Source organism: Delphinapterus leucas, chromosome 7 (assembly GCF_059928025.1).
Source record: "Delphinapterus leucas isolate spDelLeu-1000000601 "Yukka" chromosome 7, BTC_Dleu_Yukka2, whole genome shotgun sequence".
In the NCBI taxonomy this organism is placed as follows: domain Eukaryota; kingdom Metazoa; phylum Chordata; class Mammalia; order Artiodactyla; family Monodontidae; genus Delphinapterus; species Delphinapterus leucas.
The window spans coordinates 112,740,212-112,883,327 of NC_143135.1; positions in this window are offsets into that span (position 1 = coordinate 112,740,212).

Sequence of the window (143,116 nt, forward strand, 5' to 3'; positions counted from 1 at the left end):
GACAGTCCTGCCTGGTTCTGATCCTCTTGGTGATGTGGGCCCTCTGGTGAGAGTCTAATCCTCTTTGCGTTCCTCACACTTTTTTGAGGTTGGCCCTCTGCTCTGAGGTCACTCCTGCCTGGCTGGCACACCCCGCATTGGCGACGTTGGCCATCTTGTAGCAGTTGGAGCCTGCTGGGAGCCTCCTCTCCTCGGTGATGAGGGCCCTCTGGCGTCAGGCCCTAACTGCTGGGCTCCCCACATTTTCTGATGTGTGCCCACTGGTGCGATGACACTCCTGCTTGGTTCGCTTCCCCATGGGGATGTGGGCCTTGTGCTCTGAGGTCACAATGGCTAGGTTGCTCACAGTTTCATGATGAGGGCCCTCTGTTGTGAGTTCATCATTGCCTGGATCCCATAGCCTCGGTGCTCTGGGCCGCCTGCTGGGATGTTCCAACTGCTGGATTCCTCACCTTTTTTATACAATGGGCCACGTGTTTTGAGGTTCATCCTGCCTGCCTCGCTCCGAGACCCATGGAGATGTGGGTCCTCTGGTTTGAGGCCACATGTGCTAGGTACCTCAACTTGCGGTGATGTGGCCCCACGGGTGTGAAGACACTCCTGCCTGGTTCCCAGCCCCTTGCTGATGTGGGCCCTCTGGTGAGAGTCTGATAATGGCTGGGTCCCTTACCCTTCTGTGAGGTGGGCCCTCTGATGTGAGGTCACTCCTGCCTGGCTGGCTCACGTCAACTTGGCGATGTGGGCCCTCTGTTGGCCACTGAAGCATGCTGGGAGCCCCCTACCCTCTTTAAGGAGGGCCTTGGAAAAAACGCATATGCACTTTTTGAACAAGTGCATCATTGTCGAGGTTCTGCCTCTTCTCCTATGCTTTCAGTGCACTTCCCGTCTACCTCTGAAATCGTTTTCCTGGAATTCTGCCCCGCTTTCAAGTCCTCTTCGCAGCCTTCCTTCAATATATTTTTGGACGATAGCTGTCATTCATAACTCTGCAGGTTTGTGAATTACAGTGCCCCTGAGCTCCTTTGTTCAACTCGCTATCTTGTGAGCTGCCTGCACACCCGCAGTATTGCTTCAGGCCCTAATCTGGTTCCGGCACGGCATTCTGAGCCTTTGGTTAATTCCACTTCCTGGTGAGAAATGAGCATTAAATTGCCCGTGCAGACACCTACAGCTAGTCTCTCATTGGTTCTCCCTATTCCTGTTCATCTTGCGCAGAAATTACAAACTGTGACAAACAGGAGGTTAAAGGCACTGACTCTCCAAGTGGGGAGAGTGTTAGTTAAGCGTCTGGAATGGTGAGCCCGAGTATAAAGGGACGAAAACTGAGATGCATTTGAAAACGTTTCCCAATCACATGGTGGACCATACTCTGGGTTTCCCATACATGATGTAGCGGAAGGAAGAATCCCTTAAACCTGGAGAGTTGGGACCCTTGGAATGGGTACCATGCAGTATGACTTCAAAGGGTCTGCAATTGCTCACCGAACCTCAACAATGCTATCAGGGCGAAGTGTCCGGCCATATGACTCCCAAGCACTGGGTGTACATGTGGTAAATCCAGGTTGCATCAGAAGCCCTGAGTGAATTATTTAAGAATTGCTCTCTATTTCACTGTCATTGTGTTTTGTTTTTGAAATTTATTTTGATAATGTGATTTATCGGATTTTCACTGTTGCCTTTAGGCCACTGAACACACGCTGGATTCTCTTACGGACACATATAAATCCATGGGTTTTAAGATTCTTGCTAGGCAGGTATATTCCTAGGCGTTGAATATGGGGTGTTGAGCCCATTTCGTTGAGCAAGCAGTAGGTCTTGTCTATTACATATTTGGCTTATGGAACGGTATCAGTGCGAATTTCAATCTCTGTTTTTATGCAGCACCCGAACTCACCTTTCCCAAAAAGCAAGCATAAGATGGTTTTCTAAATTTGAGACACTGTTCTGTTTTGTAATTCAGTTCATGTGTAGCCAAGTTTATATTCCGTGTATTAGTGATATCTTATGATGTTTCTTTTTCTGTGTGACCTATTGCACGTAGAATCATCGTACCTGAATCCACTCATTATGCCGCTACAGGCCTGATGACATAGATTTCATTGCTGAGTGATATTCCATTGTACGTAAGAACCACAACTTCTTTATCCATTTTTCGCCCTCTGGGATATTTAACTTGTACCGTAGTCGAGGTTCTTGTAAACAGAGCCGTCTGAAACTTTGGGGTGGCTGTGTGTTTTTGATTTTAATTTCCCTAAGCTATAGGACCATAAGTGGAAGTGCCATAGGCTGTGTTGCTTTGTTTCTTATGTGTTTCAGGAAATACCATACACTTCTCCAGAGTGGCTGTTGGCAATTCACATCCCGCCCATCAGGATAACAATGCTCCCTCTTCTCCATGGCCTGTGCTGCCTTTCTGGATTTTACACTTTTTTCAGATGGCCCTTTTGACCGGGGGGCAGAGAGACTTCATTGTAGTGCAGATTTCTTTACACGCTTGCTTGGTTGGCCAAAAAGGGCGTATGCGTTTTTTCCTGATTATATTCAGGAAAAAACGCATACGCCCTTTTTGGCCAAGTGCATAATTGTCGCCTTTCTCCGTCTTTTCCTAGGCTTTAAGTGCAATTCCATTCTACCCCCTGAAATCCTTTTCCTGAATTTCTGCCCAAATTCTAAGTCCTCTTCGCAGACATACTTCAATATATTTTGGACGATAGCTGTCATTTATAACTCTGCAGGTTTGTGAATTACAGTGCCCCTGAGCTCCTTTCTTCAACTCGCTTTCTTGTGAGTGGCCCGCAAAACCACAGGATTGCTTCAGGCCCTAATCTGGTTCCGGCAGGGCATGCTGGGCCTTTGGTTATTTCCTCTTCCTGGTGGGAAATGAGCGTACCATTTGCCCGTGCAGACACCTACAGCTAGTCTCTCATGGTTCTCCCTATTCCTGTTCATCTTGCGCAGAAATTGCAAACTGTGCCAAACAGGAGGTTAAAGGCACTGACTCTCCAAATGGGGAGAGTGTTAGTAAAGAGTCTGGAATGGTGAACCCGAGTAAAAGGGGATTAAAACTGAGATGCATTTGAAAACGTTTGCCGGTCACACGGTGCACCATACTGTGGGTTTCCCATGCATGTTTTAGCTGAAGGAAGAATCCCTTAAAACTGGGGATTTAGGACCCATGGAATGGGTACCATGCAGTATGACTTCAAAGGGTCTGCATTTGCTCATCGAACCTCACCAATGCTATGAGCCCGAAGTGCCCAACCTTATGTCTCACTCAGCTCTGGGTGTAGATGTGGTAAATCCAGGTTGCATCACAATCCCTGAATGAATTACTTAAGAATTGCTCTCTATTTCACTCTTCTTGTGTTTTGTTTTTGTAATCCATTTTGATAATGGGATTTATCGGATTTTCTCTGCTGATTCATGCTGCTGTACACACGCTTCATTCTCTTACAGAGACGTATAAATCCATGGGTTTGAAGATTCTTACTAGTCAGGTGTATTCCTAGGCGTTGAATATGGGGTGTTTAGTCCATTTCGTTGAGCAAGGGGTAGGTCTTGACTATTACATATTTGGCTTATGGAAAGGTATCTGTGCTAATTTCTATCTCTGGTTTTATGCAGCACCCCAACTCACCTTTCCCCTTAAGCAAGCATAAGTTGCTGTTCTAAATTGGAGACCCTTTTCTGTTTTGTAATTCAGTTCATGTGTAGTCAAGTTTATATTCCGTGTATTAGTGATATCTTATGATGTTTCATTTTCCGTGTGACTTATTTCACTTAGAATCATCGTACCTGAATCCACTCATTATGCCGCGACGGGCCTGATGACATAGATTTCATTGCTGTGTGATATTCCATTGTACGTACGTACCACAACTTCTTTATCCATTTTTCACGTTCTGGGATATTTAAATTGTACCGTAGACGAGGTTCTTGTAAACAGAGCCGTCCGAAATTTTCGGGTGGGTGTGTGTTTTTGATTTTAATTTTCCTAAGCTATAGGACCATAAGTAGAAGTGCTGTAGGCTCCGTTGCTTTGTTTTTTAGGTGTTTGAGGAAACACCATACACTTCTCCAGAGTGGCTGTTGGCAGTTTACATCCCGCCCATCAGCATAACAAGGCTCCCTGTTCTCCATGGCCTGTCCAGCCTTTCTGGATTTTACACTTTTTTCAGATGGCCCTTTTGACTGGGAGGCAGTGAGACTTCATTGAGGTGCAGATTTTTTTAACAGGCTCGCTTGGTTGGCCAAAAAGAGCATATGCGTTTTTTCCTGACTATATTCAGGAAAAAACGCATATGCCCTTTTTGGCCTAGAGCATCAATGTCGACATTCTGCCTCTTTTCCTATGCTTCAAATGCAATTCCGGTCCACCACCTGAAAACGTTTTCCTGCAATTCTGCACCGCTTCCAAGTCCTCTTCGCAGCCTTCCTACAATATATTTTTGGACGATAGCTGTCATTTATAGCTCTCCATCTTTGTGAGTTACAGTCCCCCTGAGCTCCTTTCTTCAACTCGCTATCTTGTGAGCTGGCCGCAAAACCGCAGGATTGCTTCAGACCTTAATCCGTTCCGGCACGGCATGCTGGGCCTTTGGTTAATTCCTCTTCCTGGTGGGAAATGAGCGTTAAATTTGCACGTGCAAACACCTACAGCTAGCCTCTCATTGGTTCTCCCTATTCCTGTTCATCTTGTGCAGAAATTGCAAACTGTGCCAAACAGGAGGTTAAAGGCACTGACTCTCCAAGTGGGGAGAGTGTTAGTAAAGGGTCTGGAATGGTGAACCCGAGTAAAAGGGGACGAAAACTGAGGTGCATTTTAAAACGTTCCCCGTTCACACGGTGCACCATACTGTGGGGTTCCCATGCATGTTTTAGCTGAAGGTAGAATCCCTTAAACCTGGAGAGTTGGGACCCATGGAATGGGTACCATGCAGTATGACTTCAAAGGGTCTGCATTTGCTCATCGAACCTCACCAATGCTATCAGCCCGAAGTGCCCAAACTTATGTCTCACTCAGCTCTGGGTGTAGATGTGGTAAATCCAGGTTGCATCACAAGCCCTGAATGAATTATTTAAGAAATGCTCTCTATTTCACTGTCCTTGTGTTTTGATTTTGGAATTCATTTTGATAATGGGATTTATCGGATTTTCTCTGCTGCATTCATGCCGCTGTACACACGCTTCATTCTCTTATGGAGACATATAAATCCATGAGTTCGAAGATTCTTACTAGTCAGGTGTATTCCTAGTCGTTGAATACGGGGTGTTTTGTCCATTTCGTTAAGCAAGGGGTAGGTCTTGACTATAACATATTTGGCTTATGGAAAGGTATCTGTGCTAATTTCTATTTCCGAGTTTATGCAGCGCCCCAACTCACATTTCCCCTTAAGCAAGCATAAGTTGTTTTTTTAAATTTGAGACCCTGTTCTGCTTTGTAATTCAGTTCATGTGTAGCCAAGTTTACATTCCGTTTATTAGTGATATCTTATGATGTTTCATTTTCTGTGTGACTTATTTCAGTTAGAATAATCGTACCTGAATCCACTCATTATGCCGCGACGGGCCTGATGACATAGATTTCATTGGTGAGTGATATTCCATTGTACGTACGTACCACAACTTCTTTATCCATTTTTCACGTTCTGGGATATTTAACTTGTACCGTAGACGAGGTTCTTGTAAACAGAGCCGTCCCAAACATTGGGGTGGCTGTGTGTTTTTGATTTTAATTTCCCTAAGCTATAGGACCATAAGTGGAAGTGCCGTAGGATCCACTGCTTTGTTTTTTAGGTGTTCCAGGAAACACCATACACTTGTCCAGAGATGCTGTTGGCAATTTACATCCCGCCCATCAGCATAACAAGGCTCCGTGTTCTCCATGGCCTGTGCTGCCTTTCTGGATTTTACACTCTTTTCAGATGGCTCTTTTAACCGGGGGGCTGTGAGACTTCATTTTAGTGTAGATTTCTTTCACATGCTTGCTTGGTTGGCCAAAAAGGGCGTATGCGTTTTTTCCTGAATATATTCAGGAAAAAACGCATACGCCCTTTTTGGCCAAGAGCATCATTGTCGACGTTCTGCCTCTTTTCCTATGCTTTAAATGCAATTCCCGTCTACACCCTGAAATCATTTTCCTGCAATTCTGCACCGTTTACAAGTCGTCTTCGCAGCCTTCCTTCAATATATTTTTGGGCAATAGCTGTCATTTATAACTCTGCAGGTTTGTGAGTTACAGTGCCCCTGAGATCCTTTCTTCAACTCGCTATCTTGTGAGCTGGCCGCAAACCCGCAGGATTGCTTCAGGCCCTAATCTTGTTCCGGCACGGCATGCTGAGCCTTTGGTTAATTCCTCGTCCTGGTGGGAAATGAGCATTAAATTCGCCCGTGCAGACACCTACAGCTAGTCTCTCATTGGTTCTCCCTATTCCTGTTCATCTTGCGCAGAAATTGCAAACTGTGCCAAACAGGAGGTTAAAGGCACTGACTCTCCAAGTGGGGAGAGTGTTAGTAAAGGGTCTGGAATGGTGAACCCGAGTACAATGGGACGAAAACTGAGATGCATTTGAAAACGTTTCCCGGTCACACGGTGCACAATACTGTGGGTTTCCCATGCATGTTTTAGCTGAAGGAAGAATCCCTTAAACCTGGAGAGTTGGGACCCATGGAATGGGTACCATGCAGTATGACTTCAAAGGGTCTGCATTTGCTCATCGAACCTCACCAATGCTATCAGGCCGAAGTGTCTGGCCTTATTTCTCCCCAGCTCTGGGTGTAGATGTGGTAAATCCAGGTTTCATCAGAAGCCCTGAGTGAATTATTTAAGAATTGCTCTCTATTTCACCGTCATTGTGTTTTGTTTTTGAAATTTATTTTGATAATGGGATTTATCGGATTTTCACTGCTGCGTTCAGGCCACTGAACACACACTTGATTCTCTTATGGAGACATATAAATCAATGGGTTTTAAGATTCTTACTAGGCAGGTATATTCCTAGGCGTTGAATATGGGGTGTTGAGTCCATTTCGTTGAATAAGGAGTAGGTCTTGTCTATTACATATTTGGCGTATGGAACGGTATCTGTGCGAATTTCAATCTCTTTTTATGCAGCACCCCAAGTCACCTTTCCCAGAAAGCTAGCATAAGTTGGTTTTCTAAATTGGAGACCCTGTTCTGTTTTGTAATTCAGTTCATGTGTAGCCAAGTTTACATTCCGTGTATTAGTGATATCTTATGCTGTTTCTATTTCTGTGTGACCTATTTCACGTAGAATCATCGTACCTGAATCCACTCATTATGCCCCTATGGGCCTGATGATATAGATTTCATTGCTCTGTGAAAATCCATTGTACGTACGTACCACAACTTCTTTATCCATTTTTCGCTCTCTGGGATATTTAACTTGTACCGTAGACGAGGTTCCTGTAAACAGAGCCGTTCCAAACTTTGGGGTGGCTGTGTGGTTTTGATTTTAATTTCCCTAAGCTATAGGATCATAAGTGGAAGTGCCATAGGCTGTGTTGCTTTGTTTCTTTCGTGTTTCAGGAAACAGCATACACATCTCCAGAGTGGCTGTTGGCAATTCACATCCCGCCCATCAGCAAAACAATGCTCCCTCTTCTCCATGGCCTGTCCTGCCTTTCTGGATTTTACACATTTTTCAGATGGCCCTTTTGACCGGGGGGCAGTGAGACTTCATTGTAGTGCAGATTTCTTACATGCTTGCTTGGTTTCCCAAAAAGGGCGTATGCGTTTTTTCCTGAATATATTCTGGAAAAAACGCATACGCCATTTTTGGCCAAGTGCATCATTGTCGCCGTTCTGCGTCTTTTCCTATGCTTTAAGTGCAATTCCAGTCTACCCCCTGAAATCGTTTTCCTGAATTTCTGCCCAGCTTCCAAGTCCTCTTCGCAGACTTACTTCAATATATTTTTGGACGATAGCTGTCATTTATAACTCTGCATGTTTGTGAATTACAGTGCCCCTGAGCTCCTTTCTTCAACTTGTTTTCTTGTGAGCTGGTCGCAAAACCACAGGATTGCTTCAGGCCCTAGTCTTGTTCTGGCAGGGCATGCTGAGCTTTTTTTTAATTCCTCGTCCTGGTGGGAAATGAGCGTTACATTTGCACGTGCAGACACCTACAGCTAGGCTCTCATTGGTTCTCCCTATTCCTGTTCATCTTGCGCAGAAATTGCAAAATGTGCCAAACAGGAGGTTAAAGGCACTGACTCTCCAAGTGGGGAGAGTGTTAGTTAAGCGTGTGGAATGGTTAACCCGAGTATAAAGGGACGAAAACTGAGATGCATTTGAAAACGTTTCCCGATCACATGGTGGACCACACTCTGGGTTTCCCATGCATGTTTTAGCTGAAGGAAGAATCCCTTAAACCTGGAGATTTGGGACCCATGGAATGGGTACCATGCAGTATGACTTCAAAGGGTCTGCGTTTGCTCACCGAACCTCACCAATGCTATCAGCCCGAAGTGTCCGGCCTTATGTCTCACCCAGCTCTGGGTGTAGATGTGGTAAATCCAGGTTGCATCACAAGCCCTGAATGAATTATTTAAGAATTGCTCTCTAATTCACTGTCATTGTGTTTTGTTTTTGAAATTTATTTTGATAATGGGATTTATCGGATTTTCACTGCTGCGTTTAGTCCGCTGTACACACGCTTGATTTCCTTATGGAGACATATAAATCTATGGGTTTTAAGATTCTTACTTATCAGGTATATTGCCAGTCGTTGAATATGTGGTTTTGAGTCCATTTCCTTGAGCAAGGAGTAGGTCTTGTCTATTATATATTTGGCTTATGGAACGGTATCTGTGCTAATTTCCATCTCTGGTTTTATGCAGCACCCCAACTCACCTTTCCCCATAAGCAAGCATAAGTTGGTTTTCTAAATTTGTGACCCTGTTCTGTTTTGTAATTCAGTTGATGTGTAGCCAAGTTTACATTCCGTGTATTAGTGATATCTTATGATGTTTCTTTTTCTGTGTGACTTATTTCTCGTAGAATCCTCGTACCTGAATCCACTCATTATGCCGCTACGGGCCTGATGACGTAGATTTCATTGCTGAGTGATATTCCATTGTACGTATGTACCACAACTTCTTTATCCATTTTTTGCTCTCTCGGATATTTAACTTGTACCGAAGACGATGTTCTTGTAAACAGAGCTGTCCCAAACTTTGGGGTGGCTGTGTGTTTTTGATTTTAAATTTCCTAAGCTATAGGACCATAAGTGGAAGTGCCATAGGCTGTGTTGCTTTGTTTCCTACGTGTTTCAAGAAACACCATACACTTCTCCAGAGTGGCTGTTGGCAATTTACATGCCGCCCATCAGCATAACAAGGCTCCCTGTTCTCCATGACCTGTGCTGCCTTTCTGGATTTTACACTTTTTTCAGATGGCCCTTTTGACCGGGGGGCAGTGAGACTTCATTGTAGTGCAGATATACTTTACACGCTTGCTTGGTTGGCCGAAAAGAGGCATACGCCCCTTTTTGGCCAAGTGCATCATTGTCGATATTCTGCCTCTTTTCCTATGCTTTAAGTGCAATTCCAGTCTACCCCCTGAAATCGTTTTCCAGAAATTCTACCCCGCTTTCAAGTCCTCTTCGAAGACTTACTTCAATATATTTTGGGACGATAGCTGTCATTCATAACTCTGCAGGTTTGTGAATTACAGTGCCCCTGAGCTCCTTTCTTCAGCTCGCTTTCTTGTGAGCTGGCCGCAAAACGGCAGGATTGCTTCAGGCTCTAATCTGTTTCCTGCAGGGCACGCTGAGCTTTTGGTTAATTCCTCTTCCTCGTGGGAAATGGGCGTTCCATTTGCCCGTGCAGACACCTACAGCTAGTCTCTCATTGGTTCTCCCTATTCCTGTTCATCTTGCACAGAAATTGCATACTGTGCCAAACCTGAAGTTAAAGGCACTGACTCTCCAAGTGGGGAGAGTGTTAGTAAAGTGTCTGGAATGGTGAACCCGAGTAAAAGGGGACCAAAACTGAGATGTATTTGAAATCGTTTCCCGGTCACACGGTGCACCATACTGCGGGTTTCCCATGCATGTTTTAGCTGAAGGAAGTATCCCATAAACCTGGAGAGTTGGGACCCATGGAATGTGTACCATGCATTATGACTTCAAAGGGTCTGCATTTGCTCATCGAACCTCACCAATGCTATCAGCCCGAAGTGCCCAACCTTATGTCTCACTCAGCTCTGGGTGTAGATGTGGTAAATCCAGGTTGCATCACAAGCCCTGAATGAATTATTTAAGAATTGCTCTCTATTTCACTGTCCTTGGGTTTTGTTTGTGTAATTCATTTTGATAATGGGATTTATCGGATTTTCTCTGCTGCATTCATGCCGCTGTACACACGCTTCATTCTCTTACGGAGACATATAAATCCATGGGTTTGAAGATTCTTACTAGTCAGGTGTATTCCTAGGCGTTGAATATGGGGTGTTTAGTCCATTTCGTTGAGCAAGGGGTAGGTCTTGACTATTACATATTTGGCTTATGGAAAGGTATCTGTGCTAATTTCTATCTCTGGTTTTATGCAGCACCCCAACTCACCTTTCCCCTTAAGCAAGCATAAGTGGGTTTTCTAAATTTGAGACCCTGTTCTGTTTTGTAATTCAGTTCATGTGTAGCCAAGTTTTCATTCCGTGTATTAGTGACATCTTATGATGTTTCATTTTCTGTGTGACTTAATTCATTTAGAATCATCGTACCTGAATCCACTCATTATGCCGCGATGGGCCTGATGACATAGATTTCATTGCTGAGTGATATTCCATTGTACGTACGTACCACAACTTCTTTATCCATTTTTCACATTCTGGGATATTTAACTTGTACCGTAGTCGAGGTTCTTGTAAACAGAGCCGCCCGAGACATTTGGGTGGCTGTGTGTTTTTGATTTTAATTTTCCTAAGCTATAGGACCATAAGGGGAATTGCCGTAGGCTCCGGTGCCTTGTTTTTTAGATGTTCCGGGAAACACCATACATTTTTCCAGAGTGGCTGTTGGCAATTTACATCCCGCCCATCAGCATAACAAGGCTCCCTGTTCTCCATGGCCTGTGCTGCCTTTCTGGATTTTACACTTTTTTCAGATGGCCCTTTTGACCAGGGGGCAGTGAGACTTCATTGTAGTGCAGATTTCTTTAACATGCTTGCTTCCTTGGCCAAAAAGGGCGTATGCGTTTTTTCCTGAATATATTCAGGAAAAAAAAGATACGCCCTTTTTGGCCAAGAGCATCATTGTCGACGTTCTGCCTCTTTTCCTATGCTTTAAATGCAATTCCCGTCTACCCCCTGAAATCGTTTTCCTGCAATTCTGCCCCACTTACAAGTAGTCTTCGCAGCCTTCCTTCAATATATTTTTGGACGATAGCTGTCATTTATAACTCTGCAGGTTTGTGAATTACAGTGCCCCTGAGCTCATTTCTTCAACTCGCTATCTTGTGAGCTGGCCGCAAACCCACAGGATTGCCTCAGGCCCTAATCTGGTTCCGGCACGGCATGCTGAGCCTTTGGTTAATTCCTCTTCCTGGTGGGAAATGAGCGTTAAATTTGCCCGTGCAGACACCTAGAGCTAGTCTCTCATTCGTTCTCCCTATTCCTTTTCATCTTGCACAGAAATTGCAAACTGTGCCCAACAGGAGGTTAAAGGCACTGACTCTCCAAGTGGGGAGAGTGTTCGTAAAGGGTCTGGAATGGTGAACCCGAGTAAAAGGGGACGAAAACTGAGATGCATTTGAAAACGTTTGCCAGTCACACGGTGCACCATACTGTGGGTTTCCCATGCATGTTTTAGCTGAAGGAAGAATCCCTTAAACTTGGAGAGTTGGGACCCATGGAATGGGTACCATGATGTTTGACTTCAAAGGGTCTGCATTTGCTCATCGAACCTCACCAATGCTATCGGCCCGAAGTGCCCAACCTTATGTCTCACTCAGCTCTGGGTGTAGATGTGGTAAATCCAGGTTGCATCACAAGCCCTGAATGAATTATTTAAGAATTGCTCTCTATTTCACTGTCCTTGGGTTTTGTTTGTGTAATTCATTTTGATAATGGGATTTATCGGATTTTCTCTGCTGCATTCATGCCGCTGTACACACGCTTCATTCTCTTACGGAGACATATAAATCCATGGGTTTGAAGATTCTTACTAGTCAGGTGTATTCCTAGGCGTTGAATATGGGGTGTTTAGTCCATTTCGTTGAGCAAGGGGTAGGTCTTGACTATTACATATTTGGCTTATGGAAAGGTATCTGTGCTAATTTCTATCTCTGGTTTTATGCAGCACCCCAACTCACCTTTCCCCTTAAGCAAGCATAAGTTGGTTTTCTAAATTTGAGACCCTGTTCTGTTTTGTAATTCAGTTCATGTGTAGCCAAGTTTACATTCCGTGTATTAGTGATATCTTATGATGTTTCATTTTCTGTGTGACTTATTTCACTTAGAATCATCGTACCTGAATCCACTCATTATGCCGCGACGGGCCTGATGACATAGATTTCATTGCTGTGTGATATTCCATTGTACGTACGTACCACAACTTCTTTATCTATTTTTCACATTCTGGGATATTTAACTTGTACCGTAGACGAGGTTCTTGTAAACAGAGCCGTCCGAGACTTTTGGGTGGCTGTGTGTTTTTGATTTTATTTTCCCTAATCTATAGGACCATAAGTGGAAGTGCCGTAGACTCCGTTGCTTTGTTTTTTAGATATTCCGGGAAACACCATACAATTTTCCAGACTGGCTGTTGGCAATTTACATCCCGCCAATCAGCATAACAAGGCTCGCTGTTCTCCATGGCCTGTGCTGCCTTTCTGGATTTTACACTTTTTTCAGATGGCCCTTTTGACCGGGGGGCAGTGAGACTTCATTGTAGTGCAGATTTCTTTAACATGCATGCTTCGTTGGCCAAAAAGGGCGTATGCGTTTTTTCCTGAATATATTCAGGAAAAAACGCATACGCCCTTTTTGGCCAAGAGCATCATTGTCGACGTTCTGCCTCTTTTCCTATGCTTTAAATGCAATTCCCTTCTACCCCCTGAAATCGTTTTCCTGCAATTGTGCCCCACTTACAAGTCGTCTTCGCAGCCTTCCTTCAATATATTTTTGGACGATAGCTGTCATTTATAACTCTGCAGGTTTGTGAATTACAGTGCCCCTGAGCTCATTTCTTCAACTCGCTATCTTGTGAGCTGGCCACAAACCCACAGGATTGCCTCAGGCTCTAATCTGGTTCCGGCACGGCATGCTGTGCCTTTGGTTAATTCCTCTTCCTGGTGGGAAATGAGCGTTAAATTTGCCCGTGTAGACACCTAGAGCTAGTCTCTCATTGGTTCTCCCTATTCCTTTTCATCTTGCGCAGAAATTGCAAACTGTGCCCAACAGGAGGTTAAAGGCACTGACTGTCCAAGTGGGGAGAGTGTTCGTAAAGGGTCTGGAATGGTGAACCCGAGTAAAAGGGGACGAAAACTGAGATGCATTTGAAAACGTTTGCCAGTCACACGGTGCACCATACTGTGGGTTTCCCATGCATGTTTTAGCTGAAGGAAGAATCCCTTAAACTTGGAGAGTTGGGACCCATGGAATGGGTACCATGCTGTATGACTTCAAAGGGTCTGCATTTGCTCCTCGAACCTCACCAATGCTATCAGCCCGAAGTGCCCAACCTTATGTCTCACTCAGCTGTGGGTGTAGATGTGGTAAATCCAGGTTGCATCACAAGCCCTGAATGAATTATTTAAGAATTGCTCTCTATTTCACTGTCCTTGGGTTTTGTTTGTGTAATTCATTTTGATAATGGGATTTATCGGATTTTCTCTGCTGCGTTCATGCCGCTGTACACACGCTTCATTCTCTTACGGAGACATATAAATCCATGGGTTTGAAGATTCTTACTAGTCAGGTGTATTCCTAGGCGTTGAATATGGGGTGTTTAGTCCATTTCGTTGAGCAAGGGGTAGGTCTTGACTATTACATATTTGGCTTATGGAAAGGTATCTGTGCTAATTTCTATCTCTGGTTTTATGCAGCACCCCAACTCACCTTTCCCCTTAAGCAAGCATAAGTTGGTTTTCTAAATTTGAGACCCTGTTCTGTTTTGTAATTCAGTTCATGTGTAGCCAAGTTTTCATTCCGTGTATTAGTGACATCTTATGATGTTTCATTTTCTGTGTGACTTAATTCACTTAGAATCATCGTACCTGAATCCACTCATTATGCCGCGATGGGCCTGATGACATAGATTTCATTGCTGAGTGATATTCCATTGTACGTACGTACCACAACATCTTTATCCATTTTTCACATTCTGGGATATTTAACTTGTACCGTAGTCGAGGTTCTTGTAAACAGAGCCGCCCGAGACATTTGGGTGGCTGTGTGTTTTTGATTTTAATTTTCCTAAGCTATAGGACCATAAGGGGAATTGCCGTAGGCTCCGGTGCCTTGTTTTTTAGATGTTCCGGGAAACACCATACATTTTTCCAGACTGGCTGTTGGCAATTTACATCCCGCCCATCAGCATAACAAGGCTCCCTGTTCTCCATGGCCTGTGCTGCCTTTCTGGATTTTACACTTTTTTCAGATGGCCCTTTTGACCGGGGGGCAGTGAGACTTCATTGTAGTGCAGATTTCTTTAACATGCTTGCTTGGTTGGCCAAAAAGGGCGTATGCGTTTTTTCCTGAATATATTCAGGAAAAAACGCATACGCCCTTTTTGGCCAAGAGCATCATTGTCGACGTTCTGCCTCTTTTCCTATGCTTTAAATGCAATTCCCGTCTACCCCTTGAAATCGTTTACCTGCAATTCTGCCCCACTTACAAGTCGTCTTCGCAGCCTTCCTTCAATATATTTTTGGACGATAGCTGTCATTTATAACTCTGCAGGTTTGTGAATTACAGTGCCCCTGAGCTCATTTCTTCAACTCGCTATCTTGTGAGCTGGCCGCAAACCCACAGGATTGCCTCAGGCCCTAATCTGGTTCCGGCACGGCATGCTGAGCCTTTGGTTAATTCCTCTTCCTGGTGGGAAATGAGCGTTAAATTTGCCCGTGCAGACACCTAGAGCTAGTCTCTCATTCGTTCTCCCTATTCCTTTTCATCTTGCACAGAAATTGCAAACTGTGCCCAACAAGAGGTTAAAGGCACTGACTCTCCAAGTGGGGAGAGTGTTCGTAAAGGGTCTGGAATGGTGAACCCGAGTAAAAGGGGACGAAAACTGAGATGCATTTGAAAACGTTTGCCAGTCACACGGTGCACCATACTGTGGGTTTCCCATGCATGTTTTAGCTGAAGGAAGAATCCCTTAAACTTGGAGAGTTGGGACCCATGGAATGGGTACCATGCTGTTTGACTTCAAAGGGTCTGCATTTGCTCATCGAACCTCACCAATGCTATCAGCCCGAAGTGCCCAACCTTATGTCTCACTCAGCTGTGGGTGTAGATGTGGTAAATCCAGGTTGCATCACAAGCCCTGAATGAATTATTTAAGAATTGCTCTCTATTTCACTGTCCTTGGGTTTTGTTTGTGTAATTCATTTTGATAATGGGATTTATCGGATTTTCTCTGCTGCATTCATGCCGCTGTACACACGCTTCATTCTCTTACGGAGACATATAAATCCATGGGTTTGAAGATTCTTACTAGTCAGGTGTATTCCTAGGCGTTGAATATGGGGTGTTTAGTCCATTTCGTTGAGCAAGGGGTAGGTCTTGACTATTACATATTTGGCTTATGGAAAGGTATCTGTGCTAATTTCTATCTCTGGTTTTATGCAGCACCCCAACTCACCTTTCCCCTTAAGCAAGCATAAGTTGGTTTTCTAAATTTGAGACCCTGTTCTGTTTTGTAATTCAGTTCATGTGTAGCCAAGTTTACATTCCGTGTATTAGTGATATCTTATGATGTTTCATTTTCTGTGTGACTTATTTCACTTAGAATCATCGTACCTGAATCCACTCATTATGCCGCGACGGGCCTGATGACATAGATATCATTGCTGAGTGATATTCCATTGTACGTACGTACCACAACTTCTTTATCCATTTTTCACATTCTGGGATATTTAACTTGTACCGTAGACGAGGTTCTTGTAAACAGAGCCGTCCGACACTTTGGGGTGGCTGTGTGTTTTTGATTTTAATTTCCCTAAGCTATAGGACCATAAGTGGAAGTGCCGTAGGCTCCGTAGCTTTGTTTTTTAGATGTTCCGGGAAACACCATACAATTTTCCAGACTGGCTGTTGGCAATTTACATCCCGCCCATCAGCATAACAAGTCTCGCTGTTCTCCATGGCCTGTGCTGCCTTTCTGGATTTTACACTTTTTTCAGATGGCCCTTTTGACCGGGGGGCAGTGAGACTTCATTGTAGTGCAGATTTCTTTAACATGCATGCTTGGTTGGCCAAAAGGGGTGTATGCGTTTTTTCCTGAATATATTCAGGAAAAAACGCATACGCCCTTTTTGGCCAAGAGCATCATTGTCGACGTTCTGCCTCTTTTCCTATGCTTTAAATGCAATTCCCTTCTACCCACTGAAATCGTTTTCCTGCAATTGTGCCCCACTTACAAGTCGTCTTCGCAGCCTTCCTTCAATATATTTTTGGACGATAGCTGTCATTTATAACTCTGCAGGTTTGTGAATTACAGTGCCCCTGAGCTCATTTCTTCAACTCGCTATCTTGTGAGCTGGCCGCAAACCCACAGGATTGCCTCAGGCTCTAATCTGGTTCCAGCACGGCATGCTGTGCCTTTGGTTAATTCCTCTTCCTGGTGGGAAATGAGCGTTAAATTTGCCCGTGTAGACACCTAGAGCTAGTCTCTCATTGGTTCTCCCTATTCCTTTTCATCTTGCGCAGAAATTGCAAACTGTGCCCAACAGGAGGTTAAAGGCACTGACTCTCCAAGTGGGGAGAGTGTTCGTAAAGGGTCTGGAATGGTGAACCCGAGTAAAAGGGGACGAAAACTGAGATGCATTTGAAAACGTTTGCCAGTCACACGGTGCACCATACTGTGGGTTTCCCATGCATGTTTTAGCTGAAGGAAGAATCCCTTAATCTTGGAGAGTTGGGACCCATGGAATGGGTACCATGCTGTATGACTTCAAAGGGTCTGCATTTGCTCATCGAACCTCACCAATACTATCAGCCCGAAGTGCCCAACCTTATGTCTCACTCAGCTCTGGGTGTAGATGTGGTAAATCCAGGTTGCATCACAAGCCCTGAATGAATTATTTAAGAATTGCTCTCTATTTCACTGTCCTTGGGTTTTGTTTGTGTAATTCATTTTGATAATGGGATTTATCGGATTTTCTCTGTTGCTTTCATGCCGCTGTACACACGCTTCATTCTCTTACGGAGACATATAAATCCATGGGTTTGAAGATTCTTACTAGTCAGGTGTATTCCTAGGCGTTGAATATGGGGTGTTTAGTCCATTTCGTTGAGCAAGGGGTAGGTCTTGACTATTACATATTTGGCTTATGGAAAGGTATCTGTGCTAATTTCTATCTCTGGTTTTATGCAGCACCCCAACTCACCTTTCCCCTTAAGCAAGCATAAGTTGGTTTTCTAAATTTGAGACCCTGTTCTGTTTTGTAATTCAGTTCATGTGTAGCCAAGTTTACATTCCGTGTAGTAGTGATATCTTATGATGTTTCATTTTCTGTGTGACTTATTTCACTTAGAATCATCGTACCTGAATCCACTCATTATGCCGCGACGGGCCTGATGACATAGATTTCATTGCTGAGTGATATTCCATTGTACGTACGTACCACAACTTCTTTATCCATTTTTCACATTCTGGGATATTTAACTTGTACCGTAGACGAGGTTCTTGTAAACAGAGCCGTCCGACACTTTGGGGTGGCTGTGTGTTTTTGATTTTATTTTCCCTAAGCTATAGGACCATAAGTGGAAGTGCCGTAGGCTCCGTAGCTTTGTTTTTTTGGTGTTCCGGGAAACACCATACACTTTTCCAGAGTGGCTGTTGGCAATTTACATCCCGCCCATCAGCATAACAAGGCTCCCTGTTCTCCATGGCCTGTGCTGCCTTTCTGGATTTTACACTTTTTTCAGATGGCCCTTTTGACCGGGGGGCAGTGAGACTTCATTGTAGTGCAGATTTCTTTAACATGCTTGCTTGGTTGGCCAAAAAGGGCGTATGCGTTTTTTCCTGAATATATTCAGGAAAAAACGCATACGCCCTTTTTGGCCAAGAGCATCACTGTCGACGTTCTGCCTCTTTTCCTATGCTTTAAATGCAATTCCCGTCTACCCCCTGAAATCGTTTTCCTGCAAATCTGTCCCGCTTACAAGTCGTCTTCGCAGCCTTCCTTCAATATATTTTTGGACGATAGCTGTCATTTATAACTCGGCAGGTTTGTGAGTTACAGTGCCCCTGAGCTCCTTTCTTCAACTCGCTATCTTGTGAGCTGGCCGCAAACCCACAGGATTGCTTCAGGCCCTAATCTGGTTCCGGCACGGCATGCTGAGCCTTTGGTTAATTCCTCTTCCTGGTGGGAAATGAGCGTTAAATTTGCCCGTGCAGACACCTAGAGCTAGTCTCTCATTCGTTCTCCCAATTCCTTTTCATCTTGCGCAGAAATTGCAAACTGTGCCCAACAGGAGGTTAAATGCACTGACTCTCCAAGTGGGGAGAGTGTTCGTAAAGGGTCTGGAATGGTGAACCCGAGTAAAAGGGGACGAAAACTGAGATGCATTTGAAAACGTTTGCCAGTCACACGGTGCACCATACTGTGGGTTTCCCATGCATGTTTTAGCTGAAGGAAGAATCCCTTAAACTTGGAGAGTTGGGACCCATGGAATGGGTACCATGCTGTATGACTTCAAAGGGTCTGCATTTGCTCCTCGAACCTCACCAATGCTATCAGCCCGAAGTGCCCAACCTTATGTCTCACTCAGCTGTGGGTGTAGATGTGGTAAATCCAGGTTGCATCACAAGCCCTGAATGAATTATTTAAGAATTGCTCTCTATTTCACTGTCCTTGGGTTTTGTTTGTGTAATTCATTTTGATAATGGGATTTATCGGATTTTCTCTGCTGCATTCATGCCGCTGTACACACGCTTCATTCTCTTACGGAGACATATAAATCCATGGGTTTGAAGATTCTTACTAGTCAGGTGTATTCCTAGGCGTTGAATATGGGGTGTTTAGTCCATTTCGTTGAGCAAGGGGTAGGTCTTGACTATTACATATTTGGCTTATGGAAAGGTATCTGTGCTAATTTCTATCTCTGGTTTTATGCAGCACCCCAACTCACCTTTCCCCTTAAGCAAGCATAAGTTGGTTTTCTAAATTTGAGACCCTGTTCTGTTTTGTAATTCAGTTCATGTGTAGCCAAGTTTACATTCCGTGTATTAGTGATATCTTATGATGTTTCATTTTCTGTGTGACTTATTTCACTTAGAATCATCGTACCTGAATCCACTCATTATGCCTCGACGGGCCTGATGACATAGATTTCATTGCTGAGTGATATTCCATTGTACGTACGTACCACAACTTCTTTATCCATTTTTCACATTCTGGGATATTTAACTTGTACCGTAGACGAGGTTCTTGTAAACAGAGCCGTCCGACACTTTGGGGTGGCTGTGTGTTTTTGATTTTAATTTCCCTAAGCTATAGGACCATAAGTGGAAGTGCCGTAGGCTCCGTAGCTTTGTTTTTTCGGTGTTCCGGGAAACACCATACACTTCTCCAGAGTGGCTGTTGGCAATTTACATCCCGCACATCAGCATAACAAGGCTCCCGGTTCTCCATGGCCTGTGCTGCCTTTCTGGATTTTACACTTTTTTCAGATGGCCCTTTTGACCGGGGGGCAGTGAGACTTCATTGTAGTGCAGATTTCTTTAACATGCTTGCTTGGTTGGCCAAAAAGTGCGTATGCGTTTTTTCCTGAATATATTCAGGAAAAAACGCATACGCCCTTTTTGGCCAAGAGCATCATTGTCGACGTTCTGCCTCTTTTCCTATGCTTTAAATTCAATTCCCGTCTACCCCCTGAAATCGTTTTCCTGCAAATCTGTCCCGCTTACAAGTCGTCTTCGCAGCCTTCCTTCAATATATTTTTGGACGATAGCTGTCATTTATTACTCTGCAGGTTTGTGAATTACAGTGCCCCTGAGCTCCTTTCTTCAAATCGCTTTCTTTTGAGCTGGCCGCAAACCCGCAGGATTGCTTCAGGCCCTAATTTTGTTGCGGCACGGCATGTGGGGCCTTTGGTTAATTCCTCTTCCTGGTGAAATGAGCGTTAAATTTGCCCGTGCATACACCTACAGCTAGTCTCTCATTGGTTCTCCCTATTCCTGTTCATCTTGCGCAGAAATTGCAAACTGTGCCCAACAGGAGGTTAAAGGCACTGACTCTCCAAGTGGGGAGAGTGTTCGTAAAGGGTCTGGAATGGTGAACCCGAGTAAAATGGGACGAAAACTGAGATGCATTTGAAAACGTTTGCCAGTCTCACGGTGCACCATAATGTGGGTTTCCCATGCATGTTTTAGCTGAAGGAAGAATCCCTTAAACTTGGAGAGTTGGGACCCATGGAATGGGTACCATGCTGTATGACTTCAAAGGGTCTGCATTTGCTCATCGAACCTCACCAATGCTATCAGCCCGAAGTGCCCAACCTTATGTCTCACTCAGCTCTGGGTGTAGATGTGGTAAATCCAGGTTGCATCACAAGCCCTGAATGAATTATTTAAGAATTGCTCTCTATTTCACTGTACTTGGGTTTTGTTTGTGTAATTCATTTTGATAATGGGATTTATCGGATTTTCTCTGCTGCATTCATGCCGCTGTACACACGCTTCATTCTCTTATGGAGACATATAAATCCATGGGTTTGAAGATTCTTACTAGTCAGGTGTATTCCTAGGCGTTGAATATGGGGTGTTTAGTCCATTTCGTTGAGCAAGGGGTAGGTCTTGACTATTACATATTTGGCTTATGGAAAGGTATCTGTGCTAATTTCTATCTCTGGTTTTATGCAGCACCCCAACTCACCTTTCCCCTTAAGCAAGCATAAGTTGGTTTTCTAAATTTGAGACCCTGTTCTGTTTTGTAATTCAGTTCATGTATAGCCAAGTTTACATTCCGTGTATTAGTGATATCTTATGATGTTTCATTTTCTGTGTGACTTATTTCACTTAGAATCATCGTACCTGAATCCACTCATTATGCCACGACGGGCTAGATGACATAGATTTCATTGGTGAGTGATATTCCATTGTACGTACGTACCACAACTTCTTTATCCATTTTTCACTTTCTTGTATATTTAACTTGTAAGGTAGACGAGGTTCTTCTAAACAGAGCCGTCTGAAACTTTGGGGTGGCTGTGTGTTTTTGATTTTAATTTCCCTAAGTTATCGGACCATATGTGGACGTGCCGTAGGCTCCGTAGCTTTGTTTTTTAGGTGTTTCAGGAAACACCATACACTTCTCCAGAGTGGCTCTTGGCAATTTACATCCCACCCATCAGCATAACAAGGCTCCCTGTTCTCCATGGCCTATGCTGCATTTCTGGATTTTATACTTTTTTCAGATGGCCCTTTTGACCGGGGGGCAGTGAGACTTCATTTTAGTGCAGATTTCTTTAACTTGCTTGCTTGGTTGACCAAAAAGTGCGTATGCGTTTTTTCCTGAATATATTCAGGAAAAGTCGCATACGCCCTTTTTGGCCAAGTGCATCATTGTCGACGTTCTGCCTCTTTTCCTATGCTTTAAATGCAAATCCAGTCTACCCCCTGAAATCGTTTTCCTGCAATTCTGCCCCGCTTTCAAGTCCTCTTCGCAGCCTTCCTTCAATATATTTTTGGACGATAGCTGTCATTTATAACTCTGCAGGTTTGGGAATTACAGTGCCCCTGATCTCCTTTCTTCAAATTGCTTTCTTTTGACCTGGCCGCAAACCCGCAAGATTGCTTCAGGCCCTAATCTGGTTCCGGCACGGCATGCTGAGCCTTTGGTTAAATCCTCTTCCTGGTGGGAAATGAGCGTTAAATTTGCCCGTGCAGACACCTAGAGCTAGTCTCTCATTGGTTCTCCCTATTCCTGTTCATCTTGCGCAGAAATTGCAAACTGTGCCAATCAGCAGGTTAAAGGCAGTGACTTTCCAAGTGGGGAGAGTGTTAGTAAAGGTTCTGGAATTTTGAACTCGAGTAAAAGGGGACGAAAACTGAGATGCATTTGAAAACGTTTCCCGGTCACACGGTGCAGCATACTGTGGGTTTCCCATGCATGTTTTAGCTGAAGGAAGAATCGCTTAAACCTGGAGAGCTGGGACCCATGGAATGGGTACCATGCAGTATGACTTCAAATGGTCTGCATTTGCTCATCGAACCTCACCAATGCTATCAGCCCGAAGTGTCCAACTTTATGTCTCACTCAGCTCTGGGTGTAGATGAGGTAAATCCAGGTTGCATCAAAAGCCCTGAATGAATTATTTAAGAATTGCTCTCTATTTCACTGTCATTGTGTTTTGTTTTTGTAATTCATTTTGATAATGGGATTTATCGGATTTTCTCTGCTGCCTTCATGCAGCTGTACACACGCTTGATTCTCTTATGGAGACATATAAATCCATGGGTTCGAAGATTCTTACTACTCAGGTGTATTCCTAGGCCTTGAATATAGGGTGTTTAGCCCATTTCGTTGAGCAAGGGGTAGGTCTTGACTATTACATATTTGACGTATGGAATGGTATCTGTGCTAATTTCTATCTCTGGTTTTATGCAGCACCCCAACTCACCTTTCCCCTTAAGCAAACATAAGTTGGTTTTCTAAATTTGAGACCCTGTTCTGTTTTGTAATTCAGTTCATGTGTAGCCAAGATTTCATTCCGTGTATTAGTGATATCTTATGATGTTTCATTTTCTGTGTGACTTATTTCTCTTAGAATCATCGTACCTGAATCCACTCATTATGCCACGACGGGCCAGATGACATAGATTTCATTGGTGAGTGATATTCCATTGTACGTACGTACCACAACTTCTTTATCCATGTTTCGCTTTCTGGGACATTTAGCTTGTACCGTAGACGAGGTTCTTGTAAACAGAGCCGTCTGAAACTTTGCGGTGGCTGTGTTTTTTTGATTTTAAGTTCCCTAAGCTATAGGACCATGAGTGTTAGTGCCGTAGGCTCCGTTGCTTTGTTTTTTAGATGTTTCAGTAAACACCATACACTTCTCCAGAGTGGCTGTTGGCAATTTACATCCCACCCACCAGCATAACAAGGCTCCCTGTTCTCCAGGGCCTGTGCTGCATTTCTGGATTTTACACTTTTTTCAGATGGCCCTTTTGACCGGGGGGCAGTGAGACTTCATTGTAGTGCAGATTTCTTTAACATGCTTGCTTAGTTTGCCCAAAAGTGTGTATGGTTCCGGCACGGCATGCTGAGCCTTTGGTTAATTCCTCTTCCTGGTGGGAAATGAGCGTTAAATTTACCCCTGCAGACACCTACAGCTAGTCTCTCATTGGTTCTCCCTATTCCTGTTCATCTTGCGCAGAAATTGCAAACTGTGCCAAACAGGAGTTTAAAGGCACTGACTCTCCAAGTGGGGAGAGTGTTAGTAAAGTGTCTGGAATTTTGAACCCGAGTAAAAGGGGACGAAAACTGAGATGCATTTGAAAACGTTTCCCGGTCACATGGTGCACCATACTGTGTGTTTCACATGCATGTTTTAGCTGAAAGAAGAATCGCTTATACCTGGAGAGTTGGGACCCATGGAATGGGTACCATGCAGTATGACTTCAAATGGTCGGCATTTGCTCATCAAACCTCACCAATGCTATCAGCCCCGAAGTGTCCAACCTTATGTCTCACTCAGCTCTGGGTGTAGATGAGGTAAATCCAGGTTGCATCACAAGCCGTCAATGAATTATTTAAGAATTGCTCTCTATTTCACTGTCATTGTGTTTTGTTTTTGTAATTCATTTTGATAATGGGATTTATCGGATTTTCTCTGTTGCCTTCATGCAGCTGTATACACGCTTGATTCTCTTATGTAGACATATAAATCCATGGGTTTGAAAATTCTTTGTAGTCAGGTGTATTCCTAGGCGTTGAATATAGGGGGTTTAGCCCATTTCGTTGAGCAAGGGGTAGGTCTTGACTATTACATATTTGACGTATGGAATGGTATCTGTGCTAATTTCTATCTCTGGTTTTATGCAGCACCCCAACTCACCTTTCCAGTTAAGCAAACATAAGTTGGTTTTCTAAATTTGAGACCCTGTTCTGTTTTGTAATTCAGTTCATGTGTAACCAAGATTATATTCCGTGTATTAGTGATATCTTATGATGTTTCATTTTCTGTGTGACTTATTTCACTTAGAATCATCGTATCTGAATCCACTCATTATGCCACGACGGGCCAGATGACATAGATTTCATTGGTGAATTATATTCCATTGTACGTACGTACCACAAATTCTTTATCCATTTTTCGCTTTCTGGGATATTTAACTTGTACCGTAGACGAGGTTCTTGTAAACAGAGCCGTCTGAAACTTTGGGGTGGCTGTGTGATTTTGATTTTAATTTCCCTAAACTATAGGACCATAAGTGGAAGAGCCGTAGGCTCCGTTGCTTTGTTTTTTAGGTGTTTCAGGAAACACCATACACTTCTCCATAGTGGCTCTTGGCAATTTACATCCCACCCATCAGCATAACAAGGCTCCCTGTTCTCCATGGCCTGTGCTGCATTTCTGGATTTTACACTTTTTTCAGATGGCCCTTTTGACCAGGGGGCAGTGAGACTTCATTGTAGTGCAGATTTCTTTAACGTGCTTGCTTGGTTGGCCAAAAAGAGCGTATGCGTTTTTTCCTCAATATATTCAGGAAAAAACGCATATGCCCTTTTTGGCCAAGTGCATCATTGTCGACGTTCTGCCTCTTTTCCTATGCTTTAAGTGCAATTCCAGTCTACCCCCTGAAATCGTTTTCCTGCAATTCTGCCCCGCTTTCAAATCCTCTTCGCAGCCTTCCTTCAATATATTTTTGGACAATATCTGTCATTTATACCTCTGCAGGTTTGTGAATTACAGTGCCCCTGAGCTCTTTTCTTCAAATCGCTTTCTTGTGAGCTGGCGGCAAACCCGCAGGATTGCTTCAGGCCCTAATCTGGTTCCGGCACGGCATGCTGAGCGTTTGGTTAATTCCTCTTCCTGGTTGGAAATGAGCGTTAAATTTGCCCGTGCAGACACCTACAGCTAGTCTCTTATTGGTTCTCCCTATTCCTGTTCATCTTGTGCAGAAATTGCAAACTGTGCCAAACAGCAGATTAAAGGCACTGACTCTCCAAGTGGGGAGAGTTTTAGTAAAGGGTCTGGAATTGTGAACCTGAGTAAAAGGGGACGAAAACTGAGATGCATTTGAAAACGTTTCCCGGTCACACAGTGCACCATACTGTGTGTTTCCCATGCATGTTTTAGCTGAAGGAAGAATCGCTTAACCCTGGAGAGTTGGGACCCATGGAATGGGTACCATGCAGTATGACTTCAAATGGTCTGCATTTGCTCATCAAACCTCACCAATGCTATCAGCCCGAAGTGTCCAACCTTATGCCTCACTCAGCTCTAGGTGTAGATGAGGTAAATCCAGGTTGCAACAAAAGCCCTGAATGAATTATTTAAGAATTGCTCTCTATTTCACTGTCATTGTGTTTTGTTTTTGTAATTCATTTTGATAATGGGATTTATCGGATTTTCTCTGCTGCCTTCATGCAGCTGTACACACGCTTGATTCTCTTATGGAGACATATAAATCCATGGGTTTGAAGATTCTTTCTAGTCAGGTGTATTCCTAGGCGTTGAATATAGTGTGTTTAGCCCATTTCGTTGAGCAAGGGGTAGGTCTTGACTATTACATATTTGACGTATGGAATGGTATCTGTGCTAATTTCTATCTCTGGTTTTATGCAGCACCCCAACTCACCTTTCCCCTTAAGCAAACATAAGTTGGTTTTCTAAATTTGAGACCCTGTTCTGTTTTGTAATTCAGTTCATGTGTAGCCAAGGTTACATTCCGTGTATTAGTGATATCTTATGATGTTTCATTTTCTGTGTGACTTATTTCACTTAGAATCATCGTATCTGAATCCACTCATTATGCCACGACGGGCCAGATGACATAGATTTCATTGGTGAGTGATATTCCATTGTACGTACGTACCACAACTTCTTTATCCATTTTTCGCTTTCTGGGATATTTAACTTGTACTGTAGACGAGGTTCTTGTAAACAGAGCCGTCTGAAACTTTGGGGTGGCTGTGTGGTTTTGATTTTCATTTCCCTAAGCTATAGGACCATAAGTGGAAGTGCCGTAGGCTCCGTTGCTTTGTTTTTTAGGTGTTTCAGGAAACACCATACACTTCTCCAGAGTGGCTCTTGGCAATTAACATCCCACCCATCAGCATAACAAGGCTCCCTGTTCTCCATGGCCTGTGCTGCCTTTCTGGATTTTACACTTTTTTCAGATGGCCCTTTTGACCGGGGGGCAGTGAGACTTCATTTTAGTGCAGATTTCTTTAACATGCTTGCTTTGTTGACCTAAAAGCACGTATGCGTTTTTTCCTGAATATATTCAGGAAAAAACGCATATGCCCTTTTTGGCCAAGTGCATCATTGTCGATGTTCTGCCTCTTTTCCTATGCTTTAAATGCAATTCCAGTCTACGCCCTGAAATCATTTTCCTGCAATTCTGCCCCGCTTTCAAGTCCTCTTCGCAGCCTTCCTTCAATATATTTTTGGACGATAGCTGTCATTTAAAACTCTGCAGGTTTGTGAATTACAGTGCCCCTGAGCTCCTTTCTTCAAATCGCTTTCTTGTGAGCTGGCTGCAAACCCGCAGGATTGCTTCTGGCCCTAATCTGGTTCCGGCACGGCATGCTGAGCCTTTGGTTAATTCCTCTTCCTGGTTGGAAATGAGTGTTAAATTTGCCCGTGCAGACACCTACAGCTAGTCTCTCATTGCTTCTCCCTAATCCTGTTCATCTTGTGCAGAAATTGCAAACTCTGCCAAACAGCAGGTTAAAGGCACTGACTCTCCATGTGGGGAGAGTGTTAGTAAAGGGTGTGGAATTTTGAACCCGAGTAAAAGGGGACGAAAACTGAGATGCATTTGAAAACGTTTCCCGGTCACACGGTGCACCATACTGTGGTTTCCCATGCATGTTTTAGCTGAAGGAAGAATCGCTTAAACCTGGAGAGTTGGGACCCATGGAATGGGTACCATGCAGTATGACTTCAAATGGTTTGCATTTGCTCATCGAACCTCACCAATGCTATCAGCCCGAAGTGTCCAACCTTATGTCTCACTCTGGTCTGGGTGTAGATGAGGTAAATCCAGGTTGCATCACAAGCCCTGAATGAATTATTTAAGAATTGCTCTCTATTTCACTGTCCTTCTGTTTTGTTTTTGTAATTCATTTTGATAATGGGATTTATCGGATTTTCTCTGCTGCATTCATGCAGCTGTACACACGCTTGATTCTCTTATGGAGACATATAAATCCATGGGTTTGAAAATTCTTTCTAGTCAGGTGTATTCCTAGGCGTTGAATATAGGGTGTTTAGACAATTTCGTTGAGAAAGGGGTAGGTCTTGACTATTAAATATTTGACGTATGGAGTGGTATCTGTGCTAATTTCTATCTCTGGTTTTATGCAGCACCCCACTCACCTTTCCCCTTAAGCAAGCATAAGTTGGTTTTCTAAATTTGAGACCCTGTTCTGGTTTGTAATTCAGTTCATGTGTAGCCAAGATTACATTCGGTGTATTAGTGATATCTTATGATGTTTCATTTTCTGTGTGACTTATTTCACTTAGAATCATTGTAACTGAATCCACTCATTATGCCAGGATGGGGCAGATGACATAGATTTCATTGGTGAGTGATATTCCATTGTACGTATGTACCACAACTTCTTTATCCATTTTTCGCTTTCTGGGATATTTAACGTGTACCGTAGATGAGGTTCTTGTAAACAGAGCCGTCTAAAACCTTGGGGTGGCTGTGTGTTTTTGATCTTAATTTCCCTAAGCTATAGGACCATAAGTTGAAGTGCCGTAGGCTCCGTTGCTTTGTTTTTTAGGTGTTTCAGGAAACACCATACACTTCTCCAGAGTGGCTGTTGGCAATTTACATCCCACCCACCAGCATAACAAGGCTCCCTGTTCTTCATGGCCTGTGCTGCATTTCTGGATTTTACACTTTTTTCAGATGGCCCTTTTGACCGGGGGGCAGTGAGACTTCATTGTAGTGCAGATTTCTTTAACATGCTTGTTTGGTTGGCCAAAAAGGGCGTATACGTTTTTTCCTGAATATATTCAGGAAAAAACGCATACGCCCTTTTTGGCCAAGTGCATCATTGTCGACGTTCTGCCTCTTTTCCTATGCTTTAAATGCAATTCCAGTCTACCCCCTGAAATCGTTTTCCTGCAATTCTGCCATGCATAGAAGTTCTCTTCGCAGCCTTCCTTCAATATATTTTTGGACGATAGCTGTCATTTATAACTCTGCATGTTTGTGAGTTTCAGTGCCCCTGAGCTCCTTTCTTCAAATCGCTTTCTTGTGAGCTGGCCGCAAACCCGCAGGATTGCTTCAGGCCCTAATCTGGTTCTGGCATGGCATGCTGAGCCTTAGGTTAATTCCTCTTCCTGGTGGGAAAAGAGCGTTAAATTTGCCTGTGCAGACAGCTACAGCTAGTCTCTCATTTGTTCTCCCTATTCCTGTTCATCTTGCGCTGAAATTGTAAACTGTGCCAAACAGGAGGTTAAAGGCACTGACTCTCCAAGTGAGGAGAATGTTAGTTAAGCCTCTGGAATGGTGAACCCGAGTATAAAGGGAGGAAAACTGAGATGCATTTGAAAACGTTTCCTAATCACATGGTGGACCATACTCTGGGTTTCCCATACATGATGTAGCGGAAGGAAGAATCCCTTAAACCTGGAGATTTGGGACCCATGGAATGGGTACCATGCAGTATGACCTCAAAGGATCTGCATTTGCTCACCGAACCTCACCAATGCTATCAGAACGAAGTGTCCGGCCTTATGTCTCCCCATCTCTGGGTGTAGATGTGGTAAATCCAGGTTGCATCAGAAGCCCTGAGTGAATTATTTAAGAATTTCTCTCTATTTCACTGTCATTGTGTTGTGTTTTTGAAATTTATTTTGATAATGGGATTTATCAGATTTTCACTGCTGCGTTCAGGCCACTGAACACACGCTTGATTCTCTTACGGAGACATATAAATCCATGGGTTTTAAGATTCTTACTAGGCGGGTATATTCCTAGGCATTGAATATGGGGTGTTGAGTCCATTTCGTTGAGCAAGGAGTAGGTCATGTCTATTACATATTTGGCTTATGGAATGGTTTCTGTGCGAATTTATATCTGTTTTTATGCAGCACCCAAACTCACCTTTTCCAAAAAGCAAGCATAAGTTGGTTTTCTAAATTGGAGACCCTGTTCTGTTTTGTAATTCAGTACATGTGTAGCCAAGTTTACATTCCGTGTATTAGTGGTATCTTATGATGTTTGTTTTTCTGTGTGACCTATTTCACTTAGGATCATCGTACCTGAATCCACGCATTATGCCGCTATGGTCCTGATGACATAGATTTCATTGCTGAGTGATAATCCATTGTACGTACGTACCACAACTTCTTTATCCATTTTTCGCTCTCTGCGATATTTAACTTGTACCGTAGACGAGGTTCTTGTAAACAGAGCCGTTCCAAACGTTGGGGTGGCTGTGTGGTTTTTATTTTAATTTCCCTAACTATAGGACCATAAGCGAAAGTGCCATAGGCTGTGTTGCTTTGTTATTTATGTGTTTCAGGAAACACCATACACTTCTCCAGAGTGGCTGTTGGCAATTCACATCCCGCCCATCAGCATAACAATGCTCCCTGTTCTCCATGGCCTGTCCTGCCCCTCTGGATTTTATACTTTTTTCAGATGGTCCTTTTGAGCGGGGGGCAGTGAGACTTCATTGTAGTGCAGATTTCTTTAACATGCTTGCTTGGTTGGCCAAAAAGGGCGTATGCGTATTTTCTTGAATATATTCAGAAAAATACGCATACGCCGTTTTAGGCCAAGTGCATCATTCTCGCCGTTCTGCCTCTTTCCTATGCTTTAAGTGCAATTCCAGTCTACCCCCTGAAATCGTTTTCCTGAATTTCTGCCCAACTTCCAAGTCCTCTTCGCAGCCTTCCTTCAATATATTTTTGGACGATAGCTGTCATTTATAACTCTGCAGGTTTGTGAATTACAGTGCCCTTGAGCCCCTTTCTTCAACTCGCTTTCCTGTGAGCTGGGCGCAAAACCGCAGGATTGCTTCAGGCCCTAATCTGGTTCCGGCACAGCATGCTGAACCTTTGGTTAATTCCTCTTCCTGGTGGGAAATGTGTGTTACATTTGCCCGTGCAGACACCTACAGCTGGTATCTCATTGGTTCTCACTTTTCCTATTCATCTTGCACAGAATTTGCAAACTGTGCCAAACAGGAGGTTAAAGGCACTGACTCTCCAAGTGGGGAGAGTGTTAGTAAACCGTGTGGAATGGTGAACCCGAGTACCAGGGGACGAAAACTGTGATGCATTTGAAAACGATTCCCACTCACAGGGAGGACGTTACTCTGGGTTTCCCATGCATGTTTTAACGGAAGGAAGAATCCCTTATTCCTGGAGAGTTGGGACCCATGGAATGGTACCATGCAGTATGACTTCATACGGTCTGCATTTGCTCACGGAACCTCACCAATGCTATCAGCCCGAAGTGTGCAGCGTTATGTTTCACCCAGCTCTGGGTGTAGATGTGGTAAATCCAGGTTGCATCACAAGCCCTGAATTAATTATTTAATAATTGCTCCCTATTTCACTCTCATTGTGTTCTGTATTTGAAATTTATTTTGATAATGGGATTTATCGGATTTTCACTGCTGCGTTTATGCCACTGTACACACGTTGATTCTCTTACGGAGACATATAAATCCATGGGTTTTAAGATTCTTACTAGTCAGGTATATTCCTAGGCGTTGAATATGGAGTGTTGAGTCCATTTCGTTGAGCAGCGAGTAGCTCTTGACTATTACACATTTGGCTTATGGAACGGTATCTGTACTAATTTCAATCTCTGGTTTTATGCAGCATCCCAACTCACCTTTCCCCATTAGCAAGCATAAGTTGGGTTCCTAATTTCAGACCCTGTTCTGTTTTGTATTTCAGTTCATGTGTAGCCAAGTTTACATTCCGTGTATTAGTGATATCTTATGTTGCTTTAAATGATATCCTATGTTGTGTGTCTTTTTCTTTTGAATTATGTGACTTCGAACGATCATACTTAACTCCTCTGGAGTTGTTACAACTGGCCGTATTTCTTTGATTTCCAGGCTGAGTAAAATTCCGGTCTACATAAGTACCACATCTCTATCCATTTTTTCCCTCCAGAGACATTTAAGTTATATCCTAGTCGAGGATCTTTTAAACTGAGAGGCGGTAAATATTGGGGTGCCTGAGTCCTCTCGATTTTTGTTTTTCCCAAGATATACGTCCATGAGTGCTAGTGCCCTGTGCCCTGTAGCTCATTTTTTAGATGCTTTAGTAAACACAATACACTTCTCCAGAGTGACCGTTGGCAATATACGTTTCCACTATAAGCCTCACAGGGCTCCCTTTTCTCCTTGCCCTGTCCTGCATTTCTGGTGTTTACACTTTATGAGGAAGGCTCTTCTGACTGATGCGAAGTGATATCTTTTGTAGTATTGATTTCCAGTGCCCACCTGTTTGGTTGGCTAAAAAGTGTATGCCCTTTTCTTGAATATATACAGAAAAAAACGCATATACACTTTTTGGCCAATTGCAGTGTTGGCAATGTTCAACCCCTTTTCTTGTGCTTAATGGCGAGTCCTTTCTACCTCTTCCAATCCCTTTCCTGCCATTCTCCATTGCTTACAAGTCCTTTTCTCTGACTTTCCTCAAGACATTTTTCAGGGATAGATATTTTCAACTCTGCAGTTTCGTGAATTTTAGTGCCCCTGAGTTCCATTTTTCAAATTGTGTTTATGGGAACTGGCCACAAAGCAGTGGAATTTCCTCAAGCCCTATTCTGTTACCATGGGCAACCCTAACCTTTGGTCAATTCGTCTTCCTGATTGGAAATGAGAGTGACATGTGCCTGTCCGAACACCTAGGACTTGCCAGTCATTGTTCCTCCTCCTTCCGCTTCATCCTCTGGACAAATTCCAAACTGTATGCAACAGGATTTTGACAATGCTGACATCTCCAAGTGGGGAGACTGTTATTAAAGACGCTGGAGGGGTGAACCCTAGTACCAGGAGATGAGGAGATGAGATGCCTTTTCCAAACTCATCCTGGTCAGACGGTATACCATCCTCTGTGTGTGACAGGCAAGTTTTAGTTGTAGGAAGGGTCCCATTCATGTGAGGAGAACACCAGGGCTTTTTCAAAATCAGTGTCTCTCCACAACCCAAACTGGGGAATTTTTTAAGCTACGGCTACACATATGTTCATTAAGGGCCTTGGGAAGTAGGCAGAGTCCAAGCTTTAGATGATTGAAGTCTTCAGGGTCAGAAGCACTCACCACCGGCTTCCCTTAGGTTCCATTTTAACTGTCATTGATAGATGATGTCAATAAAAAATCTATTCTTTTTCAGATTATTTCCCCTTATAGGTTATTGCAAAATATTGAGTGTAGTTCCCTGTGCTATACAGTAGTTCCTTGTTGATGATCGATTTTATACATAGCAGTGTGTATGTGTTAATCCCAAACTGTTAATTTATCCCTCCTCCCAACTTTCCCCTTTGGTAATAATAAATTATAAGATTTTATACTTCTCAGAAATGGGGGAGCTGAAAGAGAGGTATCATTTTCAATGGAAAAGCATTTAAAAGAAGATTGAAGCTTTAACCATGATTATTAGATGTACATCCTTCGAAAGAAATCACTTCATTTCTCTAATATTGACCTGACAAATAAGACAAACCTTTTCACTGAACTTGCTTATAATAAAGTGATGGAAATATCAAATGGAAGTGTTAGAAACATCTTATTTTACCCGAGCCTTATACACTGTTCTATGTTAATTACAGTTTGGCTCAAACATCGGTTCATTGAAGTTACAATGTTCTCAATTTCTGTTACTGATCCTCCAGAGTGGACCCCAACAAGTGTCCCCCTGCCTGGTGTCATTGGAGCCAACAGATCGAGACTGAGTTTGGTTCAGAAGCAAAGGAAACTTTATATTTTGATCAGAGAATGGAGAGGTGAGAGCATGTGCTACCCTGTGGGCTGTGGGCTGGGCTGCTGTGTAGAGATCCTGTCAGAGTCAGTGGGAGGGAGTGGCGGAGCTCTCGAAGGCTCGGTTGGCTGCAGTTCAGGCTCTATATCACGGAGTCTGCACTGGGCCCCAGGAGCTGATGTGTCGACCCAGCCATTCTGCACTAGGAATTTTGGTCTGAAGTGCCGGGTGTGGAACCTCTGTATGCAGGACCCTAGGAGCACGTGAAATTAGACAAAGCACAAAGGATAAAAAAGCTTAGACTTTGTTTTATTGCACAGATTCTATTTTTATCTCCCAGGGATTTTTAAGGGGCTTTGCCTGGGACAATCCCCTCTTCTGCCTTTTGTCCCCTTCCTCATCCTTGGAGTGCTGAGGGTGCAGACCCTTCTTCTGTAGCTGCTGAGTGCTGAGTTAGGAGCCCTCATACCCGTGGGTGAGGGTGAGAACTTCTCCCCAGCAGCCTCCAGGTGACGTTGATTGTCCCCAGGCCTCCTGCCTCCCTGCTCGTCCGCCTGAGCACCAGTATTGGAAGTGTTATAGATTCTAATGACCTTTAAGGGTCCAGGAAGGAGATGTGCAGTGACGCTGTGAGGTCCAGTTTCACCCCGCCCCGCACTTGTTCGGCCACTTTAGGCTGACCGTTTCTGCCAGCCTAGATGCTCTGACCAGTAGTCTGCGCTTTCTTCAATTAGGCCCCTGAATTAACGTAAAAACAGCACCAGGTGTCAGGACCCTGTCCGCTCAACTCCCAGACAGTCCAGGGTCACTGGTGATGAAGGACCATGATGGCCACTGAGTCAACAGCCTTTTGAAGTAAACAGGAGTCCAGCCGGTCTTATTGGCCACCATTATCACAGTGTCCGTAGGCTTTTCTATGGTGACAGCGTGATATACGGTTCCCCTGCCAAGATTATTAGGTCCGCTCTGGGTGCAGTAAGTCCTGCAAGCAGTAGTCTACTCTTTTGGGACACACTCTTGTTGTTTTATGAGAGAAACTCCAGGTCAAGTGATGGTCACATGAGTCGTCATGGTGCCCCGTTGCCCCCGGTTATCTCTCTGGAGGTTGGAGCTGGAGGGCCTCCTCACTCGAGGTCAGTGTGCCCACGGAGCAAACCCTGCAACTTCAGGGCATGGTTGGGGGTTAGGATCACCACGTGGGGTCCTTTTCCCTTAGGAGGGAGGTGGCCTTTAGGGCTGCTGATTTCCAGGTTTTTAGATACCGCCAGTATCTTGGCCAGATGTGGCAGTGGGCCAAGCCCCTTGGTGACTGTAGTTTATCCTACCTGGATGGCATTCTTGCATTGTTCCATTTCAAGTGGTCCCAGGTTTTGCACTAATACTCCAATGGCGATTCACTTTTCACCAGGAATGTAAAGATCAAAGGGTTTAGCTAAATTAGGGAGTTCCAGGGCAAGGGTCTGAATTGACTGCTCTTTCCATTCTTGAAAGGCCACTTCTGGATTCTATTCAAAAGGATCATCATCTTTTCCTTTCAGTGTTTCATATAGAGGCCCAGCTAGTAGCCTGTAGTTAGGGATCCAGAAGCAGCAAACCCTGGCCTCCCCGGGAACCCCTAAGCTGTCTTCTAGTTTTAGATATGGGTAAGGCTGTAAATTGTTTCTTCCCTTTCCTGGGATGGGCTTCTCTGACCTTCTGTGAGAATGAAGCCCAGGCAGATTGCCGTAGTCTGTGATATTTGAGCTTTTTCTTGGACAACTTGTATCCTTTATTGGCTTGGTAGTTCAGAGGTCTCCTTAGTAGGGCTGGTGATCAGAATGTCGTCTGCATATTGAAGGAGTGTTTCCTTTTCCAGTGGTAGAACTTTTAGGTCTTTAGCTGAGCTTTCCCCAAAGATGGTGTGGGAATTTTTGAACCCTTGGGGCAAGACGGCCCAGAAGTATTGTTTTAGTTGTATGTTGAGTCCTGCCACTCACAAGCCAAAATTTCTTGTGACTCTGACACTAATGGAATACAAAAGAAGGCATCATTGAAGACTAATACAGAATACCATGTCCTGGTGGTTGGTAGAATGACCAGCAGGGTGTAGGATTTAGGAACTACTGGAGGTATATCCTCAGTGGCTTCACTGACTGTCCTGACATCCTTTACCAGGACTCCAGCAGCCCATGGGACTCTCGAGATCAGGTCAGTCCCAGGATATGGAGATCACCTGCGCAGGTACCCTACCCCCACCCCAGACCACGGGGCTCTCGTGGTCAGGCCCCTGCCAGGATACAGAGCTACCCTTGCAGTTACCGTGGCAGGGCTGGGCACACAGGAACCGTGCACATCGCCCTCATTGCAGAGCACTCCCAGCTCACCTGTCACTCAGATCTGACACAGAGCACCTCAGAGCAGGAGTTGAACTAACAAACAGCAGCTCCGACAGGTCTGTGACCCTGGGCATCACTCTGTGTGGCCTCCCTCCACCTGGTCTTCCAGAGACTTCCACTGCACCCGGGACACCAGGTCTCTGTCTCCACCCACCACCCACCCCTCCTCTCCCTGACTCCTGGGTTCCTCTCATTAGGAAAGGGTTTTCTTGAAGTTGTCTCCCACTCATGGGCCAGATAATATAATTAGAAAACAAGCCAGAGCTGCAGCCCCTTGTCTATCCTGACTCTCAGGAGCCCACACCTGTTCCTTGGACCTGGCCGATTCAGAAATTTCCATTTTCGGCAACTGTGAGCCCCTGAGGGGTGATTATTGGCTGGCCTGGGAAGCCTGACCATGCCGGCCAGCCCTCCCCAGGTGTGCCTGTGTTGAGATCAATATAAACACCGCTCCAGGCAGCAAGAGCCCCTGCAGCTGTGCCTGACGCCATTTTCTCTGCCCAGTCAGCAGTCTCGGGGCTGGGCTGGTGGGACGGAGTGAGAGGCCACGGCTTTGTGGTTGGCCCAGTGTGAGTGGGGCTCTGCTGGACTTTCTGCAGCATTTGCCAAGATGCCACCTGCTAAAGAAGAGGACGTGTCACCCATACCTGCCGCTGGAATTTCTCCCTGGGCAGAGGTGAGGAAGGAAGAAAGCAGTGGGGGCCGGGACACCAGGGGTATCTCAGGCAGGGAAATGGAAAGCTTCCAGAAGAGTACCCAGGGCCAGGACCATCCTGGCTGGCCTGCAGGCACCAAGTCGGCTGGCATGCTGTCGCTCATGTGGCTCCATGGACCTTCCTCTAGGCTTTCAAGTCCTTGTACATATTCAGGTGTTTTACCTGGGAAGGGTGGGAACATTTCAGCAGCAGCTGGCCTGGGTCTCGGCCCACGTTTACTCACAGATGCCTTGGCACGGTCCACCAGCTTTGCAATGAGGACGCTTGTTGCGTGGGGCCTGCTGGCTGAATGGGAGATGATTCCCCACCACTGACCAACTACAGAATTGTTTACAACTGGAGCAATGGCCTGATACGGTTTTCCTCTGTGTAACTTGTGGGTTCTGTTTTTTTTTCTTTTTTTCATTTTTGGTTCAAGGTAGATTTTATTCCTCTTTTTTGTATTTACAGATATAAACATGGAAATAATTTATTCATATAAATACATGTATGTGAAGGGAAGAATATTTTTTCTGTTTTAATTTTTTTAATTTTATTTTTTTAACTTTGAATTTTATTTTATTTTTTTATAAAGCAGGTTCTTTTTGGTTATCTCTTTTCTACATATAAATGTATACATGCCAATCCCAATATCTCAACTCCTCCCACCACCAACCCCAACAGCTTTCCCCCCTTGGTGTCCATACGTTTGTTGTCTACATCTGTTGCTGTATTTTTGCCTTGCAAAACGGTTCATCTGTACAATTTTTCTAGGTTCCACATATATGCATTAATATACAAGATTTGTTTTTCTCTTTCTGACTTACTTCACTCTGTATGACAGTCTCTAGATCCATCAACATCTCTACAAATGACCCAATTTCATTCCTTTATATGGCTTAGTAATATTCCATTTTATACTTGTACCACATCTTTATGCATTCGTCTGTCTGTGGGCAATTAGGTTGCTTCCATTACCTGGATATTGTAAATAGTGATGCAATGAACATTGCGGTGAATGTCTCTTTTTGATTTATGGTTTTGTCTGGGTATATGCCTAGTACTGGGATTGCTGTATCATATGGTAATTCTATTCTTAGTTTTATAAGAAACTCCATAATGTTCTCCACAGTGACTGTATCAATTTACATTCCCAACAATAGTGGAAGAGGGTTCCTTATCTCCACACCCATTCCAACATTTGTTGTTTGTAGATATTCTGATGATACCCGTTCTAACAGGTGTGAGGTGATACACCATGGAGGAGTCTATTTTGTTGACCAGGGAGTAGGTTTTTTCTATTACATATTTGGCTTATGGAACGGTATCTGTGCTAATTTCAATCTCTGGTTTTATACAGCACCCTAACTCAACTTTCCCCTTAAGGAAGCATAAGTTTTTATCTAAATGTGAGACTCTGTTCGGTTTTGTAATTTAGTTTATGTGTAGCCAAGTTTACACTCCCTCTATTAGTGATATCTTATGATAATTATCTTTCTGTGTGTGACATATTTCTCTTAGAATCATCATACCTAAATCCACTCAATTTGCTGCTACAGGCCTGATGACATTGATTTCATTGCTGAGTGATATTCCGTTGTACGTAGGTAGCACAACTTCTTTATCCATTTTTTTCTTTCTGGGATATTTAATTTGTACTGGACTCGAGGTTCTTGTAAACACAGCAGCCCTAAATTTTGTGTTGGCTGTGTCTTGTTGATTTTAATTTTCCTAAGCTATAGGGCCAAAAGTGGAAGTGCCCTAGGCTCTGTAGCTTTGTTTTTCAGATGTTTCAGGATACACCATAAACATCTCCAGAGTGTCTGTTGGCAGTTTACATCCCACCCATCAGCATAACAAGGCTCCCTGTTCTCCATGGCCTGTCCTGTGTTTCTGGTTTTTACACTTTTTTCAGATGGCCCTTTTGACGAATGGGAAATGAGACTTCATTGTAGTGCGGATTTCCATTGCTGGAGTGCTTGGTTGGCAAAAAAGGGCATATGCGTTTTTTCTGAATATATTCAGGAAAAAAATGTATACGCGCTTTTTGTCCAAGTGCATCACTGTCAAAGATCTGTCGCTTTTCACATGCTTTAAATGCAATTCCAATCTACCTCCTGATATATGATTCCTGCAATTCTGCCTCGTTTTCAAGTCCTCTTTGCAGACTTACTTCAATATATTTTTGCCAATAGCTGTCATTTATAACTCTGCAGGTTTGTGAATTACAGCGCCCATGATTTGCTTTCTTAACTCGCTTCCTTGAAAGCTGGCCACAAAACCGCAGGTTTGCTTCAGTCCGTAATCAGGGTGTGGCACGGCACTCTGAGCCTTTGGTTAATTCCTCTTCCTGGTGGGAAATTAGAGTTAAATGTGCCTCTCCAGACACCTGCCTCACTCCCAGCCCCTTGGTGATGTGTGTCCTCTGGTTTGAGACCACATGTGATGGGTTCCTCATCTTTTGATGATGTGGCCCCACTGGTGTGAGGACACTCCTGCCTGCTTCCCATCCCCTTGGTGATGTGGTCCCTCCGGCGAGAGTCTGATCCTGGTTGGGTTCCTCACACTTCTGTGAGGTGGACCCTCTTCTCTGAGGTCATTTTTGCCTGGGTGGCACACCCCGCCTTGGTGACGTCGGCCCTCTGGTGGCAGTTGGAGCCTGCTGGGAGCCTCCTTCCCTCGGTGATGAGGCCCTCTGGCATCAGGCCCTAACTGCTGGGTTCACACATTTTCTGATACGTGCTAAGTGGTGCGAGGGCACTCCTGCCAGGTTCCCATCCCCATGGGCATGTGGGCCTTTTGCTCTAAGTCCCAACACCTGTGTTGTTCACCGTTTCATGATGTTGGCTCTCTGGTGTTAGTTCACTCAGGCCTAGATCCCATAGACTCTGTGCTCTGAGCCGCCTGCTGGGAGGTTCCAACTGCTGGATTCCTTACCTTTTCTATTCTTTGGGTCCTGTGTTTTCATGCTCCTCCTTCCTAACTCACTCCCAGCCCCTTTTTGATGTAGGTCCTCTGGTTTGAGGCCACCTGTGCTGGTTTCCTCACCTTTATTGATGTGGTCCCACTGGTGTGAGGACACTCCTGCCTGGTTCCCACCCCCTTGGTGATGGGGGCCCTCTGGTGAGAGTCTGATCCTGACTGTATTCCTCACACTTCTGGGAGGTGGGCCCTCTGCTGTGAGGTCACTCCTTCCTGGCTGTCACACGTCACCTTGGAGATGTGCGCCCTCAGTTGGGAGTTGGTGCCTGCTGGGAGTCTCCTCCCCTTGGTAATGAGGACCCTCTGGCATCAGGCCCTAACTCATGGGCTCCCAAAATTTTCTGATGTGCGGCCTGTCGTGCGAGTACACTCCTGCCAGCGTCCCATCCCCATGGGGATGTGGGCTTTCTGCTCTGAGGTCCCAACAGCTGGGTTGCTCACAGTGTCAGAATGTGGGCCGTCTACTGTGAGTTCACTCCGGCATGGATCCCATAGCCTCGGTGCTCTGGGCCACCTGCTTGGAGCTTCCAACTGCGGGGTTCCTCACCTTTTTTATTCTATGGGCCCTCTGTTGTGAGTCTCCTCCTGCATGCCTCACTCCCAGCCCTTTCATGATGTGTGTCCCCTTGTTTGAGGCCACATATGCTGTGTTCCTCACCTTTCGCTGATGTGGCCCCACTGGTGTGAGGACACTCCTGCCTGGTTTCCATCCCCTTGGTGATGTGGGCCCTCTGGTTAGAGTCTGATCCTGGTTGGGTTCCTCACACTTCTGTGAGGTGGGCCCTCTGCTGTGAGGTAACTCCTGCCTGGCTTTCTCCCGTTGCCTTGGTGACGTCGGCCCTCTGGTGGCATTTGGAGCCTGCTGGTAGCCTCCTCTCCTCGGTGATGAGGGCCCTCTGGCGTCAGGCCCTAACTGCTGGGTTCCCACATTTTCTGATATGTTCTAAGTTGTGCGAGGACACTCCTGCGAGGTTCCCATCCCCATGGGGATGTGGGCCTTCTGCTTTGAGGTCCCACCGGCTGGGTTGCTCACAATTTCATGATGTGGGCACTCTGCTGTGAGTTCACTGTGGCCTGGATCCCATAGACTCCGTGCTCTTGGCCACCTGCTGGGAGGTTCAAACTGCTGGATTCCTCACATTTTTTATTCTGTGGGCCCTGTGTTGTTAGGCTACTCCTGCCTGCCTCACTCGGAGCACCTTGGAAATGTGGGTCCTCTGGTTTAGGCCACATGTGCTGGGTTCCTCACCTTTCTATAATGTGGCCCCACTGGTGTGAGGACACTCCTGCCTTGTTCCGATCCCCTTGGTGATGTGGGTTCTCTGGTGAGAGCCTTATCCTGGCTGGTTTCCTCACCCTTCTGTGAGGTAGGCCCTCTGCTGTGAGGTCACTCCTGCCTGACTGGCACACGTCACCTTGGCGACATGGGCCCTCAGTTGGGAGTTGGTGCCTGCTGGGAGTCTCCTCCCCTCCGTAATGAGGGACCTCTGGCATCAGGCCCTAACTCCTGAGCTCCCAAAATTTTCTGATGTGCACCCTGTGGTGCGAGTACACTCCTGCCAGGTTCCCAACCCCATGGGAATGTGGGCCTTCTGCTCTGAGGTCCCAACGGTGGGTTGCTCAGTTTCATGATGAGGGCCCTCTGGTGTGAGTTCACTCCGTCCTGGATCCCATAGCCTCGCTGCTGCTGGCCGACTGCAGGGAGGTTCCAACTGCGGGATTCCTCACCTTTTTTCTTCTATGGGCCCTCTGTTTTGAGACTCCTCCTGCCTGCTTCACTCCAGGCCCCATGGTGATGTGTGTCCTCTGGTTTCAGGCTACGTGTGCTGGGTCCCTCACCTTTCAATTATGTGGCCCCACTGGTGTGAGGACACTCCTGCCTGGTTCCTATCCCCTTGGTGATGTGGGTCCTCTGGTGAGAGTGTGATCCTGGCTGGGTTCCTCACCATTCTGTGAGGTGGGCCCTCTGCTGTGAGGTCACTCCTGCCTGGCTGGCACACCCCGCCTTTGCAACGTCGGCCCTCTTGTGTCAGTTGGAGCCTGCTGGGAGCCTCCTCCCCTCCGTGATGAGGGCCCTCTGGCGTCAGGCCCTAACTGCTGGGTTCCCACATTTTCTGATACGTGCTAAGTGGTGTGAGGACACTCGTGCCATGTTCCCAGCCCCATGGGAATGTGGGCCTTCTCCTCTGAGGTCCCAACGGCTGGGTTGCTCACAGTTTCATGATGTGGGCCCACTGCTGTGAGTTCACTGCGGCCTGGATCACATAGACTCGGTGCTCTGTGCCACCTGCTGGGAGGTTCACACTGCAGGATTCCTCAGCTGTTTTATTCTATTGGCCCTGTGTTGTGAGGCTACTCCTGCCTGACTCGATCCGAGACCCATGGTGATGTGGGTCCTCTGGTTTGAGACAACATGTGTTGGGTACCTCAACTTTCGATGATGTGGCGCCACGGGTGTGAGGACACTCCTGCCTGGTTCCCAGACCCTAGCTGATGTGGGCACTCTGGTGAGAGTCTGCTCCTGGCTGGGTACCTTATCCTTCTGTGAGGTGGGCCCTCTGATGTGAGGTAACTCCTGCCTGGTTGGCTCACATCGCCTTGGCGACGTGGAGCCTCTGTTGGCCACTGAAGCATGCTGGGCCTCCTACCCTGTTGAATGACGGCCCTGGAAAAATCACATATGCCATTTTGACCAAGGGAATCATTGTCGAGGTTCTGCCTCTTTTACTATGCTTTCAAAGGACTTCCCGTTTACCTCCTGAAATCGTATTCCTGGAATTCTACCCCACTTTCAAGTCCTCTTCGCAGCCTTCCTTCAAATATTTTTGGACGATAGCTGTCATTTATAACTCTGCAGATTTGTGAATGGCAGTGGCCCTGAGCTCTTTTCTTCAACTCGCTTTCTTGTGAGCTGGCCGCAAAACCACTGGATTGCTTCAGGCCCTAATCTGGTTCTGGCACGGCATGCTGAGCCTTTGGCTATTTCTTCTTCCTAGTGGTAAAGGAGCGTTAAATTTGCCCATGCAGATACCTACAGCTAGTCTCTCATTGGTTCTCCCTATTCCTGTTCATCTTGCGCAGAAATTGCAAACTGTGCCAAACAGGAGGTTAAAGGCACTGACTCTCCAAGCTGGGAGAGTGTTAGAAAAGGTTCTGGAATGGTGAACCCGAGTACCAGGGGACGAAAACTGAGATGCATTTAAAAATGTTTACCAGTCACATGGTGGGCCATACTCTGGGTTTCCCATGCATGTTTTAGCTGAAGGAAGAATCCCTTAAACCTGGAGAGCTGGGACCCATGGAATGAGTACCATGCAGTATGACTTCAAAGGGTCTGCGTTTGCTCACCGAACCTCACAAATGCTATCAGCCCGAAGTGTCCGGCCTTATGTCTCACCAAGCTCTTGGTGTAGATGTGGTAAATCCAGGTTGCATCACAAGCCCTGAATGAATTATTTAAGAATTGCTCTCTATTTCACTGTCATTGTGTTTTGTTTTTGTAATTTATTTTGATAACTGGATTTATCGGATTTTCACTACTGCATTAATGCCGCTGTACACACACTTGATTCTCTTACGTAGACATATAAATCCATGGGTTTTAAGATTCTTACTAGTCAGGTATATTCCTAGGCGTGGAATATGTGGTGTTGTGTCCATTTCGTTGAGCAAGGAGTAGGCCTTGACTCTAATATATTTGGTTTATGGAAGGGTATCTGTGGTAATTTCAATCTCTGGTTTTATGCAGCACCCCAACTCACATTTCCCCTTAAGCAAGTATAAGTTGGTTTTCTAAATTTGAGACCCTGTTCTGTTTTGTAATTCAGTGCATGTGTAGCCAAGTTTACATTCCGTCTATTAGTGATATCTTATGATGTTTCTTTCTCTGTGTGACTAATTTCACTTAGAATCATCGTAGCTGCATGCACTCATTATGCTGCAACAGGCCTGATGACATAGATTTCATTGCTGAGTGATATTCCATTGTACGTATGTATCACAACTTCTTTATCCATTTTTCACATTGTGGGACATTTAACTTGTACCGTAGACGAGGTTCTTGTAAACACAGCCACCCGAATCTTTGGGGTGGCTGTGTGTTTTTGATTTTAATTTCCCTAAACTCTAGGACAATAAGTGGAAGTGCCGTAGGCAACATCGCTTTGTTTTTTAGGTGTTTCAGGAAACACCATACACTTCTCCAGAGTGGCAGTTGGCAATTTATATCCTGCCCATCAACAAAACAAGGCTCCCTCTTCTCCATGGCCTGTCCTGCCTTTCTGGATTTTACACTTTTTTCAGATGGCCCTTTTGACCGGGGGCAGTGAGACTTCATTGTAGTGCAGATTTCCTTTACACGCTTGCTTGGTTGGCCAAAAAGGGCGTATACGTTTTTTCCTGAATATATTCAGGAAAAAACGCATATGCCATTTTTGGCCAAGTGCATCATTGTCGACACTCTGCCTCTTTTCCTATGCTTTAAGTGCAATTCCAGCCTAACCCTTAAATCCTTTTCCTAAAATTCTGCCCCGCTGTCAAGTCCTCTTCGAAGATTTACTTCAATACATTTTTGGACGAGAGCTGTCATTCATAAGTCTGCAGTTTTGTGAATTACAGTGTCCCTGAGCTCCTTTCTTCAACTCGCTTTCTTGTGAGCTGGCTGCAAACCGCAGGATTGCTTCAGGCCCTAATCTCTTTCCGGCAGGGCACACTGAGCCTTTGTTTAATTCCTCTTCCTGGTGGGAAATGAGCGTTCCATTTGCCCGTGCAGACACCTACAGCTAGTCTCTCATTGATTCTCCCTATTCCTGTTCATCTTGCGCAGAAATTGCAAACTGTGCCAAACAGGAGGTTAAAGGCACTGACTCTCCAAGTGGGGAGAGTGTTAGTAAAGCGTCTGGAATGGTGAACCCGAGTACCAGGGGACGAAAACTGAGATGCATATGAAAACGTTTCCCAACCACACGGTGGACCATAGTCTGGGATTCCCATGCATGTTTTAGCTGAAAGAAGAATCCCTTAAACCTGGAGAGTTGGGACCCATGGAATGGGTACCATGCAGTATGACTTCAAAGGGTCTGCGTTTGCTCAACGAACCTCACCAATGCTATCAGCCCGAAGTGTCCAGCCTTATGTCTCACCCAGCTCTGGGTGTAGATGTGGTAAATCCAGGTTGCATCACAAGCCCTGAATGAATTATTTAAGAATTGCTCTCTATTTCACTGTCATTGTGATTTGTTTTTGAAATTTATTTTGATAATGGGATTTATCGAATTTTCACTGCTGCGTTTAGGCCACTGTACACACGCTTGCTTTCCATATGCAGGCATATAAATCCATGGGTTTTAAGATTCTTACTTGTCTGGTATATTCCCTGGCGTTGAATATGTGGTGTTGGGTCCATTTCGTTGAGCAAGGAGTAGGACTTGTCTGTTATATATTTGGCTTATGGAACGGTATCTGTGCTAATTTCAATCTCTGGTTTTATGCAGCACCCCAACTCACCTTTCCCCATAAGCAAGCATAAGTTGGTTTTCTAAATTTGAGACCCTGTTCTGTTTTGTAATTCAGTTCATGTGTAGCCAAGTTTACATTCCGTGTAGTAGTGATATCTTATGATGTTCCTTTTTCTGTGTGACTTATTTCACTTAGAATCATCGTACCTGAATCCACTCATTATGCCGCTATGGGCCTGATGACGTAGATTTCATTGCTGAGTGATATTCCATTGTACGTACGTACCACAACTTCTTTATCCATTTTTTGCTTTCTTGGATATTTAACTTGTACCGTAGACGAGGTTCTTGTAAACAGAGTCGTCCCAAACTTTGGGGTGGCTGTGTGTTTTTGATTTTAATTTCCCTAAGCTACAGAACCATAAGTGGAAGTGCCATAGGCTGTGTTGCATTGTTTCCTACGTGTTTCAGGAAACACTATACACTTCTCCATAGTGGCTGTTGGCAATTTACCTCCCGCCCATCAGCATAACACTTCTCCCTGTTCTCCATGGCCTCTGCTGCCTTTCTGGATTTTACACTTTTTTCAGATGGCCCTTTTGACTGCGGGGCAGTGAGACTTCATTGTAGTGCAGATTTCTTTAACATGCTTGCTTGGTTGGCCAAAAAGGGCGTATGCGTTTTTTCCTGTATATTTTCAGGAAAAAACGCATACGCACTTCTTGGCAAAGTGCACCATTGACGACCTTCTGCCTCTTTTCCTATGCTTTAAATGCAATTCCAGTCTACCCATGAAATCTTTTTCCTGCAATTCTGCCCCACTTTCAAGTCCTCTTCGCTGACTTCCTTCAATATATATTTGGACGATAGCTGTCATTTATAACTCTGAAGCTTTGTGGACTACAGTGCACCTGAGCTCCTTTCTTCAACTCACTTTCTTGTGAGCTGTCGGCAAAATCGCAGGATTTCTTCACGTCCTAATCTGGTTCTGGCACGGCATGCTGAGCCATTGGTTAATTCCTCTTCCTGGTGGGAAATGAGCGTTCCATTTGCCCGTGCAGACACCTACAGCTAGTCTCTCCTTGGTTCTGCCTATTCCTGTTCATCTTGCGCAGAAATTGCAAACTGTGCCAAACAGGACGTTAAAGGCACTGACTCTCCAAGTGGGGAGAGTGTTAGTGAAGCATCTGGAATGTTGAACCCGAGTACCAGGGGACGAAAACTGAGATGCATTTGAAAACATTTCCCCATCACACGGTGGACCATACTCTGTGTTTCCCATGCATGTTTTAGCTAAAGGAAGAATCCCTTAAACCTGGAGATTTGGGACCCATGGAATGGGTACCATGCAGTATGACTTCAAAGGGTCTGCGTTTGCTCACCGTACCTCAACAATGCTATCAGCCCGAAGTGTCCAGCCTTATGTCTCACCCAGCTCTGGGTGTAGATGTGGTAAATCCAGGTTGCATCACAAGCCCTGAATGAATTATTTAAGAATTGCTCTCTAATTCACTGTCATTGTGTTTTGTTTCTGAAATTTATTTTGATAATGGGATTTATCGGATTTTCACTGCTGCGTTTAGGCCGCTGTACACATGCTTGATTTCCTTATGGAGACATATAAATCCATGTGTTTTAAGATTCTTACATGTCATGTATATTCCCAGGTGTTGAATATGGGGTGATGACTCCATTTCGTTGAGCAACAGTAGGTCTTGTCTATTATATATTTGGCTTATGGAACGGTATCTGCGCTAATTTCAATCTCTGATTTTATGCAGCACCCCAACTCACCTTTCCCCATAAGCAAGCATAAGTTGGTTTTCTAAATTTGAGACCCTGTTCTGTTTTGTAATTCAGTTCATGTGTAGTCAAGTTTACATTCCATGTATTAGTGATATCTTATGATGTTTCTTTCTCTGTGTGACTTATTTCTCGTAGAATCATCCTACCTGAATCCAGTCATTATGCCGCTACGGGCCTGATGACATAGATTTCATTGCTGAGTGATATTCCATTGTACGTACGTACCACAACTTCTTTATCCATTTTTTGCTTTCTCGGATATTTAACTTGTACCAAAGACGAGGTTCTTGTAAACAGAGCCGTCCAAAACTTTGGGGTGGCTGTGTGTTTTTGATTTTAATTTCCCTAAGCTATATGACCATAAGGGCAGTGTCATAGGCTGTGTTGCTGTGTTTCCTACGTGTTTCAGGAAACACCATACACTTCTCCAGAGTGGCTGTTGGCAATTTACATCCCGCCTATCAGCATAACAAGGCTCCTTGTTCTCCATGACCTGTGCTTCCTTTCTGGATTTTACACCTTTTTCAGATGGCCCTTTTGACCGGGGGGCAGTGAGACTACATTGTAGTGCAGATTTCCTTTACACGCTTTCTTGGTTGGCCAAAAAGTGCGTATGTGTTTTTTCCTGAATATATTCAGGAAAAACGCATACGCCCTTTTTGGCCAAGTGCATCATTGTCGACATTCTGCATCTTTTCCTATGCTTTAAGTGCAATTCCAGTCTACCCCCTGAAATCGTTTTCCTGAAATTCTGCCCCGCTTTCAAGTCCTCTTCGAAGACTTACTTCAATACACTTTTGGACGATAGCTGTCATTCATAACTCTGCAGGTTTGTGAATTACAGTGCCCCTGAGCTCCTTTCTTCAACTCGCTTTCTTGTGAGCTGGCCGCAAAACCGCAGGATTGCTTCAGGCCCTAATCTGGTTCCGGCAGGGCACGCTGAGCCTTTGGATAATCCCTCTTCCTGGTGGGAAATGAGCCTTCCATTTGCCCGTGCAGGCACCTACAGCTAGTCTCTCATTGGTTCTCCCTATTCTTGTTCCTCTTGCGCAGAAATTGCAAACTGTGCCAAACAGGACGTTAAAGGCACTGACTCTCCAAGTGGGGAGAGTGTTAGTAAAGCATCTGGAATGGTGAACCCGAGTACCAGGGGACGAAACATGAGATGCATTTGAAAACGTTTCCCAATCACACGGTGGACCATACTCTGGGTATCCCATGCATGTTGTAGCAGAAGGAAGAATCCCTTAAACCTGGAGAGTTAGGACCCATGGAATGGGTACCATGCAGTATGACTTCAAAGGGTCTGCGTTTGCTCACCGAACCTCACCAGTGCTATCAGACCGAAGTGTCCAGCCTTATGTCTCACCCAGCTCTGGTCGTATGTGGTAAATCCAGGTTGCATCACAAGCCCTGAATGAACTATTTAAGAATTGCTCTCTATTTCACTGTCATTGTGTTTTGTTTTTCAAATTAATTTTGATAATGGGATTTATCGGATTTTCACTGCTGCGTTTAGGCCGCTGTACACACGCTTGATTTCCTTATGGAGACATATAAATCCATGGGTCTTAACATTCTTACTTGTCAGGTATATTTCCAGGCGTTGAATATGGGGTGTTGAGTCCATTTCGTTGAGCAAGGAGTAGGTCTTTTCTATTATATATTTGACTTATGGAACGCTATCTGTGCTAATTTCGATCTCTGGTTTGATGCAGCACCCCAAAACACCTTTCCCCATAAGCAAGCATAAGTTGGTTTTCTAAATTTGAGACCCTGTCCTGTTTTGTAATTCAGTTCATGTGTAGCCAAGTTTACGTTCCGTGTATTACTGATATCTTATGATGTTTTTTTTTCTGTGTGACTTATTTCTCGTAGAATCGTCGTACCTGAATCCACTCATTATGCCGCTACGGGCCTGATGACGTAGATCTCATTGCTGAGTGATATTCCATTGTACGTACGTACCACAACATCTTTATCCATTTTTTGCTTTCTCGGATATTGAACTTGTACCGTAGACTAGGTTCTTGTAAACAGAGCCGTCCCAAACTTTGGGGTGGCTGTGTGTTTTTGATTTTAATTTCCCTAAGCTATAGGACCATAAGTGGAAGTGTCATAGGCTGTGTTGCTTTGTTTCCTAAGTGTCTCAGGAAACACCATACACTTCTCCAGAGTGGCTGTTGGCAATTTATATCCCGCCCATCAGCATAACAAGGCTCCCTGTTCTCCATGACATGTCCTGCCTTTCTGGATTTTACACTTTATTCAGATGGCCCTTTTGACCGGGAGGTAGTGAGACTTCATTGTAGTGCAGATTTCCTTTACACGCTTGCTTGGTTGGCCAAAAAGGGCGTATGCGTTTTTTCCTGAATATATTCAGGAAAAAACGCATACGCCCTTTTTGGCCATGTGCATCATTGTCGACATTCTGCCTCTTTTCCTATGCTTTAAGTGCAATTCCAGTCTACCCCCTGAAATCGTTTTCCGGAAATTCTGCCCTGCTTTCAAGTCCTCTTCGAAGACTTACATCAATACATTTTTGGACGGTAGCTGTCATTCATAACTCTGAAGGTTTGTGAATTACACTGCCCCTGAGCTCCTTTCTTCAACTCGCTTTCTTGTGAGCTGGCCGCAAAACCTCAGGATTGCTTCAGGCCCTAATCTGGTTCCGGCAGGGCACGCTGAGCCTTTGGTTAATCCCTATTCCTGGTGGGAAATGAGCATTCCATTTGCCCGTGCAGACACCTACAGCTAGTCTCTCATTGGTTCTCCCTATTCCTGTACATCTTGCGCAGAAATTGCAAACTGTGCCAAACAGGACGTTAAAGGCACTGACTCTCCAAGTGTGGAGAGTGTTAGTAAAGCGTCTGGAAAGGTGAACCCGAGTACCAGGGGACGAAACCTGAGATGCATTTGAAAACGTTTCCCAAACACACGGTGGACCATACTCTGGGTTTACCATGCATGTTTTAGCTGAACGAAGAATCCCTTAAACCTGGAGAGTTGGGACCCAAGGAATGGCTACCATGCAGTATGACTTCAAAGGGTCTGCGTTTGCTCACCGAACCTCACCAATGCTATCAGCCCGAAGTGTCCAGCCTTATGTCTCACCCAGCTCTGGGTGTAGATGTGGTAAATCCAGGTTGCATCACAAGCCCTGAATGAATTATTTAAGAATTGCTCTCTATTTCACTGTCATTGTGTTTTGTTTTTGAAATTTATTTTGATAATGGGATTTATCGGATTGTCACTGCTGCGTTTAGGCCGCTGTACACAGGCTTGATTTCCTGATGGAGACATATAAATCCATGGGTCTTAAGATTCTTACTTGTCAGGTATATTCCCAGGCGTTGAATATGGGGTGTTGAGTCCATTTCGTTGAGCAAGGAGTAGGTCGTGTCTATTATATATTTGGCTTATGGAACGGTATCTGTGCTAATTTCAATCTCTGGTTTTATGCAGCACCCCAACTCACCTTTCCCCATAAGCAAGCATAAGTTGGTTTTCTAAATTTGAGACCCTGTTCTGTTTTGTAATTCAGTTCATGTGTAGCCAAGTTTACGTTCCGTGTATTAGTGATATCTTATGATGTTTCTTTTTCTGTGTGACTTATTTTTCGTAGAATCGTTGTAACTGAATCCACTCATTATGCCTCTACGGGCCTGATGACGTAGATTTCATTGCTGAGTGATATTCCATTGTACGTACGTACCACAACTTCTTTATCCATTTTTTGCTTTCTCGGATATTTAACTTGTACCGTAGACGAGGTTCTTGTAAACAGAGCCGTCCCAAACTTTGGGGTGGTTGTGTGTTTTTGATTTTAATTTCCCTAAGCTATAGGACCATAAGTGGAAGTGCCATAGGCTGTGTTGCTTTGTTTCCTACGTGTTTCAGGAAACACCATACACTTCTCCAGAGTGGCTGTTGGCAATTTACATCCCGCCCATCAGCATGACAATGCTCCCTGTTCTCCATGACCTGTCCTGCCTTTCTGGATTTTACACTTGTTTCCGATGGCCGTTTGGACGGGGGGCAGTGAGACTTCATTGTAGTGCAGATTTCCTTTACACGCTTGCTTGGTTGGCCAAAAAGGGCGTATGCGTTTTTTCATGAATATATTCAGGAAAAAACGCATACGCCCTTTTTGGCCATGTGCATCATTGTCGACATTCTGCCTCTTTTCCTATGCTTTAAGTGCAATTCCAGTCTACCCCCTGAAATCGTTTCCCTGAAATTCTGCCCCGCTTTCAAGTCCTCTTCGAAGACTTACATCAATACATTTTTGGACGATAGCTGTCATTCATAACTCTGAAGGTTTGTGAATTACACTGCCCCTGAGCTCCTTTCTTCAACTCGCTTTCTTGTGAGCTGGCCGCAAAACCTCAGGATTGCTTCAGGCCCTAATCTGGTTCCGGCAGGGCACGCTGAGCCTTTGGTTAATCCGTATTCCTGGTGGGAAATGAGCATTCCATTTGCCCGTGCAGACACCTACAGCTAGTCTCTCATTGGTTCTCCCTATTCCTGTACATCTTGCGCAGAAATTGCAAACTGTGCCAAACAGGACGTTAAAGGCACTGACTCTCCAAGTGGGGAGAGTGTTAGTAAAGCCTCTGGAACGGTGAACCCGAGTACCAGGGGACGAAACCTGAGATGCATTTGAAAACGTTTCCCAATCACACGGTGGACCATACTCTGGGTTTCCCATGCATGTTTTAGCTGAAGGAAGAATCCCTTAAACCTGGAGAGTTGGGACCCATGGAATGGGTACCATGCAGTATGACTTCAAAGGGTCTGCGTTTGCTCACCGAACCTCACCAATGCTATAAGCCCGAAGTGTCCAGCCTTATGTCTCACCCAGCTCTGGGTGTAGATGTGGTAAATCCAGGTTGCATCACAAGCCCTGAATGAATTATTTAAGAATTGCTCTCTATTTCACTGTCATTGTGTTTTGTTTGTGAAATATATTTTGATAATGGGATTTATCGTATTTTCACTGCTGCGTATAGGCCGCTGTACACAGGCTTGATTTCCTGATGGAGACATATAAATCCATGGGTCTTAAGATTCTTACTTGTCAGGTATATTCCCAGGCGTTGAATATGGGGTGTTGAGTCCATTTCGTTGAGCAAGGTGTAGGTCGTGTCTATTATATATTTGGCTTATGGAACGCTATCTGTGCTAATTTCAATCTCTGGTTTTATGCAGCACCCCAACTCACCTTTCCCCATAATCAAGCATAACTTGGTTTTCTAAATTTGAGATCCTGTTCTGTTTTGTAATTCAGTTCATGTGTAGCCAAGTTTACGTTCCGTGTATTAGTGATATGTTATGATGTTTCTTTTTCTGTGTGACTTATTTCTCGTAGAATCGTCGTACCTGAATCTACTCATTATGCCGCTATGGGCCTGATGACGTAGATCTCATTGCTGAGTGATATTCCATTGTACGTACGTACCACAACTTCTTTATTCATTTTTTGTTTTCTTGGATATTTAACTTGTACCGTAGACGAGGTTCTTGTAAACAGAGCCATCCCGAACTTTGGGGTGGCTGTGTGTTTTTGATTTTAATTTCCCTAAGCTATAGGACCCTAAGTGGAAGTCCCATAGGCTGTGTTCCTTTGTTTCCTACGTGTTTCAGGAAACACCATACACTTCTCCAGAGTGGCTGTTGGCAATTTACATCCCGCCCATCAACATAACAAGGCTCCCTGTTCTCCATGACCTGTCCTGTCTTTCTGGATTTTACACTTTATTCAGATGGCCCTTTTGACCGGGGGCAGTGAGACTTCATTTTAGTGCAGATTTCATTTACACGCTTGCTTGGTTGGCCAAAAAGTGCGTATGCGTTTTTTCCTGAATACATTCAGGAAAAAACGCATACGCCCTTTTTGGCCAAGTGCATCATTGTCGACATTCTGCCTCTTTTCCTATGCTTTAAGTGCAATTCCAGTCTACCCCCTGAAATCGTTTTCCTGAAATTCTGCCCCGCTTTCAAGTCCTCTTCGAAGACTTACTTCAATACACTTTTGGACGATAGCTGTCATTCATAACTCTGCAGGTTTGTGAATTACAGTGCCCCTCAGCTCCTTTCTTGAATTCGATTTCTTGTGAGCTGGCCGCAAAACTGCAGGATTGCTTCAGGCCCTATCTGGTTCCGGCAGGGCACGCTGAACCTTTGGTTAATTCCTCTTCCTGGTGGGAAATGAGCTTTCCATTTGCCCGTGCAGACACCTACAGCTAGTCTCTCATTGGTTCTCCCTATTCCTGTTCATCATGCGCAGAAATTGCAAACTGTGCCAAACAGGAGGTTAAAGGCACTGACTCTCCAAGTGGGGAGAGTGTTAGTAAAGCATGGGGAACGGTGAACCCGAGTACCAGGGGACGAAACCTGAGATGCCTTTGAAAACGTTTCCCAATCACATGGTTGACCATACTCTGGGTTTCCCATGCATGTTTACCTGAAGGAAGAATCCCTTAAACCTGGAGAGTTGGGACCCATGGAATGGGTACCATGCAGTATGACTTCAAAGGGTCTGCGTTTGCTCACCGATCCTCACCTATGCTATCAGCCCGAAGTGTCCAGCCTTATGTCTCACCCAGCTCTGGGTGTAGATGTGGTAAATCCAGGTTGCATCAAAAGCCCTGAATGAATTATTTAAGAATTGCTCTCTATTTCACTGTCATTGTGTTTTGTTTTTGAAATTTATTTTGATAATGGGATTTATCGGATTTTCACTGCTGCTTTTAGGCCACTGTACACACGCTTGACTTCCTTATGGAGACATATAAATCCATGGGTCTTAAGATTCTTACTTGTCAGGTATATTCCCAGGCGTTGAATATGGGGTGTTGAGTCCATTTCGTTGAGCAAGGAGTAGGTCTTGTCTATTATATATTTGGCTTATGGAATGGTATCTGTGCTAATTTCAATCTCTGGTTTGATGCAGTACCCCAACTCACCTTTCCCCATAAGAAAGCATAAGTTGGTTTTCTAAATTTGAGACCCTGTTCTGTTTTCTAATTCAGTTCATGTGTAGCCAAGTTTACGTTCCGTGTATTAGTGATATCTTATGATATTTCTTTTTCTGTGTGACTTATTTCTCGTAGAATCGTCGTACCTGAATCCACTCATTATGCCGCTACGTGCCTGATGACGTAGATTTCATTGCTGTTTGATATTCCATTGTATGTACGTACGACAATTTCTTTATCCATTTTTTGCTTTCTTGGATATTTAACTTGTACCGTAGACGAGGTTCTTGTAAACAGAGCCGTCCCAAACTTTGGGGTGGCTGTGTGTTTTTGATTTTAATTTCCCTAAGCTATAGGACCATAAGTGGAAGTGCCATAGGCTGTGTTGCTTTGTTTCCTACGTGTTTCAGGAAACACCATACACTTCTCCAGAGTGGCTGTTGGCAATTTACATCCCGCCCATCAGCATAACAAGGCTCCCTGTTCTCCATGACCTGTCCTGCGTTTCTGGATTTTACACTTGTTTCAGATGGCCCTTTGGCCCGGGGGGCAGTGAGGCTTCATTGTAGTGCAGATTTCCTTTACAAGCTTGCTTGGTTGGCCAAAAAGGGCGTATGTTTTTTTATTGAATATATTCAGGAAAAAACGCATATGCCCCTTTTGGCCAAGTGCATCATTGTGGACATTCTGCCTCTTTTCCTATGCTTTAAGTGCAATTCCAGTCTACCCGCTGAAATCGTTTTCCTGAAATTCTGCCCCACTTTCAAGTCCTGTTCGAAGACATACTTCAATACATTTTTGGACGATAGCTGTCATTGATAACTCTGCAGGTTTGTGAATTACAGTGCCCCTGAGCTCCTTTCTTCAACACGCTTTCTTCTGAGCTGGCCGCAAAACCGCAGGATTGCTTCAGGCCCTCATCTGGTTTCGGCAGGGCATGCTGAGCCTTTGGTTAATTCCTATTCCTGGTGGGAAATGAGCGTTCCATTTGCCCGTGCAGACACCTACAGCTAGTCTCTCATTGGTTCTCCCTATTCCTGTTCAACTTGCGCAGAAATTGCAAACAGTGCCAAACAGGAGGTTAAAGGCACTGACTCTCCAATTGGGGAGAGTGTTAGTAAAGCGTCTGGAACGGTGAACCCGAGTACCAGGGAAGGAAACCTGAGATGCGTTTGAAAACGATTCCCAATCACACGTTGGACCATACTCTGGGTTTCCCATGCATGTTTTAGCTGAAGGAAGAATCCCTTAAACCTGGAGAGTTGGGACCCATGGAATGGGTACAACGCAGTATGACTTCAAAGGGTCTGTGTTTGCTCACCGAACCTCACCAATGCTATCAGCCCAAGGTGTCCAGCCTTATGTCTCACCCAAATCTGGGTGTAGATGTGGTAAATCCAGGTTGCATCAAAAGCCCTGAATGAATTATATAATAATTGCTCTCTATTTCACTGTCATTGTGTTGTGTTTGTGAAATTTATTTTGATAATGGGATTTTTCGGATTTTAACTGCTGCATTCAGGCCGCTGTACACACGCTTCATTTCCTTATGGAGACATATAAATCCATGGGTCTTAAGATTCTTACTTGTCAGGTATATTCCCAGGCGTTGAATATGGGGTGTTGAGTCCATTTCGTTGAGCAAGGAGTAGGTCTTGTCTATTATATATTTGGCTTATGGAACGGTATCTGTGCTAATTTCAATCTCTGGTTTTATGCAGCACCCCAACTCACCTTTCCCCATAAGCAAGCATAAGTTGGTTTTCTAAATTTGAGACCCTGTTCTGTTTTCTAATTCAGTTCTTGTGTAGCCAAGTTTACGTTCCGTGTATTAGTGATATCTTATGATGTTTCTTTTTCTGTGTGACTTATTTCTCGTAGAATCGACGTTCCTGAATCCACTCATTATGCCGCTGCGGGCCTGATGACGTAGATCTCATTGCTGAGTGATATTCCATTGTACGCACATACCACAATTTCTTTATCCATTTTTTGATTTCTCGGATATTTAACTTGTACCGTAGACGAGGTTCTTTTAAACAGAGCCGTCCCAAATTTAGGGGTGGATGTGTGTTTTTGATTTTAATTTCCCTGAGCTATAGGACCATAAGTGGAAGTGCCATAGGCTGTGTTGCTTTGTTTCCTACGTGTTTCAGGAAACACCATACATTTCTCCAGATTGGCTGTTGGCAATTTACATCCCGCCCATCAGCATAACAAGGCTCCCTGTTCTCCATGACCTGTCCTGCCTTTCTGGATTTTACACTTGTTTCAGATGGCCCTTTGACCAGGGGGCAGTGAGACTTCATTGTAGTGCAGATTTCCTTTACACGCTTGCTTGGTTGGCTAAAAAGTGCGTATGCGTTTTTTCCTGAATATATTCAGGAAAAAACGCATACGCCCTTTTTGTCCAAGTGCATCATTGTGGACATTCTGCCTCTTTTCCTATGCTTTAAGTGCAATTCCAGTCTACCCCCTGAAATCGTTTTCCTGAAATTCTGCCCCGCTTTCAAGTCCTCTTCGAAGACTTACTTCAATACATTTGTGGACGATAGCTGTCATTCATAACTCTGCAGGTTTGTGAATTACAGTGCCCCTGAGCTCCTTTCTTCAACTCGCTTTCTTGTGAGCTGGCCGCAAAACCGCAGGAGTGCTTCAGGCCCTAATCTGGTTCCGGCAGGGCACGCTGAGCCTTTGGTTAATTCCTCTTGCTGGTGGGAAATGAGCATTCCATTTGCCCGTGCAGACACCTACAGCTAGTCTCTCATTGGTTCTCCCTATTCTTGTTCATCTTGCACAGAAATTGCAAACTGTGCCAAAGAGGAGGTTAAAGGCACTGACTCTCCAAGTGGGGAGAGTGTTAGTAAAGCGTCTGGAATGGTGAACCCGAGTACCAGGGGACGAAACCTGAGATGCATTTGAAAACGTTTCCCAATCACACGGTGGACCATACTCTGGGTTTCCCATGCATGTTTTAGCTGAAGGAACGATCCCTTAAACCGGGAGAGTTGGGACCCATGGAATGGGTACCATGCAGTATGACTTCAAAGGGTCTGCGTTTGCTCTACGAACCTCACCAATTCTATCAGCCCGAAGTGTCCAGCCTTATGTCTCACCCAGCTCTGGGTGTAGATGTGGTAAATACAGGTTGCATCACAAGCCCTGAATGAATTATTTAAGAATTGCTCTCTATTTCACTGTCATTGTGTTGTGTTTGTGAAATTTATTTTGATAATGGGATTTATCGGATTTTCACTGCTGCATTTAGGCCGCTGTACATACGCTTGATTTCCTTATGGAGACATATAAATCCATGGGTCTTAAGATTCTTACTTGTCAGGTATATTCCCAGGCGTTGAATATGGGGTGTTGAGTCCATTTCTTTGAGCAAGGGGTAGGTTTGTCTATTATATATTTGGCTTATGGAACGGTATCTGTGCTAATTTCAATCTCTGGTTTTATGCAGCACCCCAACTCACCTTTCCCCAAAAGCAAACATAAGTTGGTTTTCTAAATTTGAGACCCTGTCCTGTTTTCTAATTCACTTCATATGTAGCCAAGTTTGCGTTCCGTGTATTAGTGATATTTTATGATGTTTCTTTTTCTGTGTGACATATTTCTCATAGAATCGTCGTACCTGAATCCACTCATAATGCCGCTGCAGGCCTGATGACGTAGATCACACTGCTGAGTGATATTCCATTGTACGCACATACCACAACTTCTTTATCCATTTTTTGCTTTCTCGGATATTTAACTTGTACCGTAGACGAGGTTCTTGTAAACAGAGCCGTCCCAAACTTTGGGGTGGCTGTGTGTTTTTGATTTTAATTTCCTTAAGCTATAGGACCATAAGTGGAAGTGCCATAGACTGTGTTGCTTTGTTTCCTACGTGTTTCAGGAAACACCATACACTTCTCCAGAGTGGCTGTTGGCAATTTACATCCCGCCCATCAGCATAACAAGGCTCCCTGTTCTCCATGACCTGTCCTGCCTTTCTGGATTTTACACTTTTTTCAGATGGCCCTTTGGACCGGGGGGCAGTGAAATTTCATTGTAGTGCAGATTTCCTTTACACGCTTGCTTGGTTGGCCAAAAAGGGCGTTTGCGTTTTTCACTGAATATATTCAGGAGAAAACGCATACGCCCTTTTTGGCCAAGTGCATCATTGTCGACATTCTGCCTCTTTTCCTATGCTTTAAGTGCAATTCCAATCTACCCCCTGAAATCATTTTCCTGAAATTCTGCCCCGCTTTCAAGTCCTCTTCGAAGACTTACTTCAATACATTTTTGGACGATAGCTGTCATTCATAACTCTGCAGGTTTGTGAATTACAGTGCCCCTGAGTTCCTTTCTTCAACTCGCTTTCTTGTGAGCTGGCCGCAAAACCGCAGGATTGCTTCAGGCCCTAATGTGGTTCCGGCAGGGCTCGCTGAGCCTTTGGTTAATTCCTCTTCCTGGTGGGAAAGGAGCGTTCCGTTTGCCCGTGCAGACACCTACAGCTAGTCTCTCATTGGTTCTCCTTATTCCTGTTCATCTTGCGCAGAAATTGCAAACTGTGCCAAACAGGAGGTTAAAGGCACTGACTCTCCAAGTGGGGAGAGTGTTAGTAAAGCGTCTGGAACGGTGAACCCGAGTACCAGGGGACGAAACCTGAGATGCATTTGAAAACGATTCCCAATCACACGGTGGACCATACTCTGGGCTTCCCATGCATGTTTTAGCTGAAGGAAGAATCCCTTAAACCTGGAGAGTTGGGACCCATGGAATGGGTACCATGCAGTATGACTTCAAAGGGTCTGCGTTTGCTCACCGAACCTCACCAATGCTATCAGCCCGAAGTATCCAGCCTTATGTCTCACCCAGCTCTGGGTGTAGATGTGGTAAATCCAGGTTGCATCACAAGCCCTGAATGAATTATTTGAGAATTGCTCTCTATTTCACTGTCATTGTGTTTTGTTTTTGAAATTTATTTTGATAATGGGATTTAACGGATTTTCACTGTTGCGTTTAGGCCGCTGTACTCACGCTGGATTTCTTTATGGAGACATATAAATCCATGGGTCTTAAGATTCTTACTTGTCAGGTATATTCCCAGGCGTTGAATAAGGGGTGTTGAGTCCATTTCGTTGATCAAGTAGTAGGTCTTGTCTATAATATATTTGGCTTATGGAACGGTACCTGTGCTAATTTCAATCTCTGGTTTTATGCAGCACCCCAACTCACCTTTCCCCATAAGCAAGCATAAGTTGGTTTTCTAAATTTGAGACCGTGTTCTGTTTTGTAATTCAGTTCATGTGTAGCCAAGTTTACGTTCCGTGTATTAGTGATATCTTATGATGTTTCTTTTACTGTGTGACATATTTCTCGTAGAATCGTCGTACCTGAATGCACTCATTATGTCGCTACGGGCTTGATGACGTAGATCTCATTGCTGAGTGATATTCCATTGTACGTACGTACCACAAATTCTTTATCCATTTTTTGCTTTCTCGGATATTGAACTTGTACCGTAGACGAGGTTCTTGTAAACAGAGCCGTCCCAAACTTTGGGGTGGCTGTGTGTTTTTTATTTTAATTTCCCTAAGCTATAGGACCATAAGAGGAAGTGCCATAGGCTGTGTTGCTTTGTTTCCTACGTGTTTCAGGAAACACCATACACTTCTCCAGAGTGGCTGTTGGCAATGTACATCCCGCCCATCAGCATAACAAGGCTCCCTGTTCTCCATGACCTGTCCTGCCCTTCTCGATTTTACACTTGTTTCAGATGGCCGTTTGGACCGTGGGGCAGTGAGACTTCATTGTAGTGCAGATTTCCTTTACACGCTTGCTTGGTTGGCCATAAAGGGCGTATGCGTTTTTTCCTGAATATATTCAGGAAAAAACGCATACGCCCTTTTTGGCCAAGTGCATCATTGTCGACATGCTGCCTCTTTTCCTATGCTTTAAGTGCAATTCCAGTCTACCACCTGAAATCATTTTCATGAAATTCTGCCCCGCTTTCAAGTCCTCTTCGAAGACTTACTTCAATACATTTGTGGACGATAGCTGTCATCCATAACTCTGCAGGTTTGTGAATTACAGTGCCCCTGAGCTCCTTTCTTCAACTCGCTTTCTTGTGAGCTGGCCGCAAAACCGCAGGATTGCTTCAGGCCCTAATCTGGTTCCGGCAGGGCACGCTGAGCCTTTGGATAATTCTTCTTCCTGGTGGGAAATGAGCGCTCCATTTGCCCGTACAGACACCTACAGCTTCTCTCTCATTGGTTCTCCCTATTCCTGTTCATCTTGCGCAGAAATTGCAAACTGTGCCAAACAGGCGGTTAAAGGCACTGACTCTCCAAGTGGGGAGAGTGTTAGTAAAGCGTCTGGAATGGTGAACCCGAGTACCAGGGGACGAAACCTGAGATGCATTTGAAAACGTTTCCCAATCACACGGTGGACCATACTCTGGGTTTCCCATGCATGTTTTAGCTGAAAGAAGAATCCATTAAACCTGGAGAGTTGGGACCAATGGAATGGCTACCATGCAGTATGACTTCAAAGGGTCTGCGTTTGCTCACCGAACCTCACCAATGCTATCAGCCCGAAGTGTCCAGCCTTATGTCTCACCCAGCTCTGGGTGTTGATGTGGTAAATACAGGTTGCATCACAAGCCCTGAATGAATTATTTAAGAAGTGCTCTCTATTTCACTGTCATTGTGTTGTGTTTGTGAAATTTATTTTGATAATGGGATTTATCGGATTTTCACTGCTCCATATAGGCCGCTGTACACACGCTTGATTTCCTTATGGAGACATATAAATCCATGGGTCTTAAGATTCTTACTAGTCAGGTGTATTCCTAGGCGTTGAATATGGGGTGTTTAGTCCATTTCGTTGAGCAAGGGGTAGGTCTTGACTATTACATATTTGGCTTATGGAAAGGTATCTGTGCTAATTTCTATCTCTGGTTTTATGCAGCACCCCAACTCACCTTTCCCCTTAAGCAAGCATAAGTTGGTTTTCTAAATTTCAGACCCTGTTCTGTTTTGTAATTCAGTTCATGTGTAGCCAAGATTACATTCGGTGTATTAGTGATATCTTATGATGTTTCATTTTCTGGGTGACTTATTTCACTTAGAATCATCATACCTGAATCCACTCATTATGCCACGACAGGCCAGATGACATAGACATCATTGGTGAGTGATATTCCATTGTACGTACGTACCACAACTTCTTTATCCATTTTTCGCTTTCAGGGATATTTAACTTGTACCGTAGACGAGGTTCTTGTAAACAGAGCCGTCTGAAACTTTGGGGTGGCTGTGTGTTTTTGATTTTAATTTCCCTAAGCTATAGGACCATAATTGGAAGTGCCGTAAGCTCCCTTGCTTTGTTTTTTAGGTGTTTCAGGAAACACCATACACTTCTCCAGAGTGGCTGTTGGCAATGTATATCACACCCATCAGCATAACAAGGCTCCCTGTTCTCCATGGCCTGTGCTGCATTTCTGGATTTTACCCTTTTTTCAGATGGCCCTTTTGTCCCAGGGGCAGTGAGACTTCATTGTATTGCAGATTTCTTTAACATGCTTGCTTGGTTGGGCAAAAAGGGCGTATGTGTTTTTTCCTGAATATACTCAGGAAAAAACGCATACGCCCTTTTTAGCCAAGTGCATCATTGTCGACGTTCTGCCTCTTTTCCTATGCTTTAAATGCAATTCCAGTCTACCCCCTGAAATCGATTTCCTGCAATTCTGCCCCGCTTTCAAGTCCTCTTCCAGCCTTCCTTCAATATATTTTTGGACGATAGCTGTCATTTATAACTCTGCAGGTTTGTGTATTACAGTGACCCTGAGCTCCTTTCTTCAAATCGCTTTCTTTTGAGCTGGCCACACACCCGCAGGATTGCTTCAGGCCCTAATCTGGTTCTGGCATGGCATGCTGAGCCTTTGGTTAATTCCTCTTCCTGGTGGGAAATGAGCGTTAAATTTGCCCGTGCAGACACCTACAGCTAGTCTCTCATTGGTTCTCCCTATTCCTGTTCATCTTGCGCAGAAATTGCAAACTGTGCCAAACAGCAGGTTAAAGGCACTGACTCTCCAAGTGGGGAGAGTGTTAGTAAACGGTCTGGAATTCTGAACCCGAGTAAAAGGGGACAAAACTGAGATGCATTTGTAAACGTTTCCCGGTCACACGGTGCACCATTCTGTGGGTTTCCCATGCATGCTATAGCTGAAGGAAGAATCACTTCAACCTGGAGAGTTGGGACCCATGGAATGGGTACCATGCAGTATGACTTCAAATGGTCTGCATTTGCTCATCGAACCTCACCAGTATTATCAGCCCGAAGTGTACAACATATGTCTCACTCAGCTCTGGGTGTAGATGAGGTAAATCCAGGTTGCATCACAAGCCCTGAATGAATTATTTAAGAATGCTCTCTATTTCAGTGTCATTGTGTTTTGTTTTTGTAATTCATTTTGATAATAGGATTTATCGCATTTTCTCTGCTGCCTTCATGCAGCTGTACACACGCTTGATTCTCTTATGGAGACATATAAATCCATGGGTTTGAAGATTCTTACTAGTCAGGTGTATTCCTAGGCGTTGAATATAGGGTGTTTAGCCCATTTCGTTGAGCAAGGGGTAGGTCTTGACTATTACATATTTGACGTATGGAATGGTATCTGTGCTAATTTCTATCTCTGGTTTTATGCAGCACCCCAACTCACCTTTCCCCTTAAGCAAACATAAGTTGGTTTTCTAAATTTGAGACCCTGTTCTGTTTTGTAATTCAGTTCATATGTAGCCAAGATTAAATTCGGTGTATTAGTGATATCTTATGATGTTTCATTTTCTGTGTGACTTATTTCACTTAGAATCATCGTACCTGAATCCACTCATTATGCCACGACGGGCCAGATGACATAGACTTCATTGGTGAATGATATTCCATTGTACGTACGTACCACAACATCTTTATCCATTTTTCGCTCTCTGGGATATTTTACTTGTACTGTAGACGAGGTTCTTGTAAACAGAGCCGTCTGAAACTTTGGGGTGGCTGTGTGTTTTTGATTTTAATTTCCCTAAGCTATAGGACCATAAGTGGAAGTGCCGTAAGCTCCATTGCTTTGTTTTTTAGGTGTTTCAGGAAACACCATACACTTCTCCAGAGTGGCTGTTGGCAATTTATATCACACCCATCAGCATAACAAGGCTCCCTGTTCTCCATGGCCTGTGCTGCATTTCTGGATTTTACACTTTTTTCAGATGGCCCTTTTGACCTGGGGGCAGTGAGACTTCATTTTAGTGCAGATTTCTTTAACATGCTTGCTTGGTTGGCCAAAAAGTGCGTATGCGTTTTTTCCTGAATATATTCAGGAAAAAATGCATACGCACTTTTTGGCCAAGTGCATCATTGTCGACGTTCTGCCTCTTTTCCTATTCTTTAAATGCAATTCCAGTCTACCCCCTGAAATCGTTTTCCTGCAATTCTGCCCCGCTTTCAAATCCTCTTCGCAGCCTTCCTTCAATATATTTTTGGACGATAGCTGTCATTTATAACTCTGCAGGTTTGTGAATTACAGTGCCCCTGAGCTCCTTTCTTCAAATCGTTTTCTTGTGAGCTGGCCGCAAACCCGAAAGATTGATTCAGGCCCTAATCTGGTTCCGGCACGGTATGCTGAGCGTTTGGTTAATTCCTCTTCCTGGTTGGAAATGAGCGTTAAATTTGCCCGTGCAGACACCTACAGCTAGTCTCTCATTGGTTCTCCCTATTCCTGTTCATCTTGCGCAGAAATTGCAAACTGTGCCAAACAGCAGGTTAAAGGCACTGACTCTGCAAGTGGGGAGAGTGTTCGTAAAGGGTCTGGAATGGTGAACCTGAGTAAAAGGGGCCGAAAACTGAGATGCATTTGAAAACGTTTCCCGGTCACACGGTGCACCATACTGTGGGTTTCCCATGCATGTTTTAGCTGAAGGAAGAATCGCTTAAACCTGGAGAGTTGGGACCCATGGAATGGGTACCATGCAGTATGACTTCAAAGGGTCTGCATTTGCTCATCCAACCTCACCAATGCTATCAGCCCGAAGTGTCCAACCTTTTGTCTCACTCAGCTCTGGGTGTAGATGAGGTAAATACAGGTTGCATCACAAGCCCTGAATGAATTATTTAAGAATTGCTCTCTATTTCACTGTCATTGGTTTTGTTATTTAATTCATTTTGATAATGGGATTTATCGGATTTTCTCTGCTGCCTTCATGCAGCTGTACACACGCTTGATTCTCTTATGGAGACATATAAATCCATGGGTTTGAAGATTCTTACTACTGAGGTGTATTCCTAGGCGTTGAATAGAGGGTGTTTAGCCCATTTCGTTGAGCAAGGGGTAGGTCTTGACTATTACATATTTGATTTATGGAATGGTATCTCTGCTAATTTCTATCTCTGGTTTTATGCGGCACCCCAACTCACCTTTCCCCTTAAGCAAACATAGGTTGGTTTTCTAAATTTGAGACCCTGTTCTGTTTTGTAATTCAGTTCATGTGTAGCCCATATTACGTTCCGTGTATTAGTGATATCTTATGATGTTTCATTTTCTGTGTGACTTATTTCACTTAGAATCATCGTACCTGAATCCACTCATTATGCCACGACGGGCCTGATGACATAGATTTCATTGTTGAGTGATATTCCATTGTACGTACGTACCACAAATTCTTTATCCATTTTTCGCTTTCTGGGATATTTAACTTGTACCGTAGACGAGGTTCTTGTGAAGAGAGCCGTCTGAAACTTTGGGGTGGCTGTGTGTTTTTGATTTTAATTTCCCTAATCTATAGGACCATAAGTGGATGTGCCGTAGGCTCCGTTGCTTTGTTTTTTAGGTGTTTCAGGAAACACCATACACTTCTCCAGAGTGGCTGTTGGCAATTTTCATCCCACCCATCAGCATAACCATGCTCCCTGTTCTCCATGGCCTGTGCTGCCTTTCTGGATTTTACACTTTTTTCAGATGGCCCTTTTGACCGGGGGGCAGTGAGACTTCATTGTAGTGCAGATTTCTTTAACATGCTTGCTTGGTTGTCCAAAAAGCGCATATGCGTTTTTTCCTGAATATATTCAGGAAAAAAACGCATACGCCCATTTTAGCCAAGTGCATCATTGTCGACGTTCTGCCTCTTTTCCTATGCTTTAAATGCAATTCCAGTCTACCCCCTGAAATCGTTTTTCTGCAATTCTGCCCCGCTTTCAAGTCCTCTTCGCAGCCTTCCTTCAATATATTATTGGACGATAGCTGTCATTTATAACTCTGCAGGTTTGTGAAATACAGTGCCCCTGAGCTCCTTTCTTCAAATCGCTTTCTTGTGAGCTGTCCGCAAACCCGCAGGATTGCTTCAGGCCCTAATCTGGTTGTGGCACGGCATGCTGAACGTTTGGTTAATTCCTCTTCCTGGTGGGAAATGAGCATTAATTTTGCCCGTGCAGACACCTACAGCTAGTCTCTCATTGTTTCTCCCTAGTCTTGCGCAGAAATTGCAAACTGTGCCAAACAGCAGGTTAAAGGCACTGACTCTCCAAGTGGGGAGAGTTTAATAAAGGGTCTGGAATTGTGAACCCGAGTAAAAGGGGACGAAAACTGAGATGCATTTGAAAACGTTTCCCGGTCACACGGTACACCCTACAGTGGGATTCCCATGCATGTTTTAGCTGAAGGAAGAATCGCTTAAACCTGGAGAGTTGGGATCCATGGAATGGGTACCATGCAGTATGACTTCAAAGGGTCTGCATTTTGTCATCAAACCTCACCAATGCTATCAGCCCGAAGTGTCCAAGCTTATGTCTCACTCAGCTCTGGGTGTAGATGAGGTAAATTAAGGTTACATCACAAGCCCTGAATGAATTATTTAAGAATTGCTCTCTATTTCACTGTCATTGTGTTTCGTTTTTGTAATTCATTTTGATAATGGGATTTATCGGATTTTGTCTGCTGCATTCATGCAGCTGTACACAGGCTTGATTCTCTTATGGAGACATATAAATCCATGGGTTTGAAGATTCTTACTAGTCAGGTGTATTCCTAGGCGTTGAAAATAGGGTGTTTAGCCCATTTCGTGGAGCAAGGGGTAGGTCTTGACTATTACATATTTGACTTATGGAATGGTATCTGTGCTAATTTCTATCTCGGGTTTTATGCAGCACCCCAACTCACCTTTCCCCTTCAGCAAACATAAGTTGGTTTTCTAAATTTGAGACCCTGTTCTGTTTTGTAATACAGTTCATGTGTAGCCAAGCTTACATTCCGTGTATTAGTGATATCTTATGATGTTTCATTTTCTGTGTGACTTATTTCACTTAGAATCATCGTACCTGAATCCACTCATTATGCCATGACGGGCCTGATGTCAAAGATTTCATTGCTGAGTGATATTCCATTGTACGTACGTATCACAATTTCTTTATCCATTTTTCGCTCTCTGGGATATTTAACTTGTACCGTAGACGAGGTTCTTGTAAACAGAGCCGTCTGAAACTTTGGGGTGGCTGTGTGTTTTTGATTTTAATTTCCCTAAGCTATAGGACCATAAGTAGAAGTGCCGTAGGCTCCGCTGCTTTGTTTTTTTGGTGTTTCAGGAAACACCATACACTTCTCCAGAGTGGCTGTTGGCAATTTACATCCCACCCATCAGCATAACATGGCTCCCTGTTCTCCATGGCCTGTGCTGCATTTTTGGATTTTACACTTTTTTCAGATTGCCCTTTTGACCGGGGGGCAGTGAGACTTCATTGTAGTGCAGATTTCTTTAACATGCTTGCTTGGTTGGCCAAAAAGGGCGTATGCGTTTTTTCCTGAATATATTCACGGAAAAACGCATACGCCCTTTTTGGCCAAGTGCATCATTGTCAACGTTCTGCCTCTTTTCCTATGTTTTAAAAGCAATTCCAATCTACCCCCTGAAATCCTTTTCCTGCAATTCTGCCCCGCTTTCAAGTCCTCTTTGCAGCCTTCCTTCAATATATTATTGGACGATAGCTGTCATTTATAACTCTGCAGGTTTGTGAATTACAGTGCCCCTGAGCTCCTTTCTTCAAATCGCTTTCTTGTGAGCTGGCCGTAAACCCGCAGGACTGCCTCAGGCCCTAATCTGTTTCTGGCACAGCATGGTGAGCGTTTGGTTAATTCCTCTTCCTGGTGGGAAATGAGCGTTAAATTTGCCCGTGCAGACACCTACAGCTAGTCTCTCATTGGTTCTCCTTATTCCTGTTCATCTTGCGCAGAAATTGCAAACTGTGCCAAACAGCAGCTTAAAGGCACTGACTCTCCAAGTGGGAAGAGTGTTAGTAAAGGGTCTGGAATTGTGAACCCGAGTAAAAGGGGACAAAAACTGAGATGCATTTGAAAACGTTTCCCGGTCACACGGTGCACCATACTGTGGGTTTCCCATGCATGTTTTAGCTGAAGGAAGAATCGCTTAAACCTGGAGAGTTCGGACCCATGGAATGGGTACCGTGCAGTATGACTTCAAATGGTCTGCATTTGCTCATCAAACCTCACCAATGCTATCAGCCCGAAGTGTCCAACTTTATGTCTCACTCAGTTCTGGGTGTAGATGAGGTAAATCCAGGTTGCATCACAAGCCCTTAATGAATTATTTAAGAATTGCTCTCTATTTCACTGTCATTGTGTTTCGTTTTGTAATTCATTTTGATAATGGGATTTATCGGATTTTCTCTGCTGCTTTCATGCAGCTGTACACACGCTTCATTCTCTTATTGAGACATATAAATCCATGGGTTTGAAAATTCTTACTAGTCAGGTGTATTCCTAGGCGTTGAATATAATGTGTTTAGCCCATTTCGTTGAGCAAGGCGTAGGTCTTGACTATTACATATTTGACTTATGGAATGGTATCTGTGCTAATTTCTATCTCTGGTTTTATGCAGCACCCCAACTCACCTTTCCCCTTAAGCAAACATAAGATGGTTTTCTAAATTTGAGACCCTGTTCTGTTTTGTAATTCAGTTCATGTGTAGCCAAGATTACATTCCGTGTATAAGTGATATCTTATGATGTTTCATTTTCTGTGTGACTTATTTCTCTTAGAATCATCGTACCTGAATCCTCTCATTGTGCCACGACGGGCCTGATGACATAGATTTCATTGGTGAGTGATATTCCATTGTACGTACGTACCACAAGTTCTTTATCCATTTTTTGCTTCCTGGGATATTTAACTTGTACCGTAGACGAGGTTCTTGTAAACAGAGCCGTCTGAAACTTTGGGGTGGCTGTGTGTTTTTGATTTTAATTTCCCTAAGCCATAGGACCATAAGTGGAAGTGCTGTAGGCTCCGTTGCTTTGTTTTTTAGGTGTTTCAGGAAACACCATACATTTGTCCAGAGTGGCTGTTGGCAATTTACATCCCACCCATCAGCATAACATGGCTCCCTACTCTGCATGGCCTGTGCTGCCTTTCTGGATTTTACACTTTTTTCAGATGGCCCTTTTGACCGGGGGGCAGTGAGACTTCATTTTAGTGCCGATTTCTTTAACATGCTTGCTTGGTTGGCCAAAAAGAGCGTATGCGTTTTTTCCTGAATATATTCAGGAAAAAACGCATACGCCCTTTTTAGCCAAGTGCATCATTGTCGACGTTCTGCCTCTTTTCCTATGCTTTAAATGCAATTCCAGTCTACCCCCTGAAATCGTTTTCCTGCAATTCTGCCCCGCTTTCAAGTCCTCTTCGCAGCCTTCCTTCAATATATTTTTGGACGATAGGTGTCATTTATAACTCTGCATGTTTGTGAATTACAGTGCCCCTGAGCTCCTTTCTTCAAATCGCTTTCTTCTGAGCTGGCCGCAAACCCGCAGGATTGCTTCAGGCCCTAATCTGGTTCCGGCACGGCATGCTGAGCGTTTGGTTAATTACTCTTCCTGGTTGGAAATGAGCGTTAAATTTGCCCCTGCAGACACCTACAGCTAGTCTCTCATTGGTTCTCCCTATTCCTGTTCATCTTGCGCAGAAATTGCAAACTGTGCGAAACAGGAGGTTAAAGGCACTGACTCTCCAAGTGGGGAGAGTGTTAGTAAAGGGTCTGGAATTGTGAACCCGAGTAAAAGGGGACAAAATCTGAGATGCATTTGAAAAGGTTTGCCGGTTACACGGTGCACCATACTGTGGGTTTCCCATGCATGCTTTAGCTGAAGGAAGAATCGCTTCAACCTGGAGAGTTGGGACCCATTGAATGGGTACCATGTATTATGACTTCAAAAGGTTTGCATTTTCTCATCGAACCTCAACAATGGTATCAGCACGAAGTGTCCAACCTTATATCTCACTCAGCTCTGGGTGTAGATGAGGTAAATCCAGGTTGCATCACAAGCCCTGAATGAATTATTTAAGAATTGCTCTCTATTTCACTATCATTGTGTTTTGTTTTTGTAATTCATTTTGATAATAGGATATATTGGATTTTCTCTGCGGCCTTCATGCAGCTGTACACACGCTTGATTCACTTATGGAGACATATAAATCCATGGGTTTGAAGATCCTTACTAGTCAGCTGTATTCCTAGTCGTTGAATATAGTGTGTTTAGCCCATTTCGTTGAGCAAGGGGTAGGTCTTGACTATTATGTATTTGACTTATGGAATGGTATCTGTGCTAATTTCTAACTCTGGTTTTATGCAGCACCCCAACTCACCTTTCCCCTTATGCAAACATAAGTTGGTTTTCTAAATTTGAGACCCTGTTCTGTTTTGTAATTCAGTTCATGTGTAGCCAAGATTACATTCGGTGTATTAGTGATATCTTATGATGTTTCATTTTCTGTGTGACGTATTTCACTTAGAATCATCGTACCTGAATCCACTCATTATGCCACGACGGGCCAGATGACATAGATTTCATTGGTGAGTGATATTCCATTGTACGTACGTACCACAACTTCTTTATCCATTTTTCGCTTTCTGGGATATTTAACTTGTACCGTAGACGAGGTTCTTGTAAACAGAGCCGTCTGAAACTTTGGGGTGGCTGTGTGTTTTTGATTTTAATTTCCCTAAGCCATAGGACCATAAGTGGAAGTGCTATAGGCTCCGTTGCTTTGTTTTTTAGGTGTTTCAGGAAACACCATACATTTCTCCAGAGTGGCTGTTGGCAATTTACATCCCACCCATCAGCATAACAAGGCTCCCTACTCTGCATGGCCTGTGCTGCATTTCTGGATTTACACTTTTTTCAGATGGCCCTTTTGACCGGGGGGCAGTGATACTTCATTGTAGTGCAGATATCTTTTACATGCTTGCTTGGTTGGCCAAAAAGGGAGTATGCGTTTTTTCCTGAATATATTCAGGAAAAAACGCATATGCACTTTTTGGCCAAGTGCATCATTGTCGACGTTCTGCCTCTTTTCCTATGCTTTAAATGGAATTCCAGTCTATCCCCTGAAATCGTTTTCCTGCAATTCTGCCCCGCTTTCAAGTCCTCTTCGCAGCCTTCCTTCAATATATTTTTGGACGATAGCTGTTATTTATAACTCTGCAGGCTTGTGAATTACAGTGCCCCTGAGCTCCTTTCTTCAAATCGCTTTCTTATGAGCCAGCCGCAAACCCGGAGGATTGCTTCAGGCCCTAATCTGGTTCCGGAACGGCATGCTGAGCCTTTGGTTAATTCCTCTTCCTGGTGGGAAATGAGCGTTAAATTTGCCCCTGCAGACACCTACACCAATCTCTCATTGGTTCTCCCTATTCCTGTTCATCTTGCACAGAAATTGCAAACTGTGCCAAACAGGAGGTTAAAGGCACTGACTCTCTAAGTGGGGAGAGTGTTAATAAATGGTCTGGAATTGTGAACCCGAGTAAAATGGGACAAACCCTGAGATGCATTTGAAAAGGTTTCCCGGTCACACGGTGCACCATACTGTGGGTTTCCCATGCATGCTTTAGCTGAAGGAAGAATCGCTTAAACCTGGAGAGTTGGGACCCATGGAATGGGTACCATGTAGTATGACTTCAAATGGTCTGCATTTGCTCATCGAACCTCACCAATGCTATCAGCCCGAAGTGTCCAACCTTATGTCTAACTCAGCTCTGGGTTTAGATGAGGTAAATCCAGGTTGCATCACAAGCCCTGAATGAATTATTTAAGAATTGCTCTCTATTTCACTGTCCTTGGGTTTTGTTTTTGTAATTCATTTTGATAATAGGATTTATCGGATTTTCTCTGCTGCCTTCATGCAGCTGTACACACGCTTGATTCTCTTATGGAGACATATAAATCCATGGGTTTGAAGATTCTTACTAGTCAGGTGTATTCCTAGGCATTGAATATAGGGTGTTTAGCCCATTTCGTTGAGCAAGGGGTAGGTCTTGACTATTACGTATTTGACTTATGGAATGGTATCTGTGCTAATTTCTAACTCTGGTTTTATGCAGCACCCCAACTCACCTTTCCCCTTACGCAAACATAAGTTGGTTTTCTAAATTTGAGACCCTGTTCTGTTTTGTAATTCAGTTCATGTGTAGCCAAGATTACATTCGGTGTATTAGTGATATCTTATACTGTTTCATTTTCTGTGTGACTTATTTCACTTAGAATCATAGTACCTGAATCCACTCATTATGCCACGACGGGCCAGATGACATAGATTTCATTGGTGAGTGATATTCCATTGTACGTACGTACCACATCTTCTTTATCCATTTTTCGCTTTCTGGGACATTTAACTTGTACCTTAGACGAGGTTCTTGTAAACAGAGCCGTCTGAAACTTTGGGGTGGCTGTGTGTTTTTGATTTTAATTTCCCCAAGCTATAGGACCATATGTGGAAGTGCCGGAGGCTGCATTGCTTTGTTTTTTAGGTGTTTCAGGAAACACCATACACTTCTCCAGAGTGGCTGTTGGCAATTTACATCCCACCCATCAGCATAACAAGGCTCCCTGTTCTCCATGGCCTGTGCTGCATTTCTGGATTTTACACTTTTTTCAGATGGCCCTTTTGACCTGGGGGCAGTGAGACTTCATTGTAGTGCAGATTTCTTTAACATGCTTGCTTGGTTGGCCAAAAAGGGCGTATGCGTTTTTTCCTGAATATATTCAGGAAAAAACGCATACGCCCTTTTTGGCCAAGTGCATCATTGTCGACGTTCTGCCTCTTTTCCTATGCTTTAAATGCAATTCCAGTCCACCACCTGAAATCGTTTTCCTGCAATTCTGCCCCGCTTTCAAGTCCTCTTCGCAGCCTTCCTTCAATATATTTTTGGACGATAGCTGTCATTTATAACTCTGCAGGTTTGTGAATTACAGTGCCCCTGAGCTCCTTTCTTCAAATCGCTTTCTTTTGAGCTGGCCGCGAACCCGAAGGATTGCTTCAAGCCCTAATCTGGTTCCGGCACGGCATGCTGAGCGTTTGGTTAATTCCTCTTCCTGTTGGGAAGTGAGCGTTAAATTTGCCCGTGCAGACACCTACAGCTAGTCTCTCATTGGTTCTCACTGTTCCTGTTCATCTTGCGCAGAAATTGCAAACTGTGCCAAACAGCAGGTTAAAGGCACTGACTCTCCAAGTGGGGAGAGTGTTAGTAAAGTGTCTGGAATTGTGAACCCGAGTAAAAGGGGACAAAAACTGAGATGCATTTGAAAATGTTTCCCGGTCACACGGTGCACCATACTGTGGGTTTCCCATACATGCTTTAGCTGAAGGAAGAATCGCTTAAACCTGGAGAGTTGGGACCCATGGAATGGTTACCATGTAGTATGCCTTCAAATGGTATGCATTTGCTCATCGAACCTCACCAATGCTATCAGCCCGAAGTGTCCAACCTTATGTCTCACTCAGCTCTGGGTTTAGATGAGGTAAATCCAGGTTGCATCACAAGCCCTGAATGAATTATTTAAGAATTGCTCTCTATTTCACTGTCATTCTTTTTTGTTTTTGTAATTCATTTTGATAATAGGATTTATCGGATTTTCTCTGCTGCCTTCATGCAGCTGTACACACGCTTGATTCTCTTATGGAGACATATAAATCCATGGGTTTGAAGATTCTTACTAGTCAGGTGTATTCCTAGGCGTTGAATATAGGGTGTTTAGCCCATTTCGTTGAGCAAGGGGTAGGTCTTGACTATTACGTATTTGACTTATGGAATGGTATCTGTGCTAATTTCTGTCTCTGGTTTTATGCAGCACCCCAACTCACCTTTCCCCTTAAGCAAACATAAGTTGGTTTTCTAAATTTGAGACCCTGTTCTGTTTTGTATTTCAGTTCATGTGTAGCCAAGATTACATTCGGTGTATTAGTGATATCTTATGATGTTTCATTTTCTGTGTGACTTATTTCACTTAGAATCATCGTACCTGAATCCACTCATTATGCCTCGACGGGCCAGATGACATAGATTTCATTGGTGACTGATATTCCATTGTACGTACGTACCACAACTTCTTTATCCATTTTTCGCTTTCTGGGATATTTAACTTGTACCGTAGACGAGGTTCTTGTAAACAGAGCCGTCTGAAACTTTGCAGGAAAACCAACACCCAGAGTGGCTCTTGGCAATTTACATCCCACCCATCAGCATAACAAGGCTCCCTGTTCCCATGGCCTGTGCTGCATTTCTGGATTTACACTTTTTTCAGATGGCCCTTTTGACCGGGGGGCAGTGATACTCATTGTAGTGCAGATACTTTAACATGCCAGAGGAAACAGGAAAACGAAGACGGCCAAGTGCAAGCGACGCGCCTCCAGCTAATGGAATTCCAGCACCGAAACGAAGCCCCAAGCCGCAGCCCAAAGACGAAGCTGTATATAACCGCAGGCTTGTGAATTACAGTGCCCCGAGCCCAAAGCATGAGCCAGCCGCAACCCGCAGGATGCCAGGCCGCACGGCAGCAGCTAACCCCCGTGGAAAAGGAAATTCCTGCAGACACCTACACCAAACCACGTCACTTGCACAGAAATTGCAAACTGTGCCAACAGAGGTTAAAGGACTGACAAGGGAGAGTGTTAATAAATGGCTGAAGACCCGAGTAAAATGGGACAAACCCTGAGATGCATTTGAAAAGGTTTCCCGGTCACACGGTGCACCAACTGTGGGTTCCCATGCATGCTTTAGCTGAAGGAAGAATCGCTTAAACCAGAGTGACCAGGAATGGGTACCATGAGTATGACTTCAAATGGTCTGCATTGCTCATCGAACCTCACCAATGCTATAGCCCGAAGTGTCCAACCTATGCTAACTCAGCCGGGTTTAGATGAGGTAAATCCAGGTTGCATCACAAGCCCTGAATGAATATAAGAATTGCAACTGGATGAATTTTGATAAAGGATTACGAGCTGCCTCATGCAGCTGTACACACGCTGATAGGAGACATATAAAAGTTGAAGAAGAGGATCCTAGGCGTTGAAAAGGGTGTTAGCCCATCGTTGAGCAAGGGGTAGGCTTGACTATACAATTGACGTATGGAATGGTATCTGTGCTAATTCACCTGGTTTTATGGAGCACCCCAACTCACCTTCCCCTTAAGCAAACATAAGTTGGTTTCTAAATTGAGACCCTGCGTTGTAATCAGTTCATGTGTAGCCAAGATTACATAGTGTATAGTGATACTAGATGTCATTCGTGTGACGTATTAGAATCATCGTACCTGAATCCACTCATATGCCACGACGGGCTAGATGACATAGATTCATTGGTGAGTGATATTCCATTGTACGTACGTACCACATCTCAAGGGAAAACTTGTACCGAAGACGAGGCTTGTTAACAGAGCCGCTGAAACACTGGTGGAACTACGCTAAGGACCAAAGTGGAAGTGCCGAGGCGGCGGTGTTCAGGAAACACCATACACTTCCCAGAGTGGCTGTTGGCAATTTACATCCCACCCATCAGCATAACAAGGCTCCCTGTGTTCCATGGCCTGTGCTGCATTTCTGGATTTTACACTATTTTCAGATGGCCCTTTTGACCGGGGGGCAGTGAGACTTCATTGTAGCGCAGATTTCTTTAACATGCTTGCTTGGTTGGCCAAAAAGGGCGTATGCGTTTCCTCAATATATTCAGGAAAAAACGCATACGCCCTTTTTGGCCAAGTGCATCATTGTCGACGTTCTGCCTCTTTTCCTATGCTTTAAATGCAATTCCAGTCTACCCCCTGAAACTCCTGCAATTCTGCCCCGTTTTCAAGTCCCTTCGCAGCCTTCCTTCAATAATGGACGATAGCTGTCATTTATAACTCTGCAGGTTTGTGAATTACAGTGCCCCTGAGCTCCTTTCTTCAAATCGATTCCTGAGCTGGCCGCAAACCCGCAGGATTGCTTCAGGCCCTAACGGTCCGGCACGGCATGCTGAGCGTTGGTTAATTCCCTCCTGGTTGGAAATGAGCGTTAAATTTGCCCGTGCAGACACCTACAGCTAGTCTCTCATTGGTTCTCCCTATCCTGTTCACTTGCGCAGAAATTGCAAACTGTGCCAAACAGCAGGTTAAAGGCACTGACTCCCAAGGGAGAGTGTTAGTAAAGGGCTGGAATTGTGAAGCCGAGTAAAAGGAAAACTGAGATGCATTTGAAAAAGTTTCCCGGTCACACGGTGCACCATACTGGGGTTCCCATGCATGTTAGCTGAAGGAAGAATCGCTTAAACCTGGAGAGTTGGGACCCATGGAATGGGTACCATGCAGTATGACTTCAAATGGTCTGCATTTGCTCATCGAACCTCACCAATGCTATCAGCCCGAAGTGTCCAACCTATGTCTCACTCAGCTCTGGGTGTAGATGAGGTAAATCCAGGTTGCATCACAAGCCCTGAATGAATTATTTAAGAATTGCCCTATTCACTGTCATGAATTTTGATAAGGGATTACGGACGCTGCCTTCATGCAGCTGTACACACGCTTGATCTATGGAGACATATAAACCATGGGTTTGAAGATTCTTACTAGTCAGGTGTATCCTAGGCATTGAATAAGGGTGTTTAGCCCATTCGTTGAGCAAGGGGTAGGCTTGACAACGTATTTGACTATGGAATGGTACTGTGCTAATTCTCCTGGTTTATGCAGCACCCCAACTCACCTTTCCACTTACGCAAACATAAGTTGGTTTTCTAAATTTGAGACCCTGTTCTGTTTTGTAATTCAGTTCATGTGTAGCCAAGATTACATTCGGTGTATTAGTGATATCTTATACTGTTTCATTTTCTGTGTGACTTATTTCACTTAGAATCATAGTACCTGAATCCACTCATTATGCCACGACGGGCCAGATGACATAGATTTCATTGGTGAGTGATATTCCATTGTACGTACGTACCACATCTTCTTTATCCATTTTTCGCTTTCTGGGACATTTAACTTGTACCTTAGACGAGTTTCTTGTAAACAGAGCCGTCTGAAACATTGGGGTGGCTGTGTGTTTTTGATTTTAATTTCCCCAAGCTATAGGACCATATGTGGAAGTGCCGTAGGCTCCGTTGCTTTGTTTTTTAGGTGTTTCAGGAAACACAATACACTTCTCCAGAGTGGCTGTTGGCAATTTACATCCCACCCATCAGCATAACAAGGCTCCCTGTTCTCCATGGCCTGTGCTGCCTTTCTGGATTTTACACTTTTTTCAGATGGCCCTTTTGACCAGGGGGCAGTGAGACTTCATTGTAGTGCAGATTTCTTTAACAGGGGACTGGGACCGTTTAGAGTACAGGTTAGCATACGACAACGTTTTAGGGAGAGCGTACGTGTTAGCATACTGGTTAGTGTTATCGTACGGGTTAGGATTAGGGGACGGGCTAGGGTAAGGCTTCGGGTAAGGGTTAGGGTTAGGGTTGGTGTTAGGATTAGGGTTAGGTAACGGGGACGTTTTAGGGTACAGCTTAGGTTACGACAACTGTTTACGGTGAGCCTACATGTTAGAGTATGTGTTAGTGTTAGCGTACGGGTTAGGTTTAGGGGACGTGTTAGGGTAATTCTTCGGGTAAGGGTTAGGGTTAGGGTTAGTGTTAGGGGACGTGGATGGTTTAGGGTAAAGGTTAGGGTACGACAACGGTTTAGCGTGAGCATACGTGTTAGGGTACAGGTTAGTTTTAGCGTACGTTTTAGGATAAGGGGACGGGTTAGGATAAGGCTTCGGGTAAATGTTAAGGTTAGGGTTAGTGGTAGAGTTAGGGTTAGGGTACGGGGATGGTTTAGGGTACAGGTTAGGGTACGACAACGGTTTAGCTAGAGCGTACGTGTTATGGTACCTGTTGGTGTTAGCGTACGGGTTAGGATTAGAAGACCGGTTAGGGTAAGGCTTCGGGTAAGGGTTAGGTTTAGGGTTAGGGATAGGGTTAGGGGATGGGAACGGTTTAGGGTACAGGTTAGTGTACGACAATGGTTTAGGGTGAGCGTACATGTTAGGGTACAGGTTAGTGTTAGCATACGGTTTAGGATTAGGGGAAGGGTTAGGGTAAGGCTTCGGGTAAAGTTTAGGGTTAAGGTTAGTGTTAGGGTTAGGGTTAGAGGACGGGGACGGTTTGGGGTGCAGGTTAGGCTATGACAAGTGCTTAGGGTGAGCGTACGTGTTAGGGTAGGTGTTAGTGTTTGCGTAAGGGTTAGGATTAAGGTACGGGTTAGTGTAAGGCTTCAGGTAAGGGTTAGGTTTAGGGTTAGGGTTAGGGGACGGGCACGGGGACGGGGACAGTTTAGGGTACTGGTTAGGGTACGACAACTGTTTAGGGTGAGCATACGTGTTAGGGTACGGGTTAGTGGTAGCATACGTGTTAGGATTATAGGATGTATTAGTGTAAGGCTTCGGGTAACGGTTAGGGTTAGGGTTAGGGTTAGGGGACGTGGATGGGGACGGGGATGGTTTAGGGTACAGGTTAGGGTACGACAACGGTTTAGGGTGAGCGTACGTGTTAGGGTACGTGTTAGTGTTAGCGTACGGGTTAGGATTAAGGGACGGGTTAGTGTAAGGCTTCGGGTAAGGGTTAGGGTTTAGGTTAGAGTTAGGGGACGGGGACGGTTTAGGGTACAGATTAGTGTACGACAACGTTTTAGGGTGAGCGTATGTGTTAGGGTACAGGTTAGTGTTAGCGTACGGTTTAGGATTAGGGGACGGATTAGGGTAAGGCTTCGGCTAAGGGTTAGGGTTAGGATTAGGGTTAGGGTTAGGGTTAGGGTTAGTTGACGGCGACGGTTTAGGGTACAGGTTAGGGTACGACAACGGTTTAGGGAGAGCGTACGTGTTAGGGTATGGGTTACTGTTAGCGTACGGGTTAGGATTAGTGGATAGGTTAGGGTAAGGCTTCGGGTAAGGTTTAGGGTTAGGGTTAGGGTTAGGGGACGGGGAAGGGGACGGGGACGGTTTAGGTTACAGGTAAGTGTACAAGAACGGTTTAGGGTGAGCGTACGTGTTAGGGTACAGGTTAGTGTTAGTGTACGGGTTAGGATTAGGGGACGGGTTAAGGTAAGGCTTCGGGTAAGGGTTAGGGTTAGGGTTAGGGTTAGGGGACGTTTGAGTGTACAGGTAAGTGTATGACAACGGTTTAGTGTGAGTGTACGTGTTAGAGTACAGGTTAATGTTAGCGTACGGGTTAGGATTAGGGGACAGGTTAGGGTAAGGCTTCGAGTAAGGGTTAGGGTTAGGGTTAGGGTTAGGGGATCGGCACGGGGACGGGGACTGTTTAGGGTACATGTTAGGTACGACAACGGTTTAGGGTGAACGTACGTGTTAGGGTAAGGGTTCGTGTTAGCGTGCAGTTTAGGATTAGGGGAAGGGTTAGGGTAAGGCTTTGGGTAAGGGTTAGGGTTAGGGTTACGGTTAGGGTTAGGGTCAGGGGACGGGTACGGGGAAGGTTTAGGGTACAGTTTAGCGTACGACAATGGTTTAGGGTGAGCGTACGTGTTAGGGTACGTGTTAGTGTTAGCGTACGGGTTAGGATTGGGGGACGGGTTAGGGTAAGGCTTCGGGTAAGGGTTAGGGTTAGGGTTAGGTTAAGGGGACGGGGACGGTTTAGGGTACAGGTTAGGGTACGACAACGGTTTAGGGTGAGCGTATGTGTTAGGGTACAGGTTAGTGTTAGGGTACGGGTTAGGATTAGGGGACGGGTTACGGTAAGGGTTCAGGTAAGGGTTAGGGTTAGGGTTAGTGTTAGAGTTAGGGTTAGGGGACATGGACGGTTTAGGGTACAGGTTAGGGTACGACAACTGTTTAGGGAGAACGTACGTGTTAGGGTACGGGTTAGTGTTAGCGTACGTGTTAGGATTGGGGACGGGTGAGGGTAAGGCTTCAGGTAAGGGTTAGGGTTAGGGTTAGGGTTAGGGATAGGGGACGGGGACGGTTTAGGGTACAGATTAGTGTACGACAACGGTTTAGGGTGAGCGTACGTGTTAGGGTACGGGTTAGTGTTTGCGTACGGGTTAGGATTAGGGGACGGGTGAGTGTAAGGCTTCGGGTAAGGGTTAGGGTTAGGGTTAGGCTTAGGGTTAGGGGACGGCACGGGGACCGTTTATAGTACAGGTTAGTGTACGACAACGGTTTAGGGTGAGCGTACGTGTTAGGGTACGGGTTAGTGTTAGCGTACGGGTTAGGATTAGGGGACGGGTGAGTGTAAGGCTTCGGGTAAGGATTAGGGTTAGTGTTAGTGTTAGGGTTAGGGTTAGGGGACGGGGACGGTTTAGGGTACAGATTAGGGTACGACAACGGTTTAGGGTGAGCGTACGTGTTAGGGTACGGGTTAGTGTTTGCGTACGGGTTAGGATTAGGGGACGGGTGAGTGTAAGGCTTCGGGTAAGGGTTAGGGTTAGGGTTAGGTTTAGGGGACGGGGACCGTTTAGGGTACAGGTTATGGTACGTCAACGGTTTAGGGTGAGCGTACGTGTTAGGGTACGGGTTAGTGTTAGTGTACGGGTTAGGATAAGGGGACGGGTGAGGGTAAGGCTTCGGGTAAGGGTTAGGGTTAGGGTTATGGTTAGGGTTAAGGTTAGGGGACGGGGACGGTTTAGGGTACAGTTTAGGGTACGACAACGGTTTAGGGTGAGCGTACGTGTTACGGTACGGGTTAGTGTTAGCGTACGGGTTAGGATTAGGTGACGGGTGAGGTTAAGGCTTCGGGAAAGAGTTAGGGTTAGGGTTAGGGGACGGGGACGGTTTAGGGTACAGGTTAGGGTACGAAAACGGTTTAGGGTGAGCGTACGTGTTAGGGTACGGGTTAGTGTTAGCTTACGGGTTAGGATTAGGGGACGGGTGAGGGTAAGGGTTAGGGTTAGGGTTAGGTTTAGGGTTAGGGTTAGTGGACGGGGACGGTTTAGGGTACAGGTTATGGTACGACAACGGTTTAGGGTGAGCGTACATGTTAGGGTACGGGTTAGTGTTAGCGTACGCGTGAGGATTATGGGACGGGTGAGTGAAAGGCTTCGGGTAAGGGTTAGGGTTAGGGTTAGGGGACGGGGACGGTTTAGGGTGCAGGTTAGGGTACGACAACGTTTTAGGGTGAGCGTACGTGTTAGGGTACGGGTTAGTGTTAGCGTACGGGTTAGGATTAGGGGACGGGTGAGGGTAAGGCTTCGGGTAAAGATTAGGGTTAGGGTTAGGGGACGGGGACGGGGACGGGGACGGTTTAGGGTACAGATTAGGGTACGACAACGGTTTAGGGTGAGCGTACGTGTTAGGGTACGGTTTAGTGTTGGGGTACGGGTTAGGATTAGGGGACGGGTGAGGGTAAGGCTTCGGGTAAGGGTTAGGGTTAGGGTTAGGGGATGGGGACGGGGACGGGGACGGTTTAGGGTACATGTTAGGGTACAACAACGGTTTAGGGTGAGCTTACGTGTTAGGGTACGGGTTAGTGTTAGCGTACAGGTTAGGATTAGGGGACGGGTGAGGGTAAGGGTTAGGGTTAGGGTTAGGGTTAGCGTTAGGGTTAGGGGACGGGGATGGTTTAGGGTACAGGTTAGGGTACGACAATGGTTTAGGATGAGCGTACGTGTTAGGTTACGGGTTAGTGTTAGCGTAAGGGTTAGAATTAGGGGACGGGTGAGGGTAAGGCTTCGGGTAAGGGTTAGGGTTAGGTTTAGGGGACGGGGAAGGGGACGGGGACGGTTTAGGGTACAGGTTAGTGTACGACAACGGTTTAGGGTGAGCGTACGTGTTAGGGTACGGGTTAGTGTTAGCGTACGGGTTAGGATTAGGGGACGGGTGAGGGTAAGGCTTCGGGTAAGGGTTAGGGTTAGGGTTAGGGTTAGGTTTAGGGGACGGGGACGGGGACGGGGACGGTTTAGGGTACAGGTTAGTGTACGACAATGGTTTAGGTTGAGCGTACGTGTTAGGGTACGGTTTAGTGTTAGCGTACGGGTTAGGATTAGGGGACGGGTGAGGGTAAGGCTTCGGGTAAGGGTTAAGGTTAGGGTTAGGGGACGGGGACAGGGACGGTTTAGGGTACAGGTTAGGGTACGACAACGGTTTAGAGTGACCGTACATGTTAGGTTATGGGTTAGTGTTAGCGTACGGGTTAGGATTAGAGGACGGGTGAGGGTAAGGCTTCGGGTAAGGGTTAGGTTTAGGGTTAGGGGAAGTGGAAGGGGACGGGGACGGTTTAGGGTACAGGTTAGGGTACGACAAAGGTTTAGGGTGAGCGTACGTGTTAGGGTACGGGTTAGTGTTAGCGTACGGGTTAGGATTAGGGGACGGGTGAGGGTAAGGCTTCGGGTAAAGGTTAGGGTTAGGGTTTGGGTTAGGGTTAAGGTTACGGGGACGGGGACGGTTTAGGGTACAGGTTAGGGTACGACAATGATTTAGGGTGAGCGTACGTGTTAGGGTACGGGTTAGTGTTAGCGTACGGGTTAGGATTAGGGGACGGGTGAGGGTAAGGCTTCGGGTAAGGGTTAAGGTTAGGGTTAGGGTTAGGGTTAGGGGATGGGGACAGGGACGGTTTAGGGTACAGGTTAGGGTACGACAACGGTTTAGAGTGAGCGTACATGTTAGGGTACGGGTTAGTGTTAGCGTACGGGTTAGGATTAGAGGACGGGTGAGGGTAAGGCTTCGGGTAAGGGTTAGGGTTAGGGTTAGGGTACGTGGACGGGGACGGGGACGGTTTAGGGTACAGGTTAGGGTACGACAACGGTTTAGGGTGAGCGTACGTGTTAGGGTACGGGTTAGTGTTAGCGTACGGGTTAGGATTAGGGGACGGGTGAGGGTAAGGCTTCGGGTAAAGGTTAGGGTTAGGGTTTGGGTTAGGGTTAGGGGACGGGGACGGTTTAGGGTACAGGTTAGGGTACGACAACGGTTTAGGGTGAGCGTACGTGTTAGGGTACGGGTTAGTGTTAGCGTACGGGTTAGGATTAGGGGACGGGTGAGGGTAAGGCTTCGGGTAAGGGTTAGGGTTAGGGTTAGGGTTAGGGGACGGGGACGGTTTAGGGTACAGGTTAGGGTACGACAACGGTTTAGGGTGAGCGTACGTGTTAGGGTACGGGTTAGTGTTAGCGTACGGGTTAGGATTAGGGGACGGGTGAGGGTAAGGCTTCGGGTAAGGGTTAGGGTTAGGGTTAGGATTAGGGTTAGGGGACGGGGACGGTTTAGGGTACAGGTTAGGGTACGACAACGGTTTAGGGTGAGCGTACGTGTTAGGGTACGGGTTAGTGTTAGCGTACGGGTTAGGATTAGGGGACGGGTGAGGGTAAGGCTTCGGGTAAGGGTTAGGGTTAGGGTTAGGTTAGGGTTAGGGTTAGGGAACGGGGACGGTTTAGGGTACAGGTTAGGGTACGACAACGGTTTAGGGTGAGCGTACGTGTTAGGGTACGGGTTAGTGTTAGCGTACGGGTTAGGATTAGGGGACGGGTGAGGGTAAGGCTTCGGGTAAGGGTTACGTTTAGGGTTAGGGTTAGGGTTAGGGTTAGGGGACGGGGACGGGGACGGTTTAGGGTACAGGTTAGGGTACGACAACAGTTTAGGGTGAGCGTACGTGTTAGGGTACGGGTTAGTGTTAGCGTACGGGTTAGGATTAGGGGACGGGTGAGGGTAAGGCTTCGGGTAAGGGTTAGGGTTTGGGTTAGGGTTAGGGTTAGGATTCGGGGACGGGGACGGTTTAGGGTACAGGTTAGGGTACGACAACGGTTTAGGGTGAGCGTACGTGTCAGGGTACGGGCTAGTGTTAGCGTACGGGTTAGGATTAGGGGAAGGGTGAGGGTAAGGCTTCGGGTAAGGGTTAGGGTTAGGGTTAGGGTTAGGGGACGGGCACGGGGATGGTTTAGGGTACAGGTTAGGGTATGACAACGGTTTAGGGTGAGCGTATGTGTTAGGGTACGGGTTAGTGTTAGCGTACGGGTTAGGATTAGGGGACGGGTGAGGGTAAGGCTTCGGGTAAGGGTTAGGGTTAGGGTTAGGGTTAGGGGACGGGGACTGTTTAGGGTACAGGTTAGGGTACGACAACGGTTTAGGGTGACCGTACGTGTTAGGGTACGGGTTAGTGTTAGCGTACGGGTGAGGATTAGGGGACGGGTGAGTGTAAGGCTTCGGGTAAGGGTTAGGGTTAGGGTTAGGTTAGGGTTAGGGTTAGGGAACGGGGACGGTTTAGGATACAGGTTAGGGTACGACAATGGTTTAGGGTGAGCGTACGTGTTAGGGTACGGGTTAGTGTTAGCGTATGGGTTAGGATTAGGGGACGGGTGAGGGTAAGGCTTCGGGTAAGGGTTAGGGTTAGGGTTAGGGTTAGGTTTAGGGACGGGGACGGTTTAGGATACAGGTTAGGGTACGACAATGGTTTAGGGTGAGCGTACGTGTTAGGGTACGGGTTAGTGTTAGCGTATGGGTTAGGATAAGGGGACGGGTGAGGGTAAGGCTTCGGGTAAGTGTTAGGGATAGGGTTAGGGTTAGGGTTAGGGCACGGGGACGGTTTAGGGTACAGGTTAAGGTACGACAACGGTTTAGGGTGAGTGTACGTGTTAGGGTACGGGTTAGTGTTAGCGTACGGGTTAGGATTAGGGGACGGGTGAGGGTAAGGCTTCGGGTAAGTGTTAGGGTTAGGGTTATGGTTAGGGTTAGGGTTAGGGTACGGGGACGATTTAGGGTACAGGTTAGGGTACGACAATGATTTAGGGTGAGCGTACGTGTTAGGGTACGGGTTAGTGTTAGCGTACGGGTTAGGATTAGGAGACGGGTGAGGGTAAGGCTTCGGGTAAGGGTTAGGGTTAGGGTTAGGGTTAGGGGACGGGGACGGTTTAGGGTACAGGTTAGGCTACAACAACGGTTTAAGGTGAGCGTACATGTTAGGGTAGGGGTTAGTGTTAGCGTACGGGTTAGGATTAGGGGACGGGTGAGGGTAAGGCTTCGGGTAAGGGTTAGGGTTAGGGTTAGGGTTAGGGTTAGGGTTAGGGGACGGGGACAGGGACGGTTTAGGGTACAGGTTAGGGTAGGACAACGGTTTAGGGTGAGCGTACATGTTAGGGTATGGGTTAGTGTTAGCGTACGGGTTAGTATTAGGGGACGTGTGAGGGTAAGACTTCGGGTAAGGGTTAGGGTTAGGGTTAGGGGACGGGGACGGGGACGGTTTAGGGTACAGGTTAGGGTACGACAACGGTTTAGGGTGAGCATACATGTTAGGGTACGGGTTAGTGTTAGCGTACGGGTTAGGATTAGGGGACGGGTGAGGGTATGGCTTCGGGTAAAGGTTAGGGTTAGGGTTAGGGTTAGGGTTGGGGACGGGGACGGGGACGGTTTAGGGTACAGGTTAGGGTACGACAACGGTTTAGGGTGAGCGTACGTGTTAGGGTACGTGTTAGTGTTAGCTTACGGGTTAGGATTAGGGGACGGGTGAGGGTAAGACTTCGGGTAAGGGTTAGGGTTAGGGTTAGGGTTAGGGTTAGGGGACGGGGACGGTTTAGGGTACAGGTTAGGGTACGACAACGGTTTAGGGTGAGCGTACGTGTTAGGGTACGGGTTAGTGTTAGCGTACGGGTCAGGATTAGGGGACGGGTGAGGGTAAGGCTTCGGGAAAGGGTTAGGGTTAGGGTTAGGGTTAGGGTTAGTTGACGGGGACGGTTTAGGGTACAGGTTAGGGTACGACAACGGTTTAGGGTGAGCGTACGTGTTAGGGTACGGGTTAGTGTTAGCGTACGGGTTAGGATTAGGGGACGGGTGAGGGTAAGGCTTCGGGTAAGGGTTAGGGTTAGAGTTAGGGTTAGGGTTAGGGGACGGGGATGGTTTAGGGTACAGGTTAGGGTACGACAACGGTTTAGGGTGAGCGTACGTGTTAGGGTATGGGTTAGTGTTAGCGTACGGGTTAGGATTAGGGGACGGGTGAGGGTAAGGCTTCAGGTAAGGGTTAGGGTTAGGGTTAGTGGACGGGGATGGGGACGGGGACGGGGACGGTTTAGGGTACAGGTGAGGGTACGACAACGATTTAGGGTAAGCGTACGTGTTAGGGTACGGGTTAGTGTTAGCGTACGGGTTAGGATTAGGGGACGGGTGAGGGTAAGGCTTCGGGTAAAGGTTAGGGTTAGGGTTAGGGTTAGGGGACGGTGACGGGGAAGGCTTAGGGTACAGGTTAGGGTACGACAACGGTTTAGGGTGAGCGTACGTGTTAGGGTATGGGTTAGTGTTAGCGTACGGGTTAGGATAAGGGGACGTGTGAGTGTAAGGCTTCGGGTAAGGGTTAGGGTTAGGGTTAGGGTTAGTGTTAGGGGACGGGGACGGTTTAGGGTACAGGTTAGGGTACGACAACGGTTTAGGGTGAGCGTACGTGTTAGGGTACGGGTTAGTGTTAGCGTATGGGTTCGGATTAGGGGACGGGTGAGGGTAAGGCTTCGGGTAAGTGTTAGGGTTAGGGTTAGGGTTAGGGTTAGGGGACGGGGACGGTTTAGGGTACAGGTTAGTGTACGACAACGATTTAGGGTGAGCGTACGTGTTAGGGTACGGGTTAGTGTTAGCGTACGGGTTAGGATTAGGGGACGGGTGAGGGTAAGGCTTCGGGTAAGGGTTAGGGTTAGGGTTAGGGTTAGGGGACGGTGACGGTTTAGGGTACAGGTTAGGCTACGACAACGGTTTAGGGTGAGCGTACGTGTTAGGGTACGGGTTAGTGTTAGCGTACGGGTTAGGATTAGGGCACGGGTGAGGGTAAGGCTTCGGGTAAGGGTTAGGGTTAGGGTTAGGGTTAGGGTTAGGGTTAGGGGACGGGGACAGGGACGGTTTAGGGTACAGGTTAGGGTACGACAACGGTTTAGGGTGAGCGTACATGTTAGGGTATGGGTTAGTGTTAGCATACGGGTTCGGATTAGGGGACGGGTGAGGGTAAGGCTTCGGGTAAGGGTTAGGGTTGGGGACGGGGACAGGGACGGGGACGGTTTAGGGTACAGGTTAGGGTACGACAACGATTTAGGGTGAGCGTACGTGTTAGGGTACGAGTTAGTGTTAGCGTACGGGTTAGGATAAAGGGACGGGTGAGGGTAAGGCTTCGGGTAAGGGTTAGGGTTAGGGTTAGGGTTAGGTTTAGGGGACGGGGACGGTTTAAGGTGAGTGTACGTGTTAGGGTATGGGTTAGTGTTAGCGTACGGGTTAGGATTAGGGGACGGGTGAGGGTAAGGCTTCGGGTAAGTTTTAGGGTTAGGGTTAGGGTTAGGGTACGGGGACGGTTTAGGGTACAGGTTAGTGTACGACAACGATTTAGGGTGAGCGTACGTGTTAGGGTACGGGTTAGTGTTAGCGTACGGGTTAGGATTATGGTACAGGTGAGGGTAAGGCTTCGGGTAAGGGTTAGGGTTAGGGTTAGTGTTAGTGGACGGGACGGTTTAGGGTAGATGTTAGGCTATGACAACGGTTTAGGGTGAGTGTACGTGTTAGGTTACGGGTTAGTGTTAGCGTACGGGTTAGGATTAGGGGACGGGTGAGGGTAAGGCTTCGGGTAAGGGTTAGGATTAGGGTTAGGGTAAGGGTTAGGGGACGGGGACGGTTTAGGGTACAGGTTAGGGTACGACAACGGTTTATGGTGAGCGTACGTGTTAAGGTACGGGTTAGTGTTAGAGTACGGGTTAGGATTAGGGGACGGGTGAGGGTAAGGCTTCGGGTAAGTGTTAGGGTTAGGGTTAGGGTTAGGGTTAGGGTTAGGGTTCGGGTACGGTTTAGGGTACAGGTTAGGGTACGACAACGATTTAGGGTGAGCGTACGTGTTAGGGTACGGGTTAGTGTTAGCGTACGAGTTAGGATTAGGGGACGGGTGAGGGTAAGGCTTCGGGTAAGGGTTAGGGTTAGGGTTAGGGTTAGGGGACGGGGACGGTTTAGGGTACAGGTTAGGCTGCGACAACGGTTTAGGGTGAGCGTACGTGTTAGGGTACGGGATAGTGTTAGCGTACGGGATAGGATTAGGGGACGGGTGAGGGTAAGGCTTCGGGTAAGGGTTAGGGTTAGGGTTAGGGTTAGGGTTAGGGGACGGGGACAGGGACGGTTTAGGGTACAGGTTAGGGTACGACAACGTGTTAGGGTGAGCGTACATGTTAGGGTATGGGTTAGTGTTGCGTACGGGTTAGGATTAGGGGACGGGTGAGGGTAAGGCTTCGGGTAAGGGTTAGGGTTAGGGTTAGGGTTAGGGGACGGGGACGGGGACGGCGCCGGTTTAGGGTACAGGTTAGTGTACGACAACGATTTAGGGTGAGCGTACGTGTTAGGGTACGGGTTAGTGTTAGCGTACGGGTTAGGATTAGGGGACGGGTGAGGGTAAGGCTTCGGGTAAGCGTTAGGGTTAGGGTTAGGGTTAGGGTTAGGGTTAGGGAACGGGGACGGTTTAGGGTACAGGTTAGTGTACGACAACGGTTTAGGGTGAGCGTACGTTTTAGGGTACGGGTTAGTGTTAGCGTACGGGTTAGGATTAGGGGACGGGTGAGGGTAAGGCTTCGGGTAAGGGTTAGGTTAGGGTTAGGGTTAGGGGACGGGGACGGTTTAGGGTACAAGTTAGGGTACGACAACACTTTAGGGTGAGCGTACGTGTTAGGTTACGGGTTAGTGTTAGCGTACGGGTTACGATTAGGGAACGGGTGAGGGTAAGGCTTCGGGTAAGGGTTAGGGTTAGGGATAGGGGACGGGGACGGTTTAGGGTACAGGTTAGGGTACGACAACGGTTTAGGGTGAGCGTACGTGTTAGGGTACGGTTTAGTGTTAGCGTACGGGTTAGAATTATGGGACGGGTGAGGGTAAGGCTTCGGGTAAGGGTTAGGGTTAGGGTTAGGATTAGGGTTAGGGGACGCGGACGGTTTAGGGTACAGGTTAGGGTACGACAAAGGTTTAGGGTGAGCGTACGTGTTAGGGTACAGGTTAGTGTTAGCGTACGGGTTAGGATTAGGGGACGGGTGAGGGTAAGGCTTCGGGTAAGGGTTAGGGTTAGGGTTAGGGTTAGGGTTAGGGTTAGGGTACGGGGACGGTTTAGGGTACAGGTTAGGGTACGACAACGATTTAGGGTGAGCGTACGTGTTAGGGTACGGGTTAGTGTTAGCGTACGGGTTAGGATTAGGGGACGGGTGAGGGTAAGACTTCGGGTAAGGGTTAGGGTTAGGGTTATGGTTAGGGGACGGGACGGTTTAGGGTACAGGTTAGGCTACGACAACGGTTTAGGGTGAGCGTACGTGTTAGGTTACGGGTTAGTGTTAGCGTACGGGTTAGGATTAGGGGACAGGTGAGGGAAAGGCTTCGGGTAAGGGTTAGGGTTAGGATTAGGGTTAGGTTTAGGGGACGGGGACGGTTTAGCGTACACGTTAGGGTACGACAACGGTTTAGGGTGAGCGTACGTGTTAGGGTACGGGTTAGTGTTAGCGTACGGGTTAGGATTAGGGGACGGGTGAGTGTAAGTCTTCGGGTAAGTGTTAGGGTTAAGGTTAGGGTTAGGGTTAGTGTTCGGGGACGGTTTAGGGTACAGGTTAGGGTACGACAACGATTTAGGGTGAGCGTACGTGTTAGGGTACGGGTTAGTGTTAGCGTACGAGTTAGGATTAGGGGACGGATGAGGGTAAGGCTTCGGGTAAGGGTTAGGGATAGGGTTAGGGTTAGGGTTAGGGGACGGGGACGGTTTAGGGTACAGGTTAGGCTGCGACAACGTTTTAGGGTGAGCGTACGTGTTAGGGTACGGGTTAGTGTTAGCGTACGGTTTAGGATTAGGGGACGGGTGAGGGTAAGGCTTCGGGTAAGGGTTAGGGTTAGGGTTAGGGCTAGGGTTAGGGTTAGGGGACGGGGACAGGGACGGTTTAGGGTACAGGTTAGGGTATGGGTTAGTGTTAGCGTACTGGTTAGGATTAGGGGACGGGTGAGGGTAAGGCTTCGGGTAAGGGTTAGGGTTAGGGTTAGGGGACGGGGACGGTTTAGGGTACAGGTTAGGGTACGACAACGGTTTAGGGTGAGTGTACGTGTTAGGGTACGGGTTAGTGTTAGCGTACGGGTTAGGATTAGGGGACGGGTGAGGGTAAGGCTTCGGGTAAAGGATAGGGTTAGGTTTAGGGTTGGGGACGGGGACGGGGACGGTTTAGGGTACAGGTTAGGGTATGACAACCTTTTAGGGTGAGCGTACATGTTAGGGTACGGGTTAGTGTTAGCTTACGGGTTAGGATTAGGGGACGGGTGTGTGTAAGGCTTCGGGTAAGGGTTAGGGTTAGGGTTAGGGTTAGGGTTAGGGGACGGGGACGGTTTAGGGTACAGGTTAGTGTACGACAACGGTTTAGGGTGAGCGTACGTGTTAGAGTACGGGTTAGCGTTAGCGTACGGGTTAGGGTTAGGGGACGGGTGAGGGTAAGGCTTTGGGTAAGGGTTAGGGTTAGGGTTAGGGTTCGGGTTAGGTTTAGGGGACGGGGACGGTTTAGGGTACAGGTTAGGGTACGACAACGGTTTAGGGTGAGCGTACGTGTTAGGGTACGGGTTAGTGTTAGCGTACTGGTTAGGATTAGGGGACGGGTGAGGGTAAGGCTTTGGGTAAGGGTTAGGTTTAGGGTTAGGGTTAGGGTTAGGGAACGGGGACGGTTTAGGGTACAGGTTAGGGTACGACAACGGTTTAGTGTGAGCGTACGTGTTAGGGTATGGTTTAGTGTTAGCGTACGGGTGAGGATTAGGGGATGGGTGTGTGTAAGGCTTCGGGTAAGGGTTAGGGTTAGGTTTAGGGTTAGGGTTAGGGGACGGGGACGGTTTAGTTTACAGTTTAGGGTACGACAACGGTTTAGGGTGAGCGTACGTGTTAGGGTACGGGTTAGTGTTAGCGTACGGGTTAGGATTAGGGGACGGGTGAGGGTAAGGCTTCGGGTAAGGGTTAAGGTTAGGGATAGGGTTAGGGTTAGGGGACGGGGACGGTTTAGTGTACAGGTTAGGGTCCGACAACGGTTTAGGGTGAGCGTACGTGTTAGGGTACGGATTAGTGTTAGCGTACGGGTTAGGATAAGGGGATGGGTGAGGCTAAGGCTTCGGGTAAGGGTTAGGGTTAGGGTTAGGGTATGGGGACGGTTTAGGGTACAGGTTAGAGTACGACAATGATTTAGGGTGAGCGTACGTGTTAGGGTACGGTTTAGTGTTAGCGTACGGGTTAGGATTAGGGGACGGGTGAGGGTAAGGCTTCGGGTAAGGGTTAGGGTTAGGGTTAGGGTTAGGGTTAGGGGACGGGGATGGTTTAGGGTACAGGTTAGGCTACGACAACGGTTTAGGGTGAGCGTACGTGTTAGGGTACGGGTTAGAGTTAGCGTACGGGTTAGGATTAGGGGACGGGTGAGGGTAAGGCTTCGGGAAGGGGTTAGGGTAAGGGTTAGGGTTAGGGTTAGGGTTAGGGGACGGGGACAGGGACGGTTTAGGGTACAGGTTAGGGTACGACAACGGTTTAAGGTGACCGTACATGTTAGGGTATGGGTTAGTGTTAGCGTACGGGTTAGGATTATGGGACGGGTGAGGGTAAGGCTTCGGGTAGGGGTTAAGTTTAGGGTTAGGGGACGGGGACGGGGACGGGGATGGGGACGGTTTAGGGTACAGGTTAGGGTACGACAACGGTTTAGGGTGAGCGTACGTGTTAGGGTACGGTTTAGTGTTAGCGTACGGTTTAGGATTAGGGGACGGGTGAGGGTAAGGCTTCGGGTAAGGGTTAGGGTTAGGGTTAGGGTTAGGGGACGGGGACGGGGACGGTTTAGGGTACAGGTTAGGGTACAACAACAGTTTAGGTTGAGCGTACGTGTTAGGGTACGGGTTAGTGTTAGCGTACGGGTTAGGATTAGGGGACGGGTGAGGGTAAGGCTTCGGGTAAGGGTTAGGGTTAGGGTTAGGGTTAGGGTTAGGGTTAGGGGACGGGGACGGTTTAGGGTACAGGTTAAGGTACGACAACGGTTTAGGGTGAGCGTACGTGTTAGGGTACGGGCTAGTGTTAGCGTACGGGTTAGGATTAGGGGACGGGTGAGGGTAAGGCTTCGGGTAAGTGTTAGGGTTAGGGTTAGGGTTAGGGTTAGGGGACGGGCACGGGGACGGTTTAGGGTACAGGTTAGGGTATGACAACCGTTTAGGGTGAGCGTACGTGTTAGGGTACGGGTTAGTGTTAGCTTACGGGTTAGGATTAGGGGACGGGTGAGTGTAAGGCTTCGGGTAAGGGTTAGGGTTAGGGTTAGGGTTAGGGTTAGGGGACGGGGACGTTTTAGGGTACAGGTTAGTGTACGACAACGGTTTAGGGTGAGCGTACGTGTTAGGGTACGGGTTAGCGTTAGCGTTAGGTTTAGGATTAGGGGACGGGTGAGGGTAAGGCTTTGGGTAAGGGTTAGGGTTAGGGTTAGGGTTAGCGTTAGGTTTAGGGGACGGGGACGGGGACGGGGACGGTTTAGGGTACAGGTTAGTGTATGACAATGGTTTAGGGTGAGCGTACGTGCTAGGGTACGGGTTAGTGTTAGCGTACGGGTTAGGATTAGGGGACGGGTGAGGGTAAGGCTTCGGGTAAGCGTTAGGGTTAGGGTTAGGGGCGGGGACGGTTTAGGGTACAGTTTAGGGTACGACAACAGTTTAGGTTGAGCGTACGTGTTAGGGTGCGGGTTAGTGTTAGCGCACGGGTTAGGATTAGGGGACGGGTGAGGGTAAGGCTTCGGGTAAGGGTTAGGGTTAGGGTTAGGGTTAGGGTTAGGGGACGGGGACGGGGACGGTTTAGGGTACAGGTTAGGGTACGACAACGGTTTAGGGTGAGCGTACGTGTTAGGGTATGGTTTAGTGTTAGTGTACGGTTTAGGATTAGGGGACGGGTGAGGGTAAGGCTTCGGGTAAGGGTTAGGGTTAGGGGACGGGGACGGGGACGGTTTAGGGTACAGGTTAGGGTACAACAACAGTTTAGGTTGAGCGTACGTGTTAGGGTACGGGTTAGTGTTAGCGTACGGGTTAGGATTAGTGGACGGGTGAGGGTAAGGCTTCGGGTAAGGGTTAGGGTTAGGGTTAGGGTTAGGGTTAGGGGCCGGGGACGGTTTAGGGTACAGGTTAAGGTACGACAACGGTTTAGGGTGAGCGTACGTGTTAGGGTACGGGCTAGTGTTAGCGTACGGGTTAGGATTAGGGGAAGGGTGAGGGTAAGGCTTCGGGTAAGTGTTAGGGTTAGGGTTAGGGTTAGGGTTAGGGGACGGGCACGGGGACGGTTTAGGGTACAGGTTAGGGTATGACAACGGTTTACGGTGAGCGTATGTGTTAGGGTACGGGTTAGTGTTAGCGTACGGTTTAGGATTAGGGGACGGGTGAGGGTAAGGCTTCGGGTAAGGGTTAGGGTTAGGGTTAGGTTTAGGGTTAGGGTTAGGGGACGGGGACGGTTTAGGGTACAGGTTAGGGTACGACAACGGTTTAGGGTGAGCATACGTTTAGGGTATGGGTTAGTGTTAGCGTACGGGTGAGGTTTATGGGACGGGTGAGTGTAAGTTTTCGGGGAAGGGTTAGTGTTAGGGTTAGGGTTAGGGTTAGCGTTAGGGGACGGGGACGGATTAGGGTACAGGTTAGGGTACGACAACGATTTAGGGTGAGCGTACGTGTTAGGGTACGGGTTAGTGTTAGCGTACGGGTTAGCATTAGGGGACGGGTGAGGGTAAGGCTTCGGGTAAGTGTAAGGGTTAGGGTTAGGGTTAGGGTTAGGGGACGGGGACGGTTTAGTGTACAGGTTAGGGTACGACAACGGTTTAGGGTGAGCGTACGTGTTAGGGTACGGGTTAGTGTTAGCGTACGGGTTAGGATAAGGGGATGGGTGAGGCTAAGGCTTCGGGTAAGGGTTAGGGTTAGGGTTAGGGTTAGGGTTAGGGGACGGGGACGGTTTAGGGTACAGGTTAGGGTACGATGACGGTTTAGGGTGAGCGTACGTGTTAGCGTACGGTTTAGTGTTAGCGTACGGGTTAGGATTAGGGGACGGGTGAGGGTAAGGCTTCGGGTAAGGTTTAGGGTTAGGGTTAGGGTTAGGGTTAGGGTACGGGGACGGTTTAGGGTACAGGTTAGAGTACGAATATGATTTAGGGTGAGCGTACGTGTTAGGGTACGGTTTAGTGTTAGCGTACGGGTTAGGATTAAGGGACGGGTGAGGGTAAGGCTTCGGGTAAGGGTTAGGGTTAGGGTTAGGGTTAGGGTTAGGGGACGGGGATGGTTTAGGGTACAGGTTAGGCTACGACAACGGTTTAGGGTGAGCGTACGTGTTAGGGTACTGGTTAGAGTTAGCGTACGGGTTAGGATTAGGGGACGGGTGAGGGTAAGGCTTCGGGAAAGGGTTAGGTTAAGGGTTAGGGTTAGGGTTAGGGGACGGGGACAGGGACGGGGACGGTTTAGGGTACAGGTTAGGGTACAACAACAGTTTAGGGTGAGCTTACGTGTTAGGGTACGGGTTAGTGTTAGCGTACAGGTTAGGATTAGGTGACGGGTGAGGGTAAGGTTTAGGGTTAGGGTTAGGGTTAGGGTTAGGGGACGGGGATGGTTTAGGGTACAGGTTAGGGTACGACAACGGTTTAGGGTGAGCGTACGTGTTAGGGTACAGGTTAGTGTTAGCGTACGGGTGAGGATTAGGGGACGGGTGAGGGTAAGGCTTCGGGTAAGGGTTAGGGTTAGGTTTAGGGGACGGGGAAGGGGACGGGGACGGTTTAGTGTACAGGTTAGTGTACGACAACGGTTGAGGGTGAGCGTACGTGTTAGGCTACGGGTTAGTGTTAGCGTACGGGTTAGGATTAGGGGTCGGGTGAGGGTAAGGCTTCGGGTAAGGGTTAGGGTTAGGGTTAGGGTTAGGTTTAGGGGACGGGGACGGGGACGGGGACGGTTTAGGGTACAGGTTAGTGTACGACAATGGTTTAGGGTGAGCGTACGTGTTAGGGTACGGTTTAGTGTTAGCGTACGGGTTAGGATTAGGGGACGGGTGAGGGTAAGGCTACGGGTAAGGGTTAGGGTTAGGGTTAGGGGACGGGGACGGTTTAGGGTACAGGTTAGGGTACGACAACGGTTTATGGTGAGCGTACGTGTTAGGGTACGGGTTAGTGTTAGCGTACGGGTTAGGATAAGGGGACGGGTGAGGCTAAGGCTTCGGGTAAGGGTTAGGGTTAGGGTTAGGGTTAGGGTTAGGGGACGGGGATGGTTTAGGGTACAGGTTAGGGTACGACAACGGTTTAGGGTGAGCGTACGTGTTAGGGTACGGGTTAGTGTTAGCGTACGGGTTAGGATTAGGGGTCGGGTGAGGGTAAGGCTTCGGGTAAGTGTTAGGGTTAGGGTTAGGGTTAGGGTTAAGGTTAGGGTAAGGGGACGGTTTAGGGTACAGTTTAGAGTACGAAAATGATTTAGGGTGAGCGTACGTGTTAGGGTACGGGTTAGTGTTAGCGTACGGGTTAGGATTAGGGGACGGGTGAGGGTAAGGCTTCGGGTAAGGGTTAAGGTTAGGGTTAGGGTTAGGGTTAGGGGATGGGGACAGGGACGGTTTAGGGTACAGGTTAGGGTACGACAACGGTTTAGAGTGACCGTATATGTTAGGGTATGGGTTAGTGTTAGCATACGGGTTAGGATTAGAGGACGGGTGAGGGTAAGGCTTCGGGTAAGGTTTAGGTTTAGGGTTAGGGGACGTGGACGGGGACGGGGACGGTTTAGGGTACAGGTTAGGGTACGACAACGGTTTAGGGTGAGCGTACGTGTTAGGGTACGGGTTAGTGTTAGCGTACGGGTTAGGATTAGGGGACGGGTGAGGGTAAGGCTTCGGGTAAATCTTAGGGTTAGGGTTTGGGTTAGGGGACGGGGACGGGGACGGTTTAGGGTACAGGTTAGGGTACGACAACGGTTTAGTGTGAGCGTACGTGTTAGGGTACGGGTTAGTGTTAGCGTACGGGTTAGGATTAGGGGACGGGTGAGTGTAAGGCTTCGGGTAAGGGTTAGGGTTAGGATTAGGGTTAGGGGACGGGGACGGTTTAGGGTACAGGTTAGGGTACGTCAACGGTTTAGGGTGAGCGTACATGTTCGGGTACGGGTTAGTGTTAGTGTACGGGTTAGGATTAGGGGACGGGTGAGGGTAAGGCTTCGGGTAAGGGTTAGGGTTAGGGTTAGGATTAGGGTTAGGGGACGGGGACGGTTTAGGGTACAGGTTAGGGTACGACAACGGTTTAGGGTGAGCGTACGTGTTAGGGTATGGGTTAGTGTTAGCGTACGGGTGAGGATTAGGGGACGGGTGAGTGTAAGGCTTCGGGTAAGGGTTAGGGTTAGGGTTAGGTTAGGGTTAGGGTTAGGGAACGGGGACGGTTTAGGGTACAGGTTAGGGTACGACAACGGTTTAGGGTGAGCGTACGTGTTAGGGTACGGGTTAGTGTTAGCGTACGGGTTAGGTTTAGGGGACGGGTGAGGGTAAGGCTTCGGGTAAGGGTTAGGTTTAGGGTTAGGGTTAGGGTTAGGGTTAGGGGACGGGGACGGGGACGGTTTAGGGTACAGGTTAGGGTACGACAACAGTTTAGGGTGAGCGTACGTGTTAGGGTACGGGTTAGTGTTAGCGTACGGGTTAGGATTAGTGGACGGGTGAGGGTAAGGCTTCGGGTAAGGGTTAGGGTTTGGGTTAGGGTTAGGGTTAGGATTAGGGGACGGGGACGGTTTAGGGTACAGGTTAGGGTACGACAACGGTTTAGGGTGAGCGTACGTGTCAGGGTACCGGCTAGTGTTAGCGTACGGGTTAGGATTAGGGGAAGGGTGAGGGTAAGGCTTCGGGTAAGGGTTAGGGTTAGGGTTAGGGTTAGGGGACGGGCACGGGGATGGTTTAGGGTACAGGTTAGGGTATGACAACGGTTTAGGGTGAGCGTATGTGTTAGGGTACGGGTTAGTGTTAGCGTACGGGTTAGGATTAGGGGACGGGTGAGGGTAAGGCTTCGGGTAAGGGTTAGGGTTAGGGTTAGGGTTAGGGGACGGGGACTGTTTAGGGTACAGGTTAGGGTACGACAACGGTTTAGGGTGACCGTACGTGTTAGGGTACGGGTTAGTGTTAGCGTACGGGTGAGGATTAGGGGACGGGTGATTGTAAGGCTTCGGGTAAGGGTTAGGGTTAGGGTTAGGTTAGGGTTAGGGTTAGGGAACGGGGACGGTTTAGGATACAGGTTAGGGTACGACAACGGTTTAGGGTGAGCGTACGTGTTAGGGTACGGGTTAGTGTTAGCGTATGGGTTAGGATTAGGGGACGGGTGAGGGTAAGGCTTCGGGTAAGGGTTAGGTTTAGGGTTAGGGTTAGGTTTAGGGACGGGGACGGTTTAGGGTACAGGTTAGGGTACGACAACGGTTTAGGTTGAGCGTACGTGTTAGGGTACGGGTTAGTGTCAGCATACGGGTTAGGATAAGGGGACGGGTGAGGGTAAGGCTTCGGGTAAGGGTTAGGGATAGGGTTAGGGTTAGGGTTAGGGGACGGGGACGGTTTAGGGTACAGATTAGGGTACGACAACGGTTTAGGGTGAGCGTACGTGTTAGGGTACGGGTTAGTGTTAGCGTACGGGTAAGGATTAGGGGACGGGTGAGGGTAAGGCTTCGGGTAAGTGTTAGGATTAGGGTTAGGGTTAGGGTTAGGGTTAGGGTACGGGGACGGTTTAGGGTACAGGTTAGGGTACGACAATGATTTAGGTTGAGCGTACGTGTTAGGGTACAGGTTAGTGTTAGCGTACGGGTTAGGATTAGGGGACGGGTGAGGGTAAGGCTTCGGGTAAGGGTTAGGGTTAGGGTTAGGGTTAGGGGACGGGGACGGTTTAGGGTACAGGTTAGGCTACAACAACGGTTTAAGGTGAGCGTACATGTTAGGGTAGGGGTTAGTGTTAGCGTACGGGTTAGGATTAGGGGACGGGTGAGTGTAAGGCTTCGGGTAAGGGTTAGGGTTAGGGTTAGGGTTAGGGTTAGGGTTAGGGGACGGGGACAGGGACGGTTTAGGGTACAGGTTAGGGTAGGACAACGGTTTAGCGTGAGCGTACATGTTAGGGTATGGGTTAGTGTTAGCGTACGGGTTAGTATTAGGGGACGTGTGAGGGTAAGACTTCGGATAAGGGTTAGGGTTAGGGTTAGGGGACGGGGACGGGGACGGTTTAGGGTACAGGTTAGGGTACGACAACGGTTTAGGGTGAGCATTCATGTTAGGGTACGGGTTAGTGTTAGCGTACGGGTTAGGATTAGGGGACGGGTGAGGGTATGGCTTCGGGTAAAGGTTAGGGTTAGGGTTAGGGTTAGGGTTGGGGACGGGGACGTGGACGGTTTAGGGTACAGGTTAGGGTACGACAACAATTTAGGGTGAGCGTACGTGTTAGGGTACGTGTTAGTGTTAGCTTACGGGTTAGGATTAGGGGACGGGTGATTGTAAGACTTCGGGTAAGGGTTAGGGTTAGGGTTAGGGTTAGGGGACGGGGACGGGGACGGTTTAGGGTACAGGTTAGTGTACGTCAACGGTTTAGGGTGAGCGTACGTGTTAGGGTACGGGTTAGTGTTAGCGTACGGGTCAGGATTAGGGGACGGGTGAGGTTAAGGCTTCGGGAAAGGGTTAGGGTTAGGGTTAGGGTTAGGGTTAGTTGACGGGGACGGTTTAGGGTACAGGTTAGGGTACGACAACGGTTTAGGGTGAGCGTACGTGTTAGGGTACGGGTTAGTGTTAGCGTACGGGTTAGGATTAGGGGACGGGTGAGGGTAAGGCTTCGGGTAAGGGTTAGGGTTAGTGTTAGGGTTAGGTTTAGGGGACGGGGATGGTTTAGGGTACAGGTTAGGCTACGACAACGGTTTAGGGTGAGCGTACGTGTTAGGGTATGGGTTAGTGTTAGCGTACGGGTTAGGATTAGGGGACGGGTGAGGGTAAGGCTTCAGGTAAGGGTTAGGGTTAGGGTTAGTGGACGGGGATGGGGACGGGGACGGGGACGGTTTAGGGTACAGGTGAGGGTACGACAACGATTTAGGGTAAGCGTACGTGTTAGGGTACGGGTTAGTGTTAGCGTACGGGTTAGGATTAGGGGACGGGTGAGGGTAAGGCTTCGGGTAAAGGTTAGGGTTAGGGTTAGGGTTAGGGGACGGTGACGGGGAAGGCTTAGGGTACAGGTTAGGGTACGACAACGGTTTAGGGTGAGCGTACGTGTTAGGGTATGGGTTAGTGTTAGCGTACGGGTTAGGATAAGGGGACGTGTGAGTGTAAGGCTTCGGGTAAGGGTTAGGGTTAGGGTTAGGGTTAGTGTTAGGGGACGGGGACGGTTTAGGGTACAGGTTAGGGTACGACAACGGTTTAGGGTGAGCGTACGTGTTAGGGTACGGGTTAGTGTTAGCGTATGGGTTCGGATTAGGGGACGGGTGAGGGTAAGGCTTCGGGTAAGTGTTAGGGTTAGGGTTAGGGTTAGGGTTAGGGGACGGGGACGGTTTAGGGTACAGGTTAGTGTACGACAACGATTTAGGGTGAGCGTACGTGTTAGGGTACGGGTTAGTGTTAGCGTACGGGTTAGGATTAGGGGACGGGTGAGGGTAAGGCTTCGGGTAAGGGTTAGGGTTAGGGTTAGGGTTAGGGGACGGTGACGGTTTAGGGTACAGTTTAGGCTACGACAACGGTTTAGGGTGAGCGTACGTGTTAGGGTACGGGTTAGTGTTAGCGTACGGGTTAGGATTAGGGCACGGGTGAGAGTAAGGCTTCGGGTAAGTGTTAGGGTTAGGGTTAGGGTTAGGGTTAGGGTTAGGGGACGGGGACAGGGACGGTTTAGGGTACAGGTTAGGGTACGACAACGGTTTAGGGTGAGCGTACATGTTAGGGTATGGGTTAGTGTTAGCATACGGGTTCGGATTAGGGGACGGGTGAGGGTAAGGCTTCGGGTAAGGGTTAGGGTTGGGGACGGGGACAGGGACGGGGACGGTTTAGGGTACAGGTTAGGGTACGACAACGATTTAGGGTGAGCGTACGTGTTAGGGTACGAGTTAGTGTTAGCGTACGGGTTAGGATAAAGGGACGGGTGAGGGTAAGGCTTCGGGTAAGGGTTAGGGTTAGGGTTAGGGTTAGGTTTAGGGGACGGGGACGGTTTAAGGTGAGTGTACGTGTTAGGGTATGGGTTAGTGTTAGCGTACGGGTTAGGATTAGGGGACGGGTGAGGGTAAGGCTTCGGGTAAGTTTTAGGGTTAGGGTTAGGGTTAGGGTACGGGGACGGTTTAGGGTACAGGTTAGTGTACGACAACGATTTAGGGTGAGCGTACGTGTTAGGGTACGGGTTAGTGTTAGCGTACGGGTTAGGATTATGGTACAGGTGAGGGTAAGGCTTCGGGTAAGGGTTAGGGTTAGGGTTAGTGTTAGTGGACGGGACGGTTTAGGGTAGATGTTAGGCTATGACAACGGTTTAGGGTGAGTGTACGTGTTAGGTTACGGGTTAGTGTTAGCGTACGGGTTAGGATTAGGGGACGGGTGAGGGTAAGGCTTCGGGTAAGGGTTAGGATTAGGGTTAGGGTAAGGGTTAGGGGACGGGGACGGTTTAGGGTACAGGTTAGGGTACGACAACGGTTTATGGTGAGCGTACGTGTTAAGGTACGGGTTAGTGTTAGAGTACGGGTTAGGATTAGGGGACGGGTGAGGGTAAGGCTTCGGGTAAGTGTTAGGGTTAGGGTTAGGGTTAGGGTTAGGGTTAGGGTTCGGGTACGGTTTAGGGTACAGGTTAGGGTACGACAACGATTTAGGGTGAGCGTACGTGTTAGGGTACGGGTTAGTGTTAGCGTACGAGTTAGGATTAGGGGACGGGTGAGGGTAAGGCTTCGGGTAAGGGTTAGGGTTAGGGTTAGGGTTAGGGGACGGGGACGGTTTAGGGTACAGGTTAGGCTGCGACAACGGTTTAGGGTGAGCGTACGTGTTAGGGTACGGGATAGTGTTAGCGTACGGGATAGGATTAGGGGACGGGTGAGGGTAAGGCTTCGGGTAAGGGTTAGGGTTAGGGTTAGGGTTAGGGTTAGGGGACGGGGACAGGGACGGTTTAGGGTACAGGTTAGGGTACGACAACGTGTTAGGGTGAGCGTACATGTTAGGGTATGGGTTAGTGTTGCGTACGGGTTAGGATTAGGGGACGGGTGAGGGTAAGGCTTCGGGTAAGGGTTAGGGTTAGGGTTAGGGTTAGGGGACGGGGACGGGGACGGCGCCGGTTTAGGGTACAGGTTAGTGTACGACAACGATTTAGGGTGAGCGTACGTGTTAGGGTACGGGTTAGTGTTAGCGTACGGGTTAGGATTAGGGGACGGGTGAGGGTAAGGCTTCGGGTAAGCGTTAGGGTTAGGGTTAGGGTTAGAGTTAGGGTTAGGGAACGGGGACGGTTTAGGGTACAGGTTAGTGTACGACAACGGTTTAGAGTGAGCGTACGTTTTAGGGTACGGGTTAGTGTTAGCGTACGGGTTAGGATTAGGGGACGGGTGAGGGTAAGGCTTCGGGTAAGGGTTAGGTTAGGGTTAGGGTTAGGGGACGGGGACGGTTTAGGGTACAAGTTAGGGTACGACAACACTTTAGGGTGAGCGTACGTGTTAGGTTACGGGTTAGTGTTAGCGTACGGGTTACGATTAGGGAACGGGTGAGGGTAAGGCTTCGGGTAAGGGTTAGGGTTAGGGATAGGGGACGGGGACGGTTTAGGGTACAGGTTAGGGTACGACAACGGTTTAGGGTGAGCGTACGTGTTAGGGTACGGTTTAGTGTTAGCGTACGGGTTAGAATTATGGGACGGGTGAGGGTAAGGCTTCGGGTAAGGGTTAGGGTTAGGGTTAGGATTAGGGTTAGGGGACGCGGACGGTTTAGGGTACAGGTTAGGGTACGACAAAGGTTTAGGGTGAGCGTACGTGTTAGGGTACGGGTTAGAGTTAGCGTACGGGTTAGGATTAGGGGACGGGTGAGGGTAAGGCTTCGGGAAGGGGTTAGGGTAAGGGTTAGGGTTAGGGTTAGGGTTAGGGGACGGGGACAGGGACGGTTTAGGGTACAGGTTAGGGTACGACAACGGTTTAAGGTGACCGTACATGTTAGGGTATGGGTTAGTGTTAGCGTACGGTTTAGGATTATGGGACGGGTGAGGGTAAGGCTTCGGGTAGGGGTTAAGTTTAGGGTTAGGGGACGGGGACGGGGACGGGGATGGGGACGGTTTAGGGTACAGGTTAGGGTACGACAACGGTTTAGGGTGAGCATACGTGTTAGGGTACGGTTTAGTGTTAGCGTACGGTTTAGGATTAGGGGACGGGTGAGGGTAAGGCTTCGGGTAAGGGTTAGGGTTAGGGTTAGGGTTAGGGGACGGGGACGGGGACGGTTTAGGGTACAGGTTAGGGTACAACAACAGTTTAGGTTGAGCGTACGTGTTAGGGTACGGGTTAGTGTTAGCGTACGGGTTAGGATTAGGGGACGGGTGAGGGTAAGGCTTCGGGTAAGGGTTAGGGTTAGGGTTAGGGTTAGGGTTAGGGTTAGGGGACGGGGACGGTTTAGGGTACAGGTTAAGGTACGACAACGGTTTAGGGTGAGCGTACGTGTTAGGGTACGGGCTAGTGTTAGCGTACGGGTTAGGATTAGGGGACGGGTGAGGGTAAGGCTTCGGGTAAGTGTTAGGGTTAGGGTTAGGGTTAGGGTTAGGGGACGGGCACGGGGACGGTTTAGGGTACAGGTTAGGGTATGACAACCGTTTAGGGTGAGCGTACGTGTTAGGGTACGGGTTAGTGTTAGCTTACGGGTTAGGATTAGGGGACGGGTGAGTGTAAGGCTTCGGGTAAGGGTTAGGGTTAGGGTTAGGGTTAGGGTTAGGGGACGGGGACGTTTTAGGGTACAGGTTAGTGTACGACAACGGTTTAGGGTGAGCGTACGTGTTAGGGTACGGGTTAGCGTTAGCGTTAGGTTTAGGATTAGGGGACGGGTGAGGGTAAGGCTTTGGGTAAGGGTTAGGGTTAGGGTTAGGGTTAGCGTTAGGTTTAGGGGACGGGGACGGGGACGGGGACGGTTTAGGGTACAGGTTAGTGTATGACAATGGTTTAGGGTGAGCGTACGTGCTAGGGTACGGGTTAGTGTTAGCGTACGGGTTAGGATTAGGGGACGGGTGAGGGTAAGGCTTCGGGTAAGCGTTAGGGTTAGGGTTAGGGGCGGGGACGGTTTAGGGTACAGTTTAGGGTACGACAACAGTTTAGGTTGAGCGTACGTGTTAGGGTGCGGGTTAGTGTTAGCGCACGGGTTAGGATTAGGGGACGGGTGAGGGTAAGGCTTCGGGTAAGGGTTAGGGTTAGGGTTAGGGTTAGGGTTAGGGGACGGGGACGGGGACGGTTTAGGGTACAGGTTAGGGTACGACAACGGTTTAGGGTGAGCGTACGTGTTAGGGTATGGTTTAGTGTTAGTGTACGGTTTAGGATTAGGGGACGGGTGAGGGTAAGGCTTCGGGTAAGGGTTAGGGTTAGGGGACGGGGACGGGGACGGTTTAGGGTACAGGTTAGGGTACAACAACAGTTTAGGTTGAGCGTACGTGTTAGGGTACGGGTTAGTGTTAGCGTACGGGTTAGGATTAGTGGACGGGTGAGGGTAAGGCTTCGGGTAAGGGTTAGGGTTAGGGTTAGGGTTAGGGTTAGGGGCCGGGGACGGTTTAGGGTACAGGTTAAGGTACGACAACGGTTTAGGGTGAGCGTACGTGTTAGGGTACGGGCTAGTGTTAGCGTACGGGTTAGGATTAGGGGAAGGGTGAGGGTAAGGCTTCGGGTAAGTGTTAGGGTTAGGGTTAGGGTTAGGGTTAGGGGACGGGCACGGGGACGGTTTAGGGTACAGGTTAGGGTATGACAACGGTTTACGGTGAGCGTATGTGTTAGGGTACGGGTTAGTGTTAGCGTACGGTTTAGGATTAGGGGACGGGTGAGGGTAAGGCTTCGGGTAAGGGTTAGGGTTAGGGTTAGGTTTAGGGTTAGGGTTAGGGGACGGGGACGGTTTAGGGTACAGGTTAGGGTACGACAACGGTTTAGGGTGAGCATACGTTTAGGGTATGGGTTAGTGTTAGCGTACGGGTGAGGTTTATGGGACGGGTGAGTGTAAGTTTTCGGGGAAGGGTTAGTGTTAGGGTTAGGGTTAGGGTTAGCGTTAGGGGACGGGGACGGATTAGGGTACAGGTTAGGGTACGACAACGATTTAGGGTGAGCGTACGTGTTAGGGTACGGGTTAGTGTTAGCGTACGGGTTAGCATTAGGGGACGGGTGAGGGTAAGGCTTCGGGTAAGTGTAAGGGTTAGGGTTAGGGTTAGGGTTAGGGGACGGGGACGGTTTAGTGTACAGGTTAGGGTACGACAACGGTTTAGGGTGAGCGTACGTGTTAGGGTACGGGTTAGTGTTAGCGTACGGGTTAGGATAAGGGGATGGGTGAGGCTAAGGCTTCGGGTAAGGGTTAGGGTTAGGGTTAGGGTTAGGGTTAGGGGACGGGGACGGTTTAGGGTACAGGTTAGGGTACGATGACGGTTTAGGGTGAGCGTACGTGTTAGCGTACGGTTTAGTGTTAGCGTACGGGTTAGGATTAGGGGACGGGTGAGGGTAAGGCTTCGGGTAAGGTTTAGGGTTAGGGTTAGGGTTAGGGTTAGGGTACGGGGACGGTTTAGGGTACAGGTTAGAGTACGAATATGATTTAGGGTGAGCGTACGTGTTAGGGTACGGTTTAGTGTTAGCGTACGGGTTAGGATTAAGGGACGGGTGAGGGTAAGGCTTCGGGTAAGGGTTAGGGTTAGGGTTAGGGTTAGGGTTAGGGGACGGGGATGGTTTAGGGTACAGGTTAGGCTACGACAACGGTTTAGGGTGAGCGTACGTGTTAGGGTACTGGTTAGAGTTAGCGTACGGGTTAGGATTAGGGGACGGGTGAGGGTAAGGCTTCGGGAAAGGGTTAGGTTAAGGGTTAGGGTTAGGGTTAGGGGACGGGGACAGGGACGGGGACGGTTTAGGGTACAGGTTAGGGTACAACAACAGTTTAGGGTGAGCTTACGTGTTAGGGTACGGGTTAGTGTTAGCGTACAGGTTAGGATTAGGTGACGGGTGAGGGTAAGGTTTAGGGTTAGGGTTAGGGTTAGGGTTAGGGGACGGGGATGGTTTAGGGTACAGGTTAGGGTACGACAACGGTTTAGGGTGAGCGTACGTGTTAGGGTACAGGTTAGTGTTAGCGTACGGGTGAGGATTAGGGGACGGGTGAGGGTAAGGCTTCGGGTAAGGGTTAGGGTTAGGTTTAGGGGACGGGGAAGGGGACGGGGACGGTTTAGTGTACAGGTTAGTGTACGACAACGGTTGAGGGTGAGCGTACGTGTTAGGCTACGGGTTAGTGTTAGCGTACGGGTTAGGATTAGGGGTCGGGTGAGGGTAAGGCTTCGGGTAAGGGTTAGGGTTAGGGTTAGGGTTAGGTTTAGGGGACGGGGACGGGGACGGGGACGGTTTAGGGTACAGGTTAGTGTACGACAATGGTTTAGGGTGAGCGTACGTGTTAGGGTACGGTTTAGTGTTAGCGTACGGGTTAGGATTAGGGGACGGGTGAGGGTAAGGCTACGGGTAAGGGTTAGGGTTAGGGTTAGGGGACGGGGACGGTTTAGGGTACAGGTTAGGGTACGACAACGGTTTATGGTGAGCGTACGTGTTAGGGTACGGGTTAGTGTTAGCGTACGGGTTAGGATAAGGGGACGGGTGAGGCTAAGGCTTCGGGTAAGGGTTAGGGTTAGGGTTAGGGTTAGGGTTAGGGGACGGGGATGGTTTAGGGTACAGGTTAGGGTACGACAACGGTTTAGGGTGAGCGTACGTGTTAGGGTACGGGTTAGTGTTAGCGTACGGGTTAGGATTAGGGGTCGGGTGAGGGTAAGGCTTCGGGTAAGTGTTAGGGTTAGGGTTAGGGTTAGGGTTAAGGTTAGGGTAAGGGGACGGTTTAGGGTACAGTTTAGAGTACGAAAATGATTTAGGGTGAGCGTACGTGTTAGGGTACGGGTTAGTGTTAGCGTACGGGTTAGGATTAGGGGACGGGTGAGGGTAAGGCTTCGGGTAAGGGTTAAGGTTAGGGTTAGGGTTAGGGTTAGGGGATGGGGACAGGGACGGTTTAGGGTACAAGTTAGGGTACGACAACGGTTTAGAGTGACCGTATATGTTAGGGTATGGGTTAGTGTTAGCATACGGGTTAGGATTAGAGGACGGGTGAGGGTAAGGCTTCGGGTAAGGTTTAGGTTTAGGGTTAGGGGACGTGGACGGGGACGGGGACGGTTTAGGGTACAGGTTAGGGTACGACAACGGTTTAGGGTGAGCGTACGTGTTAGGGTACGGGTTAGTGTTAGCGTACGGGTTAGGATTAGGGGACGGGTGAGGGTAAGGCTTCGGGTAAATCTTAGGGTTAGGGTTTGGGTTAGGGGACGGGGACGGGGACGGTTTAGGGTACAGGTTAGGGTACGACAACGGTTTAGTGTGAGCGTACGTGTTAGGGTACGGGTTAGTGTTAGCGTACGGGTTAGGATTAGGGGACGGGTGAGTGTAAGGCTTCGGGTAAGGGTTAGGGTTAGGATTAGGGTTAGGGGACGGGGACGGTTTAGGGTACAGGTTAGGGTACGTCAACGGTTTAGGGTGAGCGTACATGTTCGGGTACGGGTTAGTGTTAGTGTACGGGTTAGGATTAGGGGACGGGTGAGGGTAAGGCTTCGGGTAAGGGTTAGGGTTAGGGTTAGGATTAGGGTTAGGGGACGGGGACGGTTTAGGGTACAGGTTAGGGTACGACAACGGTTTAGGGTGAGCGTACGTGTTAGGGTATGGGTTAGTGTTAGCGTACGGGTGAGGATTAGGGGACGGGTGAGTGTAAGGCTTCGGGTAAGGGTTAGGGTTAGGGTTAGGTTAGGGTTAGGGTTAGGGAACGGGGACGGTTTAGGGTACAGGTTAGGGTACGACAACGGTTTAGGGTGAGCGTACGTGTTAGGGTACGGGTTAGTGTTAGCGTACGGGTTAGGTTTAGGGGACGGGTGAGGGTAAGGCTTCGGGTAAGGGTTAGGTTTAGGGTTAGGGTTAGGGTTAGGGTTAGGGGACGGGGACGGGGACGGTTTAGGGTACAGGTTAGGGTACGACAACAGTTTAGGGTGAGCGTACGTGTTAGGGTACGGGTTAGTGTTAGCGTACGGGTTAGGATTAGTGGACGGGTGAGGGTAAGGCTTCGGGTAAGGGTTAGGGTTTGGGTTAGGGTTAGGGTTAGGATTAGGGGACGGGGACGGTTTAGGGTACAGGTTAGGGTACGACAACGGTTTAGGGTGAGCGTACGTGTCAGGGTACGGGCTAGTGTTAGCGTACGGGTTAGGATTAGGGGAAGGGTGAGGGTAAGGCTTCGGGTAAGGGTTAGGGTTAGGGTTAGGGTTAGGGGACGGGCACGGGGATGGTTTAGGGTACAGGTTAGGGTATGACAACGGTTTAGGGTGAGCGTATGTGTTAGGGTACGGGTTAGTGTTAGCGTACGGGTTAGGATTAGGGGATGGGTGAGGGTAAGGCTTCGGGTAAGGGTTAGGGTTAGGGTTAGGGTTAGGGGACGGGGACTGTTTAGGGTACAGGTTAGGGTACGACAACGGTTTAGGCTGACCGTACGTGTTAGGGTACGGGTTAGTGTTAGCGTACGGGTGAGGATTAGGGGACGGGTGATTGTAAGGCTTCGGGTAAGGGTTAGGGTTAGGGTTAGGTTAGGGTTAGGGTTAGGGAACGGGGACGGTTTAGGATACAGGTTAGGGTACGACAACGGTTTAGGGTGAGCGTACGTGTTAGGGTACGGGTTAGTGTTAGCGTATGGGTTAGGATTAGGGGACGGGTGAGGGTAAGGCTTCGGGTAAGGGTTAGGTTTAGGGTTAGGGTTAGGTTTAGGGACGGGGACGGTTTAGGGTACAGGTTAGGGTACGACAACGGTTTAGGTTGAGCGTACGTGTTAGGGTACGGGTTAGTGTCAGCATACGGGTTAGGATAAGGGGACGGGTGAGGGTAAGGCTTCGGGTAAGGGTTAGGGATAGGGTTAGGGTTAGGGTTAGGGGACGGGGACGGTTTAGGGTACAGATTAGGGTACGACAACGGTTTAGGGTGAGCGTACGTGTTAGGGTACGGGTTAGTGTTAGCGTACGGGTAAGGATTAGGGGACGGGTGAGGGTAAGGCTTCGGGTAAGTGTTAGGATTAGGGTTAGGGTTAGGGTTAGGGTTAGGGTACGGGGACGGTTTAGGGTACAGGTTAGGGTACGACAATGATTTAGGTTGAGCGTACGTGTTAGGGTACAGGTTAGTGTTAGCGTACGGGTTAGGATTAGGGGACGGGTGAGGGTAAGGCTTCGGGTAAGGGTTAGGGTTAGGGTTAGGGTTAGGGGACGGGGACGGTTTAGGGTACAGGTTAGGCTACAACAACGGTTTAAGGTGAGCGTACATGTTAGGGTAGGGGTTAGTGTTAGCGTACGGGTTAGGATTAGGGGACGGGTGAGTGTAAGGCTTCGGGTAAGGGTTAGGGTTAGGGTTAGGGTTAGGGTTAGGGTTAGGGGACGGGGACAGGGACGGTTTAGGGTACAGGTTAGGGTAGGACAACGGTTTAGCGTGAGCGTACATGTTAGGGTATGGGTTAGTGTTAGCGTACGGGTTAGTATTAGGGGACGTGTGAGGGTAAGACTTCGGATAAGGGTTAGGGTTAGGGTTAGGGGACGGGGACGGGGACGGTTTAGGGTACAGGTTAGGGTACGACAACGGTTTAGGGTGAGCATTCATGTTAGGGTACGGGTTAGTGTTAGCGTACGGGTTAGGATTAGGGGACGGGTGAGGGTATGGCTTCGGGTAAAGGTTAGGGTTAGGGTTAGGGTTAGGGTTGGGGACGGGGACGTGGACGGTTTAGGGTACAGGTTAGGGTACGACAACAATTTAGGGTGAGCGTACGTGTTAGGGTACGTGTTAGTGTTAGCTTACGGGTTAGGATTAGGGGACGGGTGATTGTAAGACTTCGGGTAAGGGTTAGGGTTAGGGTTAGGGTTAGGGTTAGGGGACGGGGACGGTTTAGGGTACAGGTTAGTGTACGTCAACGGTTTAGGGTGAGCGTACGTGTTAGGGTACGGGTTAGTGTTAGCGTACGGGTCAGGATTAGGGGACGGGTGAGGTTAAGGCTTCGGGAAAGGGTTAGGGTTAGGGTTAGGGTTAGGGTTAGTTGACGGGGACGGTTTAGGGTACAGGTTAGGGTACGACAACGGTTTAGGGTGAGCGTACGTGTTAGGGTACGGGTTAGTGTTAGCGTACGGGTTAGGATTAGGGGACGGGTGAGGGTAAGGCTTCGGGTAAGGGTTAGGGTTAGTGTTAGGGTTAGGTTTAGGGGACGGGGATGGTTTAGGGTACAGGTTAGGCTACGACAACGGTTTAGGGTGAGCGTACGTGTTAGGGTATGGGTTAGTGTTAGCGTACGGGTTAGGATTAGGGGACGGGTGAGGGTAAGGCTTCAGGTAAGGGTTAGGGTTAGGGTTAGTGGACGGGGATGGGGACGGGGACGGGGACGGTTTAGGGTACAGGTGAGGGTACGACAACGATTTAGGGTAAGCGTACGTGTTAGGGTACGGGTTAGTGTTAGCGTACGGGTTAGGATTAGGGGACGGGTGAGGGTAAGGCTTCGGGTAAAGGTTAGGGTTAGGGTTAGGGTTAGGGGACGGTGACGGGGAAGGCTTAGGGTACAGGTTAGGGTACGACAACGGTTTAGGGTGAGCGTACGTGTTAGGGTATGGGTTAGTGTTAGCGTACGGGTTAGGATAAGGGGACGTGTGAGTGTAAGGCTTCGGGTAAGGGTTAGGGTTAGGGTTAGGGTTAGTGTTAGGGGACGGGGACGGTTTAGGGTACAGGTTAGGGTACGACAACGGTTTAGGGTGAGCGTACGTGTTAGGGTACGGGTTAGTGTTAGCGTATGGGTTCGGATTAGGGGACGGGTGAGGGTAAGGCTTCGGGTAAGTGTTAGGGTTAGGGTTAGGGTTAGGGTTAGGGGACGGGGACGGTTTAGGGTACAGGTTAGTGTACGACAACGATTTAGGGTGAGCGTACGTGTTAGGGTACGGGTTAGTGTTAGCGTACGGGTTAGGATTAGGGGACGGGTGAGGGTAAGGCTTCGGGTAAGGGTTAGGGTTAGGGTTAGGGTTAGGGGACGGTGACGGTTTAGGGTACAGGTTAGGCTACGACAACGGTTTAGGGTGAGCGTACGTGTTAGGGTACGGGTTAGTGTTAGCGTACGGGTTAGGATTAGGGCACGGGTGAGGGTAAGGCTTCGGGTAAGGGTTAGGGTTAGGGTTAGGGTTAGGGTTAGGGTTAGGGGACGGGGACAGGGACGGTTTAGGGTACAGGTTAGGGTACGACAACGGTTTAGGGTGAGCGTACATGTTAGGGTATGGGTTAGTGTTAGCATACGGGTTCGGATTAGGGGACGGGTGAGGGTAAGGCTTCGGGTAAGGGTTAGGGTTGGGGACGGGGACAGGGACGGGGACGGTTTAGGGTACAGGTTAGGGTACGACAACGATTTAGGGTGAGCGTACGTGTTAGGGTACGAGTTAGTGTTAGCGTACGGGTTAGGATAAAGGGACGGGTGAGGGTAAGGCTTCGGGTAAGGGTTAGGGTTAGGGTTAGGGTTAGGTTTAGGGGACGGGGACGGTTTAAGGTGAGTGTACGTGTTAGGGTATGGGTTAGTGTTAGCGTACGGGTTAGGATTAGGGGACGGGTGAGGGTAAGGCTTCGGGTAAGTTTTAGGGTTAGGGTTAGGGTTAGGGTACGGGGACGGTTTAGGGTACAGGTTAGTGTACGACAACGATTTAGGGTGAGCGTACGTGTTAGGGTACGGGTTAGTGTTAGCGTACGGGTTAGGATTATGGTACAGGTGAGGGTAAGGCTTCGGGTAAGGGTTAGGGTTAGGGTTAGTGTTAGTGGACGGGACGGTTTAGGGTAGATGTTAGGCTATGACAACGGTTTAGGGTGAGTGTACGTGTTAGGTTACGGGTTAGTGTTAGCGTACGGGTTAGGATTAGGGGACGGGTGAGGGTAAGGCTTCGGGTAAGGGTTAGGATTAGGGTTAGGGTAAGGGTTAGGGGACGGGGACGGTTTAGGGTACAGGTTAGGGTACGACAACGGTTTATGGTGAGCGTACGTGTTAAGGTACGGGTTAGTGTTAGAGTACGGGTTAGGATTAGGGGACGGGTGAGGGTAAGGCTTCGGGTAAGTGTTAGGGTTAGGGTTAGGGTTAGGGTTAGGGTTAGGGTTCGGGTACGGTTTAGGGTACAGGTTAGGGTACGACAACGATTTAGGGTGAGCGTACGTGTTAGGGTACGGGTTAGTGTTAGCGTACGAGTTAGGATTAGGGGACGGGTGAGGGTAAGGCTTCGGGTAAGGGTTAGGGTTAGGGTTAGGGTTAGGGGACGGGGACGGTTTAGGGTACAGGTTAGGCTGCGACAACGGTTTAGGGTGAGCGTACGTGTTAGGGTACGGGATAGTGTTAGCGTACGGGATAGGATTAGGGGACGGGTGAGGGTAAGGCTTCGGGTAAGGGTTAGGGTTAGGGTTAGGGTTAGGGTTAGGGGACGGGGACAGGGACGGTTTAGGGTACAGGTTAGGGTACGACAACGTGTTAGGGTGAGCGTACATGTTAGGGTATGGGTTAGTGTTGCGTACGGGTTAGGATTAGGGGACGGGTGAGGGTAAGGCTTCGGGTAAGGGTTAGGGTTAGGGTTAGGGTTAGGGGACGGGGACGGGGACGGCGCCGGTTTAGGGTACAGGTTAGTGTACGACAACGATTTAGGGTGAGCGTACGTGTTAGGGTACGGGTTAGTGTTAGCATACGGGTTAGGATTAGGGGACGGGTGAGGGTAAGGCTTCGGGTAAGCGTTAGGGTTAGGGTTAGGGTTAGAGTTAGGGTTAGGGAACGGGGACGGTTTAGGGTACAGGTTAGTGTACGACAACGGTTTAGAGTGAGCGTACGTTTTAGGGTACGGGTTAGTGTTAGCGTACGGGTTAGGATTAGGGGACGGGTGAGGGTAAGGCTTCGGGTAAGGGTTAGGTTAGGGTTAGGGTTAGGGGACGGGGACGGTTTAGGGTACAAGTTAGGGTACGACAACACTTTAGGGTGAGCGTACGTGTTAGGTTACGGGTTAGTGTTAGCGTACGGGTTACGATTAGGGAACGGGTGAGGGTAAGGCTTCGGGTAAGGGTTAGGGTTAGGGATAGGGGACGGGGACGGTTTAGGGTACAGGTTAGGGTACGACAACGGTTTAGGGTGAGCGTACGTGTTAGGGTACGGTTTAGTGTTAGCGTACGGGTTAGAATTATGGGACGGGTGAGGGTAAGGCTTCGGGTAAGGGTTAGGGTTAGGGTTAGGATTAGGGTTAGGGGACGCGGACGGTTTAGGGTACAGGTTAGGGTACGACAAAGGTTTAGGGTGAGCGTACGTGTTAGGGTACAGGTTAGTGTTAGCGTACGGGTTAGGATTAGGGGACGGGTGAGGGTAAGGCTTCGGGTAAGGGTTAGGGTTAGGGTTAGGGTTAGGGTTAGGGTTAGGGTACGGGGACGGTTTAGGGTACAGGTTAGGGTACGACAACGATTTAGGGTGAGCGTACGTGTTAGGGTACGGGTTAGTGTTAGCGTACGGGTTAGGATTAGGGGACGGGTGAGGGTAAGACTTCGGGTAAGGGTTAGGGTTAGGGTTACGGTTAGGGGACGGGACGGTTTAGGGTACAGGTTAGGCTACGACAACGGTTTAGGGTGAGCGTACGTGTTAGGTTACGGGTTAGTGTTAGCGTACGGGTTAGGATTAGGGGACAGGTGAGGGAAAGGCTTCGGGTAAGGGTTAGGGTTAGGATTAGGGTTAGGTTTAGGGGACGGGGACGGTTTAGCGTACACGTTAGGGTACGACAACGGTTTAGGGTGAGCGTACGTGTTAGGGTACGGGTTAGTGTTAGCGTACGGGTTAGGATTAGGGGACGGGTGAGTGTAAGTCTTCGGGTAAGTGTTAGGGTTAAGGTTAGGGTTAGGGTTAGTGTTCGGGGACGGTTTAGGGTACAGGTTAGGGTACGACAACGATTTAGGGTGAGCGTACGTGTTAGGGTACGGGTTAGTGTTAGCGTACGAGTTAGGATTAGGGGACGGATGAGGGTAAGGCTTCGGGTAAGGGTTAGGGATAGGGTTAGGGTTAGGGTTAGGGGACGGGGACGGTTTAGGGTACAGGTTAGGCTGCGACAACGTTTTAGGGTGAGCGTACGTGTTAGGGTACGGGTTAGTGTTAGCGTACGGTTTAGGATTAGGGGACGGGTGAGGGTAAGGCTTCGGGTAAGGGTTAGGGTTAGGGTTAGGGCTAGGGTTAGGGGACGGGGACAGGGACGGTTTAGGGTACAGGTTAGGGTATGGGTTAGTGTTAGCGTACTGGTTAGGATTAGGGGACGGGTGAGGGTAAGGCTTCGGGTAAGGGTTAGGGTTAGGGTTAGGGGACGGGGACGGTTTAGGGTACAGGTTAGGGTACGACAACGGTTTAGGGTGAGTGTACGTGTTAGGGTACGGGTTAGTGTTAGCGTACGGGTTAGGATTAGGGGACGGGTGAGGGTAAGGCTTCGGGTAAAGGATAGGGTTAGGTTTAGGGTTGGGGACGGGGACGGGGACGGTTTAGGGTACAGGTTAGGGTATGACAACCTTTTAGGGTGAGCGTACATGTTAGGGTACGGGTTAGTGTTAGCTTACGGGTTAGGATTAGGGGACGGGTGTGTGTAAGGCTTCGGGTAAGGGTTAGGGTTAGGGTTAGGGTTAGGGTTAGGGGACGGGGACGGTTTAGGGTACAGGTTAGTGTACGACAACGGTTTAGGGTGAGCGTACGTGTTAGAGTACGGGTTAGCGTTAGCGTACGGGTTAGGGTTAGGGGACGGGTGAGGGTAAGGCTTTGGGTAAGGGTTAGGGTTAGGGTTAGGGTTCGGGTTAGGTTTAGGGGACGGGGACGGTTTAGGGTACAGGTTAGGGTACGACAACGGTTTAGGGTGAGCGTACGTGTTAGGGTACGGGTTAGTGTTAGCGTACTGGTTAGGATTAGGGGACGGGTGAGGGTAAGGCTTTGGGTAAGGGTTAGGTTTAGGGTTAGGGTTAGGGTTAGGGAACGGGGACGGTTTAGGGTACAGGTTAGGGTACGACAACGGTTTAGTGTGAGCGTACGTGTTAGGGTATGGTTTAGTGTTAGCGTACGGGTGAGGATTAGGGGATGGGTGTGTGTAAGGCTTCGGGTAAGGGTTAGGGTTAGGTTTAGGGTTAGGGTTAGGGGACGGGGACGGTTTAGTTTACAGTTTAGGGTACGACAACGGTTTAGGGTGAGCGTACGTGTTAGGGTACGGGTTAGTGTTAGCGTACGGGTTAGGATTAGGGGACGGGTGAGGGTAAGGCTTCGGGTAAGGGTTAAGGTTAGGGATAGGGTTAGGGTTAGGGGACGGGGACGGTTTAGTGTACAGGTTAGGGTACGACAACGGTTTAGGGTGAGCGTACGTGTTAGGGTACGGATTAGTGTTAGCGTACGGGTTAGGATAAGGGGATGGGTGAGGCTAAGGCTTCGGGTAAGGGTTAGGGTTAGGGTTAGGGTATGGGGACGGTTTAGGGTACAGGTTAGAGTACGACAATGATTTAGGGTGAGCGTACGTGTTAGGGTACGGTTTAGTGTTAGCGTACGGGTTAGGATTAGGGGACGGGTGAGGGTAAGGCTTCGGGTAAGGGTTAGGGTTAGGGTTAGGGTTAGGGTTAGGGGACGGGGATGGTTTAGGGTACAGGTTAGGCTACGACAACGGTTTAGGGTGAGCGTACGTGTTAGGGTACGGGTTAGAGTTAGCGTACGGGTTAGGATTAGGGGACGGGTGAGGGTAAGGCTTCGGGAAAGGGTTAGGGTAAGGGTTAGGGTTAGGGTTAGGGTTAGGGGACGGGGACAGGGACGGTTTAGGGTACAGGTTAGGGTACGACAACGGTTTAATGTGACCATACATGTTAGGGTATGGGTTAGTGTTAGCGTACGGTTTAGGATTATGGGACGGGTGAGGGTAAGGCTTCGGGTAGGGGTTAAGTTTAGGGTTAGGGGATGGGGACGGGGACGGGGATGGGGACGGTTTAGGGTACAGGTTAGGGTACGACAACGGTTTAGGGTGAGCATACGTGTTAGGGTACGGTTTAGTGTTAGCGTACGGTTTAGGATTAGGGGACGGGTGAGGGTAAGGCTTCGGGTAAGGGTTAGGGTTAGGGTTAGGGTTAGGGGACGGGGACGGGGACGGTTTAGGGTACAGGTTAGGGTACAACAACAGTTTAGGTTGAGCGTACGTGTTAGGGTACGGGTTAGTGTTAGCGTACGGGTTAGGATTAGGGGACGGGTGAGGGTAAGGCTTCGGGTAAGGGTTAGGGTTAGGGTTAGGGTTAGGGTTAGGGTTAGGGGACGGGGACGGTTTAGGGTACAGGTTAAGGTACGACAACGGTTTAGGGTGAGCGTACGTGTTAGGGTACGGGCTAGTGTTAGCGTACGGGTTAGGATTAGGGGACGGGTGAGGGTAAGGCTTCGGGTAAGTGTTAGGGTTAGGGTTAGGGTTAGGGTTAGGGGACGGGCACGGGGACGGTTTAGGGTACAGGTTAGGGTATGACAACCGTTTAGGGTGAGCGTACGTGTTAGGGTACGGGTTAGTGTTAGCTTACGGGTTAGGATTAGGGGACGGGTGAGTGTAAGGCTTCGGGTAAGGGTTAGGGTTAGGGTTAGGGTTAGGGTTAGGGGACGGGGACGTTTTAGGGTACAGGTTAGTGTACGACAACGGTTTAGGGTGAGCGTACGTGTTAGGGTACGGGTTAGCGTTAGCGTTAGGTTTAGGATTAGGGGACGGGTGAGGGTAAGGCTTTGGGTAAGGGTTAGGGTTAGGGTTAGGGTTAGCGTTAGGTTTAGGGGACGGGGACGGGGACGGGGACGGTTTAGGGTACAGGTTAGTGTATGACAATGGTTTAGGGTGAGCGTACGTGCTAGGGTACGGGTTAGTGTTAGCGTACGGGTTAGGATTAGGGGACGGGTGAGGGTAAGGCTTCGGGTAAGCGTTAGGGTTAGGGTTAGGGGCGGGGACGGTTTAGGGTACAGTTTAGGGTACGACAACAGTTTAGGTTGAGCGTACGTGTTAGGGTGCGGGTTAGTGTTAGCGCACGGGTTAGGATTAGGGGACGGGTGAGGGTAAGGCTTCGGGTAAGGGTTAGGGTTAGGGTTAGGGTTAGGGTTAGGGGACGGGGACGGGGACGGTTTAGGGTACAGGTTAGGGTACGACAACGGTTTAGGGTGAGCGTACGTGTTAGGGTATGGTTTAGTGTTAGTGTACGGTTTAGGATTAGGGGACGGGTGAGGGTAAGGCTTCGGGTAAGGGTTAGGGTTAGGGGACGGGGACGGGGACGGTTTAGGGTACAGGTTAGGGTACAACAACAGTTTAGGTTGAGCGTACGGGTTAGTGTTAGCGTACGGGTTAGGATTAGTGGACGGGTGAGGGTAAGGCTTCGGGTAAGGGTTAGGGTTAGGGTTAGGGTTAGGGTTAGGGGCCGGGGACGGTTTAGGGTACAGGTTAAGGTACGACAACGGTTTAGGGTGAGCGTACGTGTTAGGGTATGGGCTAGTGTTAGCGTACGGGTTAGGATTAGGGGAAGGGTGAGGGTAAGGCTTCGGGTAAGTGTTAGGGTTAGGGTTAGGGTTAGGGTTAGGGGACGGGCACGGGGACGGTTTAGGGTACAGGTTAGGGTATGACAACGGTTTACGGTGAGCGTATGTGTTAGGGTACGGGTTAGTGTTAGCGTACGGTTTAGGATTAGGGGACGGGTGAGGGTAAGGCTTCGGGTAAGGGTTAGGGTTAGGGTTAGGTTTAGGGTTAGGGTTAGGGGACGGGGACGGTTTAGGGTACAGGTTAGGGTACGACAACGGTTTAGGGTGAGCATACGTTTAGGGTATGGGTTAGTGTTAGCGTACGGGTGAGGTTTATGGGACGGGTGAGTGTAAGTTTTCGGGGAAGGGTTAGTGTTAGGGTTAGGGTTAGGGTTAGCGTTAGGGGACGGGGACGGATTAGGGTACAGGTTAGGGTACGACAACGATTTAGGGTGAGCGTACGTGTTAGGGTACGGGTTAGTGTTAGCGTACGGGTTAGCATTAGGGGACGGGTGAGGGTAAGGCTTCGGGTAAGTGTAAGGGTTAGGGTTAGGGTTAGGGTTAGGGGACGGGGACGGTTTAGTGTACAGGTTAGGGTACGACAACGGTTTAGGGTGAGCGTACGTGTTAGGGTACGGGTTAGTGTTAGCGTACGGGTTAGGATAAGGGGATGGGTGAGGCTAAGGCTTCGGGTAAGGGTTAGGGTTAGGGTTAGGGTTAGGGTTAGGGGACGGGGACGGTTTAGGGTACAGGTTAGGGTACGATGACGGTTTAGGGTGAGCGTACGTGTTAGCGTACGGTTTAGTGTTAGCGTACGGGTTAGGATTAGGGGACGGGTGAGGGTAAGGCTTCGGGTAAGGTTTAGGGTTAGGGTTAGGGTTAGGGTTAGGGTACGGGGACGGTTTAGGGTACAGGTTAGAGTACGAATATGATTTAGGGTGAGCGTACGTGTTAGGGTACGGTTTAGTGTTAGCGTACGGGTTAGGATTAAGGGACGGGTGAGGGTAAGGCTTCGGGTAAGGGTTAGGGTTAGGGTTAGGGTTAGGGTTAGGGGACGGGGATGGTTTAGGGTACAGGTTAGGCTACGACAACGGTTTAGGGTGAGCGTACGTGTTAGGGTACTGGTTAGAGTTAGCGTACGGGTTAGGATTAGGGGACGGGTGAGGGTAAGGCTTCGGGAAAGGGTTAGGTTAAGGGTTAGGGTTAGGGTTAGGGGACGGGGACAGGGACGGTTTAGGGTACAGGTTAGGGTACGACAACGGTTTAAGGTGACCTTACATGTTAGGGTATGGGTTAGTGTTAGCGTACGGTTTAGGATTATGGGACGGGTGAGGGTAAGGCTTCGGGTAAGGGTTAGGTTTAGGGTTAGGGGACGGGGACGGGGACGGGGACGGGGACGGTTTAGGGTACAGGTTAGGGTACGACAACGGTTTAGGGTGAGCGTACGTGTTAGGGTACCGGTTAGTGTTAGCGTACGGGTTAGGATTAAGGGACGGGTGACTGTAAGGCTTCGGGTAAGGGTTAGGGTTAGGGTTAGGGTTAGGATTAGGGTTAGGGGACGGGGACGGTTTAGGGTACAGGTGAGTGTACGTCAACGGTTTAGGGTGAGCGTACGTGTTAGGGTACGGGTTAGTGTTAGTGTACGGGTTAGCATTAGGGGACGGGTGAGGGTAAGGCTTCGGGTAAGTGTTAGGGTTAGGGGTAGGGTTAGGGTTAGGGGACAGGGACGGTTTAGGGTACAGGTTAGTGTACGACAACGGTTTATGGTGAGCGTACGTGTTAGGGTACGGGTTAGTGTTAGCGTACGGGTGAGGATTAGGGGACGGGTGAGTGTAAGGCTTCGGGTAAGGGTTAGGGTTAGGGTTAGGTTAGGGTTAGGGTTAGGGAACGGGGACGGTTTAGGGTACAGGTTAGGGTACGACAACGGTTTAGGGTGAGCGTACGTGTTAGGGTACGGGTTAGTGTTAGCGTACGGGTTAGTATTAGGGGACGGGTGAGGGTAAGGCTTCGGGTAAGGGTTAGGTTTAGGGTTAGTGTTAGGATTAGGGGACGGGGACGGTTTAGGGTACAGGTTAGGGTACGACAACGGTTTAGGGTGAGCGTACGTGTTAGGGTATGGGTTAGTGTTAACGTACGGGTTAGGATAAGGGGACGGGTGAGGGTAAGGCTTCGGGTAAGGGTTAGGGTTAGGGTTAGGGTTAGGGTTAGGGTTAGGGGACGGGGACGGTTTAGGGTACCGGTTAGGGTACGTCAACGGTTTAGGGTGAGCGTACGTGTTAGGGTACGGGTTAGTGTTAGCGTACGGGTTAGGATTAGGGGACGGGTGAGGGTAAGGCTTCGGGTAAGTGTTAGGGTTAGGGTTAGGGTTAGGGTTAGGGTACGGGGACGGTTTAGGGTACAGGTTAGGGTACGACAATGTTTTAGGGTGAGCGTACGTGTTAGGGTACGGGTTAGTGTTAGCGTACGGGATAGGATTAGGGGACGGGTGAGGGTAAGGCTTCGGGTAAGGGTTAGGGTTAGGGTTAGGGTTAGGGGACGGGGACGGGGACGGTTTAGGGTACAGGTTAGGCTACGACAACGGTTTAGGGTGAGCGTACGTGTTAGGGTAGGGGTTAGTGTTAGCGTACGGGTTAGGATTAGGGGACGGGTGAGGGTAAGGCTTCGGGTAAGGGTTAGGATTAGGGTTAGGGTTAGGGTTAGGGTTAGGGGACGGGGACAGAGACGGTTTAGGGTACAGGTTAGGGTACGACAACGGTTTAGCGTGAGCGTACATGTTAGGGTATGGGTTAGTGTTAGCGTACGGGTTAGGATTAGGGGACGGGTGAGGGTAAGGCTTCGGGTAAGGGTTAGGGTTAGGGTTAGGGGACGGGGACGGTTTAGGGTACAGGTTAGGGTACGACAACGGTTTAGGGTGAGCGTACGTGTTAGGGTACGGGTTAGTGTTAGCGTACGGGTTAGGATTAGGGGACGGGTGAGGGTAAGGCTTCGGGTAAAGGATAGGGTTAGGGTTAGGGTTAGGGTTGGGCACGGGGACGGGGACGGTTTAGGGTACAGGTTAGGGTATGACAACCGTTTAGTGTGAGCGTACGTGTTAGGGTACGGGTTAGTGTTAGCTTACGGGTTAGGATTAGGGGACGGGTGTGTGTAAGGCTTCGGGTAAGGGTTAGGGTTAGGGTTAGGGTTAGGGTTAGGGGACGGGGACGGTTTAGGGTACAGGTTAGTGTACGACAACGGTTTAGGGTGAGCGTACGTGTTAGGGTACGGGTTAGCGTTAGCGTACGGGTTAGGATTAGGGGACGGGTGAGGGTAAGGCTTTGGGTAAGGGTTAGGGTTAGGGTTAGGGTTCGGGTTTGGTTTAGGGGACGGGGACGGTTTAGGGTACAGGTTAGGGTACGACAACGGTTTAGGGTGAGCGTACGTGTTAGGGTACGGGTTAGTGTTAGCGTACTGGTTAGGATTAGGGGACGGGTGAGGGTAAGGCTTTGGGTAAGGGTTAGGGTTAGGGTTAGGGTTAGGGAACAGGGACGGTTTAGGGTACAGGTTAGGGTACGACAACGGTTTAGTGTGAGCGTACGTGTTAGGGTATGGTTTAGTGTTAGCGTACGGGTGAGGATTAGGGGACGGGTGTGTGTAAGGCTTCGGGTAAGGGTTAGGGTTAGGTTTAGGGTTAGGGTTAGGGGACGGGGACGGTTTAGGTTACAGTTTAGGGTACGACAACGGTTTAGGGTGAGCGTACGTGTTAGGGTACGGGTTAGTGTTAGCGTACGGGTTAGGATTAGGGGACGGGTGAGGGTAAGGCTTCGGGTAAGGGTTAAGGTTAGGGTTAGGGTTAGGGTTAGGGGACGGGGACGGTTTAGTGTACAGGTTAGGGTACGACAACGGTTTAGGGTGAGCGTACGTGTTAGGGTACGGATTAGTGTTAGCGTACGGGTTAGGATAAGGGGATGGGTGAGGCTAAGGCTTCGGGTAAGGGTTAGGGTTAGGGTTAGGGTTAGGGTTAGGGGACGGGGACGGTTTAGGGTACAGGTTAGGGTACGACAACGGTTTAGGGTGAGCGTACGTGTTAGGGTACGGGTTAGTGTTAGCGTACGGGTTAGGATTAGGGGACGGGTGAGGGTAAGGCTTCGGGTAAGTGTTAGGGTTAGGGTTAGGGTTAGGGTACGGGGACGGTTTAGGGTACAGGTTAGAGTACGACAATGATTTAGGGTGAGCGTACGTGTTAGGGTACGGTTTAGTGTTAGCGTACGGGTTAGGATTAGGGGACGGGTGAGGGTAAGGCTTCGGGTAAGGGTTAGGGTTAGGGTTAGGGTTAGGGTTAGGGGACGGGGATGGTTTAGGGTACAGGTTAGGCTACGACAACGGTTTAGGGTGAGCGTACGTGTTAGGGTACGGGTTAGAGTTAGCGTACGGGTTAGGATTAGGGGACGGGTGAGGGTAAGGCTTCGGGAAAGGGTTAGGGTAAGGGTTAGGGTTAGGGTTAGGGTTAGCGGACGGGGACAGGGACGGTTTAGGGTACAGCTTAGGGTACGACAACGGTTTAAGGTGACCGTACATGTTAGGGTATGGGTTAGTGTTAGCGTACGGTTTAGGATTATGGGAAGGGTGAGGGTAAGGTTTCGGGTAGGGGTTAAGTTTAGGGTTAGGGGACGGGGACGGGGACGGGGACGGGGACGGTTTAGGGTACAGGTTAGGGTACGACAACGGTTTAGGGTTAGCGTACGTGTTAGGGTACGGGTTAGTGTTAGCGTACGGGTTAGGATTAGGGGACGGGTGAGTGTAAGGCTTCGGGTAAGGGTTAGGGTTAGGGTTAGGGTTAGGATTAGGGTCAGGGGACGGGGATGGTTTAGGGTACAGGTTAGTGTACGTCAACGGATTAGGGTGAGCGTACGTGTTAGGGTACGGGTTAGTGTTAGTGTACGGGTTAGGATTAAGGGACGGGTGAGGGTAAGGCTTCGGGTAAGGGTTAGGGTTAGGGTTAGGTTAGGGTTAGGGTTAGGGAACGGGGACGGTTTAGGGTACAGGTTAGGGTACGACAACGGTTTAGGGTGAGCGTACGTGTTTGGGTACGGGTTAGTGTTAGCGTACGGGTTAGGATTAGGGGACGGGTGAGGGTAAGGCTTCGGGTAAGTGTTAGGTTTAGGGTTAGGGTTAGGATTAGGGGACGGGGATGGTTTAGGGTACAGGTTAGGGTACGACAACGGTTTAGGGTGAGCGTACGTGTTAGGGTATGGGTTAGTGTTAGCGTACGGGTTAGGATAAGGGGACGGGTGAGGGTAAGGCTTCGGGTAAGGGTTAGGGTTAGGGTTAGGGTTAGGGGACGGGGACGGTTTAGGGTACCGGTTAGGGTACGTCAACGGTTTAGGGTGAGCGTACGTGTTAGGGTACGGGTTAGTGTTAGTGTACGGGTTAGGATTAAGGGACGGGTGAGGGTAAGGCTTCGGGTAAGGGTTAGGGTTAGGGTTAGGGTTAGGGTTAGGGGACGGGGACGGTTTAGGGTACAGGTTAGGGTACGACAACGGTTTAGGGTGAGCGTACGTGTTAGGGTACGGGTTAGTGTTAGCGTACGGGTGAGGATTAGGGGACGGGTGAGTGTAAGGCTTCGGGTAAGGGTTAGGGTTAGGGTTAGGGAACGGGGACGGTTTAGGGTACAGGTTAGGGTACGACAACGGTTTAGGGTGAGCGTACGTGTTAGGGTACGGGTTAGTGTTAGCGTACGGGTTAGGATTAGGGGACGGGTGAGGGTAAGGCTTCGGGTAAGTGTTAGGTTTACGGTTAGGGTTAGGATTAGGGGACGGGGACGGTTTAGGGTACAGGTTAGGGTACGACAACGGTTTAGGGTGAGCGTACGTGTTAGGGTACGGGTTAGTGTTAGCGTACGGGTTAGGATAAGGGGACGGGTGAGGGTAAGGCTTCGGGTAAGGGTTAGGGTTAGGGTTAGGGTTAGGGGACGGGGACGGTTTAGGGTACCGGTTAGGGTACGTCAACGATTTAGGGTGAGCGTACGTGTTAGGGTACGTGTTAATGTTAGCGTACGGGTTAGGATTAGGGGACGGGTGAGGGTAAGGCTTCGGGTAAGTGTTATGGTTAGGGTTAGGGTTAGGGTTAGGGTTAGGGTACAGGGACGGTTTAGGGTACTGGTTAGGGTACGACAATGTTTTAGGGTGAGCGTACGTGTTAGGGTACGGGTTAGTGTTAGCGTACGGGTTCGGATTAGGGGACGGGTGAGGGTAAGGCTTCGGGTAAGGGTTAGGGTTAGGGTTAGGGTTAGGGTTAGGGGACGGGGACGGTTTAGGGTACAGGTTAGGCTACGACAACGGTTTAGGTTGAGCGTACATGTTAGGGTAGGGGTTAGTGTTAGCGTACGGGTTAGGATTAGGGGACGGGTGAGGGTAAGGCTTCGGGTAAGGGTTAGGGTTAGGGTTAGGGTTAGGGTTAGGGGACGGGGACAGGGACGGTTTAGGGTACAGGTTAGGGTACGACAACGGTTTAGCGTGAGCGTACATGTTAGGGTATGGGTTAGTGTTAGCGTACGGGTTAGGATTAGGGGACGGGTGAGTGTAAGGCTTCGGGTAAGGGTTAGGGTTAGGGTTAGGGGACGGGGACGGGGACGGGGACGGTTTAGGGTACAGGTTAGGGTACGACAACGGTTTAGGGTGAGCGTACGTGATAGGGTACGGGTTAGTGTTAGCGTACGGGTTAGGATTAGGGGACGGGTGAGGGTAAGGCTTCGGGTAAAGGATAGGGTTAGGGTTAGGGTTAGGGTTGGGGACGGGGACGGGGACGGTTTAGGGTACAGGTTAGTGTACGTCAACGGTTTAGGGTGAGCGTACGTGTTAGGGTACGGGTTAGCGTTAGCGTACGGGTTAGGATTAGGGGACGGGTGAGGGTAAGGCTTCGGGTAAGGTTTAGTGTTAGGGTTAGGGTTAGTTGACGGGGACGGTTTAGGGTACAGGTTAGGGTACGACAACGATTTAGTGTGAGCGTACGTGTTAGGGTACGGGTTAGTGTTAGCGTACGTGTTAGGATTAGGGGACGGGTGAGGGTAAGGCTTCGGGTAAGGGTTAGGGTTAGTGTTAGGGTTAGGGTTAGGGGACGGGGACGGTTCAGGGTACAGGTTAGGCTACGACAACGGTTTAGGGTGAGCGTACGTGTTAGGGTACGGGTTAGTGTTAGCGTACGGTTTAGGATTAGGGGACGGGTGAGTGTAAGGCTTCGGGTAAGTGTTAGGGTTAGGGTTAGGGTTAGGGTATGGGGACGGTTTAGGGTACAGGTTAGGGTACGACAAAGATTTTGGGTGAGCGTACGTGTTAGGGTACGGGTTAGTGTTAGCGTACGTGTTAGGATTAGGGGACGGGTGAGGGTAAGGCTTCGGGTAAGGGTTAGGGTTAGTGTTAAGGTTAGGGTTAGGGGACGGGGACGGTTTAGGGTACAGGTTACGCTACGACAACGGTTTAGGGTGAGCGTACGTGTTAGGGTACGGGTTAGTGTTAGCGTACGGGTTAGGATTAGGGGACGGGTGAGGGTAAGGCTTCGGGTAAGGGTTAGGGTTAGGGTTAGGGTTAGTGTGAGGGGACGGGGACGGTTTAGGGTACAGGTTAGGGTACGACAATGGTTTAGGGTGAGCGTACGTGTTAGGGTACGGGTTAGTGTTAGCGTACGTGTTAGGATTAGGGGACGGGTGAGGGTAAGGCTTTGGGTAAGTGTTAGGGTTAGGGTTAGGGTTAGGGTTAGGGTACGGGGACGGTTTAGGGTACAGGTTGGGGTACGACAACGATTTAGGGTGAGCGTACGTGTTAGGGTACGGGTTAGTGTTAGCGTACGGGTTAGGATTAGGGGACGGGTGAGGGTAAGGCTTCGGGTAAGGGTTAGCGTTAGGGTTAGGGTTAGGGTTAGGGGACGGGGACAGGGATGGTTTAGGGTACAGGTTAGGGTACGACAACGGTTTAGGGTGAGCGTACATGTTAGGGTATGTGTTAGTGTTAGCGTACGGGTTAGGATTAGGGGACGGGTGAGGGTAAGGCTTCGGGTAAGGGTTAGGGTTAGGGTTAGGGGACGGGGACGGGGACAGGGACAGGGACGGTTTAGGGTACAGGTTAAGGTACGACAACGATTTAGGGTGAGCGTACGTGTTAGGGTACGGGTTAGTGTTAGCTACGGGTTAGGATTAGGGGACGGGAGAGGGTAAGGCTTCGGGTAAAGGTTAGGGTTAGGGTTAGGGTTACGGTTAAGGGACGGGGACGGGGACGGTTTAGGGTACAGTTTAGGGTACGACAAAGATTTAGGGTGAGCGTACGTGTTACGGTACGGGTTAGTGTTAGCGTACGGGTTAGGATTAGGGGACGGGTGAGGGTAAGGCTTCGGGTAAGGGTTAGGGTTAGGGTTAGGGTTAGGGTTAGGGGACAGGGACGGTTTAGGGTACAGGTTAGGGTACGACAACGGTTTAGGGTGAGCGTACGTGTTAAGGTACGGGTTAGTGTTAGCGTACGGGTTAGGTTTAGGGGACGGGTGAGGGTAAGTCTTCGGGAAAGGGTTAGGGTTAGGGTTAGGGTTAGGGGTCGGGCACGGGGACGGTTTAGGGTACAAGTTAGGGTACGACAACGGTTTAGGGTGAGGGTACGTGTTAGGGTACGGGTTAGTGTTAGCGTATGGGTTAGGATTAGGGGACGGGTTAGGGTAAGGCTTCGGGTAAGGGTTAGGGTTAGGGTTAGGGTTAGGGTTAGGGGACGGGGACGGTTTAGGGTACAGGTTAGGGTACGACAACCGTTTAGGGTGAGCATACGTGTTAGGGTACGGGTTAGTGTTAGCGTACGGTTTAGGATTAAGGGACGGGTGAGTGTAAGGCTTCGGGTAAGGGTTAGGGATAGGGTTAGGGTTAGGGTTAGGGGACGGGGACGGGGAAGGTTTAGGGTACAGGTTAGGGTACGACAACGGTTTAGGGTGAGCGTACGTGTTAGGGTATGGGTTAGTGTTAGCGTACGGGTTAGAATTAGGGGACGGGTGAGGGTAAGGCTTCGGGTAAGGGTTAGGATTAGGTTTAGGGTTAGGGTTAGGGTTAGGGGACGGGGACGGTTTAGGGTACAGGTTAGGGTACGACAACGGTTTAGGGTGAGCGTACGTGTTTGGGTACGGGTTAGTGTTAGCGTACGGGTTAGGATTAGGGGACGGGTGAGGGTAAGGCTTCGGGTAAGGGTTAGGGTTAGGGTTAGGGTTAAGGTTAGGGTTAGGGGACAGGGACGGTTTAGGGTACAGGTTAGGGTACGACAACGGTTTAGGGTGAGCGTACGTGTTAGGGTACGGGTTAGTGTTTGCGTACGGGTGAGGATTAGAGGACGGATGAGTGTAAGGCTTCGGGTAAGGGTTAGGGTTAGGGGACGGGGACGGTTTAGGGTACAGGTTAGGGTACGACAACGGTTTAGGGTGAGCGTACGTGTTTGGGTACGGGTTAGTGTTAGCGTACGGGTTAGGATTAGGGGACGGGTGAGGGTAAGGCTTCGGGTAAGGGTTAGGGTTAGGGTTAGGGGACGGGGACGGTTTAGGGTACAGGTTAGGGTACGACAACGGTTTAGGGTGAGCGTCCGTGTTAGGGTACGGGTTAGTGTTAGCGTACGGGTTAGGATTAGGGGACGGGTGAGGGTAAGGCTTCGGGTAAGGTTTAGGGTTAGGGTTAGGGTTAGGGTTAGGGGACGGGGACGGTTTAGGGTACAGGTTAGGGTACGACAACGGTTTAGGGTGAGCGTATGTGTTAGGGTACGGGTTAGTGTTAGCGTACGGGTTAGGATAAGGGGACGGGTGAGGGTAAGGCTTCGGGTAAGGGTTAGGGTTAGGGTTAGGGTTAGGGTTAGGGTACGGGGACGGTTTAGGGTACAGGTTAGGGTAGGACAACGGTTTAGGGTGAGCGTACATGTTAGGGTACGGGTTAGTGTTATAGTACGGGTGAGGATTAGGGGACGGGTGAGGGTAAGGCTTCGGGTAAGGGTTAGGGTTAGGGTTAGGGGACGGGGACGGTTTAGGGTACAGGTTAGGGTAAGACAACGGTTTAAGGTGAGCGTACGTGTTAGGGTACGGGTTAGTGTTAGCGTACGGGTTAGAATTAGGGGACGGGTGAGGGTAAGTCTTCGGGTAAGTGTTAGGGTTAGGGTTAGGGTTAGGGTACGGGGACGGCGTAGGGTACAGGTTAGGGTACGACAACGATTTAGGGTGAGCGTACGTGTTAGGGTACGGGTTAGTGTTAGCATACAGGTTAGGATTAGGGGACGGGTGAGGGTAAGGCTTCGGGTAAGGGTTAGGGTTAGGGTTAGGGTTAGGGTTAGGGTTAGGGGACGGGGATAGGGACGGTTTAGGGTACATTTTAGGGTATGACAACGGTTTAGGGTGAACGTACATGTTAGGGTATGGGTTAGTGTTAGCGTACGGGTTAGGATTAGGGGACGGGTGAGGGTAAGGCTTCGGGTAAGGGTTAGGGTTAGGGTTAGGGTTAGGGATAGGGTTAGGGGAAGGGGACGGTTTAGGGTACAGGTTAGGGTACGACAGCGGTTTAGGGTGAGCGTACGTGTTAGGGTAGGGGTTAGTGTTATCGTACGGGTGAGGATTAGGGGACGGGTGAGGGGAAGGCTTCGGGTAAGGGTTAGGGTTAGGGTTAGGTGACGGGGACGGTTTAGGGTACAGGTTAGGGTACGACAACGGTTTAGGGTGAGCGTACGTGTTAGGGTACGGGTTAGTGTTAGCGCACGGGTTAGGATAAGGGGACGGGTGAGGGTAAGGCTTCGGGTAAGGGTTAGTGTTAGGGTTAGGGTTAGGGGACGGGGACGGTTTAGGGTACAGGTTAGGGTACGACAACGGTTTAGGGTGAGCGTACGTGTTAGGGTACGTGTTAGTGTTAGCGTACGGATTAGGATTAGGGGACGGGTGAGGGTAAGGCTTCGGGTAAGTGTTAGGGTTAGGGTTAGGGTTAGGGTTAGGGTACGGGGACGGTTTAGTGTACAGGTTAGGGTACGACAACGATTTAGGGTGATCGTACGTGTTAGGGTAGGGGTTAGTGTTAGCGTACGGGTTAGGATTAGGGGACGGGTGAGGGTAAGGCTTCGGGTAAGGGATAGGGTTAGGGTTAGGGTTAGGGGACGGGGACGGTTTAGGGTACAGGTTAGGATATGACAACGGTTTAGGGTGAGCGTACGTGTTACGGTACGGGTTAGTGTTAGCGTACGGGTTAGGATTAGGGGACGGGTGAGGGTAAGGCTTCGGGTAAGGGTTAGGGTTAGGGTTAGGGTTAGGGTTAGGGTTAGGGGACGGGGACGGTTTAGGGTACAGGTTAGGGTACGACAACGGTTTAGGGTGAGCGTACGTGTTAGGGTGCGGGTTAGTGTTAGCGTACGGTTTAGGATTAGGGGACGGGTGAGGGTAAGTCTTCGGGTAAGGGTTAGGGTTAGGCTTAGGGTTAGGGTTAGGGTTAGGGTTAGGGGACGGGGACGGTTTAGGGTACAGGTTAGTGTACGACAACGGTTTAGGGTGAGCGTACGTGTTAGGGTACGGGTTAGTGTTAGCGTACGGGTTAGGATTAGGGGACGGGTGAGGGTAAGGCTTCGGGTAAGGGTTAGTTTTAGTGTTAGGGTTAGGGTTAGGGTTACGGGACGGGAACAGGGACGGTTTAGGGTACAGTTTAGGGTACGACAACAGTTTAGGGTGAGCGTACGTGTTAGGGTACGGGTTAGTGTTAGCGTACGGGTTAGGATTAGGGGACGGGTGAGGGTAAGGCTTCGGGTAAGGGTTAGGGTTAGGGTTAGGGGACGGGGACGGGGACGGGGACGGCGCCGGTTTAGGGTACAGGTTAGTGTACGACAACGGTTTAGGGTGAGCGTACGTGTTAGGGTACGGTTTAGTGTTAGCGTACGGGTTAGGATTAGGGGACGGGTGAGGGTAAGGCTTCGGGTAAGCGTTAGGGTTAGGGTTAGGGTTAGGGGACGGGGACGGTTTAGGGTACAGGTTAGTGTACGACAACGGTTTAGGTTGAGCGTACGTTTTAGGGTACGGGTTAGTGTTAGCGTACGGGTTAGGATTAGGGGACGGGTGAGGGTAAGGCTTCGGGTAAGGGTTAGGGTTAGGGTTAGGGTTAGGGGACGGGGATGGTTTAGGGTACAAGTTATGGTACGACAACGGTTTAGGGTGAGCGTACGTGTTAGGGTACGGGTTAGTGTTAGCGTACGGGTTAGGATTAGGGAACGGGTGAGGGTAAGGCTTCGGGTAAGGGTTAGGGTTAGGGTTAGGGGACGGGGACGGTTTAGGGTACAGGTTAGGGTACGACAACGGTTTAGGGTGAGCGTACGTGTTATGGTACGGGTTAGTGTTAGCGTACGGGTTAGGATTAGGGGACGGGTGAGGGTAAGGCTTCGGGTAAGGGTTAGGGTTAGGGTTAGGGTTAGGGTTAGGGTTAGGGGACGGGGACGGTTTAGGGTACAGGTTAGGGTACGACAACGGTTTAGGGTGAGCGTACGTGTTAGGGTACGGGTTAGTGTTCGCGTACGGGTTAGGATTAGGGGACGGGTAAGGGTAAGGCTACGGGTAAGGGTTAGGGTTAGGGTTAGGGTTAGGGTTAGGGTTAGGGGACGGTTTAGGGTACAGGTTAGGGTACGACAACGGTTTAGGGTGAGCGTACGTGTTAGGGTACGGGTTAGTGTTAGCGTACAGGTGAGGATTAGGTGACGGGTGAGTGTAAGGCTTCGGGTAAGGGTTAGGTTTAGGGTTAGGGTTAGGGTTAGGGGACGCGGACGGTTTAGGGTACAGGTTAGGGTACGACAACGGTTTAGGGTGAGCGTACGTGTTAGGGTATGGGTTAGTGTTAGCGTACGGGTTAGGATTAGGGGACGGGTGAGGGTAAGGCTTCGGGTAAGGGTTAGGGTTAGGGTTAGGGTTAGGGGACGGGGACGGTTTAGGGTACAGGTTAGTGTACGACAAGGGTTTAGGGTGAGCGTACGTGTTAGGATACGGGTTAGTGTTAGCGTACGGGTTAGAATAAGGGGACGGGTGAGCGTAAGGCTTCGGGTAAGGGTTAGGGTTAGGATTAGGGTTAGGGGACGGGGACGGTTTAGGGTACAGGTTAGGGTACGACAACGGTTTAAGGTGATCGTACGTGTTAGGGTACGGGTTAGTGTTAGCGTACGGGTTAGGATTAGGGGACGGGTGAGGGTAAGGCTTCGGGTAAGTTTTAGTGTTAGGGTTAGGGTTAGGGTTAGGGGACGGGGACGGGGACGGTTTAGGGTACAGGTTAGGGTACAACAACAGTTTAGGTTGAGCGTACGTGTTAGGGTACGGGTTAGTGTTAGCGTACGGGTTAGGATTAGGGGACGGGTGAGGGTAAGGCTTCGGGTAAGGGTTAGGGTTAGGGTTAGGGTTAGGGGACGGGGACGGGGACGGTTTAGGGTACAGGTTAGGCTACGACAACGGTTTAGGGTGAGCGTACGTGTTAGGGTAGGGGTTAGTGTTAGCGTACGGGTTAGGATTAGGGGACGGGTGAGGGTAAGGCTTCGGGTAAAGGTTAGGGTTAGGGTTAGGGTTAGGGTTAGGGGACGGGGACAGGGACGGTTTAGGGTACAGGTTAGGGTACGACAACGGTTTAGCGTGAGCGTACATGTTAGGGTATGGGTTAGTGTTAGCGTACGGGTTAGGATTAGGGGACGGGTGAGGGTAAGGCTTCGGGTAAGGGTTAGGGTTAGGTTTAGGGGACGGGGACGGTTTAGGGTACAGGTTAGGGTACGACAACGTTTTAGGGTGAGTGTACGTGTTAGGGTACGGGTTAGTGTTAGCGTACGGGTTAGGATTAGGGGACGGGTGAGGGTAAGGCTTCGGGTAAAGGATAGGGTTAGGGTTAGGGTTAGGGTTGGGGACGGGGACGGGGACGGTTTAGGGTACAGGTTAGGGTATGACAACCGTTTAGGGTGAGCGTACGTGTTAGGGTACGGGTTAGTGTTAGCTTACGGGTTAGGATTAGGGGACGGGTGTGTGTAAGGCTTCGGGTAAGGGTTAGGGTTAGGGTTAGGGTTAGGGTTAGGGGACGGGGACGGTTTAGGGTACAGGTTAGTGTACGACAACGGTTTAGGGTGAGCGTACGTGTTAGTGTACGGGTTAGCGTTAGCGTACGGGTTAGGATTAGGGGACGGGTGAGGGTAAGGCTTTGGGTAAGGGTTAGGGTTAGGGTTAGGGTTCGGGTTAGGTTTAGGGGACGGGGACGGTTTAGGGTACAGTTTAGGGTACGACAACGGTTTAGGGTGAGCGTACGTGTTAGGGTACGGGTTAGTGTTAGCGTACTGGTTAGGATTAGGGGACGGGTGAGGGTAAGGCTTTGGGTAAGGGTTAGGGTTAGGGTTAGGGTTAGGGTTAGGGAACGGGGACGGTTTAGGGTACAGGTTAGGGTACGACAACGGTTTAGTGGGAGCGTACGTGTTAGGGTATGGTTTAGTGTTAGCGTACGGGTGAGGATTAGGGGACGGGTGTGTGTAAGGCTTCGGGTAAGGGTTAGGGTTAGGTTTAGGGTTAGGGTTAGGGGACGGGGACGGTTTAGGTTACAGTTTAGGGTACGACAACGGTTTAGGGTGAGCGTACGTGTTAGGGTACGGGTTAGTGTTAGCGTACGGGTTAGGATTAGGGGACGGGTGAGGGTAAGGCTTCGGGTAAGGGTTAAGGTTAGGGTTAGGGTTAGGGTTAGGGGACGGGGACGGTTTAGTGTACAGGTTAGGGTACGACAACGGTTTAGGGTGAGCGTACGTGTTAGGGTACGGATTAGTGTTAGCGTACGGGTTAGGATAAGGGGATGGGTGAGGCTAAGGCTTCGGGTAAGGGTTAGGGTTAGGGTTAGGGTTAGGGTTAGGGGACGGGGACGGTTTAGGGTACAGGTTAGGGTACGACAACGGTTTAGGGTGAGCGTACGTGTTAGGGTACGGGTTAGTGTTAGCGTACGGGTTAGGATTAGGGGACGGGTGAGGTTAAGGCTTCGGGTAAGTGTTAGGGTTAGGGTTAGGGTACGGGGACGGTTTAGGGTACAGGTTAGAGTACGACAATGATTTAGGGTGAGCGTACGTGTTAGGGTACGGTTTAGTGTTAGCGTACGGGTTAGGATTAGGGGACGGGTGAGGGTAAGGCTTCGGGTAAGAGTTAGGGTTAGGGTTAGGGTTAGGGTTAGGGGACGGGGATGGTTTAGGGTACAGGTTAGGCTACGACAACGGTTTAGGGTGAGCGTACGTGTTAGGGTACGGGTTAGAGTTAGCGTACGGTTTAGGATTAGGGGACGGGTGAGGGTAAGGCTTCGGGAAAGGGTTAGGGTAAGGGTTAGGGTTAGGGTTAGGGTTAGGGGACGGGGACAGGGACGGTTTAGGGTACAGGTTAGGGTACGACAACGGTTTAAGGTGACCGTACATGTTAGGGTATGGGTTAGTGTTAGCGTACGGTTTAGGGTTATGGGACGGGTGAGGGTAAGGCTTCGGGTAGGGGTTAAGTTTAGGGTTAGGGGACGGGGACGGGGACGGGGACGGGGACGGTTTAGGGTACAGGTTAGGGTACGACAACGGTTTAGGGTGAGCGTAAGTGTTAGGGTACGGGTTAGTGTTAGCGTACGGGTTAGGATTAGGGGACGGGTGAGTGTAAGGCTTCGGGTAAGGGTTAGGTTTAGGGTTAGGGTTAGGATTAGGGTCAGGGGACGGGGACGGTTTAGGGTACAGGTTAGTGTACGTCAATGGTTTAGGGTGAGCGTACGTGTTAGGGTACGGGTTAGTGTTAGTGTACGGGTTAGGATTAAGGGACGGGTGAGGGTAAGGCTTCGGGTAAGGGTTAGGGTTATGGTTAGGTTAGGGTTAGGGTTAGAGAACGGGGACGGTTTAGGGTACAGGTTAGGGTACGACAACGGTTTAGGGTGAGCGTACGTGTTAGGGTACGGGTTAGTGTTAGCGTACGGGTTAGGATTAGGGGACGGGTGAGGGTAAGGCTGCGGGTAAGTGTTAGGTTTAGGGTTAGGGTTAGGATTAGGGGACGGGGATGGTTTAGGGTACAGGTTAGGGTACGAAAACGGTTTAGGGTGAGCGTACGTGTTAGGGTATGGGTTAGTGTTAGCGTACGGGTTAGGATAAGGGGACGGGTGAGGGTAAGGCTTCGGGTAAGGGTTAGGGTTAGGGTTAGGGTTAGGGTTAGGGGACGGGGACGGTTTAGGGTACCGGTTAGGGTACGTCAACGGTTTAGGGTGAGCGTACGTGTTAGGGTACGGGTTAGTGTTAGTGTACGGGTTAGGATTAAGGGCCGGGTGAGGGTAAGGCTTCGGGTAAGGGTTAGGGTTAGGGTTAGGGTTAGGGTTAGGGGACGGGGACGGTTTAGGGTACAGGTTAGGGTACGACAACGGTTTAGGGTGTGCGTACGTGTTAGGGTACGGGTTAGTGTTAGCGTACGGGTGAGGATTAGGGGACGGGTGAGTGTAAGGCTTCGGGTAAGGGTTAGGGTTAGGGTTAGGTTAGGGTTAGGGTTAGGGAACGGGGACGGTTTAGGGTACAGGTTAGGGTACGACAACGGTTTAGGGTGAGCGTACGTGTTAGGGTACGGGTTAGTGTTAGCGTACGGGTTAGTATTAGGGGACGGGTGAGGGTAAGGCTTCGGGTAAGGGTTAGGTTTAGGGTTAGGGTTAGGATTAGGGGACGGGGACGGTTTAGGGTACAGGTTAGGGTACGACAACGGTTTAGGGTGAGCGTACGTGTTAGGGTACGGGTTAGTGTTAACGTACGGGTTAGGATAAGGGGACGGGTTAGGGTAAGGCTTCGGGTAAGGGTTAGGGTTAGGGTTAGGGTTAGGGTTAGGGGACGGGGACGGTTTAGGGTACCGGTTAGGGTACGTCAACGGTTTAGGGTGAGCGTACGTGTTAGGGTATGGGTTAGTGTTAGCGTACGGGTTAGGATTAGGGGACCGTGAGGGTAAGGCTTCGGGTAAGTGTTAGGGTTAGGGTTAGGTTTAGGGTTAGGGTTAGGGTACGGGGACGGTTTAGGGTACAGGTTAGGGTACGACAATGTTTTAGGGTGAGCGTACGTGTTAGGGTACGGGTTAGTGTTAGCGTACGGGTTAGGATTAGGGGACGGGTGAGGGTAAGGCTTCGGGTAAGGGTTAGGGTTAGGGTTAGGGTTAGTGGACGGGGACGGGGACGGTTTAGGGTACAGGTTAGTCTACGACAACGGTTTAGGGTGAGCGTACGTGTTAGGGTAGGGGTTAGTGTTAGCGTACGGGTTAGGATTAGGGGACGGGTGAGGGTAAGGCTTCGGGTAAGGGTTAGGGTTAGGGTTAGGGTTAGGGTTAGGGTTAGGGGACGGGGACAGAGACGGTTTAGGGTACAGTTTAGGGTACGACAAAGGTTTAGCGTGAGCGTACATGTTAGGGTATGGGTTAGTGTTAGCGTACGGGTTAGGATTAGGGGACGGGTGAGGGTAAGGCTTCGGGTAAGGGTTAGGGTTAGGGTTAGGGGACGGGGACGGTTTAGGGTACAGGTTAGGGTACGACAACGGTTTAGGGTGAGTGTACGTGTTAGGGTACGGGTTAGTGTTAGCGTACGGGTTAGGATTAGGGGACGGGTGAGGGTAAGGCTTCGGGTAAAGGATAGGGTTAGGGTTAGGGTTAGGGTTGGGGACGGGGACGGGGACGGTTTAGGGTACAGGTTAGGGTATGACAACCGTTTAGGGTGAGCGTACGTGTTAGGGTACGGGTTAGTGTTAGCTTACGGGTTAGGATTAGGGGACGGGTGTGTGTAAGGCTTCGGGTAAGGGTTAGGGTTAGGGTTAGGGTTAGGGTTAGGGGACGGGGACGGTTTAGGGTACAGGTTAGTGTACGACAACGGTTTAGGGTGAGCGTACGTGTTAGGGTACGGGTTAGCGTTAGCGTACGGGTTAGGATTAGGGGACGGGTGAGGGTAAGGCTTTGGGTAAGGGTTAGGGTTAGGGTTAGGGTTCGGGTTAGGTTTAGGGGACGGGGACGGTTTAGGGTACAGGTTAGGGTACGACAACGGTTTAGGGTGAGCGTACGTGTTAGGGTACGGGTTAGTGTTAGCGTACTGGTTAGGATTAGGGGACGGGTGAGGGTAAGGCTTTGGGTAAGGGTTAGGGTTAGGGTTAGGGTTAGGGTTAGGGAACGGGGACGGTTTAGGGTACAGGTTAGGGTACGACAACGGTTTAGTGGGAGCGTACGTGTTAGGGTATGGTTTAGTGTTAGCGTACGGGTGAGGATTAGGGGACGGGTGTGTGTAAGGCTTCGGGTAAGGGTTAGGGTTAGGTTTAGGGTTAGGGTTAGGGGACGGGGACGGTTTAGGTTACAGTTTAGGGTACGACAACGGTTTAGGGTGAGCGTACGTGTTAGGGTACGGGTTAGTGTTAGCGTACGGGTTAGGATTAGGGGACGGGTGAGGGTAAGGCTTCGGGTAAGGGTTAAGGTTAGGGTTAGGGTTAGGGTTAGGGGACGGGGACGGTTTAGTGTACAGGTTAGGGTACGACAACGGTTTAGGGTGAGCGTACGTGTTAGGGTACGGATTAGTGTTAGCGTACGGGTTAGGATAAGGGGATGGGTGAGGCTAAGGCTTCGGGTAAGGGTTAGGGTTAGGGTTAGGGTTAGGGTTAGGGGACGGGGACGGTTTAGGGTACAGGTTAGGGTACGACAACGGTTTAGGGTGAGCGTACGTGTTAGGGTACGGGTTAGTGTTAGCGTACGGGTTAGGATTAGGGGACGGGTGAGGGTAAGGCTTCGGGTAAGTGTTAGGGTTAGGGTTAGGGTTAGGGTACGGGGACGGTTTAGGGTACAGGTTAGAGTACGACAATGATTTAGGGTGAGCGTACGTGTTAGGGTACGGTTTAGTGTTAGCGTACGGGTTAGGATTAGGGGACGGGTGAGGGTAAGGCTTCGGGTAAGGGTTAGGGTTAGGGTTAGGGTTAGGGTTAGGGGACGGGGATGGTTTAGGGTACAGGTTAGGCTACGACAACGGTTTAGGGTGAGCGTACGTGTTAGGGTACGGGTTAGAGTTAGCGTACGGTTTAGGATTAGGGGACGGGTGAGGGTAAGGCTTCGGGAAAGGGTTAGGGTAAGGTTTAGGGTTAGGGTTAGGGTTAGGGGACGGGGACAGGGACGGTTTAGGGTACAGGTTAGGGTACGACAACGGTTTAAGGTGACCGTACATGTTAGGGTATGGGTTAGTGTTAGCGTATGGTTTAGGGTTATGGGACGGGTGAGGGTAAGGCTTCGGGTAGGGGTTAAGTTTAGGGTTAGGGGACGGGGACGGGGACGGGGACGGGGACGGTTTAGGGTACAGGTTAGGGTACGACAACGGTTTAGGGTGAGCGTAAGTGTTAGGGTACGGGTTAGTGTTAGCGTACGGGTTAGGATTAGGGGACGGGTGAGTGTAAGGCTTCGGGTAAGGGTTAGGTTTAGGGTTAGGGTTAGGATTAGGGTCAGGGGACGGGGACGGTTTAGGGTACAGGTTAGTGTACGTCAATGGTTTAGGGTGAGCGTACGTGTTAGGGTACGGGTTAGTGTTAGTGTACGGGTTAGGATTAAGGGACGGGTGAGGGTAAGGCTTCGGGTAAGGGTTAGGGTTATGGTTAGGTTAGGGTTAGGGTTAGAGAACGGGGACGGTTTAGGGTACAGGTTAGGGTACGACAACGGTTTAGGGTGAGCGTACGTGTTAGGGTACGGGTTAGTGTTAGCGTACGGGTTAGGATTAGGGGACGGGTGATGGTAAGGCTGCGGGTAAGTGTTAGGTTTAGGGTTAGGGTTAGGATTAGGGGACGGGGATGGTTTAGGGTACAGGTTAGGGTACGAAAACGGTTTAGGGTGAGCGTACGTGTTAGGGTATGGGTTAGTGTTAGCGTACGGGTTAGGATAAGGGGACGGGTGAGGGTAAGGCTTCGGGTAAGGGTTAGGGTTAGGGTTAGGGTTAGGGTTAGGGGACGGGGACGGTTTAGGGTACCGGTTAGGGTACGTCAACGGTTTAGGGTGAGCGTACGTGTTAGGGTACGGGTTAGTGTTAGTGTATGGGTTAGGATTAAGGGACGGGTGAGGGTAAGGCTTCGGGTAAGGTTTAGGGTTAGGGTTAGGGTTAGGGTTAGGGGACAGGGACGGTTTAGGGTACAGGTTAGGGTACGACAACGGTTTAGCGTGAGCGTACGTGTTAGGGTACGGGTTAGTGTTAGCGTACGGGTGAGGATTAGGGGACGGGTGAGTGTAAGGCTTCGGGTAAGGGTTAGGGTTAGGGTTAGGTTAGGGTTAGGGTTAGGGTACAGGGACGGTTTAGGGTACAGGTTAGGGTACGACAATGTTTTAGGGTGAGCGTACGTGTTAGGGTACGGGTTAGTGTTAGCGTACGGGTTAGGATTAGGGGACGGGTGAGGGTAAGGCTTCGGGTAAGGGTTAGGGTTAGGGTTAGGGTTAAGGTTAGGGTTAGGGGACGGGGACGGTTTAGGGTACAGGTTAGGCTACGACAACGGTTTAGGTTGAGCGTACGTGTTAGGGTAGGGGTTAGTGTTAGCGTACGGGTTAGGATTAGGGGACGGGTGAGGGTAAGGCTTCGGGTAAGGGTTAGGGTTAGGGTTAGGGTTAGGGGACGGGGACAGGGACGGTTTAGGGTACAGGTTAGGGTACGACAACGGTTTAGCGTGAGCGTACATGTTAGGGTATGGGTTAGTGTTAGCGTACGGGTTAGGATTAGGGGACGGGTGAGGGTAAGGCTTCGGGTAAGGGTTAGGGTTAGGGTTAGGGGACGGGGACGGGGACGGGGACGGTTTAGGGTACAGGTTAGGGTACGACAACGGTTTAGGGTGAGCGTACGTGATAGGGTACGGGTTAGTGTTAGCGTACGGGTTAGGATTAGGGGACGGGTGAGGGTAAGGCTTCGGGTAAAGGATAGGGTTAGGGTTAGGGTTAGGGTTGGGGACGGGGACGGGGACGGTTTAGGGTACAGGTTAGGGTACGACAACAGTTTAGGGTGAGCGTACGTGTTAGGGTACGGGTTAGTGTTAGCTTACGGGTTAGGATTAGGGGACGGGTGAGTGTAAGGCTTCGGGTTAGGGTTAGGGTTAGGGTTAGGGTTAGGTTTAGGGGACGGGGACGGTTTAGGGTACAGATTAGGGTACGACAATGGTTTATGGTGAGCGTACGTGTTAGGGTACGGGTTAGTGTTAGCGTACGGGTTAGGATTAGGGGACGGGTGAGGGTAAGGCTGCGGGTAAGTGTTAGCTTTAGGGTTAGGGTTAGGATTAGGGGACGGGGATGGTTTAGGGTACAGGTTAGGGTACGAAAACGGTTTAGGGTGAGCGTACGTGTTAGGGTATGGGTTAGTGTTAGCGTACGGGTTAGGATAAGGGGACGGGTGAGGGTAAGGCTTCGGGTAAGGGTTAGGGTTAGGGTTAGGGTTAGGGTTAGGGGACGGGGACGGTTTAGGGTACCGGTTAGGGTACGTCAACGGTTTAGGGTGAGCGTACGTGTTAGGGTACGGGTTAGTGTTAGTGTATGGGTTAGGATTAAGGGACGGGTGAGGGTAAGGCTTCGGGTAAGGGTTAGGGTTAGGGTTAGGGTTAGGGTTAGGGGACAGGGACGGTTTAGGGTACAGGTTAGGGTACGACAACGGTTTAGCGTGAGCATACGTGTTAGGGTACGGGTTAGTGTTAGCGTACGGGTGAGGATTAGGGGACGGGTGAGTGTAAGGCTTCGGGTAAGGGTTAGGGTTAGGGTTAGGTTAGGGTTAGGGTTAGGGTACAGGGACGGTTTAGGGTACAGGTTAGGGTACGACAATGTTTTAGGGTGAGCGTACGTGTTAGGGTACGGGTTAGTGTTAGCGTACGGGTTAGGATTAGGGGACGGGTGAGGGTAAGGCTTCGGGTAAGGGTTAGGGTTAGGGTTAGGGTTAAGGTTAGGGTTAGGGGACGGGGACGGTTTAGGGTACAGGTTAGGCTACGACAACGGTTTAGGTTGAGCGTACGTGTTAGGGTAGGGGTTAGTGTTAGCGTACGGGTTAGGATTAGGGGACGGGTGAGGGTAAGGCTTCGGGTAAGGGTTAGGGTTAGGGTTAGGGTTAGGGGACGGGGACAGGGACGGTTTAGGGTACAGGTTAGGGTACGACAACGGTTTAGCGTGAGCGTACATGTTAGGGTATGGGTTAGTGTTAGCGTACGGGTTAGGATTAGGGGACGGGTGAGGGTAAGGCTTCGGGTAAGGGTTAGGGTTAGGGTTAGGGGACGGGGACGGGGACGGGGACGGTTTAGGGTACAGGTTAGGGTACGACAACGGTTTAGGGTGAGCGTACGTGATAGGGTACGGGTTAGTGTTAGCGTACGGGTTAGGATTAGGGGACGGGTGAGGGTAAGGCTTCGGGTAAAGGATAGGGTTAGGGTTAGGGTTAGGGTTGGGGACGGGGACGGGGACGGTTTAGGGTACAGGTTAGGGTACGACAACAGTTTAGGGTGAGCGTACGTGTTAGGGTACGGGTTAGTGTTAGCTTACGGGATAGGATTAGGGGACGGGTGAGTGTAAGGCTTCGGGTTAGGGTTAGGGTTAGGGTTAGGGTTAGGGTTAGGGGACGGGGACGGTTCAGGGTACAGGTTAGGCTACGACAACGGTTTAGGGTGAGCGTACGTGTTAGGGTACGGGTTAGTGTTAGCGTACGGTTTAGGATTAGGGGACGGGTGAGGGTAAGGCTTCGGGTAAGTGTTAGGTTTAGGGTTAGGGTTAGGGTATGGGGACGGTTTAGGGTACAGGTTAGGGTACAACAAAGATTTAGGGTGAGCGTACGTGTTAGGGTACGGGTTAGTGTTAGCGTACGTGTTAGGATTAGGGGACGGGTGAGGGTAAGGCTTCGGGTAAGGGTTAGGGTTAGTGTTAAGGTTAGGGTTAGGGGACGGGGACGGTTTAGGGTACAGGTTACGCTACGACAACGGTTTAGGGTGAGCGTACGTGTTAGGGTAGGGGTTAGTGTTAGCGTACGGGTTAGGATTAGGGGACGGGTGAGGGTAAGGCTTCGGGTAAGGGTTAGGATTAGGGTTAGGGTTAGGGTTAGGGTTAGGGGACGGGGACAGAGACGGTTTAGGGTACAGGTTAGGGTACGACAACGGTTTAGCGTGAGCGTACATGTTAGGGTATGGGTTAGTGTTAGCGTACGGGTTAGGATTAGGGGACGGGTGAGGGTAAGGCTTCGGGTAAGGGTTAGGGTTAGGGTTAGGCGACGGGGACGGTTTAGGGTACAGGTTAGGGTACGACAACGGTTTAGGGTGAGTGTACGTGTTAGGGTACGGGTTAGTGTTAGCGTACGGGTTAGGATTAGGGGACGGGTGAGGGTAAGGCTTCGGGTAAAGGATAGGGTTAGGGTTAGGGTTAGGGTTGGGGACGGGGACGGGGACGGTTTAGGGTACAGGTTAGGGAATGACAACCGTTTAGGGTGAGCGTACGTGTTAGGGTACGGGTTAGTGTTAGCTTACGGGTTAGGATTAGGGGACGGGTGTGTGTAAGGCTTCGGGTAAGGGTTAGGGTTAGGGTTAGGGTTAGGGTTAGGGGACGGGGACGGTTTAGGGTACAGGTTAGTGTACGACAACGGTTTAGGGTGAGCGTACGTGTTAGGGTACGGGTTAGCGTTAGCGTACGGGTTAGGATTAGGGGACGCGTGAGGGTAAGGCTTTGGTTAGGGGTTAGGGTTAGGGTTAGGGTTCGGGTTAGGGTTAGGGGACGGGGACGGTTTAGGGTACAGGTTAGTGTACGACAACGGTTTAGGGTGAGCGTACGTGTTAGGGTACGGGTTAGTGTTAGCGTACTGGTTAGGATTAGGGGACGGGTGAGGGTAAGGCTTTGGGTAAGGGTTAGGGTTAGGGTTAGGGTTAGGGTTAGGGAACGGGGACGGTTTAGGGTACAGGTTAGGGTACGACAACGGTTTAGTGGGAGCGTACGTGTTAGGGTATGGTTTAGTGTTAGCGTACGGGTGAGGATTAGGGGACGGGTGTGTGTAAGGCTTCGGGTAAGGGTTAGGGTTAGGTTTAGGGTTAGGGTTAGGGGACGGGGACGGTTTAGGTTACAGTTTAGGGTACGACAACGGTTTAGGGTGAGCGTACGTGTTAGGGTACGGGTTAGTGTTAGCGTACGGGTTAGGATTAGGGGACGGGTGAGGGTAAGGCTTCGGGTAAGGGTTAAGGTTAGGGTTAGGGTTAGGGTTAGGGGACGGGGACGGTTTAGTGTACAGGTTAGGGTACGACAACGGTTTAGGGTGAGCGTACGTGTTAGGGTACGGATTAGTGTTAGCGTACGGGTTAGGATAAGGGGATGGGTGAGGCTAAGGCTTCGGGTAAGGGTTAGGGTTAGGGTTAGGGTTAGGGTTAGGGGACGGGGACGGTTTAGGGTACAGGTTAGGGTACGACAACGGTTTAGGGTGAGCGTACGTGTTAGGGTACGGGTTAGTGTTAGCGTACGGGTTAGGATTAGGGGACGGGTGAGGGTAAGGCTTCGGGTAAGTGTTAGGGTTAGGGTTAGGGTTAGGGTACGGGGACGGTTTAGGGTACAGGTTAGAGTACGACAATGATTTAGGGTGAGCGTACGTGTTAGGGTACGGTTTAGTGTTAGCGTACGGGTTAGGATTAGGGGACGGGTGAGGGTAAGGCTTCGGGTAAGGGTTAGGGTTAGGGTTAGGGTTAGGGTTAGGGGACGGGGATGGTTTAGGGTACAGGTTAGGCTACGACAACGGTTTAGGGTGAGCGTACGTGTTAGGGTACGGGTTAGAGTTAGCGTACGGTTTAGGATTAGGGGACGGGTGAGGGTAAGGCTTCGGGAAAGGGTTAGGGTTAGGGTTAGGGTTAGGGGACGGGGACAGGGACGGTTTAGGGTACAGGTTAGGGTACGACAACGGTTTAGCGTGAGCGTACATGTTAGGGTATGGGTTAGTGTTAGCGTACGGGTTAGGATTAGGGGACGGGTGAGGGTAAGGCTTCGGGTAAGGGTTAGGGTTAGGGTTAGGGGACGGGGACGGGGACGGGGACGGTTTAGGGTACAGGTTAGGGTACGACAACGGTTTAGGGTGAGCGTACGTGATAGGGTACGGGTTAGTGTTAGCGTACGGGTTAGGATTAGGGGACGGGTGAGGGTAAGGCTTCGGGTAAAGGATAGGGTTAGGGTTAGGGTTAGGGTTGGGGACGGGGACGGGGACGGTTTAGGGTACAGGTTAGGGTACGACAACAGTTTAGGGTGAGCGTACGTGTTAGGGTACGGGTTAGTGTTAGCTTACGGGTTAGGATTAGGGGACGGGTGAGTGTAAGGCTTCGGGTTAGGGTTAGGGTTAGGGTTAGGGTTAGGGTTAGGTTTAGGGGACGGGGACGGTTTAGGGTACAGATTAGGGTACGACAATGGTTTATGGTGAGTGTACGTGTTAGGGTACGGGTTAGTGTTAGCGTACGGGTTAGGATTAGGGGACGGATGAGGGTAAGGCTTCGGGTAAGGGTTAGGGTTAGGGTTAGGGTTAGGGAACGGGGACGGTTTAGGGTACAGGTTAGGGTACGACAACGGTTTAGGTTGAGCGTACGTGTTAGGGTATGGTTTAGTGTTAGCGTACGGGTGAGGATTAGGGGACGGGTGAGTGTAAGGCTTCGGGTAAGGGTTAGGGTTAGGTTTAGGGTTAGGGTTAGGGGATGGGGACGGTTTAGGGTACAGTTTAGGGTACGACAACGGTTTAGGGTGAGCGTACGTGTTAGGGTACGGGTTAGTGTTCGCGTACGGGTTAGGATTAGGGGACGGGTGAGGGTAAGGCTTCGGGTAAGGTTTAGTGTTAAGGTTAGGGTTAGTTGACGGGGACGGTTTAGGGTACACGTTAGGGTACGACAACGGTTTAGGGTGAGCGTAAGTGTTAGGGTACGGGTTAGTGTTAGCGTACGGGTTGGGATTAGGGGACGGGTGAGGGTAAGGCTTCGGGTAAGGATTAGGGTTAGGGTTAGGGTTAGGGTAAGTGTTAGTGTATGGGGACGGTTTAGGGTACAGGTTAGGGTACGACAACGATTTAGTGTGAGCGTACGTGTTAGGGTACGGGTTAGTGTTAGCGTACGTGTTAGGATTAGGGGACGGGTGAGGGTAAGGCTTCGGGTAAGGGTTAGGGTTAGTGTTAGGGTTAGGGTTAGGGGACGGGGACGGTTCAGGGTACAGGTTAGGCTACGACAACGGTTTAGGGTGAGCGTACGTGTTAGGGTACGGGTTAGTGTTAGGGTACGGTTTAGGATTAGGGGACGGGTGAGGGTAAGGCTTCGTGTAAGTGTTAGGGTTAGGGTTAGGGTTAGGGTATGGGGACGGTTTATGGTACAGGTTAGGGTACGACAAAGATTTAGGGTGAGCGTACGTGTTAGGGTACGGGTTAGTGTTAGCGTACGTGTTAGGATTAGGGGACGGGTGAGGGTAAGGCTTCGGGTAAGGGTTAGGGTTAGTGTTAAGGTTAGGGTTAGGGGACGGGGACGGTTTAGGGTACAGGTTACGCTACGACAACGGTTTAGGGTGAGCGTACGTGTTAGGGTATGGGTTAGTGTTAGCGTACGGGTTAGGATTAGGGGACGGGTGAGGGTAAGGCTTCGGGTAGGGTTAGGGTTAGGGTTAGGGTTAGTGTTAGGGGACGGGGACGGTTTAGGGTACAGGTTAGGGTACGACAATGGTTTAGGGTGAGCGTACGTGTTAGGGTACGGGTTAGTGTTAGCGTACGGGTTAGGATTAGGGGACGGGTGAGGGTAAGGCTTTGGGTAAGTGTTAGGGTTAGGGTTAGGGTTAGGGTTAGGGTACGGGGACGGTTTAGGGTACAGGTTGGGGTACGACAAGGATTTAGGGTGAGCGTACGTGTTAGGGTATGGGTTAGTGTTAGCGTACGGGTTAGGATTAGGGGACGGGTGAGGGTAAGGCTTCGGGTAAGGGTTAGCGTTAGGGTTAGGGTTAGGGTTAGGGGACGGGGACAGGGATGGTTTAGGGTACAGGTTAGGGTACGACAACGGTTTAGGGTGAGCGTACATGTTAGGGTATGGGTTAGTGTTAGCGTACCGGTTAGGATTAGGGGACGGGTGAGGGTAAGGCTTCGGGTAAGGGTTAGGGTTAGGGTTAGGGGACGGGGACGGGGACAGGGACGGGGACGGTTTAGGGTACAGGTTAAGGTACGACAACGATTTAGGGTGAGCGTACGTGTTAGGGTACGGGTTAGTGTTAGCTACGGGTTAGGATTAGGGGACGGGAGAGGGTAAGGCTTCGGGTAAAGGTTAGGGTTAGGGTTAGGGTTACGGTTAGGGGACGGGGACGGGGACAGTTTAGGGTACAGTTTAGGGTACGACAAAGGTTTAGGGTGAGCGTACGTGTTAGGGTACGGGTTAGTGTTAGCGTACGGGTTAGGATTAGGGGACGGGTGAGGGTAAGGCTTCGGGTAAGGGTTAGGGTTAGGGTTAGGGTTAGGGTTAGGGGACAGGGACGGTTTAGGGTACAGGTTAGGGTACGACAACGGTTTAGGGTGAGCGTACGTGTTAGGG